At 46.3% G+C, this 144,179-nt stretch overlaps 1 protein-coding gene across 1 annotated transcript; it reads left to right on the top strand.

Moving 5' to 3' along the window:
• Positions 1-55,319: 55,319 nt before the first annotated feature.
• FAT2 (FAT atypical cadherin 2) lies at positions 55,320-131,121 on the top strand. Its single transcript, XM_070374758.1, has 24 exons — positions 55,320-58,566; positions 60,011-60,325; positions 64,452-64,510; positions 65,998-66,309; positions 67,279-67,489; positions 69,066-69,205; positions 69,840-70,121; positions 71,192-71,402; positions 77,025-81,083; positions 82,618-82,814; positions 85,178-85,331; positions 87,208-87,441; positions 89,991-90,374; positions 92,779-92,993; positions 93,928-94,065; positions 94,619-94,762; positions 98,020-98,041; positions 98,908-99,104; positions 104,067-104,877; positions 116,575-116,720; positions 122,321-122,762; positions 125,929-126,082; positions 127,132-127,589; positions 129,232-131,121. Exons 1-24 carry the CDS (start codon positions 55,320-55,322, stop codon positions 129,762-129,764), a joined length of 13,065 nt encoding a protein of 4,354 aa, XP_070230859.1. The 3' UTR covers positions 129,765-131,121.
• The last annotated feature ends 13,058 nt before the right edge of the window (positions 131,122-144,179 follow it).

Raw genomic sequence — 144,179 nt, 5'->3', positions numbered from 1 at the left:
TTGCTCAGCTTGCTGAGGTTTGGTAAGCCTGCTTGCTGGGCCGGGAGCCATGCCCCTCTGCCTCTCTGCTGTGAGAGCGCTGAACTGCTGAACTGTAGCAACTTGCCCTCGCTCTTCCCCCAGGCAAGAAATCTGAAGCTGCGGCAAGGGGTGGAGAAATCTTGGAACCTGAGACAGTGATTCTACCTGCAGCCAGAAGTGGCTCTGGAGATAATGGAGTCCAACTAACTCCTTTTCAGATGGAGAAACTGAGGCCCAGAGAGGGGACTTTTCTAGGTCCAGAGAGTCAGTTCAGTTCAGTTCAGTCGCTCAGTTGTGTCCAGGCCTCCCTGTCTATCACCAACTCCCGGAGCTTACTCAAATTCATGTCCAATGAGTCAGTGATGCCATCCAACCATCTCACCCTCTGTCATTCCCTTCTCCTCCTGCCTTCAATCTTTCCCAGCATTAGGGTCTTTTCAAATGAGTCAGTTCTTCGCATCAGGTGGCCAAATTATTGGAGTTTCAGCTTCTGCATCAGTTCTTCCAATGAATATTCAGGACTGATTTCCTTCAGGATGGACTGGTTTGATCTCCTTGTAGTCCAAGGGACTCTCAAGAGTCTTCTCCAACACCACAGTTCAAGAGCATGAATTCTTCGGTGCTCAGCTTTCTTTATAGTCCAACTCTCACATCCATACATGACTACTGGAAAAGCCATAGCTTTGACTAGATGGACCTTTGTTGGCAAAGTAATGTCTCTGCTTTTGAATATGCTGTCTAGGTTGGTTGTAACTTTTCTTCCAAGAAGCATAGTCTCAAATGCAGGTTTCAGATTCCCAGGCCAAAACTTTCCTCCTAGGCTGATTTCTGGAGTGGGGTGACAGTCTTTGGGGTTGAAGCTGTCATGAATAGGTCATGTTGGGGTGGGGGACATGCAGAAGGAAAGCAGAGGAAGCATGATTTCAGATGTCTTGAAAGCAAGAAAAAGGGCCTCTGTTAATGCTTCTTCAAACTGCCTTCTTCATTTTCTTCTTCCTTTTAAAAATTTATTTGGCTGTGCCGGGTCTCAGTAGTGGCATATGGGACCTTTAGTTGTAGCCTGTGGGCTTTTAGGGCATGAGGGATCTAGTTCCCTGACTAGGGATTGAACCCAGGCCTCCTGCATTGGGAGTGAGAAGTCTTAACCACTGGGCCACCAGGGAAGTCCTGGAGCTGTCTTCTTGACATTCATCCCTGCCCTTACCAAGGACCCCAAATATCTACCCCTCCAATCCTCCGATTGCAGTAGCCAGGTCTGTTTTTATTGAGAAGCCAGTTTGGATAGCGGTTCCTTTGTTTATGGCCCAGTTTTGTAAATAGACCCCTACCTCAAGCCCCAACTTCTCTTTTTATTAGTTGTGTGATCCTGGGCATGTTGTTTCACTCTTCTGACCCCGAGCTACCTGTCTGGAAAATGTTGGTGCTAATAGTCCTTTCTTCACAGTGCCGATGAGAGATGAACAAGATAATGCAGGGCTGGGCATAAAGTAAGTGCTGGAGAAATCACAGTGGTTACCATCACTCCTCAGCTCCCTCTTCTTCCTCTTCAGTAGAATGGACCTATTTCTTCTGGTCCTGCCCTCCCCACAGGAATGTGAAACTCTAATAAGACAACAGAAACAAAGGAGCTTTATAAGAATGATATGAGAGTCTTTCCTGGTAGTCCAGTGGCTAAGACTCTTGTTCCCAATGCAGGGGGCCCAGGTTCAACCCCTGGTCAGGGAATTACATCCCATGTGCCACAACTAAAAGATTTTTCATGCTGCAATGAAGACCCAGCTCAACCAAATAAATAAATATATATTTTTTAAAAAAAGAATGATATGGAACCAGTGGTCTTTGTTGGTGATTCCACTGGCACGTCTGTCCCATGACTCTGTGCCTCTGGACAATCCCTGGTTGACTAGTTGTCGGTCGGCTCAGGATGTGGTGTAGGGGAATACCAGGAATTCAGATGCATTGGGATGCATTCTAACCACCCATGAGCTAAATGGCTCTCTTAGATGGTTACAACTCACTGTAAAATGGGACCAGAATCCCTGCTGTTCCAAATTCATAGGTCTATGGTAAAACTGCAAAGTTCTATGCCTGTTTTGTATTCATCCCCCTCTTCCTCTGGTTCCACATCTCATTTTCATAACGGGGTCCAGTCCACCTAACCTTCAGTTTTAACCAGAGCTTTGGGGGCAGCCGATTGAACCTAACACTCTAGAGTTGGGGCTGAGAATTTGGTCTTGCCAATCAGAGCCCTGAATTCCCTGTAGTCACCACGACTGGTTTGAGGATGGGCCTGTGACCTAGTCATAGCCAACCAATTTTCATCCTGGAACTTTGACTTGTAGTAACAGGGAGAAATGACTCACTCTCTTTTCTGCCAGACAAGAGTGGGGGGAAATAAGAGCTTGGAGCTCTCAGACACTATCAGGTGAAGAGAACTCAGCTGATTATTAAGCAAACGCAAAGGAAAACAGACAAAAAGTGGAGAAGGGCAGTCTTTTGCCTATGCTGTTTGTGCATTTGGCCCAGGCTTACTACTCACCTAGAGCCAGACATCCTGGAATGTGGAGTCAAGTGGGCCTTAGAAAGCATCACTACGAACAAAGCTAGTGGAGGTGATAGAATTCCAGTTGAGTTATTCCAAATCCTGAAAGATGATGCTGTGAAAGTGCTGCACTCAATATGCCAGCAAATTTGGAAAACTCAGCAGTAGCCACAGGACTGGAAAAGCTCAGTTTTCATTCCAATCCCAAAGAAAGGCAATGCCAAAGAATGCTCAGACTACCACACAATTGCACTCATCTCACACGCTAGTAAAGTAATGCTTAAAATTCTCCAACCCAGGCTTCTGCAATATGTGAATCATGAACTTCCTGATGTTCAAGCTGGTTTTAAAAAAGGCAGAGGAACCAGAGATCACATTGCCAACATCTGATGGATCATTGAAAAAGCAAGAGAGTTCCAGAAAAACATCTATTTCTGCTTTATTGACTATGCCAAAGCCTTTGCCTGTGTGGATCACAATCAACTGTGGAAAATTCTGAAAGAGATGGGAATACCAGACCACCTGACCTGCCTCTTGAGAAATCTGTATGCAGGTCAGGAAGCAACAGTTAGAACTGGACATGGAACAACAGATTGGTTCCAAATAGGAAAAGGAGTACGTCAAGGCTGTATATTGTCACCCTGCTTATTTAACTTACATTCAGAGTACATCATGAGAAACACTGGGCTGGAAGAAACACAAGCTGGAATCAAGATTGCCAGGAGAAATATCAATAACCTCAGATATGCAGATGACACCACCCTTATGGCAGAAAGTGAAGAACTAAAGAGCCTCTTGATGAAAGTGAAAAAGGAGAGTGAAAAAGTTGGCTTAAAGCTCAACATTCAGAAAACTAAGATCATGGCATTCGGTTCCATCACTTCATGGAAAATAGATGGGGAAACAGTGGCTGACTTTATTTTTCTGGGCTCCAAAATCACTGCACATGGTGATTGCAGCAATGAAATTAAAAGACACTTCCTTCTTGGAAAGAAAGTTATGACCAACCTAGATAGCATATTCAAAAGCAGAGACATTACTTTGTTAACAAAGGTCTGTCTAGTCAAGGCTATGGTTTTTCCAGTGGTCATGTATGGATGTGAGAGTTGAACTGTGAAGAAAGCTGAGTGCTGAAGAATTGATGTTTTTAAACTGTGGTGTTGGAGAAGACTCTTGAGAGTCCCTTGGACTGCAAGGAGATCCAACCAGTCCATCTTAAAGGAGATCATTCCTGGGTATTCTTTGGAAGGACTGATGTTGAAGCTGAAACTCCAGTACTTTGGCCACCTAATGCAAAGAGCTGACTCATTTGAAGAGACCCTGATGCTGGGAAAGATTGAGGGCAGGAGGAGAAGGGGTCGACAGAGGATGAGATGGTTGGATGACATCACCGACTCAATGGACATGGGTTTGGGTGGACTCCAGGAGTTGGTGGTGGACAGGGAAACCTGGTGTGCTGTGGTTCATGGGGTCGCAGTGAGTTGGACATGACCGAGCAACTGAGCTGAACTGAACTGAACTACCTAAAGTCAAGTTATTCCTGGACTTCTCAGGAATATGAGTCAATTCATTTCTTTTACTATTTGCCTTCTTTCTTCCCATTAATTTTTCTATCAATTTATTTATTTTTCCTTAAGCCAATCTAATTTTGGTTTCTGCCATTTGTAATCAAAGTTTCCTAAGTGAGACTAAATAAAGAATGATGATAGTTATTGGGATAAACAATGTTAGCTGCTGATCTGGTATCTATTTTTCCCTCTTTATCACTAACAGAACCCTGGATGGAGGATGGAAATAAGGAGAGATGGCATAGTAAGTCCCAAGAGAGATGTGACATTTCGTCTAAGCTAATCATGACACCCATGTTTCATATTTTTCAGAATCCTTTGTACTGACAACAGTCATGTAACCCAGTTCTAGACCATGAAACAAGGAGAAATCTGGGAAAGCAAACACATGGGAAAACAGACATAGCCAGCATCATTCTGTCTCTCTCTTTCTGCCTTGAAAGAGGACGTAATGACTGGAGTTGCAGCATCCACACTGTGGCCATGAAGCAGAAACCAAAAAAAGCTTCAGTGACACCAGTCCTAACATCACTGAGTCACTAAGGGCAACAGCTGTCTGCATGTCTTTCTCTTGTAATAAAGACAAACACCCATTTGTTTAGGATAACATTAATTGAATTTCTGTTATTTGCACCTCAAAGCATTCTTTAGGGATGAATCATCTTAGTCATGAAGAACTCGAGTAGCTACCCAGCAATATCACTGGCCCATAATTCAGATAGGAATCCTAGAATAAAACAAGGACTTCCCTGGTGGCACAGTGGATAAGAACGTGCCTCCAATGCAGGGGACGTGGGTTCAGTCCTTGGTCGGGGAAGATCCCACATGCAGCAGAGTAACTAAGCCCATACACCACAACCTCTGAGCCTGAGTGCCACAACTACTGAAGCTCGGGGGACCTAGAGCCCACACGCTGCACCAGGAGGAGCCCCTGCTCTCTGCAACTGGAGAAAGCCTTCACAAAAGCAATGAAGACCACAAAGAAATAAATTTTTTTAAAAAGAGTAAAATAAATAACACTTGTTGAGTAGCAGCTATTGCGAAGAAGTGTGTAAAGTGCCTTCATTGCATACAACTTTATGTTTAGTTGCCATAACCTTACAAAGCAGATACTATTGCTCATCCCATTTTATAGATCAGAGTGATAAAAAGATCTTTTTAGGCTCACATGGCTAATAAGTGCTGGAAAAAAGGCTTCTGAGTAGTCATGGTAGTATGAATTCTACCATGTATTTTATTCATAGGAGACACCCTTGCTTAGTAAATACATGTACTCATTGTCTACACAATGTACATATGCAGTTATCTAACAAATTCACTATTATAAATAGAACAAATGTAAAGTAAGTGATAGTTGACACTCTGCCAGTGAACAAGGAAAAAATATGGAAAAAAAAAAAAAAAAAGCCTGGCTCTCGCAGTGCAGGGGCAAATAGCCTAACATACCTTCACAGAGCTTAAGGACATTTCTGCATTAACACTCAATTCAATTATTAATGTTTTATAATGGCCCTGAGTCATCAAACAAAGATGAAGTCATGCTTAGCCTCTTGTTTGGGAAGGCAGGGAAGCAGTAATACACCTAGGGAAGGTTCCCACCTGAAATGCTTAACAGAAGGTTTTAGAACATTAATCAGCAATACCTTTCCCCTCACCCTTCCCCAGCTCTCTCTGGAAAAATCAACTCACAGAATGCTTCCACCCCCAGGGGCCTAGAGGCCAAGGTAGTAGAGGACTGCATTTTTCATCACCGTTTTCCCAAGATGTTCCCTTCCCAAGCCTATAAACATCAACCAGCAGGTTTCTAGCAAAGGGGATCTTAATTATTATTCCTGGGGGATACCAATGGGCACTTAGAGCCAAGAACATAGTAATAGCATGAAGACTTGAAGAGCAGGACTTGGTTGGGACCTCTGCTCATAGCCTGAGTTGGGATCAGGGGAACAAGTGGGAGAAGGATCTGAGAGAGGGAATTAAGTCGATTCAATGTCAGGATGGACAGGAGTCACTGAGCAAAGGGCTTGAAGGCAAAAATGATGGACTTCCCTGGTGGTCTAATGGTCAAGACTCTGTGCTTCCACTGCTGCACAGCCACACGCACGCACGCACACACGCACACACGCACACACGCACGCACGCACGCACGCACGCACGCACACACGCACGCACCCCGAAAGAATCAACAAAAAACCACCACACCATGCTGAGACTAGATGTGGCCTCTGATGTCCATAAATCCAACATGCTCTTTTAACAGACAGGAAAACTGAGGCTCACAGAGGGAATGGAATTTACTCAAGGTCACACAGCAAGGTAACAACAGAGCTCAGGGCTTTGTTTCCTGACTTTTGACCAGGGCAGAAGGGTACACTGGACAAAAGTTTGAGGGTTGAAGAGGTTAGCTGACACTTGTGTCCTGAGCCATGAAAGAAATATACCTGGCTGAAGTTTCTCTCACATCCTGGGCCCCCTCTTTGGGACTTCTGGAGTTCTCAGAGAGCAGGACCAGGTGGGGGCCCCTCTGAGATATTAATTCAACAAATATATATTGTATCTATTATATTCTCACAACAATGATGAAAATAGGAAGCAGTGTCAGTACTCAAGAGGCTGTCAAACACAGTGGTTGAGACTACAGGTTCAGGAATCATAAGGCAGGAGCCAAGCTGGGGGTCTCTTGTTTGCTGCCCCAAGACAGGTTACAGAGGGAAAGACAGACAGGTAGACCCACACAACAGAGCCACACAGGCATAGGCAACGTGACTTACGTATTCAAACACAGACGTAGACACTGAACACACAGACACACAACCACACAGATGGATGTATAGACAGGTGTGCCCAGAGACATACACACAGCTGTCACAGGCAGACACACGCACACATGCACACACACACAGCCTTCTCATTTCCCCCATAAGCAAATTGCGAATCGGCAACTCTGGAGATTGTAACTACATTTTTTCCCGGAAAAACAGACTTCTTTAATGCTGCCTGACCCAAGACCAGGGCTGCCTGATCCCACCCCACACACAGCCCCCACCCCACCCGCCTTGCTGCCAGGTGTTTCTGAGTAGAGGCCAGAAACCAGGATGTAAGAGCACCTCCTGCCTGATTCACTCCTCTTGGCCCCAGAACTTCCTCTTCCCTGATCAGAGCAGCTTCCCAGGACTCTCAGCAACTTGACCTCTGCCCCTGACTCATCCTGCATTAGCACAGTTCGCAGGCCTGTGTTTCACACAAGTCAAGGCACAACCAAGGTGGGGATGGGGTGATTTGGGTGGGAGGTGGGGGTAATTATTAGGTGAGGGCCCAGGAGGAGGTAGGGGTGTGCGCTGTGTGTCTTGAAGGGAGTATAAGGAATATGTACCAATATCTCCTGATGGAGAGAGCTGGCTAGTGAGGGTAGAGGGGGTACCTAGTGGTAGCCCCGGGATTGTCTTCAGTTAGGATAATCCTCATGCTGGAGCTATGGGGCCCCACCCTGACCCATCCTGCCCATCCTCCAGCAGCATTCTCCCCTTGAGGCCAAGAGTCTGTGGAGTCAAGGGAACAGATCACCCCAAGCCTGTGGCCTCCCCCATCACTTCCCTCTGCATCAGGCCTCTGCCAGTTGGCTTTCTCCAAGGGCTGGCAGTGCATCCCGAGGGCTGTCGAAGAGGGAGCAAGTTGGTGCCGTTTGCTGGGCAGGCGTTGGGGTGGTGTGGGTGGAGTTTTGGCTGAGAGGTGTCAGCACCTTCCTTGTGGAAAAGGAACAGGTAGGAAGGGAAGGCAGGTGGGCTAGAGCCACAGGGCCTGGCATTTGGACCCTTGCTTGTCGCCCCACACTATTAAGGGTGAACCAGAAATTGGTCACTCCTGGTTCAAGGAGGTCTCCCAGAAAGGGTACACCAGGTTGAATTTCTATTCTAAAGCAAGAACCATGAAGCTGAATGTCAGAGAACCTGGGTTCTGGCCAAGTTCTGCCTAAGAGTTCTGCTGAATAGGATTATAGTCTCTGGGGTCAGCAACTCTGGGAGTTTCTAGCTGGGTGACCCCAGTCAAGATCCCCCTATGAGCCTCAGTTTCCTCCTTCATTGCATGAAACCAGTAATTGTCTCTACCTCGTGATGATTAATTAGCATGATCATCTGTGACACTCATAAGTTCCCTGCTTTCTCTGAGTCTCAGTTCTCTTTCAGGAAAGAGGGAGGGCTTGGTGATGCTAAATTCAATGATCTTTTTAAAAAAAAAAATTTTTTTTAATCTTTTGGCCATGCTACACAGCATGTGGGATTTTAGTTCCCTGACTAGGGTTCCAATCTGCACACCCTGCACTAAGAGTCTTAACCACTGGACCACCAGGGAAGTCCCTCAGTGATCTTTAAAGTTCCTTCAGATGCTCTTAGTTCAGAATTAGGTCCCAGGGAGATGCCTCTCAGTGACCTGAATGCCCCACCAATAGAGCACAGCAAGCACACAGGACATTCTCCAGTACCAGCTCTCTGCTCTAACTGCTGGTTTGATCCTACAGATCCTTGCCAAAGGACTTGGGGAGGAAAGTGGTTCTCAGAGAATCATACTTCCCACCCCAGGGCCTTTGCACATGCTCGTCCCTTGCTGGGAACACCTGTCACCTTTCATCTCTTACCAGTTAACTTCCACTTAGGTTTCAAGTCTTAAATTAAATATCACATTGTCAGAAAAGTTCAGACCCTCTTTTACAGGTCCTTCTTGTTCCTTGTATCTATTTCGACCTATAGTCATACATCTTTGTAGATGACGTTGGGTGTCACCTCCTCCAAGAGACCTTCCTTTCAATCCCACCAAGGTTTAGTGCCCTCCTGCTGGACTCCCAAAGCACCCGGCACTTTGCATTTCACCTTTCATCTTGGAATTCTTTGTATTTCATCTTTGAGGGGTGGATAAAATGATGGAGGCACCAGATCAAGACAGGCTCCCCTGCTGCATATGCCTGTGGTGCTTCTTACTATCCTTTCACAAAATGCACTGCACCTGTCCAACTTGTCAAGACTTATTCGATGTCTGTCTTCTCTCACCAGAGCAGGAACTTCCCGAGGCAGGAACCTACTTGCCTTCTGCACAGCTGTATCCCTAGCATATAGGACAGTGCTTAGCACATTGAAAGAATTATGAGCCTACATATCAACCTTTTCCACTCTGTGCACACACACACACACTTTTATTCTCCATGTCTATGATAGTGCCTGGCACAAGGTAAAATTCTCAATGGGCACTTGTTGAATAAATGAATACATGATTGGTCTTTATAGGAGTTGAAGCTTTGGGAGGCCAGGGATCACACCTTCAGTGATGTTTTCCATCTCCTTGTGAAAATGGGATCAAGCAAGATCCCCGGAGAAATGCGCCTGTTGTAGGACCAGATCTGGCTTCCACTCCACACAGGCACAGCAAGGCCTCCATGTCCTCACTTCTCAGCTGTTTATGATCTGCCCCACTCTCCTGTCAGCCCCAATCTTTCTTTCCAGTCTTAATTTCCACAATCTCCCCTCAACCTTAGGTCTCAGTCATGGCTTCCCAAGTGGCACTAGTGGTAAGGAATCCACCTGCCGATGCAGGAGACATAAGATCCCTTGGAGAAGGAAAAGGCCGCCACTCCAATATTCTTGTCTGGAGTATCCCATGGACAGAGGAGCCTGGTGGGTTATAGTTCAGAGGGTCGCAGAGAGCCAGACACAACCAAAACAACTTAGCGCATGCATGTGACTTACTATGTAAAGCACAGGGCCCCTCCCATAGTTTCCTGAAGCCCCCTGGTTTCCTCCGTTGTCCCATAGCTACTGTGGAGAGGCTCACAGAAGAAGAGATGCACAAGTTCACCGGCATAGAGGAAACTTCATCTAAAAAGTGATATTTGACCCTGGCCTTGAAAGGTAACCCTCTAGCCAGGCTGAGACTGTGAGGGGTGGAGAAGAAAAGAACAAAGGGAGAAAAGGCATTTCAGGCAGAGAGAATGGTCAGCAAAAGCTCAAGGTAGAACCGACTGAAATTCTTGGCAATGTGGCCACCTCGCTCCAGCATTTTCCAGGCAAAGTACTGGAGTAGGGTGCCATTGCCTTCTCCAATTATGGGGGTAGCAGAAGGATTGGTAGGGGCTGGAAGAAAACTTGAATCTAGTATCATTTTAGAGAAAATAAGTAGTAATATCATGAGCAGTAGAGATACTAAGATGTGCTCTTTCCTTTTAAAGAGACCATTGTGTAACTGAGCGTGGGACCTTGCCTTTCTTGGTCCTCAGTTTCCTGATCTTCCAGATGAATGTTTTGGATGAGATGAAACGTCCATCTCTTTCCAGCTCTGAAGTCCTGTGACTGAAACTGAAGTCTTCTCTTGGCTTCTAATTCCTGTTCTGGGCCAGGACTGGTGACCAGATATGAGATCAGTCTTGCAGATTTCAAGACAAATGAGGGCTCTGTCTGTGCAGCTGGTGTCCACTTCCCGTGCCCGGGGTTTTGCTCTTATGCTGTGTGCGGCCGGCTGTCACCACATCCATGGTGTCACCAGCTCCTACTGGTCTTTACTCCTCTGAGCTCCTGGAGTGTTCTCGGAGTCTGGCCAGGGGGAAGGTAGCACAGCGGGTCAGGAAGGCTAGGTGGGCGAGAGGGATCCTACCGAGGGCTGGCAGGGCATTGCGGACCCCCTGACAGTCCCTGGCTCAGTAGTCAGGCTTCTTTTTTTCCTATACCCACATTTTTTTTTTTTTTTTTGCAGCCAATGGATTTTGGAATGAGTCAGACCTGGCTTTGAATTCTCTCCTTGTCACTTACTAGCTGTAGGCATTTGGCCTAGTTTAGTTGTATGTTTACTAGTTATTTCATTTGACCGTTAGCTCAATTTGCTTGTTGATACACTCATGTATGCATTCTTCAATAAATGCTTATTTTTTATTTAAAAATTTTTACTGGAGTATAATTGCTCTGTAATGTTGTGTTACATTATACATTAATGTTCTGCTGAGCAATGAACTGACTCAGCCATATGTATATGTGTATATATATATGTATCCCCTCCCTCTTGAGCCTCCCTCCCACTACCACCCCCATCCCACCCATCTAGGTCATCACAGAGCACCGAGCTGAGCTCCCTGTGCTATACAGCTGGTTCCCACTAGCTGTCTATTTGACACATGGTAGTATATATATGTCAAACCTAATCTCCCAGTTCATCCCACCTCCCCTTCCCCACTGTGTCCACATGTCTGTTTTCTGCATCTGTGTCTTTGTTACTGCCCTGGAACTAGGTTAATCTGTACTATTTTTCTGGGTTCCACATATATGCATTAATATACAATATTTGTTTTTCTGACTTACTTCACTCTCTATGACAAACTCTAGTCCATCCACATCTCTACAAATGACCCAGTCGAATTGAATGCCTACCATGTCACACTCGATGCAAGGGGTGCAGTGGTCACCAAGCTGACTCTTACTGCCCTCATGACATAGTGTGACAGGAGTGTTCACCTGCATGTCCAACACAATGGCCACTAACCATTCATAACTATAGAGCACTGGAAATCTGGGTAGACTAGGAAACTGAAGACTGAGGAAATGAATTTTTTTATTTTATTTACTTTTTATTAATTTAAATTTAAAAGCACATATTTGGTTCACTTTTAAGTATGCTTGATATAACTCAGAAATGTGAAGCTATTTTTTCAAATGTAAACCTTATGAAATCTAAACACAGGTCAAATCTTGCTTATGAAAATTTAGCATTTGAATCAAGATGTTCTGGACATGTATAAGAACACATTGGCTTTTAAAGTGTTAGTAAGAAAAAAAAGAATAGAAAAATATCTCACTAGTAAATGTTGATTTCAAGTTGGATAGAATACCATTTTTGAAATATTGAGTTATCTAAAAATGTTACCAAAATGAATTTCACCTGCTTCTTTTAACTTTTTTTAATGCGACTCCTGGAAGTTTTACATCACATATGTGGATACATGGTATTTCTGTTGGACAGTGCTCTGTCAGCCAATTAAGCAATGCAACATGAACTTAAAAGATTGTTCAGTTCAATTCAGTTGCTCAGTTGTGTCTGACCCTTTGCAACCCCATGGACTGCAGACTGTGAGCACTGAATGACGATTTAACTAAAGTGCTTAGTTCAGGATAAGTACTAAGTCAATATTAGCTAATTCTGAATGTCAGACATTGGGCTGTCCCCCACGTTACCCCTTTCTGTCATCTTGACATTGGTGCCTACTTGGGGCCAAGACCTCGTTCCCCTGGTTGAGGGTGACTTTTTTCCCCAGGAGTCTCTTGGGCCTTTCCTGCAAATAGGGTCTTCCCCATCCCACCTCTCAGTCTTTAAGACACTCCAAGGTGTAGCTGCTACAACAAGGATCCACTTGATGCCATCTCTGTCTTCTCCTCCCCAGGAGGGCACACTCTTTGCCCTACCTGAAAATCTGACCCATTCTCCAGAAATTTCTAAGTCACTTTTGGATTTCACAGGTTGATAACATTTCCCAGAATTTTGTGGGCCCAATACAGGATTGTTTTTCTTTTCTCTCTCTCTCTCTTTGGCTAAATAAAGTCTTTAAAAATTACTGTCTTCTATCACCTTATTTCACAAAAGAAAGAACACTTCTAAAAAAATGGGACTCTTCTGGGTAGAATTTGGGAAATCCCATGGAGAGAGGAGCCTGGTGGGCTATAGTGCGTAGGGCCCCCAAGAGACTGACGTGACTGAGCATGCACACACATGCACGTGACAAGCTAATTCTAGAATTTATATGGAAATGCCAGGAACACAGAAAGGCCAACAATCTTGAAAAAGAAGAGCAAAGTTGAAGAACGCATGCTTCTCCATTTCAAAACTTAACTTCGAAGTCATAGTAATCAAGACAGTGTGGTACTGGCATAAGGATAGACATATAGGTCAATGGAAAAAAAACCCAAAAGCTCAAAAGAGATAAACTCTTACATTTATATGCAATTGATCTTGATAAGGGCACCAAAACAACTCAACATGGACATAATAGCCCTTTCAACAAACAGTTCTGGGATAACTAGATACACAAATGCAAAAGAATTAATTTGGACCCTATATAGTATCATGCCGGAGAAGGCAATGGCACCCCACTCCAGTACTCTTGCCTGGAAAATCCATGGACGGAGGAGCCTGGTAGGCTGTAGTCCATGGGGTCGCTAAGAGTCAGACAGGACTGAGCGACTTCACTTTCACTTTTTACTTCCTGCATTGGAGAAGGAAATGACAACCCACTCCAGTATTCTTGCCTGGAGAATCCCAGGGACTGAGGAGCCTAATGGGCTGCCGTCTCTGGGGTCGCACAGAGTCGGACACGACTGAAGCGACTTAGCAGTAGCAGTAGCATACTATCATACACGAAACAGCTCAATATGGACCATAGACATAAAGGACTGCAAAATCAGAAAATATCAGTGAGAATCTCTGGATTAGGCAATAATTTTCTAGATATAATACCTGAAGCATAAGCAATACAAGAAAAAAATGTATTAGCTGGAGATCAAAATTAAAAATGTGTGTTTTAAATGATGCCATCAAACAAGTGAAAGCACAACCCACATAACTGGAAAAAATGCTTATGCATTGTATTTATTATAAGGGATTTTATCCAGAATATATAAAGAACTCTTATAACTCGACAACATAAAGACAAATAATCTAATTCTAAAATGGGTAAAGGATTTGAATTACACAAAAAGATACACAAATGGTCAATAAGCACATGAAAAGATGCTCAACATTAGTCATTAGGGAAATTAATCCCTTAGTCATTAGGGAAATGCAAATCAAAACTCCAGCACAATACAATTTCATACCTACTGGGATGGCTGTAATCAAGAAGGCAAATAATAACAAGTGTCAGCAAGGATGTAGAGAAATTGGCAACCTTACACATTGCTGGTGGGAATGCACAAAATGGCCACTCGGGGAAACAGTTTGGCAGTTTTTCAAATGCTAAGGATAGAGTTACCATATGACACAGCCTTTCTACCCAGGAGAAATGAAAACATACGCCAAAAAAAACCCCAAAACAAAAAACCCACCTCAAACACATATGTTCATAGCAGCATTGCTCCTAACAGCTAAAACAGTAGAAAAGTCCAGGTACCCATCGACTGATAAATGGATAGACAAAGTGGGGTGTCCCTGTACCTGGAATCTTCTTTAGCCACAGAAAGGAGCGAAGCACATGCTACCACAGGAATGAACCTCAGGACCATTATGCTCAGTAAAAAGAAGCCAGGAACAGAACACATCTCGTATGGTTTTATTCATTTGAAATGTCTGGATTAGGCAAATATACAGAGGCCGAAAGTAGATCAGAGGTCAGCAGGGGCTGAAGGGGAGGGACGGGGATTGGGGAGTGACCACTAATGGGTATGGAATTTGGGGGCAGGGGTGATAAAAAAGTTCTAAAATTCTCCTAGGGCGAACATTGCCTAACTGTGTAATAAATCAAAAGCCATTGACCTGTATACTTTAAATAGGTGAATCTTACGGCATGTAAATGGTATCTCATTAAGGCCAGAAACATAAAAGTGGGCCCCAGGACAGATTGCATGTGGGTAAAGAGAGCAGAGCTCTGCGTCCTGAGGGCTCCGAGTGTCTCAGCTCTGCCACTTTTCGGTTGTGGGATGGGACCTCAAACAAAATAGTCGACTGTGCTAAGTCTCAGTTGTCTCAACTCTATGGGGGGTGGGGAGAGGTTGCGTGGGGAGAGTGCGGGTGTTGGGGTTGTGAGGATTAAACAAGAGCATCTGTGTAAAGTGTCCAGAACATAGCCAGGGCTCAACAAACACCAGGCAGTTTTGTTCTTACGTTTCCATCTCATTCAAGTACCATCCTTTAAATGAAGTAAAGTTAATTTTGTGAAAATCAGTGAGATTGTTCCAGTGAGCCTGTCTGTCCTTTTTTTTCTCACTTTGTAAAAACCGAACTAATGACAGCCTCCTTACCAGCCAGCATCACCCCTGCCAACCCTCACAGCAGCAGGGTGCCGCCCACCCACACTGCATGCCTCTCTCTGAGAAGGAGACTGCCTAGACTGGGAGATCTCTAGGGATCACTCACTCCAGTCCTTTCCAAACATATTTTAGAAGTGGGATCAGTCTTCACATGAAACTAAAATAACAATAACCATGATAGCAGCTAACAATTATTGAACCTTTACCATAAGCCAGTTCCAGCTAAAGTATCTCATGTGCATTATCTCCTTCAATAACCCTTGAGGTCCTCAAGGCCTGTTAGTAAGCAGCAGAGACCTGTTTGTATTAAACTAACTAGCAAGCCTGTTAGTTTAATACAAAACACCTGTGCTCTGAATCCTGGGCCAGCTAAAAAGGGCCTGATCACAAGTGTTTGCATCTTAGATCCTAGACAGCTTACTTAACAGCTCAGAGCCTCAGTTTCCTCATCTCTAAGATACATATGTGCTCATGATAAAATACTAAGCAGGGTAATTACACTAAGCGCTTTGCACACATTAGCACATGTAATCCACCCAACATCGTGGGAGGGCTCAGTGTTTGTTTTCGCTATTACTACACATCACCTCCTCATGCAGAAGCCCAGAGGGTGAAGTGGATTCAAGAAGGGTTATTCTGGTTGAAAAGAACATGGACACCACTTCTTCCTGTCTTATCTTCTGTTGCCCCTTCCCCCAAGGCAACCTTAAGAACCCCTCTTTAGGACTCTAGGGCTCCTTGAAGTATAGTTTGAAACTATGCTTCTCAGCATATCCTCACTCACTGCACAGATGAGAAAACTGAGGCCCAGAGAGGGTAGGATACTGGTTCAAGGTCACACACTCAGGGGCAGAGATGGTTCTATAACCCTGGATTCCTGGCTCCCAACCGGGTTGTTGCTGAGGCAACTGGGATCCCCAGGTCTTCCTGCTGCCTCAGAGGAGGTTGTGTGGATGCCAGAACTCCCAGGTTGGGCTCCCTACCCTCCTCCAGTCTCAAAGATAATCCTTTAAAGAATTAAGTGCAGCAATTATGTGGCTAAGACAGAGGTTTTGTTACTTTTTGGTAACCAGTCTTGCAGAGTCTCATTTACTGTCAGTGGAGTGCTCAGAGAGAACACCCCTTGCTTTCCCCATCTCCATCAGAATTTCCTCCCCACCGCTTTCCCTTCAATTCACAGCAACACCCTGGATGGGCAACCCTCCACAGCACCTCCTCTCACAGCGCTTCCAGTTAGCACAGCAGACGGGCACTGAACAAGCAAAAAGCAGAGCAAAACCCTGAATGAGAAATAGTCACTAGTTACCTTCCAGTGTGTGGTTCTCTTGTTCAGAGTGGAGCAAGGAGTTGAGTCTGGGAGGAAGTACAGCCTGGCTGTTGCTCTTCCTTCTACCTGGAACATTCCTCTCTGACCTTGTGGCTGGCTTCTTCTCACTCTGGGTCCCCTCCCGGGTCATCTGTTCAGGGTGGCCTTCCCTGGCCAACCCCCGGAGCGGGGCCAAGCTACTCTGACCCTTCTGCTTTCTTTAGGACACACAGCTCGCTCCAATCATCCAACTGATTGATTTGCTGAAGCTTTTATTCTCTGCCTCCTCCCCTCCATTAGAAAGTCCGGCAGGCAGGAAGCACGTCTTTCTCACTCACTTACTGCAGGCCCAGCACATGGAGCAGTGATTGGCATGTGGTAGGGGCTCCATGTGAGTGTGTGTGTGTTTTCTTAGTCATGCCACTCTTTGTGACCCCATGGACTGTAGCCCACCGGTTTCCTGCGTCCATGGAATTTTTCAGGCAGAAATTCTGGAGTGGGTTGCCATTTCCTACTCCAGGGGCTCCATACTATTTGTTAAATGAATAAGAGGAGGAAGGAATTGGAGAGCAAAGTGCAAAGAAGAGAGAGTTAAGAAAGAATTCTAGTTCCATGTCTGTCACTAACTTGCAGTGGGACCTTGGGCAAGTTTCTTAGCCTCTTTGGTTCACTATGTTGTCTTCAGTTGCAAAATTAAAGAATTGGAATTAGCGCTGGCTGCATGCTCACATCTCCCTATAATGGTTTTCACACGGAAGCATAATTTTGTTTTTAGACATCCATCTTACCCACCAAGTGCTATGTTCTTAGGGACAGAAACCGAGTTTTAGTCTGCAATCTAACCTTGCACAGGGCGCTGAACATACAAGGACGCTAATAGTGTTGGATGAGTGAATGGATAGATGGATGGATGGGTGGGTGGATGGATGGGTGGAAGGCTCTCAGAAGTCCCTTCCAGGAGTAGAGACTTAGGGTTCTAGGGGTCTTGTAAGCAGGGGCAATTAAAAGGGGAAGTAGGTATCCAGGTCTCTGCCTCCTTTGGTGTTTCAGCTTGGATATGCTCCTTAGTCTTCCCAAATCCATTTGGAGGGGTTCAGGCTGTTCCTGCTTCCCCAACCCCTAAGGCAGAGAACTATCTGCTCCATCAGAGGTAAGACCATGGAAGAAGTGGGACTTGTTGGTGGTCCAATAACTCAGACTCCAAGATCCCAATGCAGGGGCCCCAGGTTCAATCCCTGGTCAGGGAACTAGATCCTACATGCTGCAACTAAAGATCCTGTGTGTCACAACTAAGACGCAGAGCAGCCAAATAAATAATACATATATTAAAGAAAAGACCATGGAAGGAGTGGTACAAGGGTGGCATGACACGATCTCATTAAAGAGTTCAAGACAGCAAATCATCCAAACAGCACAGTGTGTAAAGGATACGGCAACAATCCAGTGGACTGGGGGCAGCTGGAGCACAGTCTGGTGTACTTTTCCTGCAAAGAGCTGGATGGTAAATATTTTAGGCTTTACGAGCTATACTCTCTCTGTTGTAGCTCCTCAACTCTGCAGCCACAGATGATTCCTAAATGAGTGAGCATGGCTATATTCCAAGAAATCTAGGTATGGACACTGCAATTTGAATTTCATCTAATTATCATGTAACGCAATGTATTATGCTTGATATGATTTTTTCTAACTATTTGAAAATCTCACACTCATCCTTAGCTTGCAAGCAGTACAAAAACAGGTGATGGGTTGGACTGGCCCCTGACCTAGAAAGGACAAGACAGTGTTGGGGAGCTTCTCTGGGAGGCTTTCTGCAGGAGTGACAGAGGGGCCAGGGAAGGATTTGGATAGGAGAGCAGCAGAGGTTCGGGTCTGAGGTGAGCAGGCAGGGCACCAGCTCAAATGGCAGCAGAGGTCAGGAAGATGCAGGGCATGAGTGAGGCCAGCCAGGAGGGGCTGGGGGAACTCACACACCCATGTCCCATCTGTCAAGACCTGCAGCATCTCAGCTCCAGTCCTTTATTGCCAACATGCCCGTTTTTCAGATATCCAGAGTTTCAAGAGAAGTCTGGATTGTTCTGAAAGGAAATATGGAAGAACAAACAAACAAACAACATAGACTGGGTCAAACAGGACCTGAGAAGGGGAGACTGGCTTATGGACCAGCGGCTTGCCATTCTGGGCTTTGGAGTGAGAGGGAAAACTTCTGAACCTGGGTGCATGCTCCAAGGATAGATGGACACTAGAAGAGGGGACTGATGCCCACTGGATAAACAAGGCCTATATTCCCAAATAGTCCATTTCCCTGAAATACTTTGGAGGAAATCATTGTTAAAGTCTAAGCATATTTGGTTAGATTGCAGAACTTAAATCTTCTCCTTTTTTTTTAATTAAAATTTTTTCTTAAATTGGCATTACATATAATAAAGTTCACTGATCTTATTAAGTACAGTTCAGTGGATTAATTTTGTTGGTTCCTAAACTTCATGTATATGGAGTCATACAGAAAATGCTACTTGGGGACTGGCTCGCTTCCCTCGACCTTGTCTGAGATCATTCATGTCACTACGGGTAGCAGTGGTCTGCTATTTTCTGTGCTCACATACTATTGCTCCATTTACTGATTTTATGGTTAATGGGTATTTCGTTTGTTTCCAGTTTATGGATTCTATGAATGGCATCGCTATCACCATTCCTGTATGTGTCTTTTTGTGAACATAAGCACTCACTTCCCTGGGCTGTGGACTTGCTGGCAGTCTGGAAGGATGTGCTTGCTGTGAGTAGTTTCAGATTCTGCCTCCAGGTCCTCAGGGGCCCAAGCCCTCTCTCCTTTGCAGCTAGGTGCCCCTACTGGAACATTTGACCACACTGGTATGTGGCAGGGGGGGGCAAGAACATGGCATGAAGAGCCAGAAGTCAGCGGTCAGCACATGGTACAGCATCAGTACCATGACACAGATGAGTGACCACACAGCATCAGCATCATTTTGATCCTTCACTCAGAAAAACAAGCTGAGTTGTCTGAGGTCAAGTAGATATTAAGGGGACACCCTGGGTTTAAATCCAGATTCATCCAACTCCAGAGTCATGTTGCTAATTGCTCTAACTACCTGGGAGTGGGGACCTATATTTTTACCCACCAGCATCCATTCCTTTCTTTTTGCTAACAGCATCTCAGTTGTGTTTTGGAGAGGCATCCAGGGGCTACCTGATGCAGTCTTAGTGGGCTGTCACTCTGGCCATCCTCAGCCCTGGGCCAAGGTGTAAGCTCAGCACTAGAATGAGGGGAGTCAGGTAGCAAAGGGTCCCAGGGTGAAAATTTTAAGGATGCACTCACTGTCTACTGTTGTGTTAGTTGTTCAGTCATTCTGACTCTTGGTGACCCCATGGACTGTAGCCCTCCAGGCTCCTCTGTCCATGGAATTCTCCAGGCAAGGATACTGGAGTGGGTTGCCATTTCCATCTCCAGGGAATCCTCCTGGCCCAGGGACAGAACCCGGGTCTCCTGCATTGCAGGCAGATTCTTTACTAAGCCTTCACTCTCAAGGCATGCAAATGTGGGGTCAGCCTCTCCCTCATCTCAGTTCTACAGGGGACACAAGCTCAGCAAGCCCAGCCCCCTGGAAGCAATCTGGATCTTGAGATTGCTCACAGAGATGAGGGGCATCCTTCCAGTGGTGATGGTCTGGGTTGATCACCCATCCACTCCTGGCTCTTGTCTTTTGGGAGCTCTAGCTGTGAACCCTATACTCTCATTCTGTGTCGCTCATAACTAAGCCCTTGGCATTAATTTCCCCTTCTGTGTAAGTTATGCAAAGTTGGTTTCTGTGGCTTTTAAGGAAGACACTGTGTGCTCTGGAGCATATTGCCTGATGCTTCAGTCTCATTTACTCCATCTGGAAAATGGGGATTCAGTGCTTAGCACTCCAGCTGGAAAACAAGGCGAGTCCCCGGATAAGGGATACCTCTAGGCATTGCTTCCCAGCCTTGGCTCCATGTTGGCACCACCTACTGAGACTTAACAGCCTGATGCCTAGGCTTGCAGACATTCACAGTCTCTGGGGTGGGCTCACATAACAATATTTTGTAAAGTTCCACAGGTGATTCCAGGGAGTTATGAGGGCGAGAACAATTGCTCTAAACAATGCGGGATTTCTGTGGGTAATTAGCAGCTCCACTGCTCTTGCATCGCCCCCGTGGCTCCACACCTGGGACTTCAGCGTTGCATCAGCATGGCCCTCATCTGGGCAGCACGCAGATGGGAGGAGAAGCAAGAATCTCTTATCTCTACTAGGCCTCTCTTATCCCTAGGTTTTCAAGGATCCCAGCAGCAGCCTGGTGAAAGCCAGAGGGCTTAGTTTAAAATCCTCAGGCAATTGGAGAGGCTTGTGCCTCAGAGTTGCTGAGGAGTCTGCAGTCTTAGAGCCTAAGGCCGTGGAGAGGTCAAGGTGGCCATTTCCTTGCAGGAGGCACTGGCAGGGCCCCTGGAATAGGCAGCAGGAGTCCTGGGTTCAGGTCTCAATTCTGCCAATGGAACATCAACCAGTGAGCCCAGGCAAACAGCAACAGCTGCAAAATGAACAGATATTTAAGAATCATTGTATGCGAGGCATCAAGCTGGTATCCTCAACTGGGGCATGTTAAAGGACTCTGAATTAGAAGACAAAACTGGGACCCCAGGATCTGTACTTGTCAGTGGGCACCCAAGTGATTCTGGTATTGTGGGCCCTTGGATACTGACCCTGAGGTTGAGTGATCCAGGGGATTCCGAGGAGGGAAGCAGAGTTGAGCCTCACAGCAGAAGGTGCTGTGTCAGGGAGGAGTGGAATGTTTTGGATGATGAGACAAAGTGAGTAAAGTGAGACACTGACCTCAAGCAGTCTCCTAACATCAGGCCTTCAGTAACTCAACAGCTACTCGATGGAGTAGGACCTACTGCTGTGTAATATACATCCCAGCTCCTATGTCTTTTCCTCCACCAGCCAGTCTTGCATTGTCCTCTTTGTATATCTAAGACCAAGAACTCCTTTAGATTTGCTTATTTCCACAATCCTCTGACACTTACATGTAGCTTTATGCAGTTTCCCCTCTCATCTACTATTTGAGGCAGTTCTTATAATTTCCTGGTTAACATGAGAGACTGGACTGATCATCCTGTTTCTCAGTACAAAACTCTCATGGATACATGGTCAGTAAGAGTAAGTAAGTAAAAGGGCCCAAATCCAAACTTAGGCATCAGACCCTACATCCAATGACCCTAGACTAAGATTATCTATCTGTTTCTCTGCTTACTCATCCATTTGTCCCTCATCCATCCATTCAGCCAGCCACATGTTCATCCATCCACACATTGCTAACTTATTTTTGTCTGCTTATTTCTGCCATCTATTTAATATGCTCATCTATTTCTGTTTGGGCTTTCCTGGTGGCTCAGTGGTAAAGAATCCACCTGCCAATGCAGGAGGCATGGGTTCGATCCTGCCCTGGGGCAGGAAGATCCTCTAAGGAAGGAAATGGCAGCCCACTCCAGTATTCTTGCTTGGGAAATCCCATGGACAGAGGAGCCTGGCAGGCTACAGTCCATGGGGTTGCAAAGAGTCAAACACGACTTCTTACCTACTAAACAACAATTTCTGTTTATCCATTTAACACAATTTGTGTCTATAACAAGTTGTTTATTGCAAATATTTATCGAGCCTGCCATATATCTCACTGCCCCTACTTGCATCTCCTGCTTCCACTCTCCAAATACCTCATCTTCCCTTTGAATGCTTTCTCCGCTGACCTTTTTCCAGGACCCTTAGTTTGTGTGACCACAGCCTCCACTTGCCTGTCTCCTAACTCACACTCTCCCCTGATTGCTGTGACCTGACCCCTTGTCCTTCCATGACTGCCCCGACCTGGTTCCATTCCTCCCTAGGCTAGACTCCGGGGAAATATTGATTGACTCGCTGACTGGACCCCCAGCTGGGCTGTTTGCAACTCCAGGGCAAGGACCACGTCTCTTTCAGGGTTCCACCCTTCTCAGTTTCCAGTCTAGGGCTAGGCACACGCTGCGCATTTTGTTCATACTGGCTGGCTGGAATTTGCAGTCCTTGGGAGTTGGAAGGGTCCTTTCAACTATTATTCATTTGACAAATCTTGCATGATTTGTCTTGCTAGATGCTCTTGCCAGGCCTAGAGATTAAAGAGTACAACCTTCTGTGCAGATGGGGACAGGGAAGCCCTGGGAATGACCAGGGCTCTGTCAAGGTCCCACAGCTGAGGCAGAACCTTGAGCACAGAGAAGAGAACATCACTACTATGGATTGTGATGGCTCCTGGGCTTCTCCCAGAGCCAGATGGCATGTGCTTGAAGGTGTCCACAGAGGAGGTATTGGGAAACCCGGGCTGCTTCACCAAGTCACACCAATCAGTCCCCAGTGAGAGCCACAGGGAGCTGCCTTCTGGGTGGCAGGAGAGCCTGAGTCAGCTTCACCTGCACAGATGACATCAGAGTGACCGGGGGCTGGCAAGGGAGAGGAGTGGCCCTGGGGGCTCTAAGGGAAGGAAAGCAGGGGACCCTAGCTGGCTCCCAGGGTATCACACTCCTGACACAGGATATCTGAGCAATGGAGTCCACAGCCAAGTATTGAGGACTCTCTAATTAGGCTGGACTTGCCCTCACTGTTGGAAATATCCGCTCTCCCTGTCCCTACCCTATGCTAAAATCAGATTCATAAGATATGATGTTAGAGTTTATCTAGCTCTGAGGTTCTTAAACTTGAGAGAGCCCCAGAATGAGTTCCAAGCCCGGGTAGCTCCGGGTAGCACACCACTGAGTGAAAAAGTTGCAGCAGGACACACAATATACTGCTTTAACAACCCACCCCACCCCCTGAATCTTCCCTGGTGGCTCAGAGGTTAAAGCGTCTGCCTCCAATGCCAGAGACCCGGGTTCGATCCCTGGGTCGGGAAGATCCCCTGGAGAAGGAAATGGTAACCCACTCCAGTATTCTTGCCTGGAGAATCCCATGGACAGAGGAAGCCTGGCAGGCTACAGTCCACGGGGTCGCCAAGAGTGGGACACGACTGAGCGGCTTCACTTACTCACTTCACTTACTCACCCCCTGAAAGCAAGCGAAAACCCCCAATGCTATATATCTCCTACTGGTATATTTATATGTGAATGTAAGAAGGGTTACACACCTAAATAATTACATTGTTTGCCTTTGAAGAAGGTATTGCTGGTGGTGGCAAAGAGGCCTTTAGCCTTAAATGTAATTCTTTATTATTTGAGAAGGAAAATATACCATGTAAATGCAACACTTAAAGATTTCTCCAATTTTTTTTCACCCATTTTATCTGGTTGGAAGTCTGAGAATCTGCGTTTTAGCAAAGTTTCTGTGCTTCTGTACAGTTGATCCGTGAATTGCACTTTGAGAAAAGCTGGTCTAGTCCCATCATTGTACAGATAAGTTGAGAGTCAGAGAGTCAGGAAACTACCTAAGACCACACAGCATGATAGTGACTGAGCTGGGACTTGAGCCCAGGAGGTTTTACTCCACGGCGCTCTTGTACATGATGACATGAGAAAGAAACTGAGGAGAAGAGTGGAGATTGGGGATAGGGCATGGATGTGCACAGGCAGAGTGTGAGCAACTGGGGCTCAGTGTACACTGGGAACTGGGCCCATTGGCGGCCTCTGTGCTGGAAAGGGATACAGGGATGGTGGGTAGGGGAGGAGGAGGCAAGAGGGGGAATTATTACTCATCTTTATGATTTTTTCTCAAGCCAGCCTGGTCTCAGGCCCCTCTTCCTTTCTGGATTTCCCTGCCTTGTGCAGCTCACTGCTGAGGCCCTCCTGTTTCCAGCAGGTGCAAAGGCTCCCGTTTTGGACAGCCTTGTGGCTAGGTAACCTTGGGCACTTGTTTTCCCTTTCTTGACTGCATCATCTTCATCTTTAACTTATACAGTGGACTGAGCTTCCCTGGTGGCTCAGTGCTAAAGAATCCACCTGCAATGCAGGAGACGCAGGTTCAACCCCTGGATCAGGAAGATCCCCTGAAGAAGGAAATGACAAAACCCACCTCGGTATTCTTGCCTGGAAAGTTCCATGGACAAAGGAGCCTGGCAGGGTACAGTCCAGGGGGTCACAAAGAGTTGGAGATGATTGAGTGACTAAACAACAACAAACATACAGAGGCTCCCAAACCTGACTCGGCACCCTCTTAGAGACTCATTTAAAAATCTGGAAAGCTGCGCTTCCCTGGTGGCTCAGAGGTGGAGAGTCCGCTTGCCAGTGCAGGAGACATAGGTTCCATCTCTGATCCAGGAGGATCCCACATGATGCAGAGCAACTGAGCCACGGGCAGCAACTATTAAGCCTGTGCTCTAGAGCCCAGGAACTGCAGCTACTGAAGCCCACATGCCCTAGAGCCCATGCTCAACAACAAGAGAAGCCACTGCACTGAAATGAGAAGCCCACACCCCTACTAGAGAGCAGCCCCCATTTGCCAGAACCAGACAAAACCTTCTAGCATTGAAGACCCAGCACAGCCAAAAATAAATGAATAAATTCAGGCTCCTCTGTCCATGGGATTTGCCCGGCAAGAGTGCTGGAGTAGATTGCCATTTCCTTCTCCAGGGGATCTTCCTGACCCAGGAATTGAACCCAGGCCTCCCACATTGCAGGCAGACACTTTACCATATGAGCCACCAGGGAAGCCCTGGTTACAGACTGCTGGGCCCCTCTGTAATGGGGAGGGGACTGAAACGTGGGGTTTTTTTTTTTTGTCTTTATTCTTTTAAAACTTTTTATTTTATATTGGGGTATAACTGATTAATAATGCTGTGATAGTTTCAGGTACACAGCAGAGCATCTCAGCCATACATATGCATGTATCCATTCTCCCCAAACTCCCCTCCCATCCAGGCTGTCACAGAACATTGAGCAGAGTTCTCTGTGCTATACAGTAGGTCCTTGTTTGTTATCCATTTAAAATACAACAGTGTGTACTTATCAATCTCAATGGAACTTGCATGTTTTAACAACCTCATCCCTCTGTCCCTCCGGGATCCCTACAAAGTCTTCAGTTAGAAAACCGCTGTGCTACTAGTCATTTTCCCTGAGCAACACCTCCAGCCCTGGGCCTCGGGCAGTCTGAGGTTTGGCCTGTGAGGAGGGCTGTGGGCACTGAGGAATCCAGAGCGGCAGGCAGGCCTGCTCCCCAGGAGACCTCTCCCCTAGCCACCCCTTGTCTAGTGGTTCTGGATTTCCTCCCTCAGGGCCGACCTCTTCCTCGCCTGGGCAGAATGTCTGGAATGTGGGGCTGGTTGGGCTGCCAGAGCTGCCTCTGGAATCCAGGCATTGGAGAGCAGACTCTTGCCTCTGAAGGCCTCTGCCCTGCCAGCCTGGAGGTGACTCTACAGGACCCAGGCGTCTGAGAAAGCGAGGAAGGGGCGGGCATTAGGGCCCTGAGGACATCGGGCAGTCTCTCCGGGCCTCAGTTCTTTTGTCTGTGTGCTAGGTGAAGATGTATCACACAGTTAATGTGTGTTCCGTCGCTTCAGTTGTGTCCGATTCCTTGTGACCTCCTTGGACTATAGCTCGCCAGGCTCCTCTGTCCATGGAATTCTCCAGGCAAGAATACTGGAGTGGGTTGCCATTTCCTCCTCCAGGGGATCTTCCTGAGCCAGACTGAACCAACCTCTCCTGTGTCTCCTGCATTGCAGGCAGATTCTTTACCAAAGAGCCACCAGGGAAGCTCCTTTATTTGTAACCATGTCCTACCCTCTACACGTATGGCGTTTTGGCACGTGCCATCTATCTGTTGTAGGAAGCGGGAGGTCCCCCTTCAGGGCTCCAAGAGCGGGCTCTTGTCTAACACTCGGAAAAGAATTGTCTGAGGAGACATGCGCTGACAAAGCAAGAGATTTTATTGGGAAAGAGCACCCAGGTGGAGAGCAGTAGGGTAAGGGAACCCAGGAGAACAGCTCTGCCGCATGGCTCACAGTCTCGGGTTTTATGGTGATGGGATTAGTTTCCGGGTGGTCTTTGGCCAATCATTGTAATTCAGAGTCCTTCCTGGTGGTGCACTCATCGCTCAGCCAAGATGGATGCTAGAGAGAGGGATTCTGGGAAGTGGACGGACATGCGGTGTCTCCTTTTGACCTTTCCCTAACTCTTCTGGTTGGTGATGGCTTATTAGTTCCGTATTCCTTACCAGGATCTCCTGTCATAAAACAACTCATGTGAATGGTTACTAAAGGGACTGGCCAGGGTGGGCGGTTTCAATCAGTGTGCTTCCCCTAACATATCCATTCTCTGCACCTATCATATTTCATTAGCACCATATGAAGAGCTATTGGAACTTCATAGATGAATTAGACACCACTGATTTGGAAAACCACCACTTTTTGCCCCAGGCACACTGCTTAGAGCTTTTTTCTTTTTTTTTGATGTGGACATTTTTTAAAAAGTCTATATTGAATTTTTACACTATTGCTTCTGTTTTAAGTTTTGTTTTTTTGGCCTCAAGGCATGTGGGATCTTAGTTCCCCAACGAGGGATCAAATTGGCAACCCCAAGGCTGGAAGGCAAAGTTCTAACCACTGGACCACCAGGGTCCAGTAGAGGTTTGCTGGAGGTTTGCTGATTCACTATCTTATTTAATCCTGACAACCCCTGTGAAATAAGAACCCCATTCAGCCACTTCTATTTTCACCCGCATTTGGCAGATGAGGAAACTACTTCCCAGAGAGATTAAGTAACTTGTCCAGTGCCTCACAGCTGCAAGACGGCAGAGCTGGGTTTGAATCCAAATGTCTAACCTTAAGTCCAAACCTCCCGTTGTGCCCCAACTCCTTGGTAAATGCAGCAAGAGGGAGAGGGGCCACACAGTGCTATCCTTTCCAGACCTCACTGTCAGACCAGCACAGAGCAATCTGCACTTGGCAGGGGCACAGAAGCCCTGGCAGTTCATGGGGAGGTGCAGAGGGAGAGGCCAAGAGACCTTCCTGAGCGGGCAACCGGGTGATGGACCTGGTAGGCGTGGGCAGGATGGCAGTCTCCCAGTAGGAGCCAGTGGAGGGTGATGGACTGAAGCTGACCGATCTGCAGGCCATCTGCACCTCATCTATGAGGCCCAGTGTAAAAGGATAATGTGGGGGGCCTTATTCAAAAGTTACTCGGATGTGTAAGACAGAGAAAGCAGAGCATTGGGTAGAGAGTGGGGCCTTGCTAGATGCAGGTGGCGTGGCCATGGATCCAAATCCTGTGATTAGACTGGAGCATAACCAAGGGCCAAGGCTAACAGCACAGGTCTTAGATATAGATAAACTCGGTTCAAATCCTATCTCTGCCATTTAAGAGTATGACGACCTTGGACAAGTCACTTAAAACTAAATCCCTAACACATATATATGGAATTTAGAAAGATGGTAACAATAGCCCTGTATACGAGACAGCAAAAGAGACACTGATGTATAGAACAGTCTTATGGACTCTGTGGGAGAGGGAAGATTTGGGAGAATGGCATTGAAACATGTATACTATCATGTATGAAACGAGTCGCCAGTCCAGGTTCGATGCACGATACTGGATGCTTGGGGCTGGTGCACTGGGACGACCCAGAGGGATGGTATGGGGAGGGAGGAGGGAGGAAGGTTCAGGATGGGGAACACATGTATACCTGTGGCAGATTCATTTCGATATTTGGCAAAACCAATACAATATTGTAAAGTTTAAAAAAACAAAAACTAAATCCCAGTTCCTTCCTCTGCAAAATGAAAATGGTAACAGTAGTACCTTATCAGAAGGATCTCTTTCAGGATCAAATGAGATGATGCTTAGCCTAATACTTCATAAATTGGGACAAATATCAGTTATTTATAGATTCATTGTAATTGTTGTTATTACCATACAAAAGGCAGAAAAGTGGTTTGTGGCTGTGGAGAAGGGGACATGGGAGGGATACTGATTCTCGGGGGTGTGGGCAGGGCCAATCAGATCCCCTGGTCTGGGGGCAGGTAAGGGTGGGTATGACATCAGAGGTTCTGTTTCATGTCCGTTTTGGAGCGACTCACCACCTCCCAGCTTCCTGTTGGGGTGACCTAACCAAAGCCTTGGACCAGCCAGCCGGGCTCCGGGAGCTCTGTGCCAGCCCCACCCACCAGAACCAGCCTGGGGCAGGCTGACAGAGGGCTGGATTGGGCAGGTGAGCTCATTCTCTCCAGCCTGACCAACCAAGCCGGACACTGCTCCTGGCAGGAGCTGTCAGAACTCCCAGCTGGGGGTCAGGATGAGCTGGAGGGCCTGGTGGTGCCCAGATGCCCATGGCCAGCAGGTCTGCTGAGTGTTTGATTACATTCCCAGGCACCCCAGGTAATGCCAGGGCTAGTGGTTCCCACTCCTGCTGTGTCCCGTCTGTCAGCCTCGGAGCTGACATCCCCCAGCTCAGCCCCCACAGCCCACCTGCCTTCCACCTTCTGCTGCTTCCCCTGGGCTGCAGCCCTCATGGAGCCAGGTGGCCTCATCCCCGATGACTTCATCCTCCTTAAAGGCACCATGTCCCTTTCTTTGACAGTCAAGCCTCTGGAGCCCTTCCTGTCCACAGGTCCACAAACTGACTTCAGGGTCCCCACTCTGTACCCACTCCCATGCTGCTGTATGTGACCCTCCCCAAGAAGAACACAGTACGACAGAAGAGAGGCCAGCCCCAGAGATGACAGCTTGCATCTCATGTTCATTGACCATGTTGTCTCAGTGTAACCAGTCCATCAGCCAACTGTCCCCATGAGCTGAATCTTTTCTCCGGACCAGTCCTCCAAGGTGGACTACACTCTTCCCATACCCTCTGGGTATGCAGCTCACATGGGGCAGTAATGCAGAAGTTCCCTCCATTAGGGTGACAGACCAGTCCCATTTCCCTGAAAACCCCACATCCCTTGAAGCCCCTCAGTCCCATGCCAAGCAGGTTGCTTGTCAGCCAATCCTGCACTTGCATCTGTGATGTCCTGGCTCTCATGACTTGTGCCTCTGATTTCCCCTGAATTAACCTAAGATTTCGGCCTTCCCCAGAAGGAATTAGAGGGGTTCAGCCTGTTACAAATGAAAATACAATTATCTGTGCTTCTAGACTCTCTGGACACCTTGAAATTTGCCATCTGGTTAGAATTTTCATCACTGCTCAAGCCCCTCATTTACACTCCCTACACCATGGGGAATGTGGACAGATTGCTCTAGAAAGGAAAACCTAGGAGGGAGAGGGGAAGCACTCACCCAGACCACAGTGGGGAGTCTAGCTTTCTCCAGGCATACAGGAGAGTGGGCAGGGATGGCGTGCTAGGTCTTTCTTTAGAAGCTTACAGCATCCTATGTCAAGAATACTAGAGCTTTAGAATCTCAGAGCTGGATCTTAAAGATCAGAGTTCAACACCTGCTTCAATGAAACAGGGAAACTGAGGTCCAGGCAGGGGATTCAGAATCAGATGTAATTCTTTTAATGCCTATGACATGGCTGACACTGCTGGGAAACACTGATGCCAGGGCCTGTTCCCAGAGAGTCAGAGGCAACAATTCAGTGGGTGGGCAGTGGTTGGACACTAGAATTTGTAGCTCCCCAAGTGATGCCAGTGTGCAGCAGCCCCAGCTGAGAACTCCTGGGTTAGACAGAGATCCCTGGAGCTTCCCAGGTGGTTCCATGGGTACCCGGTTAGGACCTGGGGCCAGCAGGGAGGAGGATCAGGGCCTGAGGCAAGAGTGGAGGGGGAACTGGAGAGGAGGGGATGGATGTCAGTAGCGATCTGAGGTTCTCGGTTCATCCCATTCCTCATCTCCTCTTACCCCCAGGCTGCAGACATCCCTTCGCTGGACAGGCTGGAGGCCAGTCTTGGCCAGGATGGGGAGCCCAAAGGCAGATAGTCGCACATGACTAGTCAAAGGATTCGTGGGGCTGCCTAGCCACCTTCCTCGGGTTAATGCCTAATCGGCCCAGACTCGGAGACTTGGGCGGCAATCAGCCAAGTGGATAATTGCCCAGGTTAGCCTTTCCATTGGTGTTGATCACAGGAGTCCTCTCGTGCTGTAAACCCCTACGGCTTTCAGGCAGCCTGTAGGAGGGACGCCTGGGAGATTCCTCCCTGGACGTCTCAGGCAACACGTGGCAGCCACTTGCTGGACACCTGTGGTCATGCCCAGTGCTGGTGACAGATCCCTGAGGGCGTGGTCCACAGGGACTGCAGTCATTCCATGAATGGGTATCTCCTGAGAGCTGGGATACAGCCAAGAGTCTCTTTACTCCTCCATAAACAAGATCAGAACCTGGGGACTTCCCTGGTGGTCCAGTGGTTAAGAATCCACCTGCCAACTCGGGGGACACAGGTTCAATCTCTGGTCAGGGAACTAGATCCCACATGCCCATGTACAACGAAGCCCGTGCAACACAACTACTAAAACCTGTGCGCCCTAGAGCCCATGCTCCACAGCAAGAGAAGCCCCTGCTGGCCGCACCTAGAGAAAGCCCACTGACAGCAATGAAGATCCAGTGCAGCCAAAAATAAATATATTTTTAAAAGACCAGAACCTTAATGGTTCCACTTAAACACAGGGTCCCCTAAACCAGAGCCTGAACATCTAGAAAACCTAGTCCTAGCCAAAGAACCAGGTGTTAGCATTTGTCACTTGGCAGAGGAAATATATCTTTTCTAAGTGGCCTCAGCAGTTTTGAGTCCATTTAACAAATGAGGAAACAGAGGAAATTGATGACATCTGCCTTAGGTCACATGGTTTTGATAAGAGTAAGAATAAGGATAAATAGAATGTTTATTTATTAACCAGGTTCAAGGGCAGCTTGAACAGTAGCTCAGCTGGACATCAGGTAGAACTGCTAAGAATCAGAACTGACTGCTGGGAAAGGTAGTGAGTTCCCCATAATTAGAGGTATGCAAGCAAAGACTTATTTATTTGTCAGGGAAGCAGCAGAAGGGTTGCAAGTCCAGGGAGAGAGGAAGGTAGGGGTACTGAACAGGATGGTCTCAGAGCCATTTTCAGCTCTGTGGGGCGAATAACTATATCCCCAGTGCCTGGTAGTGCCTGGAAAAGAGATCCAGGCACTGAGCTGTGCATTTTACACACATCTCTGTCCCATGATTCTGCACAGCCTTACAAAGCAGGGATTCCTGTTACCCCCATTTCACGGCTGGGGAAGCCAGAGATCAGAGAGGTTAAGTCACTCATGGAGAAAATCACAGCTGATAACTGTAAGAAGAATTTCCTTTTATGGGGGACTTAGTCTGCTAAGTGCCTTCCCTCAACCTTTATATCATTTAAATCTCATAACAATCTTGTAAGGTAGGAGTTATTATCCACCCAAAAGGAAACTGAGGCTCAGACTAGTAACGCCCCCAGAGTTACTGAGTTAGTAGGTGGCAGTGCCAGGGTTCTGAACCAGACCTCGAGGGGAGGGGTGCTTGTGCTTGTTCATCTCAGATCTGCAGAGTTGGGAGGAGAAAGGAGAGAATTCTGGCCGGAGAGCTGAGCAACCTGGGGCCTTTCCCAGGGCCTCGTGGTCTCTGTGCATCCTCAGACAAGTACGATCTGACCGGGGCCTCAGTTTATCCCTCTGTAAAACAGAGAAGGCAGGTGGAGATGGGCAGGACTTCTCAGCAACTCTCCAGCCATCATTTTCCATGACTTGATTCCCCACCATGAGTTCTGGGCCACAACCCAGTTGGCTCCCTCCCTCCCTCCTGCTCCGTGAGACAGAGAGCTGGCAGGAGGGGATGATCCGCCTCAATTCTCCCACCTCCTTTTCCCTCCTCCTCCTCCTGGGCTGGGACACACCTACTCCAACTTTCTCAGCAGCCTCTTTGAGTGTGCGCCTTCCTGCTCTGAGACTCCGCGCCTCCCTCCGGAGCTTGTCAGCCCTTGTGAAAGGGGCTCCTGCCCAGCGGCCCACTCCGGGGCACCCTCCCCCACCCAAAGGGCCCAGGTAAGAACTGTTGGAGGGTGGGAAGTCGGGGGGCGGGGGTTGCGAAGCTTATCCATTCTGGTCCCCAGTAGGGGCTCCTGGAAGGTGCAGCAGAACCTGGGAGATGGCTGGAGCAGGCACAGCAGGGGTAGGACGCCTGGGCCCTGCCTGAAGCCAGGTACACCTAGGTACACTGAATGAGGCCAGCCCAAGCCTAGCGCTGGGGATCCGGGCCCAGAATGGACAAGGTTAGGGCTTTGATCTCCTGGAGGAGCAAGGTCATATTTGTACGTGTGGAAAGTTGGACTCCTTTGCTTGGAAGAATGAAATTCCCTGCTCAGGCTTTCTGGGGATGACCTTCAAGGGGATGGGGAGACAAGCTTCTCTTTGATTTGAGGAGGAAGGGCTGGGGCCAGGGAACCAACAGATGCTAAGACCTCGTGTGTGTCCAAGGCGGGGGGCACAGGATCCCTACACAGACAGAGTCACCTGCTGAGGGGGCGGGAGGCAGGCCTAAGGGAGAGGTAGACATCTGGCCGGCCCTGACTCTTGTGGGACTCTTTAGAGGCACCCAGATTAGAACCTCAACTCTCCTGGCTGGGGGAGGGCTGTGAAAGGCAGCGAGCCTGAGGCCAAGGGCAGCACTGGGGTGGGTGGGGGGAGCGGGAGCAGCTCTTGGGGGAAGCAGGAATCCGATGTGTATCTGTGGAGGTAGGATGGAGGGAGTGGAACACTGAACAGGGCCGCCAGGGCCGGAGTTCAGCCCTCCTCTTGGGTGGGGGCGGAAGTAGCCCTCCGCTTGGGGGGGAAGCAGCGACCATGCTGAGGTATGCTGAGGGCTCAGAGAGGCTAGGCTGTCTCTGACCCCAGGCGCACAGCACTCAGGAGCAAGGCTGGGGTTTAGGGCACCAGGGAGGTAGAGAAGCAGGCTCAGGATGCAGTACTTTCAATCCTTCAGCTTCCTCTATGGATGGGTGGGTGGGGGAGCGCTGAGCCTGGGCAGGTGGGCAGTGCCCTCCACGCAGAAATGAGCAACAGTTACTACTACAGCTGACACCTTTTGGATGCTTCCTGTGTTCAGGGATGGGGCTGACTACGTAGGGTCATTTGAAAATGTTGCATTTTCAAAGCAGGCAGGGGAAAGGAGAATTTCATTATTTGTGTGCTTGTAAGTCATGGGCGGTGTGGCTTGAAACTGTTCCATACAGTTCTGGGCCTATTTCCCTACATTTTAAATAAGGGGGCAGTTGGGTTATTGTTAAGATCCATTCCTTTTTAATTAATTTTAAAACATTGGAGTATAGTTGCTTTACAATGCTGTGTTAGTTTCTGCTGTACAGCACAGTAAATCAGCCATACATATACATATGTCCATTCTCTTCTAGACTCCATTCCCACATAGGTCATTACAGAGCATCCCTGTAAGATACACTCTTACTCTCACTCCCACAAGGCTGCTGGGTAGACAGAGCAAGAATGATTGCATTTTGCAGGTGAGGACGCTTTGGAACTTAGCATCCCCCAGTGCAGGAAGAGGCAAGCTCAGGTTCCTCCCAGGGCTCTCCACAGAGCACAGATTACACCCCTGGCAGGAAAGGACTGAGCCCATGAGCTGGCTAGGGTGGTGGAGCAAAACAGCGAGGCCCTGTCTGCTACAAGCTCCCTGGGCCTCAGTTTCCTCATCTGTAAATGGGGAGAATCTGGAGGGAATCAAGGTCTCCCTAAAACTTGTTTCCATGCTCAGTGGCCTCTTACGGATGCAGGGAACCAGACCTAGAAGGACATTGGCACGCTCCAGATCACACGTGTCAGCTGCCCCTGTGTTTTCCACTGGCAGGGGTGGCCAGGGCCCCCTGCACCAGGCCTCTGTGAGCTGGGCCGCCATGGTCCGCTGCTCGTACACTCTTCCCCAGGTGCCACTGAACTCACCTCAGCCTGACAGTTTTCCTTCCCCAGGACAGGCTGAGGCACTGAGACTGCTGCTGGCCAGGCAAGAACGTGGGGCAGCCTTAGAGGAAACCAGCGTGTGTTGGGGGTGATGGTGTTGGCATAGTCAGGGATGTTCCTGTGCCCACCAGGTGGACCCTGCCTTTTTGGTTCCTTCAGTAACATGTGGGCCAAGCTTCTGAAAGTTCCCGTGCTTCCTGGGCTCCAGCACAGGCTGAGCTAACTGAGAAACTTCATGCTACTGTTTCCCTGACTAACGGTACTGATGCTTACATTCACAATAGGGGTTTTCAGATAGGTGTATAAAGAAGGGTATGGGTCCAAGACTTATAGGATGAACTTGTGGTTGCCAGGAGGGAAGGATAGGGGGAAGGAATAGTTAGGGAGTTTGGGATGGACATGTACACATGGCTATATTTAAAAGGACCTACTGTATTGGACAAGGAACTCTGCTCAGTGTTATGTGGCAGCCTGGATGGGAGGGAAGTTTGGTGGAAAATTAATACATGTATATGTATGGCTGAGTCCCTTTGCTGTTGACCTGAAATTATCACATTGTTAATCGGCTATATCAGCCATACATATACATTTACAAATAAAAAGTTTAAATTAAAAAAAAAGGAAGATGAGTGTTGGTCCAAATCCTAGATATTATTGGTTGTATGACCTGGGCCTCAACTTCTTCAAACCTCAGTTTCCTCATCTGAAAAAATGGGGCAAATAACAATCCTTTTCTCAGAGACTGATGTGAACATTAAATGAGATAATGCATGTGGTGCCCAGAGCATGATCATTAATTAATTAATTGGCTCCTCTCCGCTTCCCCTGGGGTAGAGATCATCTCGGGCACCCTGAAGTATTCCTTCCTAAGACAGATCACAATTGTAATTACTAGTTATTTGTGTACATTTTATATGATACAGTCTCTCCTACTAAGTGTTGCTCACAGCTCCGGAATCCGTGTCTAGCGCAGCACCTGGCACGTAAAAGCAGCTCAGTGTGTATCTATTAAGAGAATGAATGAGTCTTCACAGATGAGGACTGACACTCGGAGGGACTAAGCATTAGTCCAACCCCACCATAGATGAGAGTGAAAGGGTCCCTAGACATCACTGAATCAGACATGGAGGCCTCCCTAGAGAAGACTGATAAGTTGGCTTGGGGTCACGCAGCAAGTGAGTGGGGAAGGCAGGGCCATGTCCCAGATCTTCTCACCTTCCTCTGCCTCTCTCTGCCTAGCCCAGATCAAGAGAGAGTCCTGCTTCCTATGTGAGTGGTCAGCCTCAGAAGCCAGGGAATTGCCCCCATACCCCTGGAAGCAATTTAGGATGAAGAACAAGGTTGATCCCTAAACTGTAAGATGCCTTTCAGGGGACAAGGGACATACACAGCATCAATCAGACCCCTCCTCCAACCCCCACCAACACACACACCCACACACGTACACACCTGCACACCATCCCCTCACTATTGCCAGAGAGTCGGTAAGAATCTGCAACTGTACGAGAGGAAGGTGCTCAGGAGTTCCCTCAAGTCTCCTTTAAGAATTATTGGGTCCATTCTAAGGAAATCCCCAAAAGAGGGAATAAATGCATACATATAGCTGATTTACTTTGCTGTATAGTGGAAACTAACACAACATTGTAAATCAACTATACTCCAATAAAAACTTCAAAAAAGAATTATTGGTTCCATATTATAAATGGAAATTTGTAAATTGGTTCCATTTTACTTGCCTAAAGTCAGTAGCCCAGCTTTCGATGGGTCCTAGGCTTAAGCGCAGCCCTGAACATTGAACGTTGAAGAGAGAACTCTTGATGTACTGAGCCCCTTGAACCACCAGGTTAGACCATGTCACCTATATCTTCTCTTCTACTCTGCACGACCTCCCTGCAGGCCTGCAGTTGTGATCCTCCACCACTTCTTTTTGCTGTTGCCATTAGTCTCCAGCATGGACATGAATAGAGATTCAGAAAAGCTAAGCCACTTCCTTTCAGTCGCACAGCTTCTGTTTTCTCAACAGATCCTTAGTTCAATAGACACTTAGTGCTTACGATGTGTCAGGCCTCCAGAGACTCACAGCTAGCGGAGGCAGGTCTGTAAGTGGATGGTTTAATACCTTGAGGTAGGTGGTAAAATAGAGGCAAACTCAAGCAGGCAGCGGGGCCTGAGTAGCCATACATAGTTAGCCTAGTACGGAGTTAGTGGAGCAAGGCTTCTAGGAGTAGCTGGGACTGAATATCAGTTTTGAAGACTAAATAAGGCTTAAATAAAGAAAAAAAGTGGGAAAGGCAATTCAGAAAGAGAAAGTAGCACATGCAAAAGTATAGCAGTTAAAGAAAACACCATGTATGTGCAGGCAACTGTCAGCTGGGTAGAGAATATTTGGAGATGTGCTCTGAAAGGCCAATTATGTCGGGCCAAGGAGCGTGACTTTACATATATATATAAATATGATGATGGCCCACCATTACCCACTGACTGACAAACTACCTCCTGAAAGAGGTGATGCCTCAAGCAGTTTCCAGTTTGGAGCCTGCAGAAGAGAGAAATGTCTCCTCTGCCGCCCCACCCCACTGCGGAGTCCTTCTCCGTTCCTGAAACTGGTGCGGGCCCCTGCCAGGTGACCTGGAGTGGCAGGTAAACGACAACTGCCCGTCCCCTGGCCGGGGGGCAGGGAACAGCGATGCAGAGCTCTCCTGTTCCCAGTTCCCGTTCAGTTCCAGCACCCACAGCAGTTGGCCTCGGTGCCAGTTGAGCAGGACTGCACATGCCAGCTGTGGGGTAACGTCAGCATGTGTGTGCGTGTTGGCCCGTGTGTGCTCACGTGTCCCAGCTGAGAGCTGCTGTTTGTGCCTGCAGCACCCCCTTCTCTCTGGGTCCTCCCAGCAAATGCAAGGCTATACGGCACAAAACGCATCACTGGGATACTTAAACACTCAGCCTTGATGCCAGTATGGCGCCATGGTTGGCACACCAGCTCTGGAGCCAGGGCACTTGAGTTCTGGTCCTGTATTTGCTGCTTTCCAGCTCTGTGACCTTGAACCCATCATTTCATGTTTCTGCGGGGTTTGGGGTGGATAAAGCTGTCCACCTCACAGAGTTGCTGTGAGTTGATCCATACAAAGCTCTTAAGATCTTAGCATAGCAGTCAGCGCATACTAAGAGCTCACTAAACGTTAGCTACTATTACAGATTTGGGGGCTTCTGCAATATTGGAACTGACTTAGAGAATCAGAGCATTGTGGGACATTCAAATCCTAGAATATCAAACTCTTCAGTTCAGTTCAGTTCAGTCGCTCAGTCGTGTCCGACTCTTTGCGACCCTATGAATCACAGCATATAATTAGAAGAACTCTATTGGATTTTTTATACAAATCTGTACTCTATGTAAAGATTGCTCCTACAGTGTCTCTGATGGATGGTCAGCCTGATTTTTTTTTTCCTTTTCACAAACATTCAAAAAGAAGATGCATTAATTGCAAGTTATAGCTTGATGAATTTTTACCAAGTGAATGCAAACAGTGGCTAACCAGGATCCAGAGCAAAAAGCAGACACCACCCTGTCCCCACTAGAGCCCTCCAGATACTCCTTGTCAGTCACTGCCCTGCAACCCTAAGCATAGCTATCATCCAGTCAGACGGGCTGGTCTCAAATATATTCTTGAGGGCTTGTATACCATCGATAGGAGGACTCTAATTATTAGAGAGTTTCCATGAGCTATTTAGAAGTTGCTAAATGAAGTTTTACATTTAAATTATTTTGTTTTTACTGTCATATTTCAGTGGAAGCATTGTTTAGAGCTGAGCATCCCAAATGGCTAGGGCTGTTTTTAAAAAATATGGATTTCTCAGCTGCATCCTGAGTCCACATCATCGGAATGTGTGGTCTGGGGGTGAAGCCAGGGGATCTGTATTTTTACAAGCTCCAAGGGAACTCCAGTTGGGTTTGGGAACCATTGGACTAGCGGTTCAGAACTTGGTCTCAACTCAGACCATTTCTTCCAATCCATGCCCCACACTTCATGGACACTGATCTTGGATAAGGCACTTAGACTTTCTGATCTTTGAGCTTTTTCATTTATAAAATATGCATGAAATGATAGTACCTACTTCCTTGGGTTACTGAAGGACTCTCAGGGACAGTGCTCACTAAGTGATTGCTCACTAATGCTCACAGATACTTAGCATTGCTTTACTTGGAAGAATCCATCTGTGGTGTAGCCAAGGGAGTGTTGGATTTTTCATCTGAAGCCTCGTGTTTAAGTCCTGGCCGGGCTGCTTGCTAGCTCTTGCTAGCTTTAGACAAGTCTTTTGATCCCTATCTTAGGGCCTCAACCTCCCCATCTATAAAATGGAAATATTTCTTGCTCTACATGTAGGGTCTTTCAGAAGATATAAGAAGAACACGGTCCAGAAACCTGCTCTGAGGATAGAAAAATGCTGCATGAAGCAAGCCCTAATGAACTGTGAGCTCAGTTGAACCTGGGAACCCAGTACAAAATGGGCTGTCATTGTCCTTGTGGTTCTAGGGAGGGCAGGCCATGTGGAGGTGGGGATAGGGAACTGCTGAGGCACTGGTTTTCCACAGCCCTGGTATGCCCTGGCATGGTGCCCGAGCTCTCAGGTTCTGAGAATTGTCTCCTTCCTGGTTCCTGGGAAAGGAAGAGTCCATGATCCCACAGTCATGAAATCCCATGTAATCTGCTATAGTCAGAAGTCACCTGGAGTTCCCTTTTATTAGTTAAATTATTTTTCTTTTATTAAAAGTCTTCTTTGAGCTCCTTTACTAGTACTTTTAGAAAACCTTTAAATTAAGTATAATAAGAAAACAGAAAAAGGCATGGATCACAAGTGTGCAGCTCAGTGAACTTTCCAGAAACTAATCAGCTTCCAGATAAAAAAACAGAACATTACTACCAATTCCAGAAACCTTCTCTGTGTCCTGTCCAGTTGCTAACTAGCCCTCTTCTCCCGCCCAAGGTAACTTTATCTTAATGTAATCCATAGATGAGTTTTGGCTGTTTGAAAGTTTTATACAGTTGGACTAGCACAATATGTACTCTTTTGTATATGGCTGTTTTCACCCCCACATTACGTGAGGGGGATTCATCCGTGTTGTTATCTAGAACAATATTTTCATTTTCTTTTCTATAGAGTATTCTGCTGTATGACCAAGCCACAGCTTACTTATCCATCTGCTCTTGGTGGTCATTCAGGCTGTTTCCAGCAGAGGGTTATTATAAATAATGCTGCTCTGAATATTCTCGTGTGAATCTTTGGTGAACATACGTACACAATACTGCTGTGCAAATGCAGAAGATGGAAATTGTTGGGCCATGAGTATGCCTGTGTGGATGGAATCCACTGATTTTAAGTTCAGTTTTATTCACCGCAAGGAGAACATGGTTCATGGGGCTGTGTCTCTATCTGGGAGATAGACCTGTTTGCAAGAATTAAAAACAGTTGTCTCTGGGGTTTGAGATGCTAATGAGCGGAGAGATTTGCACTCAGAGACTTTTAGGTGAAGGGCACAGGAAGCAGATCTGTTGTTTCACTCTCCTGTTTGGTCTTGTTCGCTCTTCTATTTGACTTTAGAGATAATCTTGCTCCTGCTTTGCCTGGGAGCCAGTGGTCCCCACCTACGGGAGAGAAGCCCTCCGAGTTCCACAGCCCAACGAAATCAGCCTTCTTAAGGATGAGGCTGTAATTTTTATTACACTGACATTTGAGAAGCACTTGTCTAGCCTAAAAGTCATCGAGACTTTGGTCTTTTCCTAACTTCCCTAACCCCCTCTTCACTGGGGCTAGAAGAGGCCCATAGATGGGATACTAACACAGGATCTTAAAGAACGCGATTACCATGGTCAATGGATCCCAAACACCAGTCGTACAAAAACCACCCCAGGAACTTGTTAAACATCTATTCCTGAGCCCCATCCTTAAGAATTTTAATTCAGTAGATCTGGGGTGGAGCTTGAAATATGTATTTGTAACCCCTACACCCATCCCCTTAGGGAATTCCCAAAATATAATCCCTGGTTTAATTCAATGGCCAGCCCTCTCTGGTGAGAACACAACTGACCCAGTGGTCCTGTTGAGTTTCGGGTCCACAGATAGCTGGGCGGAGAACACTTACCAGGGAGTCGGTGTGGACAGAGCCCCGGCGCTTGAGCTGGAGTCCCTGACAGAGGCTCATTTGCATCTCATTAGTAAGCACCTTGATGCTACCGCATCATCCCTGACCCCTCTGTTGACCCTCGCTCTACAGTCAGGTTCAGCCAGCTACATGCAGGACCGAAAAGAGCGGAGGGAGCTGCCTTGCTCTACTGCTACAGCGCCGCTCCTCACCTGCCGAGGCCTGCCTACATTCTGCTTTGTCCCGCGCTGCTCTGCTCAGGCAGAGAAGGCAATGGCAACCCACTCCAGTACTCTTGCCTGGAAAATCCCACGGACGGAGGAGCCTGGTAGGCTGCAGTCCATGGAGTCGCTAAGAGTCAGGCACGACTAAGCAACTTCACTTTCACTTTTCACTTTCATGCATTGGAGAAGGAAATGGCAACCCACTCCATTGTTCTTGTCTGGAGAATCCCAGGGATGGGGGAGCCTGGTGGGCTGCCGTCTATGGGGTCACACAGAGTCGGACACGACTGAAGTGACTTAGCAGCAGCAGCAGCAGCTCTGCTCAGAGGGGATTGGACTTGGACAGACAAACAGCTGGGCTGGGCACTGCCAGAAGGAAAGTGATTGAACTGGAGATGAAGCTTTTGCTGGGAATCTGTGTGCTGGTGGGAGAGGACCCATGGTTACAAGATCCTTGATGTGGGGGAGGGATCATATAACTCTCTCTCAGCCACTCTTTCCAGTCCACAGGCCCCGGGAGGCAGGCCAGGGAACTGTTAGACGCACCAGAGATCTGAGTTTTAATCCTCCTTGGCTAGCTGTGTGAACTTGGAGCTTAGGTAACCTCTCTGAGTCTCATTTATCCCTTCTGCAAAATGAGCATAATTATAGGGTTGCTGTAAACCAGCTTAAAAGTGATAATGCATGCCAAGGGCCTGGCCTATAGTAAACAGTCAGTAAATGTCAGCTGTGATCAGGGCCTGTGTATTTCCTATTCCCTAAACCTCACCTTCTTTAGAGCATCATTTGCCAACAGCTCAGGGGAGAGTTCCCTCATAGCTCAGTTGGTAAAGAATCCGCCTGCAATGCAAGAGACCCTGGTTTGACTCCTGGGTCGGTAAGATCCCCTGGAGAAAGGATAGGCTACCCACTCCAGTATTCTTGGGCTTCCCTTGTGGCTCAGCTGGTAAAGAATGTGCCTGCATTGCAGGAGACCTGGGTTCAATCCCTGGGTTGGGAAGATCCCCTAGAGAAGGGAAAGGCTACCCACTCCAGTATTCTGGCCTGGAGAATTCCATATAGTCCATAGGGTCGTAAAGAGTCAGACACGACTGAGCAACTTTCACTTTCACTTTCACAGGGGAGGGTTACCCAGGAAGGCAGGAGAGCAGGCACTAGTACCAATTCCCAGACGGATAAGTGGAGATCCCATGAAATGAGGTGGTTTGCTCAGGGGGTCTCTGGTTTGGTCCCCTCCCAGGCCCTCTGATACATCACCAAGGTCCCTCAGCACCAAAGGAGTGGAGCTCCCATCCCTAAATAATTTCATCACTGCCCTATTGCCTGAGGGCTCCTCTGCAAGGCACTGGGACCGTGGTGTGAGGCACTTCATCTTAACTGCAATCTCACTGCAGTGGGATTATCTTCTCCAGTTTATGTATGAAGGGACTGAGGCTCAGTCAGGGTTAAAGATTTGCTCAAGGTCATACAGCCAGCAATGGGCTGAGCACGACTCAAACAGCAGGTCGCCTTACATCAGAGCCTGAGCAGGTGGTCTCCACACTCTGTGGCCCTAACAGGAGCCTCCCCACCCTCAAGCAGACCCGGCAGGCAGTGGCCATGGGCGGCAGATGACCTTTGGTACAAGGAACAAAGAAGCTTAGGGACTTCCCTGGTGGTCCTCTGGTTAAGAATCAGCCTGCCAGTGCAGGGAACATGGGTTCAATCTCTGGTCCAGGAAGACCCCACCTGTCTCAGGGCAACTAAGCTCTCAAGCTACAACTACTAAAGCCTGTGCATTCTAGAGCCCAAGCTCTGCAACGAGAGAAGCCACTGCAATGAGAAGCCAGAAACTACAGAGTAGCCCCAATTTGCCGCAACTAGAGAAAGCCTGCTCGCAGCAACGAAGACCCAGTGTAGCCAAAACTAAATAAACAAATAAACTAAAAAAAAGAGAGAGAGAAAAAAAGAGAAAGGGAAGCTTCAGTCCCAGCAGCTTCAAAGAGCCAGTATGAGGAACAGAATTCACTTCACTGGGGGCCACAAGGCCTACTAACTCTGGAGAAGGCAGTTTGTTGTATTTGGATAGACAGGGGAACCATGCTGGATGGCTTCGTTTGACAAATCACATGAGATGGGGCCCAGAGAGTCACCCCAACACACCAAGAGATCAGGTAGGTTGTGAGGTGTCCACAACATTCTCTGCCTTGTGTTTCCACAGCCTATCTTCTTCTGCCCACCTCACACCCCGTCTTTGCCCCCTCACACTCTAAATCAGATCACATCTCTGACCTCTCTGTACCCACTGTGGGGAAAAGGGTGACAAGATCAGAAATTATTTTTATTATTCAAATGCTGCTCAAGCTGTTGTGTGAGCTTTGCTACAAATTGTTGCAAGGAAACAGGAGATGTCACAGAGACTCATAGCGTGTGTATGTATGTGTGTGTATCTGTTTGTGTTTAACAATACTTCTGGAAGAGGCTCCTGGAGCATGGACAGGTATCTGTATACATACAGAGAATATTCCACACATATTTTTGAACACCAAAGGTAACAGTAATAACATTACTATAACTATTCCAATAACTATAGTAATAATAATGAATGATAGTAATAGTTAACATTATTTTCTACGTGCTAAATGCTTTGCATGCATAAACTCACTAAATCCTCTATGGAGCTAACTGTTGCTAGCCCCATTTCACAAATGGGGAAACTGAGGCTTGGATAGAGGAAGTCAGGCCTCCAGACAAGCAGAGGGAGGAAGGACTTCCTTGTTGGTCCAGTGGTTAAGGCTCTGCGCTTCCATTGCATGGGGCAGGGGTTCAATCCCTGGTTAGGGAACTAAGATCTTGCATACCCTGCAGTGCAGCTAAATTTTTTTAATTAAGGAAAAAAAAAGAAACAGAAAGCAGAGGCAATACAGGAGGCAGGTGTGACCCCAATGGCTGGCTCCTTTCTCTGCACTGTCCTGAGTAGAATGAGTGCTTTGTGGGTTCCTAAGGAGCCCCAGGTTGGGAAAGGAGTTGGGGTGTGGGGGGCAACTTGGCCAGTGCAAAGTGCTCAAGATGAGGAGACTGGGTTCTGTTTCCAGGTGTGCCAACAAAGTCCAACGCGACTTGGTACAGTGCACTATGGACTTCCCTTCTCCAGGCAGAATTCTCCCATCTCTACAAAACAGAGATTAGACTCCTAGCAGCTCTCACACTGTGCCCTAGCGGGGCTTGGGAACCTCACAGAGATGCCTGCGAACGTGAAGGTGGGAACCAGTGGGGGTGGGCTCAGGGCAGCAGGCGGGTCTCAGTCCACTTTCCATAATGATAATGACAGTTTTAAAAAAATAGCAGCTAATATTTATTCAGCAGTTGCTAGGTGTAACATTGTGTTAACTGTTTAATATGAAATCACCTAGTCAAGCCTTCAGAACAACTATCTGAGGTGCATTCAATTAGTATCTCTCTTTTAAAGATGAGAACAGAGGCTCAGAGGTTCAGTTAGTGATCCAAAGTCCCCCCTGTTGGAACTTGATGCCTATGTGTTTTAAAATTCATCCATAGCTTCTGGAAAGACAAAGAGTTTCACTAGACCCAAGAGTTGCAAGACGCACAGAGGACTAAAGAGCCCCTGCCCCAGGTGAGGCCCATGTGGTGGGGACACTCTGGCCTCTACAATCTGTTCTACCCTCTGGAGGGAGCTTTGCAGTCCTCCAGGGATGTCTGTCTCCTGACTTCAGGACACAACCTTCCAGCCTCACAGAGAGCCACCCCAAACTCTAACCTTCAGGACAGCCTCTTTCTCTCCACACGGGGGCCTCCTGGTCCCTGCCTGGCCGAAGGCTGCCCCACCAAGAGGAGAGACTCCACAGGCCTTCCCACGGAGCTGAGTTTGTGCCTGAGGGATCCCAAGACATAAACACAGAACTTAGAGGAGGTGCTCTGTTCCTCCTCTTTGTCTCCAGAACGACTAACTGATAAACAGGTTCAATGTCATTCTGAGCTAGAACTCGTTTTTGTAACTTATGAATCCTTCTGGACAGAGCAGCCAGAAAAAGTGGGACAGGATTTGTCCTCCCCTCAAGCCCTCTAATCCCTGGATGCCCTCTGGTTTAGGGAGTTTTCAGCTCCAAATGCAAAGCTCATGCACCCATACAGGCAGTCCCAAGAGGAAGAGATCCCTTGTTCTCTCTGGGGCTCAGTGAGTGTTGGGGGCTCTGAACTCTCCAGCCAGGGTAGGGGGAGCCTCACGGGTCAAGCAGGCCCAGTGCATGGAGAGGAGGCCATCCTGGAGTCTATTTTCCTTACAGTTTGGAAAGAGACCTGGGTACCAGTATGTGTCTCTTCTGATAGAAAATTACCTTGAAGATAAATAGTAGCTGATGCAGCCTCCGAAGCTGGGAGAGCTTGGGGAAGAGGTCTGGAGAACACAGGGCCCATCTGCAGGTGGCAGCCACCACTCAGCTCCAGCCAGCCGTTCTATGGACCAACACAGACAGTGCCCTCCACTTTGTAAACGGAAGCTGGAGTCTAGATTTTGGGGTGAAGCTTTCCAATGTTTATACATTAACAACTAATTAGGTAAAAAGCCATCAAACAACAAAACAATATACTATGGCTCAACAAAACTAACTGAAGTGGGACAGCCTGTATACTACCCACTGGCCACATGGGATGGCCTTGAAGGGCTCTAAGACTTTATGTCCAGCAGCACCTCACTCTCTCCTTCGGCTCCTCGTAGACCACCATGTCGATCTCATGACGGGGTCCCGCTCACTACAGGTCTTCCCTTTGGCCTGAATTGCCCTGGGCTACCTCCCTGGCCTGCAGGAACCCCTCTCTCCTTTCCCCTCTAGTCTGTCTGCAATCTCCCTGTTCCTGCCCCAGGGCCTTTGCACTGCCTACTTCTTCTGCCTGGAAGTCCTTCTCAAGATGACTTTGTGGCCTTCCCTCTGCTCACATGTCACCTTGCTATGTAGGCTTTCCCTGACCACTCTTTCAAAAATAGCACCTCCTCCATCACTCTCTAATCTTGCTTTCTATGAATTTCCTTCACATCAGTTTTTTGGTGATGTCACCAGCTTGTGGGATCTTAGTTCCCCAACCAGGGATCAAACCTATGCCTCCTGCACTGGAAGCATAGAGTCCTAACCACTGGACTGCCATGGAAGTCCCTTATAAAGTACTTTTATTTATTTAGGCCACATTGTGATCTTGGTTCCCCAATCAGGGATCAAACCCATGCCTCTTGCACTGGAAGTACAGTCTTAACCACCAGACTTTCTCTTAACCTCTCTCTCTGCCACTAGAATCCAACCCCCACAAGAGCAAGGTCTTTATCTATCCTGTTCTCTGCTCTAGAATGTCTTCATAGGGTAGGCCCTCAATAAGTAAGTACCGAATGAATGCATAAATGAATGGCTTTGGCAGAAGAGGTCCAATAGCAAAACACTTTCCCATTATCCCCCATTTTGTCCCTTTTCTTCCTTAAAATCCAGTTGCCTAGAAGCCCTTTGTTTCCTTCAAATGTCCAACTCTCCCGGATCACATTATGCCTTTTGAGGGCCCTAGTCACTGTAGCCTTTGTATGCCCCTTCCTCCATGAAAAAAATATCAGAAAGTATATTTAAGGACAACACTGACATACAGATGAATATATGGGCTAGTGGCTCCCATGCTGGACAGCTCAGACATAGAACACTTCCATCACTGTAGAAAATTCTTTTGGAGAATGTTGCTCCAGAGAGTCAGCTACAGCCCCCTCTGAGTCTCTCTTTTTGGAATATGGGTTCCTATTCTGGGCCAGTACTTGAATCTACCACCTGCTAGATGGTGAACCAGGCAGAGCCCTCCAATTATCTGAGCCTCCATTCCTCATTTACAGAATGAGAATGATAATAAGTGTCACAATAAGGGTGAGGTTGGTACAGTAACTAACTCACACTGAGTGTATCCTGTGCTAGGAATTGCCATGTATTGACTCATGCAGCCTTCTCATTAGCTCCGTGAGATAGGTGCTACTCTCATTTCCCTTTTTCCAGGAACAGAGAGGTTAAATAACTGCCCAAGGTCACACAGTTGGTGAATGATAGAGCTGGGATTTGAAAGCAGGTTGATCTGACTTCAGAGACCACTTTCTTGCTATCAATTCTACCCAATACTGTAGCCTTTCTCCAAAGACCAAGTGAGAAAATGCATGCAGATGTGTTTTGAAAACGTATAGATTGCCATCCAGATACCGGACAGTATAATTTTTGTCATCAATAATGATAATCAGAATACTAATAAAGAAGGGGACCTCAAGTCTCAGCTCCATTTCACCTATACCCTAGATGAGAACTTCCTTTTCAGGCATTTCTCTTCCCCTTAATTCCAGGCTTGGGTTTCTCAGTCTGCTGGTGGTTCCTGCTGCCGTTTAGCAAGCCATTATTTGTCCTAATAAGGTGTTACTCTGCATCTTTCCTCCCTGTGCTTTTACCTGTCATATTATCTGTCTTTCCTCCAGCCCTGGGAAGTAGGTAGGAGTAGCTATTATTATTGCCATTTTACAGACAGGTAAATTGAGGCTCAGAAGAAATCCTGTGGCCTTGCTAAGGTCACACAGCCCATGCAGGGCTCATGTCACTGGTCCTTTTCCTGTTTGTATCCAATTCTTCGACTTGTTTTTGTTACATAAGGACTCAGCAGTGGCTGCCTATAAACTAGCACATGACTCAAGTGTTCAAGTTTCTTAGAAATGAATCGAGCCTCCCTACCAATTCCTGAATTTCAGTTGACCTAAACCAATAGAGCTGGTGTGCAAGACCAGTCCACACTAGAGTCGGAATCTTTTTTAAAAAAAAAAAAAAAAACATTTTATTTTCTATTGGGGCATAGCTGATTAACAGTGTTGTGATAGTTTTAGGTGGACAGCAAAGGGACTCAGCCATACCTATGCATATATCTATTCTCCCCAAAGCTCCTCTCACACCCAGGCTGCCACATAACATTGAGCAGAGTTCCCTGTGCTGTACAGTAGGACATTGTTGTCCATTTTAAATACAGCAATGTATACATGTCGATCACAAACTCCCAAACCACCCTTTCCCCCTACCCTTCCTTCCCACCCCGGGGCAGCCATAAATTCCTTCTCTGTGAGTCTCTTCTTAATTTGTAAGTAAGTTCATTTGTATCATTTCCTTTTAGATTCTACATATAAGGGATGAGCTACGATGTTTTTTCTTCTCTGTCTGACTTTGTAGAGCGGGAATCTTGAGTGGGAAAATTCCCCTTTTGATTTGATATTAGATTACTCTTCCTAGCACATAGTTCTGCTCTGGTCCTGCCTCTTCTCTAAAACCTTCAGTGGCTCCATACAACTAAGTAGAAAAATTATTTCAGTAGCTAAAGACTTCCTGACAAGCAGGTACCTGGAATGTCAACATTCTTTCACTTTTAATCTGGCTCAAAGGCAAAAGGCCTCCTAATTCTCACTCCTGGCTCCACCCTCCCCCATTCCCCAGCCTTTGTCATAAATAGAATATATTCAGGATTCTTTCTTGAGAGCCACAGAGCCAGCCTCACACTGGATGCCAGAGGCGGTGGGTAGGGGTGGGCCGTCATAAAATAAATGCTGAGAGCACCCAAATCCATGGTACATTCATATTCAGACTTTTGAGGGGAGAGTGTGGACATCATTCAGTGAAGAGGAATGAATCCAGTGACTCTTTCTCTCATGAAAGACTCTCCAAACTATACAAAATATCTTCCCTCATTGCTTCTCCCCTGAGCCCAGGCAATCCAGAATGCCCAGCTTCAGGAAATTCAGCTTTCTGATATCAGTTCAGCCTCCCCGTTCTGGGTGCCCTTGGTGTGCCAGGCAAATCTCAGTTTACCGCACCTGAGAAACGGGAGTAAAAGGGCAGATGCGTTTCCTAAAAGTGCTCTTGGGCTATTAGTTAATGTCCAAGAAAAGGGAAGGTGCTGGGCCATGAGGCAGAATGTCATTTTCTGATTTGTGCCTGGGTGATGGGGAAGAATTTCATCATCAGAAACAAGCTTGGCATTTTGAACAAATCTGGTAGGACTGTCTTTAGTGGAAGCTTGATTTGGCTTTGAATTCTTCTAAGTGCATTTGCTTCCCCATGGAAGAGACAGAAATACAGAGTTACAAACTCCTAGAACTAGACGCCTGAGTCCTCGACACGTGGACCATTATGGATACAGGTCACAGAGCATCAGATTCACAGCACATCCCACCATGCAGTTCAGAACATGCAGGCAGGACACAGAATGTTAGGATGGCAGAGCCCCCACTTGTCAGATCTGGAGGGGCTCCCAGTCTAGTTTTTCAAACCTGTGCTTCCTAAGAGAATGAGGGACAAGCCTGGAGGCAGAGTCCGAGGACTTGAGCTCTGCTTCAATAGTGCAGTTCTGCTTTTATCTGTTTATAGGCTGTGTTTCCAAGTACAACTTGATTAGGAAAAAAAGAAAGCAACAGAGGGGTCTGAAATCTCAGATCCATTCATGCCCCTTCCCCCAAGACACACACATCATTTAGAGGTGAAGATGGAGGTCCAGATGGCTTAGGTGACTGACTTGACCAACACTCCCAGGGAATAAGTGACTTTGGATCTAGGTCTTCCAAGAACCAGGTCAGCTAACTACACTGACCACTGAATAGGCATCAGTGAATGTGCAACCCTGATCCACAGCCGGAGGAAGTCCCAAATTCCACAAACCAAAGAACCTGCCCATGTAAGTTGGAAAGGACTTTAGAGCTCTCTTTGTAGTCCCCAAGGGCAATCATTCCCCTGGAGTAGCACATCCTTTCCCGGGTGGCCACCCAGAATCTGCTTGGATTCCCCCAGAGACGGGGACCTCTCTATATTGTGAGATGACTCATTCCAGAATTGCACTTGAGATCGCTAACCGAGAAAACAGGGCTAGATCTCAGAGCACTGTTCCTGCCAGTTGTATTCAGACTTTTATCACTGACTTGGATAAAGACACAGATGTTACAATCACCAAGTTGCTAAACATTTGAATTAAGATTCTGAGAAGCTGGAGCAGTGAGTGAAATACATGGAGAAATGAATCCTGGTCTCATTAAAGCCCTATGTCATTTAGTTGCAGAAGATCAGCCTGCATAGGAACAGATTGGGGGTGGTGTGAAAAGACATCTAGGAGTTTTCATTACCTACAAACTCAACAATCTGAGCCAGTTGCTAAAAAGTAATAATACTTGGTAATATTTGTTGAAAATTGTGTCATGTACCATAGTAATTATGTACTTTAATTCATTTCATTCTCAAAATGATATTATGAAGTCAGGAAACTAAGGATCAGAGAATGTAAGTCACTTGCCCAAAGTCACACAGCCAGAAGCTGTGCGCTGTGAATCATTTTCTGCATGAAATGGGATTGGGAGTTACACAGAATTTGATTCACTGCTGCTGCTGCTAAGTCACTTCAGTCGTATCCGACTCTGTGCGACCCCATAGACGGCAGCCTACCAGGCTCCCCCGCCCCTGGGAGTCTCCAGGCAAGAACACTGGAGTGGGTTGCCATCTCCCTCTCCAATGTATGAAAGTGAAAAGTGAAAGTAAAGTCTCTCAGTCACGTCCGACTCTTAGCGACCCCATGGACTGCAGCCCAACAGGCTCCTCCGTCTGGGATTTTCCAGGCAAGAGTACTAGAGTGGGGTACCATTGCCTTCCCCGTTGATTCACACATATATCCTAAAAGAGCCCATTCATGAAGCCCCACATCTGCACTTGCTCGCACCTGTGCATACACACAAGCCCCATGGCTACCAGTTTATTTACTCCCATTCCATTCATTCTGTCAAGCAGGCACACACAAAGAGTGTACCCACACAATTATTCAAAATTGCCTCCTAAGTGTATGTGTATGTGATTTCTTGAAAATGTGCACATTCAGCCACATGCAGATTTCTCTCTGAGTCTGGGGAGCCAAAAGCTTGAGGCCCCACCCGGGACAAGCGCCTGCTCGCAGCTTCCCAGCACAGCCTATGGCTCGGCTAGCAAGCTCAGACTCGACCAGGGACCAGCAGCTTCCTGCTCCGCTGGGGAGCAGACTGGGCCTTCTCTAGGGGGTTCAGTGGACCCCACCCTCACCCCAATCTCAGTCTTTGATTCTGCCTTGGCTTTGAAACAACAGTAACTAATATTTATTGAGTGCTTTTCTATGGGCCAGGCACCATACTAAGCACATTAACATACATAATCCTGTTTCATCTTCCTAAAACCTCAGGAAAGCATTGTTCTTAATAGGCCCATCTTACAGATGAGGAAACTGAGGTTCGAAGAGTTTACCTTCCCCAAGGTTATCCAGTCAGCAAGTGGTAAAGTTGGACTTGAACCCAAACAACTGGATTTATAAGTGAGCACAGTTTCTCTTTCTCACAATGTGACTAGGAGGAAAGAACCTGGCTCTGGTTCTCGCCCTGTGACCTTGGGCAAGCCCCTTTCTTTTTGAGGGACTTTATTTTCCAGCTTCAAAAAGGAAGGGAGGCTGACTAAAGGTTCTCTCAGTTTTCCCTCTGTCTTTGCTTTTCCAAAGTCCAGATCCTTCCATTTTTTTCAACTAGTATTTACTGAGCTTGCTTATGTATCAGGCACTGATCAAAGTACTGGGAGTTCATGCATTAATAAGATACACAAAGCTCCTGTCTTCATGGAGCCCAGGAGACAGTAAACAAATAAATAAGAACAATATTGGGAGGTGACATGTGCCATGGAGAAAATGAGGGTGAAGTGATCAAAAAGGGTGTTAGATAGCAGGCTACATCAACCTGGGGGTTAGAAGGTGACACTGTGCTCAGTTGCTCGGTTGTGTCCAACTCTTTGCGATCCCATGGACTGTAACCTTCCAGGCTCCTCTGTCCATGGGATCCCCCAGGCAAGAATACTGGAGTGGGTTGCCATTTCCTTCTCCAGAAGGTGACATTAGAGCTGAGAAATGGATAACAAGAAGGAGCTAGCCATGGGTGAATCTTAAACAGAGGAAAACAGCAAGTGCAAATTTGGTGTGTTTGCAGAAGAGAAAGAAGACCCTTGTTCTGCAGCTTGGTGAACAATAAGAGGTGTGCTGGAAGGTATCATCTGAGATGCAGGCAGGGCCCAGGTGGTAGGGAGCCTTCCAGGCTATGATGCAAGGTCAGATTTCATCTAAATGCTACAGGAAGCTGCTGGAAAATTTTAAGCATGGAAGTGATAAGAATTGATTTATGCTTTCACAAGATGTTTCAAAATAGTGGTCCTAGGTGCTGTGGGTGGGGAGGGTAGCCCAGGGAGCTGAACATGTCCCTGCCCCCTGCAAGCCTGTTCACTTGCCTGGGCACAGTGCCAGAAACAAGTCTCAGAAACAGGCCCTTCCCCCAGGAAACCACTTGCCAAGTCTGTGGGTCCTGGAGCTTGAACACAGCCATGGGCACCAAACCCCCACCCAAGGGTTCATTCCCTTTGACATCATTCCCTTTGACCACCACCACCACCACTACCCCCTGCCCCGGCGAGACCCCATCCCTGCTCCCTTCTCTGCAGCTCACTTTAAGAACTCTAGCTCTGCAAGGCACCACTGCAGCTGCTGAGCGGAGTGTCTTGTTGGGACCTGCCCTCCACGGGAGCTGACCTGGTGAACAGGAAGTGTTCCCCACAGCAGGGCGGGCGGAGCTGGGAGGCTGCCTGCATCCTGGACTTGCTGGGCCACCGAATTGAGTGTGGACCTGGGACCAGGTAAGCACTCATTTCCCCCCTCCAGCTTCAACTTCAAAAGCAATGCCATCCTGGGGGAAGGAGTGGGGTCTGAATGATTGGGAGGGAGGTCCCCTTCCTGCTTGCAAGGAATTGTGTCAGGGATGGGCAAGTGTGGCTTTTCCCTGTGGCCAGGACCCTTGTGGGCTGCAGTGGCAAGCGAGGGGTGACAGCAAGGGGTGGGAAGGGTGGGGAATAGACAACATCTTTTTCTGTCACCAGCTTTAGGACCCCAGGTGTAAAGTCTGCCTCCATCCTGGCCCCTCTTTTCTGAGGTGCTGGGCATAGGGCGCCACCAACAGGATGTCAAGTGAGGAATGGTGGGAGGGAACCTAGAAGGAGGAGGCATAATCAAATTCTTTTCTATCACAGGCGTTCAGATCCCAGGTTAGGCTGACTTTCCCATTTCTGCCTTCACTCTCTTTCCCATGTTGGGATGCAACCCACAAGGTCTTAAAGAACCTGCCTTTGGTTGTCTCGACTCTAGAGAGACAAGGATCTAAGCCTCTCTTTTTCCCCCTTGCCCTGGACGTTTAACTCTTCCTTGCCTTTGAAGACCAAGGCAACTGGAAAAACAAGTCTTGCCTGTTTCCTCCAGGAATGCTTGGCACATCTGGCTGATAGCCATGAACTCCCCAGAGTCAAGACTCCCATGGTCAGGCCGGGCACCAGCCTGGTGCACACAACCTCACACGTGCTTCTAGAAGACTCAGTTTGGCAACCAAACTCAGCCCACCCCCATCACCCTCCCCACCCTTGACCCTGATGAGTCTCATATTTTGACCCAGGATGGAGTTCAGGGATGAGCCATTGAGGAAGCCGTAAGGGAGAGGATGGGGAACAGTGGGTCTTAGAGGTGAGGCACTCATTTGTGATTACTTCAACAATTGCCAGGGGCTGCTTCTTACCTGGCCACCTACTGTGTGACTCGGGGCAAGATCCCTCTCCCACCTGGGTTCTCTTTTTCCATCTCTGCATGAGAAGCGGGTCTGAGCTCCGTTATCTCTCAGGACCACTTCAGCTCTGCCATTTCAGAGGAGGAAGAGAAGGTGTTTCTCTCTTCAGGATTACAAGACAAGCCAGAATCAGGCCCCATCCAAAGGGACTTTTGGTGGAGGAGGATGTAGCTAAGCCAGGGACTTTTCCCCATGAAATATTTATTTACTTATTTGGCAGTATCAGGTCTTAGCTGCGTCATGCAGGATCTTTGGTTACAATACTCGGGCTCTCTAGCTGTGATGTGTGGGCTCAGTAGTTGTGGCACTCGGGCCTAGTTGCCCTGCAACATGTGGGATCTTATTTCCCTGAGCAGGAATTTGAGCCCTTGTCCCCTGCATTGCAAAGCAGATTCATAACCACTGGACCACAATGGATGTCTCACCAGGATTAATTTGTGCTTTGTTTCTATTTAGCTGTCAGGCCATGGGCAGGCCCCTTCCATTTATGAAACTTAGATTCCTATGACTAATAATAGCTAATATTATGTTAAAACTTACGGTCTTCCCTGGTGGCTCAGATGGTAAAGAATCTGCCTGAAGTGCAGGAGACCTGGGTTCGATTCCTGGATTGGGAAGATTCCCTGGAGAAGGAAATGGCAACCCACTCTAGTATTCTTCCCTGGGAAATCCCATGGACAGAGGACCCTGGCGGGCTACAGTCCATGGGGTCACAAGAGTCGGACACGACTGAGTGACTTTCACTTCACTTCACTTATGTTAAAACTTACTCTGTGCCAGGCACTCTGTTAGCTCATTGACCTTTGTTATTTCACTTAATTTTCAAACAATCAAATGAGATAGATATTATCCTTATTCCTACTCTACAGAAGAGGGGATCGAGGCTCATAGACGTGAAACAACCTGCCCAGAAAGTCACCCAGCTAGTAAATAGTGAAGCCAGGCCTGATGGCCCAGGAGCCTGATGCCAGGCCTGCGATCCTGGTCCTTTTGCTTTTTCACAGCTCCTACACGTGCAGATGCAGCTCAGTTCAACTAGAGTTCAGCCCTGACGGAAGTGTCTTGTGGGAAGTATTTAGAGTCAGACTGCTAAGCTTGGGTACCTGTTCAGAATGATTTCAGCATCACTGAGGAAGATTTTCCAGTGGTAAAGATCCCACTTGCCAATGCAGGAGACATAAGAGATGCACATTTGATCTCTGGGTTGGGAACATCCCCTGGAGGAGGAAATAGCAACCCATTCCAGTATTCTTGCCTGGAGAATCCCATGGACAGAGGAGACTGGCGGGCTACAGTCCATGGGGTCCCAAAGAGTTGGACACGGCTGGAGCGACTTAGCACGCGTGCACAGGGAACCATTGAAGGTTTGGAAAAGGGAGGGAAGCAGTTAAGGACTGTGCTGTATCTGCTGGGTGCCCTTGAGGAAGCACTTAAACTAGTCTGTTACTCTTCAAACACAAGGTTTTGCAATCTCAGCACTGCTGACTTGCTGTGGGTGTCTGTCCCGTGCACCATAGGCTGTTTGGCAGCATCCCCATCCTCTATCTACTAAATGCCAACAGCACCTCCTGCACAAGCTGAAATAGCCAAAAATATCTTTGTGTGTGCTACATTGCTTTGGTTGTGTCCGGCTTTTTGTGACCCTATGAACTGTAGCCCACCAGGCTCCTCTGTCCATGGGATTCTCCAGGCAAGAATAGGAGTGGGTTGCCATGCCCTTCTCCAGGGGATCTTCCCTACCCAGGGGTTAAACCTGCATCTCTTAAGTTTCTTGCATTGGCAGGTGGGTTCTTTACCATGAGTGCCACCTGGGAAGGAAAAAATACCTTCAGACATTGCCAAATGTCCTCTGAGGGGCAAAACCACCCCAGTTAAGAGCCACAGCAGTAGGAACCATTTCTTTCCTAACTCATACTCTTTCTTTTTCTGCCCAGGGTTTCAGGAGGTTTTCCATCATGATTATTGCCTCGTTGGGATTTGCCATTCTCTTGTTCCACTGTACAACTTGTGAGAACCCCCTCATCTCCTCAGCCTGGCACTTCACACACCCCCTATATAATGCAACCATCTATGAAAACTCTGCTCCCAAGACCTATGTGGAAAGCTCTGAGAAAATGGGCATCTACCTCATAGACCCCCAATGGGCAGTGAGGTACCGGATTATCTCTGGAGATGTGGCCAATGTGTTTAAAACAGAGGAGTATGTGGTGGGCAACTTCTGCTTTCTGAGAATAAGGACAAAGAGCAGCAACACGGCCCTTCTGAACAGGGAGGTGCGAGACAGCTATACCCTCATCATCCAAGCCACAGAGAAGACCCTGGAATTAGAAGCGCTGGCCCGCGTGGTGGTCCGCATCCTGGACCAGAATGACCTGAAGCCCCTCTTTTCCCCACCTTCATACCGGGTCACCATCTCTGAGGACATGCCCCTCAAGAGCCCCATCTGCAAGGTGAGTGCCACCGATGCAGACCTGGGCCAGAACGCCGAGTTCTATTATGCATTTAACACAAGGTCAGAGATGTTTGCCATCCACCCTACCAGCGGGGTGGTCACCTTGGCTGGGAAGCTCAACGTCACCTGGCGAGGGAAGCATGAGCTCCAGGTACTGGCTGTGGACCGCATGCGGAAGATCTCAGAGGGCAATGGATTTGGCAACTTGGCTGCACTCATCATCCATGTAGAACCTGCCCTCAGGAAGCCCCCAGCCATTTCCTTGGTGGTCTTGGCTGCGCTTGACCGCAGCGAGGATGCCACCTACGCTACTGTCATGGTAGATGCAAACAGCTCAGGGGCGGACGTGGACTCGCTGGAGATTGTTGGTGGTGACCCTGGAAAGAACTTCAAAGCCATCAAATCTTATGCCCGGAGCAGTGAGTTCAGCGTGGTTTCTGTCAAAGACATCAACTGGATGGACCACCCTCATGGATTCAACCTCAGCCTGCAGGCCAGGGCTGGAAGCAGACCTTCCGTTTACTCCCAGATCAGGGGCTTTCACCTACCCCCTTCCAAACTGACTTCCCTGAAATTTGAGAAGGCCACGTACAGAGTGCAGCTTAGTGAGTTTTCCCCCACTGGCAGCCGTGTGGTGATGGTGAAAGTAACCCCAGCCTTCCCCAACCTGAAGTATGTTCTAAAGCCATCCTCAGAGAGTGCAGCATTTAAACTGAATTCCCGCACGGGGCTGATCACCACCACAAGGCTCATGGACTTCCATGACCAAGCCCAGTACCAGCTGCGCATCAGAACCTCACCGGGCCTGGCCTCCACCACTGTGGTCATTGACATCATGGACTGTAACAATCATGCCCCAGTGTTCAACAGGTCCTCCTACGATGGCACTTTTGATGAGAACATCCCTCCAGGCACCAGTGTTCTGACTGTTACTGCCACAGACCAGGATCATGGAGAGAATGGATATATCACCTACTCCATCACTCATCCAAATGCTGTCCCCTTTTCTATTGACCCTTACCTGGGGATCATCTCCACCTCCAAACCCATGGACTATGAGCTCATGAATAGAATTTACACTTTCCGGGTACGGGCATCAGATTGGGGATCCCCATTTCGCCAGGAAAAAGAAGTGTCTGTTTCTCTTAGGCTCAAGAATCTGAATGACAACAAGCCTATGTTTGAGGAAGTTAACTGCACTGGGTCTATCCACGAAGACTGGCCAGTAGGAAAATCAGTAATGACTGTGTCAGCTATAGATGTGGATGAGCTTCTGAACCTAAAATATGAGTTTGTATCAGGTAATGAACTTGAGTATTTTGATCTAAATCATTTCTCTGGCGTGATATCCCTCAAACGCTCTTTTAGGAACCGTACTACTGGTCAACCCATCAACTATTCCCTGAAAATTACAGCTTCGGATGGGAAAAATTATGCCTCACCCATGACTTTGAATGTTACTGTAGTGAAGGACCCTTATTTTGAGGTCCCTGTAAAGTGTGAGAAGACAGGGGTACTGACACATTTCACAAAGACCATCTTGCACTCTATTGGGCTTCAGAATCAGGAGTCCAATGATGAGGATTTCACTTCCTTAAGTGCATATCAGATCAATCATCATACCCCTCAGTTTGAGGACCACTTTCCACAGTCCATTGACATCCTTGAGAGTGCTCCTCTCAACACACCTCTAGCCCATCTGGCAGCCACTGACCCTGATGCTGGCTTTAATGGAAAACTGGTCTATGTGATTGCAGATGGCAATGAAGAGGGTTGCTTTGACATTGAGCTAGAAACAGGGCTGCTCACTGTAGCTGCCCCCTTAGACTACGAAGCCACCAGTTTCTACGTCCTCAATGTAACAGTATATGACCTGGGCACTCCCCAGAAGTCCTCCTGGAAGCTGCTGACAGTGAATGTGGAAGACTGGAATGACAACGCACCCAGATTTCCTCCTGGTGGGTACCAGGTAACAATCTCAGAAGACACAGAAGTTGGAACCACTGTTGCAGAGCTGAAAGCAAAAGATGTTGACTCAGAGGATAATGGGAGGGTTCGATACGTGCTGTTAAGCCCCACAGAGAAGTTCTCCCTCCATCCTCTCACCGGAGAAATGGTTGTCACAGGACACTTGGATCGGGAATCAGAACCTCGGTATATACTCAAGGTTGAGGCCAGGGACCAGCCCAGGAAGGGCCACCAGCTTTTCTCTGTCACTGACCTGATAATCACATTGGAAGATGTCAATGACAACTCCCCTCAGTGCATCACAGAACACCACAGGCTTAAGGTCCCAGAGGATCTACCCCCAGCGACTATTCTAACATTTCTGGATGCCTCTGATCCTGACCTGGGCCCTGCGGGAGAAGTACAGTATGTCCTGTTGGATGATGCCCACGGGACCTTCCACGTGAACCCGATGACCGGGGCACTCAGTCTGGAGAAAGAGCTGGACTTTGAGAGGAGGGCTGGATATAACCTGAGCCTATGGGCCAGCGACAGTGGGAAGCCCCTGGCCCGCAGGACCCTCTGCCACGTGGAGGTGACCGTCCTGGATGTGAATGAGAATCTCCACCCTCCCCGCTTTGCCTCCTTTGTCCACCAGGGCCAGGTGCAGGAGAACAGCCCCTCAGGAACTTCAGTGATGGTAGTGGCCGCCCACGATGATGACACCGGCTTGGACGGGGAGCTCCAGTACTTCCTGCGCGGTGGCACCGGCCTTGCTGCCTTTAGCATCAACCAAGACACAGGTACTGGGCATTGGGAGCGATGGGAGGGCCAGGTGCTGGGAGAGGATGGGACTAAGGAAAATCAGGGGCTCTTTTGAGAAAAGTCAGGCTGTAAGCTAAAAGGAGCAATAAATAGGGCCACTCCTTCCTGTCCCTCTTATTTTATTTTTTAAGTTATTTTGGCCACGCCACATGACTTTTTGGATCTCAGTCCCCTGACTAGAGATTAAACTCGTGTGCTTGGCAGTGAAACTACAGAGCCCTAACCACTGGACCACCTGGGAATTTCCTCACTCTTTTTTAATGGCTGCATTTGTTCATATGCTTTTACTCGTATGCATGAGTCTCTACAGGAAAAACTCTTAAAAATGCAGTTCTTGGGTCAAAGGATAATACACATTTTCAATGTTAATATATCTTTCCAAGTTGTCCTCCAAAAAGGTGGCATCAATGCATTTATTCCTTTGAAGCTCCATAGAAAATAAGTGCAATTCAGGAAAGCCCGGGCACCCTCTACTTGTGAGGCCCTGAGATAGGTAACTTAGAGAAGATCCCAGGTGAATACAAGTAGGTTATCCACCTTGAGAAGTTTACAATCTGACGGATGATTTCTCACCAGGGTAAAGGGGAGGGTGATGAAAGAGAATTAGATTGAGAGTCAATTCTAGACTCAGCTCTTCTGCTTACTTGCTGCATGATCTTGGTCAAGTCATGCTCTTTCTATGGGCCTCAGTTTCCCCATCTGTCAAAGGAGGAGGTTCCTTCAGCTCTGAGATGCTATGGCTGTGAACCGGGCCTTGCCTTCTCACCTAGGTCTTCAGAGTTGAGTATGCCCCATGAGAGCTTAGGGCACAAGTTTCTTTTGCTCACTCTGGGACCCTTGACCTCTAGAACAGTGTTGGCCCACAATAAGTAATTTGTAGAATGAGTGAACTAATGAATGAAGCTAAGTCTCTAAAATCATGAAGATGATAGAGGGGGAACAGCAATTTATTCATCAAATCCCTCACCCTTGAATTAGTATCTATAAGGACTTGAAGCTTGAAGGAACCACTGTAAGGACCAAAGCATGGAAATCCCACCTAGAGAATGTGAAATAAATAAATTGGACTTGGGTTGAAGTAGTCAGGAGAAAGTAGGTCAACTACTACAGCCTTCTGAAAACCTGCGTGTGCCCATATGCCCATATGAAAACCCTGCATGTGCCTGTATACCCATAACTGCATGGCTGAGTTATGGATCTGTCTTAGCAGAGAAAGGCTCTCAGAGGTTCTTCAATAAGAATCCGAGCTCCCCTGTGTTTAACTCAGCAGCTCCCACACCATATAGGCCACAGTTCCCTTTTCCCCTGAAACACTTGTTAATATCCTTTCCATGGTATGGTTTCAGGACTGTTAGGTAAAGTGATCTCTAGAGCTACTTTGAGCTCTGAAATACTTTGGGTTTGGTGATCACCTCTCCCCAGGAATGATTCAGACTCTGGCACCCCTGGACCGAGAATTTGCATCCTGTTACTGGCTGACGGTACTGGCAGTAGACAGGGGTTCCATCCCCCTCTCGTCTGTAACTGAAGTCTACATTGAGGTTTTGGATGTCAATGACAACCCACCCCAGATGTCCAGACCTGTGTTCTACCCCACCGTCCGGGAGGATGCGCCCCTGCACACCTCTGTGCTTCAGTTGGATGCCTGGGACCTGGACTCCAGCTCCAAGGGGAAACTGACCTTCAATATTACCAGCGGGAACCATATGGGATTCTTTGTCCTTCATCCTCTCACAGGTAAGGACCTCAGAAACGTGGGTGAATAGGATTCTCTACAGCAGTGCTTCTCACAGTGTGATCCAAAGATCGGCATCATGAGTGTCGCATACGAACCAGCTAGAAGGTCAAGTTCTCAGGCTCCACCTTAGACCTACTGAATCAGAAATCTGTATTTTAATAAGACATCCAGAGGATTTTGATGTGTGCTATGTTTGAGAACTGCACTTCATCAAAGTCCATCTTTATGGAAGAATAAGAATATGTCAGTTTTCTTTCCTTGGGGCCCAGGGAAGCTAAGCACGTTCCCCATGTTGTCAAGTTGGGACTATTTCAACCCTGCAAGTGTTCCCAACACGACCATTCCCCAGAATCACAAGCCACAGGCTGAATCTCTTAACTCTAGTTTCAAACTGATCTCAAGCCTGCCTAGGGAGTGATGGTGATAGAGACCCACTTCAGAGGAGTCAACAATCTCATGAAGATCTCTCCTCAACGCAAGGCCATCTAGGATGGTTCAGAGGAATCTAGAGGCCAAAAACTTGCAGCAGTGAACCAGATATAGTCCACAACAGTGTTCTGTTTGGCTTGCACAAGCTTTAAACAGTAATTTTCAAGTTGTTGCCAACATTTAAAAATGTGCAAAGCTCACAAAATGTTCCAGACTTCTGTAACTAGAAGATCTAGCCATGCCAATTGCACAACCGCCTGAGCCAACAGCAGCTCCCCGTGTAGGGCAGGCATGTCCTCTCTCCTCACAGTCCCCTCACTCTGGCCTGCTTCCTGCATTTATGCTGCCTGCCTGGCTCCCAGAAGAATGAGAGCCAGTTCCCACGGCTGCAGGTACAGCTCCAAGGCCATGTGTCCCTCTGGACCATGAACAACAATGCTATTGCAGAGAACGCTGACATTCTTGCCTTCTAACCCAACTTCCCATTCTCCAGCTCCAACCACTGACTCTTGTCCTTGAAGGACAGAAGTCTGGCAAGATTGGAAAAAGCTGGGTGGGGAGGCGGGGGAGTGGGGGAGAGCTAGCAGCAGCTTCCTTCATGATCCTTAAGGCAAAAGGGAGTCAGGAAAAGCGATGGGCCTGGGGGTCCTGAGGCAGACAGCGGGTGGGGGACACAAGTGCTGTTTTGCCCGGTGACATCTGTTTGGAACCTTTGACCTTGGGGAGTTGATTAGTCTTCCTGGAAGGAGGATGCTTTTCCCAAGCTGGCTCTCTGCCTGGGCCCACTCGGCCCCTCCCTTTTTGGAAGCGGGAAGACATCTCTCACCTAAGGTAATAGGTTCTCTGCTTCTCCCAAAGCCCTCCTGTGTCTACTGTCAACAGTTCCCTGACACCAGGTCCGGCAACATGCCCCAAAGGGCAGAGATGCTTAGTCTTCCTTCAGTTGAGAAGAAATTCTTATCAGCATGAACATTTAAAAATAAAATAATAAATCCAGCAATGACCCCTCCCCCCCACCCCCGCCTACCTTACTTATCCCTTAGATTGTCCTACTTCCATACCTGGATCCCTTGACTGGTTTCCCTATGCCCTTAAGATAAAGCCAAGCCCTGTCATGCCCCATGAGCTTGCCTCTCTCACTCCATCACTCTCTGATTTCAACCATGTGGCCTCCCTCAGTCCACGCACGCCCTCTCCTGGCACAGGGCCTTTGCACAAACTTTTCCTTCTGCCAGGAGTCTCCTCTCCTTTTTCAAGGTAACTCCTGCTTTTCGTTCAGATCTTAGCCCAGCTGTTCTTTTCTTAAAGATGTTTTTTTTTTTTTTCTTAAAGATGTATTTTTTGACACTATAATACGTCTCCCAGCAGCATCTACTTTTAAAAAACACACTATCACATAGAACATTATAGTCATCTATAATGTGGTGATTATGCTATTAATTATCCACATACTTCACTAGACTTCAACAAGCTTTCCAGAAAAGGAACTTTGATTGTTTTTTGAAAACTATAATATCGAGGCCTGGCACAGAGTAGAACCTCAACAAATAATGAGGAAATGAATGAATGAATCTCTGCCAGCATCCACAGTCATTGGTTAAGCCCAAGATTCATTTATCCCGCAAAGGTTTGAAGGTGTCTGTCTTTATAAGGCATTTAAGTTAAGTGCTATGGAGAGGGGAAGAAGAATAAGACACAGTTTCAGCCCTTGAGGAACCCAATCCATGAGGAGTATAAAGATTTGGATACAAAAAGAGCTGTAGAACCGGTGTAAAGAGTACAACATTGTAAAAGATGAGTGTATGTGAGGCTGCGAATTTAGAGGAGAGAGGAAGCTGCTCAGTGTGGTGGACCAGCAATGGCTTCATGGGACAGCAGGCAGCTGTGCTGAGCTGAAGGGCGGGGAAGATTCTGACAGGCAGCAGGCTGGGCAGGCACTTGGGTAAAAATGGTGACGGAAGCAACAGCCAGGAGGAGAAGACCCAGGACTTGCTGAAGACAGAGCAAGTAGGTCCATTTTCTCTTTCTTTTTTAAAAAAACTTTTTCTTCTTTTTCAATGGTGAAATAATCATAGACTTACAGGAGAGCTGCAAAGAGAGTTCTCATACACCAGTCACTCAGCTTCCCCTAATGTTAACACAGTGTATGTATCAACACTAAGAATTAATACCGGTGCAAGGGAATTCAGGAGATTACAGATTTCATTCAGATTTCCCCAGTTTTCTCTGCTAACAGCCTTACTCCCATCTAGGACTTCATACCAGCCTCAGAGAGGGGGATGTGGAGGAGCACAGGGCAATGGTCCAGGGGGTCCAGCAGCAATTCCAGGGACACCGGCCCTGAGAAGGTGGGGGAGAAGGCAGCAGGGGAGGCGGTGGCGAGAGAAAGGAAAGAGAGAAAAGGAAAACTAGAGATAGAAGAACAGTGACTGAGTTTCCCAGACACACAGAGAGGGGAGGGAGAGAGGAATCCCTGGGAAGGCAAGAGAGGTGGGGGATGGACAGGGATCAACAGAAAGAGGGGAGAGGGGCTGAAGAGGGAGCAGGAGCAGGAGGGGGGCAGGACTGAGCTGGAAGGAAGGCTCTCCGCCAAGCCCTCTCATCCCGCACTCTTCCTGGGGGTCCCCCGGATGCCGGGCCTTCCCCGGCAGGTTCCTCAGCTTGGGGACAAGCTGGGTGGGGCGAACTGAAACAATATTCACTCTGTCCCAGGGGAACGTCTTCCTTCCTGGTTGTGGGGCTTTCCAACAACCTCCTAGGACCTCTCCCATGGCTGCCTTCAGTGAGGGAAGAAAGAGCCAGAATGACACAAAGGCAAAGACACGCCCCCAACAGAGGTCACTCCTCACATCCGTACTGGAGACCCCACCCCAACACCAGATCCCCCTTTCCCCTCAGGAAGCCCCCACCCCCACACTTCATTCCATTACTCTATCATTTAATTGCCTAAACAAGATCAAGAAACTTACAGAAAGCTTTTAGAACACCCACTATGCCCTACCAATAGCTCTGCCTTCATTGAAAAGGGTCCCACCTACCCAGCTAGGACCTCTCAAGTCTATGGGCTTGGGTGCCCCTCTGGTCTCCCAACAATCTTGAGCTTGACTTGTCTGATGCAGGCAGAGAACTGGCTCCTTTTCACCTTTATGGCCTCAATTTATAGCCACAGTGCCTAGAAAATGAAAACCAGAATTACAGATCACTAAGTTCACCTTCGGGAATTTACAGACATGCTGGGAGGAGCCCAGAGCAGCCCTCCTCTGGCTCATATGTGCCAGCTGGGCATGGGAAGAGCCCATTCTAGGTGCCAGGTGAGCAAGAGGATTAGAACAAAGGCATAAAATGTCACCCTTTTGTGATTTCCCCGGGAATTAGAGGCAGTGACTGTGACCCCCGTTATAACTCCTGATGAGCTGCCTTTTCACTCAACAGTAACAGTATCCTGGGCTCAGCACCCTCCTGATGGCAGAAGCAGGAAATAGGTGGGGACCCCAGCTGACACTATCACCTCTGCTGTCCTCTCCCTACCTCTCCTCCCCTTCTCTCTCTCCAGATTTCCATTTCCTTTTTATGTTGTGCTCTCCCAAGACCAAAAGAATTCTGAGCTAGGCTTTGAATGTAGGCGTTGAATTTATCCCAGTAAAATGGCCCTGGGAGCCATTTGCTCCAGTCTCCCCCCAACCATCTCTCCTCCAGGTCTCCTAGCCACTGCCCGGCAGCTGGACCGAGAAAACAAGGATGAACACATCCTGGAGGTGAGTGATGCTGCTGAACCCCTTCACTACGTTTGAAAACCTCCTGCAGGAGGCCAGGCTGGAGCCAAGCCAGGCCTTGGGGCCACATGCACGTCTCCAGGTGTAGCTGAGGAGGGTTCTGACTCAGGGAGAAGTGGCTACTTAAGCTGAGCAGGAAGCACTGATCAATTAGTAATGCCTGCAGGGAGTGTGGGAAAACGGAGCAGCACACATGGGTTATGTACTTGTGCAGTATGCTTTCTGGCCCATCCCCATGCTCTACAGTCACCCAAGGACAAACACTAGGTCAGTAGCAGAGCCAGGATGAAAACCCAGACCTTTGTCCTCTAGGCCCATGCTTTTTCTGTGCATATGTGCAGTCACTCAATTGGGTCTGACTCTTTGTGACCCCATGGACTCTAGCCCACCAGGCTCCTCTGTCCCTAGGATCTTCCAGTCAAGAATACTAGAGTGGATTGCCACTCTCTTCTTCAGGGGATCCTCTCCACCAAGAATCAAACATGCGTCTCCTGCACTGCAGTCGTATTCTCTACCACTCAGCCACCTGGGCAGTCGCGCTCTTTCTAGGATGTCTCTAAAATAAGCATCCCTGGTGACCATTCCAATGAGAGGTGTCAGTCTTGGCCCAGAGGGCCTTAAATCAGAAGTACTCTAGTCAACCCTGTCCTGTGTTATCCACAACTGATGAACAGGCATCTCTGCTAGTCTTAAAGGCATCAGCTAGGAGGGACACATATTCCTCAGCAGAACTGAAATCAGTGTTGCCTTCTATGATCCCAGGCTCTGGACATTCCCTTTGTGTAAAACCGGCATCACTAGTAAGGAGCAGCTCAATGGCCTTCTAGGCGCTGAGGCATTCTCCATAGTTCAGTAGAGGCATTTATCTTTAAATAGCAAAATCTTTTTAAAATTCAGAAGCATTTTGAGTGGAAATGTCCTATCTATACTGATGCATGTGATAATTTGCTCGCATGTGGAACAGTGCCTGGTCCTGAAATTGTTTTCGTGCCTTTCTTCTATCTCCGGATCTTATCTCATACACTGGGCCACATGCCTGACTCCAAAGGTACAGCCCACGCCTCCATAAACGCCTCCTCGTTTGTTTTCTTTCTGATCTCCCGTAGTTTAAGGAAAGTGAGAACAAAGCTTATGAGAATTACGAGCAAATAGAATGTCAAAAGTCTCTGCCCATGGGCCTCCCGAGTAAAGCGCCCCAGCTTTTGTTACAGCCCCTGTGGCTTTGTCTTCTTCCAATTCTTTCCAGTTTCTTTCTCTGTTCTTGCTGGCTTTTCTGTGGGCAAGGTTGCCAGACAGCTGGATTCCAAGAAGTTGAGGTTACGATAATAAAAATCACGAGTATATACCAAAGAACAGGCGGATTGGTACTTCCAGGCTTTTGAAAGCAGGGGCAGAGGAAGAGCTGTGGTGGTTGGCAATACATAGTCATGACCTTGCGCCTGTCAACTCACGCTGGATCCTCTCTCCAGGTGACTGTGCTGGACAACGGGGAGCCCTCCCTCCGGTCCACCTCCAGGGTGGTGGTACGCATTGCGGACGTCAATGACAACCCCCCTGTCTTCTCCCACAAGCTCTTCAATGTCCGCCTTCCAGAGAGGCTGAACCCAGGGACCTCTGGGCCTGTGTACAGGCTGGTGGCTTCAGACCTGGATGAGGGTCTCAATGGCAGGGTCACCTACAGTATCGAGGAGAGTGATGAGGCAGGCTTCAGTATCGACCCAGTCACAGGCGTGGTGTCAGCAAGCAGCACCTTCACAGCTGGAGAGTATAACATTCTCACGGTGAGGGTCGGGGGGCGGGGGGGTGGGGATTGGGTGCACACCTGCTCAGGGATGGATTTTCTCTGAGGATACAAGACCGGAGAGACAGCCTTCAGGCGTGATGGAGGAAGTCCTCACTTCCGTGGCTTTCTCCCAAAAAGAAGCCAAAAGATCAAAATTCTGGGCCTTTCTCTTTGAGGGCAATAAGGTCCTTGCCTGGGAAATGCACTCTCTTCTTAAAGATTTTTGTTGAGAGGGGCAGAGGCATTGAAATCAAGAAAACCTGGGTTCCAATCTTAGCACTGACATTTTACAGCTGTGTGGCCTTGGACACGTCATTATGCCTGGGAGCCTTTGTTCCATCATCTGTAAAATGGGGATGAGAACATTTTCCTTGTAGGAAGCTAATATAGTAAGTGGCTTGGGCCTGGGCTCTCATGCTGGTAGCCTAAATCCCAGCCTCACTGCTGGCCAGGCAGACAACCCCTGGCAGAAGAATTCACAATGCAGAGCCCCGGGTTCCTCCAGCAAAGAGCAGCTGATGATGGTTCCTCTCTGTGGGCAGTCATGAGGATTGAATTAGATATTGCACATATTGCTCTTAGAGCAGGGCCTAATGATAGGGAGAGCTCAATAAATTCTAGTTTATTATGTTGATTTTGTTGGGAAGGGTAAAGAGCCCATGCATGGAAAGTCTTAGGAATGAGCACACAAAGCCTTCAGTTAATAGTGGCTTTGATTCATCTTTCACTACCCATAAGGTTCTGGAGCATAGTTCTATGTTCTGTTCACTACTGTGCTTGCTGAAGCTCACTTGGTGCCTATTTACAGTAAGCTCCTAACTGTGCTGAATGGATGAACTAGTGGGTGAAAGACCCGCTCAGTCCATCACAGGGCACTCTGTCTCTTGGCCTGGCCACCTGGGTCTTCTTGTTTCTTGGCTCCAACCCTATAGACAAAGCCTCAACTTGAATTCTGGCCTCTTTTCAGGTCAAGGCAACAGATGGTGGGCAGCCACCACTCTTGGCCAGCGTCCGGCTACATATCGAGTGGATCCCCAAGCCCCGGCCCTCCTCCATCCCACTGGCCTTTGACGAATCCCACTACAGCTTTACGGTCATGGAGACAGACCCCGTTAATCATATGGTGGGGGTCATCAGTGTTGAGGGCCGACCTGGTCTCTTCTGGTTCAGCATCTCAGGTAAGGGCCCCAGGAGGGCCAGTCCCTCCCATCCTGAGCCCTAGTCGTCAGGGCACAATCCTTCTGAGCCCTCTCAAGGTCATCTTCCCTGGCATCCTCTGTCTTGGCTGTGAGTGGTGATTGCCTTTTCCCTGTTTCTCTGGGGAAGTGGGTTGTCAGGACACTGCTTCTTCTAAGCTTTCCTTCATATTATCTATGATCTCAGGAACTCATGGGTAACCCCAGCCAGAACTGGATGGGTCCTCAGTTATCCCAAGTTCCTGGGAGACCTAAGACCCAGGTCCAGAGAGTGGCCAGAGAGACCCAGAGGAGAAAACACAAGTTTTGTGCTTCCTCTTCTGCCTCACTATGAACATCATTGCAGAGCTGACTTCACTGATCACGAACTCGAGGCCAGCTGTACCCTGGGGCTATGCTTAACATTCTGGTCCCAGGTTTCATCCTCAAGATCAGGGAAAGGGTGCATTCTCGTGGTAGGAGACACTTGGGTCCAAGCTCTCACAGCCTCCTCTGAAATTTCTTTCTGTTTCTAAATCAACATTTTGTCAGAACATATCCGGGTTGGGAGTGGTTCACAGATCCCTTTGGGAATCTGATGAATGTTTAGGCTCTCTTTTTAGAAGGATACTTGTGACCTGTGTGCATGTGCGTGCACACACACACACACACAAATTTGTGTACAAATTTGGCAGCTGAGGGGGAGTTATAGATTCTCTGAAACCCAGCCAGGGACTCCAGGTCAAGAATCTCTAATCTAAGAGCTTCAGTATCACCTGAAATCCCATCAAAGAGACTCCCACCTGCTTCAGAGGTTGGATACCAAACCTATCTTGAGCTTTTTAATCTCCTAGATTTACTTCCGTTGCTAATTCACTGTTCTTTATAAGCACTTGACATTTTTTCTTTTGCACAGAATTAACACATGCACTCTACAGAACATTTGGAAAATACAAATAAGTACAGAGAAGAGAATAAAAATCACCTAGTCAGTGGGAGGATAAACTCCCACTAAATAGAAGTTAATCCACTGTTTTCATTTTGATGTTTCCCTCTAGTCATTCTTCTTTACACAACCACACATTTAGGGTTACAAGAAAATATTGTTTTATAACCTTTTAAAATATATCCTGAACATATTTCTGTGTCACTAAACAGATTTCTACTAGCAGACACTTAAACAGCTGCATGCTACTTCTGTATTTTGGATTCTCATAGTTTATTAATAAACAATTCCCTCTTGTCAAACACAGTTATTTCCATTTTTTCCCATGTCTAGGCTTCTCTAGACCATGCAGACTACCTGTAACCATGACACAGAGCTCCATGACTCCTGCATGTTTTAATTCTAGTAACAGAATACATTGTAGGGTAAATTTTGGTCTTCCTCTGGGACTCCCTAGTCCTTATAAGTTTACCTTTTCCTGAATCATCACTTGGATCTTGATAATAATTTGACAATAACCCAACAGGATCAACTACCAGCTCCTCTAGATCTGCCAAATCCCACAGTATTAATACTTGTGCTATTACTGCCTACATCACTGAGGTCGTGCATGCTTTCCCCACCCCCTCCCAGGTGGGGACAAGGACATGGACTTTGACATTGAGAAGACGACGGGCAGCATCGTCATTGCCAGGCCTCTCGATACAAGGAGGAGGTCGAGCTATAACTTGACTGTGGAGGTGACCGACGGGTTCCAAACCATTGCCACCCAGGTGAGAAGCCTCACTGGGAGCCTTGAGTTGAGAAGAGATAGGAGGTTTCCTTGGTTGGAAGTAGCTGTGCTCACCACCATGTCACCAACGCACACTGGGACCTCCTTGGTAGGGATGAGGACGCAGAAGGCTCTCTGTGCATGTGTGCTTCTCAAAGAATACTGAATCTGGAATCAAGGTTCTGCATTCCAGTCTTATCTGATCACTCTCTCTACGTCTGTGATCTTGGGAGAATTCTTGTTCCCATTGTGGATCTCTGTATAATAAGGAGTTTTATCTAAATGAGCAGTTTTCAATTAAAGATAGAGCACCTAAGGGCTTTCATAGGTGTAAGGAATGATGGGAAGTGGGGCTCTGGATTTCTATTCTGGTTTCAGCCCATTTTATTTGCTTCATATACTGGAATTTCACCCCAAAAATTTCATCTGAAGAAAAGGTCCTTAAAGAAGAATTTTGATTTTGAAAACCACCATCTTAAAGCCTTGTGATTCTGAAATATGGTCATTCATTCAACAAAATTTTATCAAGTGACAGCTGTATGCCAGGCCTAGTTGTTACAGTGGAGAAGCAGTCAGACAAGGTCCCTGGCCCCCTGGAGCTTACAGTCCATCTTCTCTTTCACCCTCCTCCCTAGGTCTACATTGTCATGATTGCCAATGTTAACCACCATCGGCCCCAGTTTTTGGAGGCTCATTATGAGGTCAGAGTTCCTCAGGACACAATGCCTGGCGTGGAGCTCCTCCGAGTCCAGGCCACAGACCAAGACAAGGGCAAGGGCCTCATCTACACCATACATGGCAGCCAAGACCCAGGAAGTGCCAGTCTCTTCCAGCTGGACCCCAGTAGTGGTGTCCTGGTAACTGTGGGGAAATTGGACCTGGGCTCGGGGCCTTCCCAGCATACACTGACAGTCATGGTGAGTTAACCAAAGACTTGGGTAAGGATGTGCTTGTATTCGGATGTGTGGGGGTGTACATGCTTGGAGGCATGGTGAGGGTTCCCTCTCCCCTTACTGAGCCAGGTGTACTGATGTTTAGAGTGATAATCCATGAGATGAGTTGTGACATTTCACTGCCTGCCAGAGGCATCTTCCATAACGGATGCCTGAGAGTGAGGAAAGAGATGGGATGGCTGCCAAAGAAGTTCCTGCAACTTTGGCTATTCCTGGGCTCACTCCAAATATCCCCAACAATTCCCTCCTTCCTCCATGACTGCATGATCGCATGAACTCATATAGCATCAGAGCTGGGAGGGGCCCAGAGACCATCCTACTCAGAGCAAAAAGATATGTAAGGGCCTAAATGAAGGAGGGCTTACTCCAAGGGTCATGTGCCTGCACTTTCATAACCCTGACAGTGAGAGCCTCCTGAATTTATGCCCTCCATCCCTCATTTGTCTCACTCGAGTCCCAGTCCTGGTCCTACCTATTTCTCTTATCTTATACCTGAGGCTCACAGAGGAAGAGACTTGCTCACCATCATACAATTTTTTAGATGGAACCAGAATCACAGTCCAGCCTTTCCAACTCAAGGCTCAAGGTTCTTACATGTTACTTTATCATCCTCTGGGCACTTAAATATATATTAAAGGCTCTGAGAAGTCCTGCAGCAAAGAAAACATCAACTTGGCTTAGTTCAGTGCTCCCTAAATTCACTTAACTATAGGATTTTTTTTTTTTCCTGAATAATACACTAACATCTTGAAGAACTAATATTCTCTAAGAACAAATTTGGAAAATACTGCTCTTCTGCTTATTTCTGCCTTCTCCTAAAGTGGAATTATCCATGAAAATAGCTCAGTCTAATAATCATGAATTGATAAACTTATTTAAAAAGAGAAAAGAATGTAACAGAGCAAAGCTTAAAGGAATACAGAGAGTTATGACTGGGTGTATTTTTCACTGGCATTCTATTTCATTGACCTTTATCTAATCCTGCCTCCTCCATTCCACTTGCTGCTCATCCCATCGCCCCCTTGGGCCCATAGGTTCGCGACCAGGGGATGCCCATCAAGAGGAACTTTGTGTGGGTGTCCATTCACGTGGAGGATGGAAACCTCCACCCTCCCCGCTTCACCCAGCTCCACTATGAGACACGTGTTTCTGACACCACAGTCCCCGGAGCAGAGCTGCTCCAGGTCCGAGCCATGGATGGCGACCGGGGAGCCAATGCTGAGGTCCACTACTCCTTCCTCAAAGGTGAGAGGTCTGACCGTACGTGCAGGATACGTGGAGAGGGGCTTTGGCAATAAGGAAAAGCACCAGGAGCATGGATTTGCAAGTTATTCAAGTGTCAATTACTTGCTAAACTTTGGCAAATTATCATTCTAGAGCATTCCCTGGAACTATAATGACCTAAATTAATGTGCTTTCAAAGATGGTGAGAATGGTAACAAAGGATTACTCAAGTTATGGGAGAATTTTCATTGAGAATATATATATATCCACCAATGACCATACATGTAAAGGATGCTTATGAAGTCCTCGCAAAATATATATATATATATATCGGAGAAGGCAATGGCACCCCACTCCAGTACTCTTGCCTGGCAAATCCCATGGACAGAGAAGCCTGGTAGGCTGCAGTCCATGGGGTCACTAGGAGTCGGACACGACTGAGCGACTTTACTTTCACTTTTCACTTTCATGCATTGGAGAAGGAAATGGCAACCCACTCCAGTATTCTTGCCTGGAGGATTCCAGAGATGGCAGAGCCTGGTGGGCTGCCATCTATGGGGTTGCACAGAGTCGGACATGACTGAAGCGACTTAGCATAGCATATATGTATATATATATATATATATATATTTTTTTTTTTGGCCACGCCATGTAGCATGCAGGATCTTAGTTCCCCAGCCAAGGATTGAACCAATGCCCACTAAATTGAGAGCACAGAGTCTTAACCACTGGACTGTCAGGGAAGTCGCCCATGCAACATTTTAAAAGATAGTATCTTTGTGCATGTACAATAAAAGGGACCTATAAATACTTGATAAGATATATGGCATAGTTTCAGGAGTATTTTCTTCTAAGGCCACATCATGATTTCATACCTCTTATTTTTTTAATCTGAAAAATGGGAATATTATCTGTGCCAGAAACTCTTTGTGAAGACTAAAAAAGAAAATGTATGTTAACACTTTGTAAATTGTAAAATATTATACAAGTGCCAAGGGTTATTACTAAGTGTTAATTATAAGTAGTTAATATGACAAAAATGATAATATCCAGGACCCAACTAATTATTAATCATAATTTGTAATGTTTGATAATTCATAATCGATACTTGATAATTATTGTTATCTATAATATAAATTAGTATCTAGAGAAGGCAATGGCATCCCACTCCAGTACTCTTGCCTGGAAAATCCCATGGACAGAGAAGCCTGGTAGGCTGCAGTCCATGGGGTCACTAAGAGTTGGGCATGACTGAGTGACTTCCCTTTCACTTTTCACTTTCATGCATTGGAGAAGGAAATGGCAACCCACTCCAGTGTTCTTGCCTGGAGAATCCCAGGGACGGAGGAGCCTAGTGGGCTGCCCTCTATGGGGTCGCAAAGAGTCGGACACGACTGAAGCGACTTAGAAGCAGCAGCAGCAGCAGCAGCAGTATCTATAGAGCAAGATGCTATAGATGATCAAAGGTGAGCATGACTTGCTCTTTGCCTTCATGGAGCATAATGATGTTCATTTACTGCTTGTCGGTGTCTTATATACTTTCAAGAACTCAGAATGTTTCACATTTTCCTTTTTTGTAGAGACAGTCGTTATACCTTGTCATATGGCAGAAGTCTATTCATCCCTGAAGAATAATAATGCAAATAATAACCCATTAATGGCTTCTTTTTGTGACTTATGAAGTATAATCATCTCTTTTTTCTCAGTGACAGTTCCACTAATGTTGTACTAATTTTTTTTTAATAAATCTAAAACATTTTTTAAATCTATGCCTCACAACATATGGGATCTTAGTTCCCTGCTGCTGCTGCTGCTAAGTCACTTCAGTCATGTCCGATTCTATACAACCCCATAGACAGCAGCCCACCAGGCTCCCCCGTCCCTGGGATTCTCCAGGCAAGAACACTGGAGTCAGTTGCCATTTCCTTCTCCAATGCATGGAAGTGAAAAGTGAAAGTGAAGTCGCTCAGTCGTGTCCGACTCTTAACGAACCCATGGACAGCAGCCCACCAGGCTCCTCCATCCATGGGATTTTCCAGGCAAGAGTACTGGAGTGATGTGCCATTGCCTTCTCCGCTTAGTTCCCTGACCAGGGATCAAATCCAGGTGCCCTGTAGTGGAAGCTTGGAGTCTTAACCACTGGAGCACCAAGGAATTCCCACTGCTACTAATTTTATTTTACACATTGAGTTAGTTTTAAAATAATCTTATGATTGAAGAAGTAACACATGGTTATTCTTTGAAACCTGAAAAAAACAAGAATCTCCGAAGAAGAAAATAACACTCAGAGGACTTCCCTAGAGGTCCAGTGGTTAAGACTCTGCACTGACTTCCATTGCAAGGGGCACAGGTTCAAATTTAAGATCCTGCATGCAGCAGTATGGTCAAAAAAATAATAAAAATAACACTCGGCCATGCCTTTCATAACCCAGAGAAAATAATTTCATGTATTTCTCTCTTATCTTTTTCTATGCATATTTCTGCAGTTCTAAGATCAAAATGAATATACAGTTTTCTTCCCTATTTTTTTTTCTCTCAGCAGTAAAATAAATTATAATTATGCTTACTTGGCTACTTTTAAGGGAACTACTTTTAAATTTCTGGTTGCTCATTAAAACCACATTCTTTGATCAACCTCAGGATTTGTATAACAAAGGCAAGTTGGGAAATCACCTCAATAGCCAGCTGCAGAGTGACTTCGCTTAGTGGGACAATCAGATGGAAGGTTTTGTGGTGAAGCCTGGCTATTTACTTTGCCATTGAAATAATAAATGAAATAAGCATAATAAGAAGTAGTACTCCCCTGAGTGAAGGACTTGTACTCCTGGGTGGTGAGCAGAATTATTCAGGTTTAGTCATGGTATTAAATAGGTAATGGTCTCATCACAGAAAAAAAAAAAAACATATTTGAAAAACTATATCAGGTGATGGATGTTAAACAAACATTGTAGTAGTCATTTTGCAATATATACTTAAACATAGATCAAAGTATGTTACACATGTTTAATGCCATGTTATATGTCAATTATATCTTAATAAAACTGAAAAGAAGTACCAGTTATGCAAGCTGAATAAGTTCTGGTGATCTCTGTACAGAATTGTGCTTATAGTTAACAACACTGTACTAAACCTCTAAAAATTCAAGAACGTAGACCTCATGTTATCTGTTATTACCATAGTATAAAAAAAAGGTAAAGGAAAAAAAAAAAAAGAATAGTTACAGCCCAAGTAAGGTCCGACCTTAAAACTGTGACAACTTTGAGAAGTTTTTTTAGGAAAACATGATTAGTTTTCAACATTACCTTTTGTGAACTATGTAATGTTGCATAATCACAACTTCCCTCAACTTAAATTTGAAATGGTATTATGTATTTATCCAAATAAATATCAAATTTTAAAAGGACAATAAAAATAATAATCAGACATGGAGAAAGGAGTCCATTTTTGATTTTCATTTAGGCTTCCTGATTAGTCAAGGAAGATTCCTTTGGGTACTATGAGCTCTTTAATTTTCTAATATTTGCTGCAGAAAGACTGTTGGATACTATACTGTTGTACAGGTAGTGGCTGAATATTAAAAAAAAAAAAAAAACCTGTAAAGGTGGTGTAAGAATGCCTCAGTTCAGTTCAGTTCAGTCGCTCAGTCGTGTCCGACTCTTTGCGACCCCATGAACTGCAGCACGCCAGGCCTCGCTGTCCATCACCAACTCCCGGAGTTCACTCAGACTCACGTCCATCGGGTTAGTGATGTCATCCAGCCATCTCATCCTCTGTCGTCCCCTTCTCCTCCTGCCCCCAATCCCTCCCAGCATCAGAGTCTTTTCCAATGAGTCAACTCTTCCATTCAGGTGGCCAAAGTATTGGAGTTTCAGCTTTAGCATCAGTCCTTCCAATGAACACCCAGGGTTGATCTCCTTCAGAATGGACTGGTTGGATCTCCTTGCAGTCCAAGGGACTCTCAAGAGTCTTCTCCAACACCACAGTTCAAAAGCATCAATTCTTTGGCACTCAGCCTTCTTCACAGTCCAACTCTCACATCCATATATGACCACTGGAAAAACCATAGCCTTGACTAGACAGACCTTTGTTGGCAAAGTAACGTCTCTGCTTTTGAATATGCTATCTAGGTTGGTCATAACTTTCCTTCCAAGGAGTAAGTGTCTTTTAATTTCATGGCTGCAGTCACCATCTGCAGTGATTTTGGAGCCCAGAAAAATAAAGTCTGACACTGTTTCCACTGTTTCCCCATCTATTTCCCATGAAGTGATGGGACCGGATGCCATGATCTTCGTTTTCTGAATGTTGAGCTTTAAGCCAACTTTTTCACTCTCCACTTTCACTTTCATCAAGAGGCTTTTGAGTTCCTCTTCACTTTCTGCCATAAGGGTGGTGTCATCTGCATATCTGAGGTTATTGATATTTCTCCCGGCAATCTTGATTCCAGCTTGTGTTTCTTCCAGTCCAGTGTTTCTCATGATGTACTCTGCATATAAGTTAAATAAACAGGGTGACAATATACAGCCTTGACGTACTCCTTTTCCTATTTGGAACCAGTCTGTTGTTCCATGTCCAGTTCTAACTATTGCTTCCTGACCTGCATACAGATTTCTCAAAAGGCACGTCAGGTGGTCTGGTATTCCCATCTTTTTCAGAATTTTCCACAGTTTATTGTGATCCACACAGTCAAAGGCTTTGGCATAGTCAATAAAGCAGAAATAGATGTTTTTCTGGAACTCTCTTGCTTTTTCCATGATCCAGCGGATGTTGGCAATTTGATCTCTGGTTCCTCTGCCTTTTCTAAAACCAGCTGGAACATCAGGAAGTTCACGGTTCACGTATTGCTGAAGCCTGGCTTGGAGAATTTTGAGCATTACTTTACTAGCATGTGAGATGAATGCAATTGTGTGGTAGTTTGAGCATTCTTTGGCATTGCCTTTCTTTGGGATTGGAATGAAAACTGACCTTTTCCAGTCCTGTGGCCACTGCTGAGTTTTCCAAATTTGCCTAACCTTTAGGAAATCCAGGTGTGGTGGAAAGAGCATTTGACCAAGAGCCTCAAGAGCTGGGTGTGCTACCCAGTCCCTCCCAACTCAACCCCCGCCACTCACTCCCAATCCTGACAAAGGATCTCCCACAGTTGACTATACAGGGAATAGACAAGGCAGTTTTCCCAGTCTGTTTCAGTTTAGACATTTTATGATTCCATATTGAAAAATTTCAACTATTCAGTGTGTAACCAAAGCTATTCAAAGTTATATAAAGAATGGTTTAAAATTCTATATAATGTAACTGAAGCTTTGCCTATAAAAGTCACCACTGAAATACAGAGAGGAGTATGCTTTTCCTACAAAGTTTAAATCTCCTTTCTTTCCTCCAAAACTCTACTATGGCTTTGGTTTGTAGCTTTAAGTTATGGCCCCAAAACCTTCCATTTATGGAGCACCTACTATGTGCACCAATTAAGAGATTTCATAAAGTACAGACCTACCCTACCTCTTGTAGCATAACTAAATCCATGGTGGCACAGGATGTGGGTTTTGCCCTGCCCAGCTTTTGTGTGATTGTCTTATACTGATCTAGAAAGCCTAGTTGGTACCTCTGAAGGATGTGGTAAACTTCAATTTCTCTTGTCTTTTTTTTTAGGGAACAGCGAAGGTTTCTTCAACATCAATGCCCTGCTAGGCATCATCACTCTAGCACAGAAACTTGATCAGGCAAATCATGCCCGGTATACTCTAACAGTGAAGGCAGAAGATCAAGGCTCCCCACAAGGGCATGACCTGGCTACAGTGATCATTCACGTCTACCCCTCCGACAGCAGTGCCCCCATCTTTTCAAGCTCTGAGTACTTTGTAGAGATCCCTGAATCAATCCCTGTGGGTTCCCCAATCCTCCTCATCTCAGCTACAAGCTTCTCAGAAGTTACCTATGAGTTAAGAGAGGGAAACAAGAATGGTGTATTCTCCATGAACTCATATTCTGGACTCATCTCCACTCAGAAGAAACTGGATCATGAGAAAATTTCATCTTACCAGCTGAAAATTCGAGGCAGCAATATGGCGGGCACATTTACTGATGTCATGGTTCTTGTTTACATCATTGATGAAAATGACAATGCTCCCGTGTTCTCAAAATCGACTTTTATGGGCCAAATTAGTGAAGCAGCTCCACTGAATAGCATGATCATGGATGAAAACAACAACCCCCTCGTGATCCGAGCCTCTGACAGTGACAAAGAAGCAAATTCCTTGTTGGTCTATAAAATTTTGGAACCAGAGACTCTGAAGTTTTTAAAAATCGATCCCAGCATGGGAACTCTAACCACCGTATTAGAGATGGATTATGAAAGCATGCCCTCTTTCCGATTTGACATCTATGTCCATGACCAAGGAAGCCCCATCTTATTTGCACCCAGGGTTGCCCAAGTCATAATCAACGTCAGAAATGTTAATGACTGTCCTCCCAGGTTCTTGGACCAGATATATGAAGTAGCAATAATGAAGCCAATCCACCGGGGTATGGAGCTCCTTATGGTGCAGGCCAGTGATGATGACTCAGAAGTCACTTATAGCATCAAAACTGGCAATGCTGACGAAGCTATTGCCATGCATCCCATTACTGGTCTCATATCTGTGTTGGATCCTACTCTCCTGGGACTCTCTCGGGAGCTTATCGTCAGAGCTTCTGATGGCCTGTATCAAGATACTGCACTAGTAAAGATTTCTTGGACACAAGCTCCTAACACAACCTTACAGTTTGACCGGGATGTCTACAGGGCAACAGTGAAGGAGAATTTACTGGAGAGAAAGGCATTGGTGATTCTTGGTGCCCAAGGCAATCATTTGAATGACACCTTGTCCTACTTCCTTTTGAATGGCACAGATATGTTTCACATGATAAAATCAGCAGGTGTGTTGCAGACGAGAGGTGTGGGGTTTGACAGAGAACAGCAGGACACTCATGAGGTGGCAGTGGAACTGAGGGACAATCGGACACCTCAGAGGGTGGCTCAGGCTCTGGTCCGAGTCTCTGTTGAGGATGTCAATGACAATAGCCCTGAATTTAAACATCTGCCCTACCACACAATCATCCAAGATGGCACAGAACCAGGAGATGTCCTCTTTCAGGTATCTGCCACTGACCAGGACTTGGGGGTGAATGGTGCTGTCACCTATGCATTTGCAGAAGATTATACATATTTTCGAATTGACCCCTATCTTGGGGACATATCATTAAGGAAACCCTTTGATTATCAGGCTCTGAATAAGTATCGCCTCAAAGTCATTGCTCAAGATGGAGGAACTCCATCCCTCCAGGCTGAGGAAGAGGTACTTGTCATTGTGAGAAATAAATCCAACCCACTGTTTCAGACACCTTACTACAAAGTCAGAGTGCCTGAAAATATCACACTCTATACCCCTATTCTCCACACCCAGGCCCGGAGTCCAGAAGGACTCCGACTCATCTACAACATTGTAGAAGAAGAGCCCTTGATGCTGTTCACCACTGACTTTAAGACTGGTGTCCTAACCGTGACGGGCCCTTTGGACTATGAGTCTAAGACCAAACACGTGTTCACAGTCAGAGCCACAGACACTGCTCTGGGATCATTTTCTGAAGCCACCGTGGAAGTCCTGGTGGAGGACGTGAATGATAATCCTCCCACTTTCTCTCAGTTGGTCTACACCACTTCAATCTCAGAAGGTTTGCCTGCTCAGACTCCTGTGATCCAACTGTTGGCTTCTGACCAGGATTCAGGGCAGAACCGTGATGTCTCTTACCAGATTGTAGAGGATGGCTCAGATGTTTCCAAGTTCTTCCAGATCAATGGGAGCACAGGGGAAATGTCCACAGTTCAAGAGCTGGACTATGAAGCCCAACAACATTTTCATGTGAAAGTCAGGGCCATGGATAGAGGAGATCCCCCACTCACTGGTGAAACCCTTGTCGTTGTCAATGTGTCTGACATCAATGACAACCCCCCAGAGTTCAGGCAACCTCAGTACGAAGCCAATGTTAGTGAGCTGGCAACCTGCGGACACCTGGTTCTCAAAGTTCAAGCTCTGGATCCTGACAGCAGGGACACCTCCCGCCTGGAGTACCTGATTCTTTCCGGCAATCAGGACAGGCACTTCTCCATTAACAGCTCATCAGGAATAATTTCTATGTACAACCTTTGCAAAAAGCACTTGGACTCTTCTTACAATTTGAGGGTAGGTGCTTCTGATGGGGTCTTCCGAGCAACTGTACCTGTGTATATCAACACTACAAATGCCAACAAGTACAGCCCAGAGTTCCAGCAGCATATTTATGAGGCAGAATTGGCTGAGAATGCAAAGGTGGGGACCAAGGTGATTGAGTTGTTAGCCATAGACAAAGACAGTGGTCCCTATGGCACTGTAGATTACACCATTATCAATAAACTAGCAGGCGAGAAGTTCTCCATAAACCCAAGTGGCCAGATTACCACACTGCAGAAACTAGACCGGGAAAATTCCACAGAAAGGGTCATTGCCATTAAGGTCATGGCTCAGGATGGAGGAGGACGCGTGGCCTTCTGCACTGTGAAGATCATCCTCACAGATGAAAATGACAACCCTCCACAGTTCAAAGCATCTGAGTACACTGTATCCATTCAGTCTAATGTCAGTAAGGACTCCCCAGTCATCCAGGTGCTAGCCTATGATGCAGATGAAGGCCGGAATGCAGACGTCACCTACTCAGTAGACTCGGTGGAGGACTTGGAAGAAGAAGTCATTGAAGTCAACCCAATTACTGGTGTTGTCAAGGTGAAAGAGAGCCTGGTGGGATTGGAAAATCGGGCCTTTGACTTAAAAATTAAAGCTCAGGATGGGGGCCCTCCTCACTGGAACTCTCTCATGCTGTTACGACTTCAGGTGGTTCCTAATGAAGTATCCTTGCCCCAGTTTTCTGAACCTCTATATACCTTTTCTGCATCAGAAGACCTTCCAGAGGGGTCTGAAATTGGTTCTGTTAAAGCAGTGGCAGGTCAAGATCCAGTCATCTATAGTCTTGTGCAGGGCACCACACCAGAGAGCAACAAGGATGGCATCTTCTCCTTGGACCAAAACACAGGGGTTCTAAAGGTGAGGAAGGCCATGGATTATGAGTCCACCAAATGGTACCAGATTGACTTGATGGCTCATTGCCCCCATAATGACACTTACTTAGGTTCCCTGGTCTCTGTCAACATCCAAGTGAAGGATGTCAATGACAATAGACCTATATTTGAGGCTGATCCATATAAGGCTGTTCTCACTGAGAATATGCCAGTGGGGACCTCAGTCATTCAAGTGACTGCCAATGATCAGGACACTGGGGATGATGGCCAGGTAAGCTACAGGTTGCCAGTGGGCCCTGGTAGCAATATCCATGAACTCTTTGCCATTGACAGTGAAACTGGCTGGATCACCACACTCCAGGAACTTGACTGTGAGACCAACCAGATTTACCACTTTTATGTAGTGGCCTATGACCATGGCCGGACCATCCAGCTATCTTCTCAGGTCCTGGTTGAAGTCTCCATTACAGATGAAAATGACAATGCCCCCAGATTTGCTTCAGAAGACTATAGAGGATCTGTGGTTGAGAACAGTGAGCCTGGTGAACCTGTGGCCACTCTTAAAACCCTGGATGCTGATATCGCTGAGCAGAACAGACAGGTCACCTGCTATATCACAGGTAAGGATACCTATCTTAGAGTGGGATGCATTGAAAAAAATTCCAGCAAGATGTTTCTTAAGACATGGGTTTAAGTCCTTGCTCTGCCACTTAACAGTGTGATCTTGAGCAAATCACTTAACTTTCCAGGACCTCAGTTGCTCCAGTTATAGACTTGGCATGGCTGTTTTGATTCATCTCAAGGGATGCTGACAGGATCTAACTTGGAAAAGCTTTGATAGCTCCCTATAAATTAGAAAGTGCTTTGTAAAGAGGATTTCTTATTACCTTAGCTCGAGTAGATAGAATGGAGATATTGTAACTGTTCTCAGTTAGCTTCTGGAAGATGGAGAGGGGATCAAGAGTTGTGTGGTCTATAGAAACTCTGTGAGGTGACTATCCTTGCAGAGTAGTACTCTGCCAAGGGCAAGTTGTGGATAGTAGAAAATGCTTCCTAGTCAATCATAGGACCTGAGTGTTAAGTGGGTTGGATATGATTCCAATCCAATCCTCTTCTTTCACACACACATGGGAGAACCAAAGCCCAGATAGGAGGATAAACTCAACCAAGGTCACACTCCAAGCTTGCATCGGGACTGGGATTAAAACCAGACCCTACAAACTGGTTTCCCCAGTAGATAACTACTGCAAACCTAAACAACTCCAATCTCTGTCCAGGGGTGAAACCAGCCAACTGGTGGCCAGAGAGTTTCTTTACTTCTCAGTGTCCCTTTCCCTGTGTCCCAGGTGCCTTGTCATCCCATTCCCATAGTCATGGTTTCTTCTGCTCTCACAGCTGCCTGGCAGAGAGTTAACAAGCATGACATTCCAACCAAGAATTATAGACTCCTGGAGACAGAGCCTGGATCAAAGTTGTTTGAAACATGGAGTCTTAGTGAAATATAATCTTATCATCTTATAATATCAGACTTTTAAAAACACAAAAATCTTAAACTCTCTGAATAATAACATAATAAATGTCACAGTACCATCAACTCCGGGAATAGCTGAATCTTGGAGCTCCAGAATCTTAGAATCTCGAAAATCCATCTCCCCTCTCAATGATGAATATCAAGAAAAGATGACTCAGAAGCAAATCTAATGAGCCATCTGAACTTCCAGTTAGCCTGTGTACTCAGTTGTAAAACAAAACCTCAGAGAGTTTAATGTTATTGATCACTTTCCAGCCCTCCACTATTGAACAGATATTGGATACTAGAAGGTTCTTATCTAGAATTGTTATCTGCTTCCCTTTAACTTCCTCCATTGTCTTCCAATGAACACCAAATAAGAAATGTGCCCCTTAGCCACACATTTTGGAGCAGTGTTTCTTGCAGTGATAATTCCATTTTATAGGAGACCTTTGAAGTTGAAAGAGGTTTCATAACACCAAATAACTGACTCATTGAAGAAATGTAGGTCCCTAGTTAAAGGAGGAAATTTTTGCCTTTCCCTGCAATCCTAAAAAAAAGTGTCAGGTGGACAGTCACCTATAGTACAAAGCCTGGTTTGTTCCTATGGCTTGGCTTCAGGAAACTCTGTCCCATATTTCTAGAGGGAGACCCCCTGGGCCAGTTTGGCATCAGCCAAGTTGGAGATGAGTGGAGAATTTTCTCAAGGAAGACCCTGGACCGTGAGCACACAGCCAAGTACTTGCTCCGAATCACAGCTTCTGATGGCAAGTTCCAGGCTTCAGTCCCAGTGGAGATCTTTGTCCTGGACATCAATGATAACAGCCCACAGTGCTCACAGGTGAGAGCCAAGTGAGGGTCGGGGAGGAGTGGAGATAAGGAAGCTGGAGCAAAGGGTAAGAGGAAGGAGAAGGATTCAGAGTACCATCTCTGAGGGGGGCCATCACTGACCAAACCTGCCCTTGCTTCTCCCCGGCCGGCGTCAGACTAGTGCCTGGGGCAGGGACCGTTCCAGGTAATTCCTTGCCCTTCCCAAAAGGATGTCATCAAGGTCTTTAGGATTCATGGTCCATAGCTCTCCCCACCCCCCTCCCCACACTCCCTAAAAAGATCCTTTTTTCTGTAAAACATATCCAGAAGTAACTTCATTCTCCAAACAGTCTGCTATGCTCAATGGAAAAGTCACTGTATCACTCAACTTGTTAGCATGGCTCATTGTTATCAAATATATCCAAAGAGACCTTCCCCCAGAGACACCCTGCACCGCTCACCATGTCTTTATGTGCATATCCCTACATCTGCATGCATTATACAGACCAACAGAAACCCTCCCCCAGGATACATGTATACATAAACATACAGACAGGGCAGCTACATTTTTGATAAGGGAGACTTTCCTAAGGACCTCATGTAATTAAACACTAAATTTCCCAAGGAAAATATTGAGTGGTGTGTGTGTGTGTGCGCACACACACACATACATCAGGAGAGAAATTGCATTCTTAGAGGACATAAATCAATAACCATTGTCATGTAGCTTTGCTTTTAAACATATTTTTTAAAACACAATAAATAATTTTTAATTTGGGGGGGTTGCATTACTTCAAGGTTTGCAAATAAAGTTAAACTATTAATATTAAATTTTTATGACATCAAGTTAGCATAATTCAAGTGTATAAAAAATCCAGTTCTTCAGTATATATACATATAAGTGCACACTTATATGTAGGTACTCACACACATACACGTAGTTGAAAGATTATAACTCTATAAATATGTATTTACATATATACATACACACAAAGATACACATAAGCATGCATGCATGCATGAAGTCGCTCAGTCGTGTCCAGCTCTTTGCAACCCCATGGACTGTAGCCTACCGGGCTCCTCCGTCCATGGAATTTTCCAGGCAAGAGAATTGCAGTGGGTTGCCATTTCCTCCTCCAGGGGATCTTCCCGACCCAGGGATTGAACTCAGGTCTCCCGCATTGCAGGCAGATGCTTTACCATCTGAGCCACCAAATAACATTCATCCATAATATACCCATTCATACAGGTAAATGTACATCTCTAACTCACACAAACATATAAGCATGTGCATATGTGTATACTTCAGTTCTTCATACTTTATTTGTATACATATATATGGACACATACCTTGGGATACACAAAAATCATATATCCTATCACCTTTCCTTCCTCTGTTTTCTATGCTCCAATCTCATAGAAGCATAGTAGAAAAAGAGAACCTGGATTATCAAGTGGGGTGCATGGAAAATGTCTCTGCAGGATCCAAGATGAGCACCTTTTGGATGGTTTCAGAAGGGCAACCTTTTGGGGAGAACAGTGGCCATACTTTCTTTCTCTTTTGCTTCAGCATCCTTCTAACCAGCCTATATCCTCCTCATGCTGAGGGAGTCTGGGGCCAAGCTCATCTTAGCCTTCTCAGAGGTGATCAAGAGCATAACCAGAGCCAGGGGAAAGAGTCTGCGGGGGCATCTCCACACAGCCTGCAAGGCACAAAACCTCCACCCAGAGCATATATGGGGGTCTGTGCTAACCCACACTCAGCAATGGGGGGGGACAAGTTTGCTTGGAAACTGTGTCCAGCGCCAGCAGCTGGAGAAACATTGGGTTCTCAGGGAACTCCAGCCTCTCCCCTGTGCTACACACTTCAAAATGTGGCCCTTATGGAGTAAGAGACTGTGGCAGGTCCTGGTGGCTCAGATGGTCAAGAATCTGTCATCAATGCGGGAGACCTGGGTTCAATCCCTGGGTTGTAAAGATCCACTGAAGAAGATCCCCTGGATATCCTCCAGTATTCTTGCCTGGAGAATCCCATGGACAGAGGAGCCTGGTGGGCTATAGTCCATGGGGTCACAGAGTCAGACATGACTTAACGGCTTTTCACTTTCACTTCTAGCCTTGAGTGTGAGCTTTCAGATGGTGGAAATTCTCTCTCATTCTCTGCTTTTCTGACTAGGTCTCCCATCATCTTTCTCCTTGTTTTTCATCTCCATCTTCCCTGCATGTTCTATCTTATTCTACCTCCTCTCTCCCTCTCTCTGCTTCTCTCCCCTCCCCCACTTCCATCTCTGCTCTCTCGTCTCTCTCTCTCTGCTTCTATCTTGTCCTGTTACTCTCTCTCTAGATCTTAGCATATCTCCCACAATCTCCCTCTTCTTTGTCTTTCAATTTCAGCTTCTCTACACTGGCAAAGTCAGTGAAGATGTACCTCCAGAACACTTCATTTTGAAGGTTTCTGCAACAGACTTGGACTCTGACACCAATGCTCAGATCACATATTCTCTGCATGGCCCTGGGGCGGATGAATTTAAGCTGGATCCTCACACAGGTAGGTTTCCTGAGCTGCAGGATCAAGCCAAGAACTGATACACTGAATAACCAGTACCCAGTACCCAGGCTCCTTAGAGAAGAAACAAGAATTCACTTATCTATCCATCCATCCATCCACTCAGCAAACATATATTGGCACTATGTGCCAAGCATTCACTAGATGCTGGGGACAAAAATTGATAAGACAAGATCGAGGTCTTCACAGTCTAGTGGGAAAGGTATTGAGTTAGTGGTTTGACATGTGCTGAGTTAAGAAAAATTCAGGATGTTAGGTGAGGTCTCACAGCAGAACTTAAGTTTGGAAGTGGGGTTAAGTAAAATTTCTTTGAGGAAATAGCCAGGGGGTAAGGGAGTGGTAAGGTTGGACATTCAAGGTACAAAGAGATTTCATACGAGGACTTTGTTTTGGGAAAGAACATGCACAGGTAAGGGCCTAGAAGGCCAAAACTGGTGCACAGAAGGGGAGGGGAGAAGGAGGGCAAAGGATGAGGCCCCCTGGGGCACAAGAGCCAAGTGCTTACCTACAGAGCCATTAAAGGGTTCAAGTAGGTAAAAAGTCATGATCAAAGACATGATCTCAAGGTTGTATGCTGCAGATTGAGATAAAACCCCAGGTGCTGTTGTAAGGATCCCAATAAACTATATAGAAATACAAGCCCAAGTCTGGCACATAATAATAATTCAGCTGCTGACACTTGGAACCAGTAGCTCAAAGGATACTATGGAGGTTGCTGAGCAGGGAGGTGGCAGGTGAGAGTGAGTACTTCAAGAAGCTGCACTGCCCTTTCTGACCCCAGCACAGGCATGCTGAGTCACCCAAGTAGGTGACCTAACCTCTCTCTACTGCTCTTTGTCCAGATGAAGGATGATTAGCAGGCTCCTAAAAAAAATTCAATAGTTTATCTGAGTAAGGAAATAATATGTGCTCATTATTCAAAATGGGGTTCCCTTGTGGCTCAGTTGGTAAAGAATCTGCCTGCAATGTGGGAGACCTGGGTTAAATACCTAGGTTGGGAAGATCCCTTGAAGAAGGGAAAGGCTACCCACTCCAGTATTCTGGCCTGGAGAATTCCATGGACTGTATAGTCCATGGGGTTGCAAAGAGTCGGACACGACTGAGCAACTTTCACTTACTCATTGTTCAAAAATGCAAACCATGTAGGTGTGTATTAGGCAGACATTGGAAAATCTTCATGATAACCAGCCTCTTAACGAAAGATAAGCACTCTTGGCATATGTTCTATCAGACTGGTTTTCCATGCGTGCCACAATCTCTGTATAGCATGCTATTTTGTGACTTCCTTTTTCTTAAAGCAATATTTTGGAGCTATCAACAAGGCAGTACATAAAGTTCTGCCATAATCACTTTTCCCATTGCAAAATATTTTACTGTATGGCTAAATGATAACGTATTTAACTAGTACCTTTTTGAAAGACACAGGATATTTTCAGTATATTGCTATTTATAAAGAATGCTGCAGAGAATATCTCTACATGTATATTTTCTCCTTGGGTTGATTATTCTATGGGATATAGTCCTAGAAGTGAAACTGTAGGCCAAAGCATAAACACATTTTATGTGGTGTTAGAAACTGTCTAACTGGCATTTTAAAATGTTGTACCTCTTTGTAGCTTGTTGGTGTGAATTTTAAGTTGGGGATGCAGTGGTGGAATGTGACTAGGAAAGCAAGCAGGTGTGGAAAGATACAGACTCGGCCTCTTTCCTAACCATCTGTACACCGGACCCCTATTCTCTGTGACAGCACAATGAGGCGGGGGGCAGTGCTGAGGTTATCTCATATAAACATCAGGAATGTACATGCTAGGATCATGGCCTCCAGAGAAAGATCACTTTCTGTCCTTTCTCCTGCCAGGGGATCTGACCACACTCACAGCCTTAGACCGAGAGAAGAAGGATGTGTACAGCCTTGTTGCCAAGGCAACTGATGGAGGCGGCCAATCATGCCAGGCAGATGTGACCCTTCATGTGGAGGACGTGAATGACAACGCCCCCCGGTTCTTCCCCAGCCACTCTGCTGTGGCAGTCTTCGACAACACCACGGTGAAGACCCCTGTGGCGGTAGTATTGGCCCGGGACCCTGACCAAGGTGAGAAAGACAAGGATTAGAGGCCATTTGCTTACAGGGTCACCTTAGGCGAGGTTTTGGCTCTCTCTCTGTTGTTCTGGAACTGCAAGGACTGTCGCTTCTGAGCCTACAGACAGTTACAAGTAGAAAATGTCCATAAACTGCATACCTAAGTGCTAGAGGACCAAAGATTTTGGCCGTTTCAAGACTGATGTGGGGCATTTCAGCCTCATTGCTTCTCCCTGCCTCTTAGACTTAGAGCACTTTCAATCCTATCATTTAAGCTCCAGGATATTTTGAATACAATACACCAGTCAGAATTATTTGACTCTGATTAATTGGCCACAAGAAAGAAACCTAGGGCACAAACTCCATTTAGTCTACTAAATTCTTGGATCAATTTTCTAGGCAATGAAGTGGAATAGTTTACATTTTATTTTTACGTTTTAATATTTTACATTTTAATTTTAATGACATGGTTTTCATTAGGATTCTTTTCCTTTTACTATTTACAAGGCAAATTGGTTTCATCCAGGAGTATTCATTTCATATTGTACCATTAAAAGATTCTGACATCATGAAGTTTTTCACTGTGGCAATCTCTATGTCTATAGATGTATGTGTATATATATATGTTTATATATATATATGCACATATACAATTATAAAATTTAATTCAAGAAAATTGGACAATTTTGCTATAGGTAAAAAATACTCTCAGGATCAAAGTAGCCAGAGGAACAATGATGAAGATGATGGTAGTGATAATACTCTGATTCATGAGACACCAACAGAGTAAATTTACAACTTCTTAGAGGAAGGGAGTTTTGGCTTGGCATTGAGGGAGGTGAGAGATTTTGGAGGAACACAGGGGTTCCAGGGAGGGCAAATAGTCAGTGCAAAGGCATAATATCTAAGGCCCTGCAATGCCCAATTAGGTGAGAGATTTTGGAGGAACACAGGGGTTCCAGGGAAGGCAAATAGTCAGTGCAAAGGCCTAATATCTAAGGCCCTGCAATGCCCAATTAGCCAGGGCTTGCACACCTCCAGGAACAGGAAGCTCCCAACTTTCCAGGCAGCCCTTCCTTCCTCAGATAATTATTAAGTGTTAGCATTTTGGAGCAGATACCTGTCAATCATGGTCCTGCCATCTGCAGCCACACAGGTGTCCTAGACCTTCCAAGACTGGGACGTGCTAACTGTCAGCTCCAGCCTCAAGGTTCCCTTTTTGGATGAAAGAGCCCTAGCTTCTTCACTCTTGAGTTTCCAACCCTACCTCCCTTCTAGGATTCATCCTCTGGCCTTGTACCAGTTAACAATTAACCCTTGAAAACTGTTATTATTATTTTAACCCAAATATTCCACCTCAATATTTCATATGTAGCCTGAGCAGTACTTCTCTCTCGAGAAAAAAATACACATATGGAAGAATGTGCATGGTATGCACACTTAGTTCATGTAAATTCAACAAAAGCGTTGTGTCCCCACGTGTGTGTGGGATTCAGTCTCTATAGGCTCAAGGCCTGTGCTCCTCCCATTGGGTGAGGCTCTCATGGCTGAGCACTAATGTTGGCCTTCTTCAGACCCTATGGGCCCTGCCTGAGCCAACTGCTTCATCTGGTCCACAATCAAAGGAAATAACGGCCTCTGAGACAAAGCTCGAAAAACACTATGTGCTTTGATTTACTGAGAACTTTCCATGGGTGTATATTTTATTTTCTGGTTTTTGTTTTCTTTTTATTTTGACATAATTATAGACACACAGGAAGTTGCACAAATAGTACTGAGAAGCCTATGCATCCTTCACTCAGCTTTCCCCAAAGGCAGCAATCTGTAGTATGACATTAAAACCAGGAAACTGGTCATGGGACATTACCAACAGAAGAAAAAGAAAGAAAGTGAAGTTGCTCAGTCGTGTCCGACTGTCTGCAACTCCATGTAGCCTGCCAGGCTCCTCCATCCATGGGATTTTCCAGGCAAGAATACTGGAGTAGGTTGCCATTGCCTTCTCCAGGGAATCTTCCTGACCCAGGGATTGAACCTGGGTCTCCCTCACTGCAGGCAGACTCTTTACCATCTGAGCCACCGGGGACAGTACTGATAATTAGACTCCGAACTTATTCAAATTTCACAGTTTCCATATGCACTTATTTGAATATGTACATGTGTGCCCTTCTATTCTATATTTTCCCATGTATAGACTCATGCAACCACCACCACAATCAAGAATTGTTCTATCACAACCAAAGAACTTGTTATGAGTGGTTTCAATCTTGTAAAATTTTCATTTTATGAGCTGACATTGGACCCTAACCTCCACATAAACAGCTTCAGATATCCTTAAGGGTTTGCAGAATAACCCTCCCCTTCACAAGAACCTTCTATGAGGTCTTGAACCCCACCCTCGTCAAGAAACCCCCCATGAGAGGGTCTCACTGCTAACAGCCTAAGCATGTTAGCCTTTATAGGGACCCTGTCTTCCAGACCCTCCTCTGTCTGAAAGTTTTGCAGCAGGCAGGGCCCAGGGGAGGTCCCTCTGTATGAATAATGCACTCTGTCTCCCTCCCCAGGCACCAATGCCCAGGTGGTTTATTCTCTCACGGACTCTGCTGAAGGCCACTTTTCCATCGAGGCCACCACGGGTGTGATCCGGCTGGAGAAGCCGCTGCAGGTCAGGCCACAGGCAGCGCTGGAGCTCACCGTCCGTGCCTCTGACCTGGGTACCCCGATACCGCTCTCCACGCTGGGCACCGTCACGGTCTCTGTGGTGGGGCTGGAGGACTACCTGCCTGTGTTTCTGAGCACCGAGCACAGCGTGCAGGTGCCAGAGGATGCCCAGCGCGGCACAGAGGTGCTGCGGCTGGCCACCCTCACTCGCCCGGGTGCCGAGAAGACTGGCTACCGCGTGGTCAGTGGGAATGAGCAGGGGAGGTTCCGCCTGGATGCCCGCACAGGTGAGACAGCGCCGGGAGGCAGCTCCACCCCTACCCTAAACACACACACACACACACACACACACACAGTCTGACTCACATACCACAGCCCCTCCCTGGCATCTTTCAGCCCCTTTTTCACTCTGGATCTCTTTAGATACCAAGTCCCTTCTTGCACCCTGGGCCCCGCTTACATGGAAACACTCCTCCTTGCATTATGTCCCCACCAAGGACTCTGTGTTGAGGACCCCCTCCTCCCACTTTGCAACTTCACAGTCCCAGCTCACATCCAGCCCCAGGATGCTGAGGCCACCCTCCATCCTTGGCTGCCAAGGCATAAAGCACCTGCTAGAATTTGGGGCTTGAGCAGCCCAAGGCAAGGCTGCCTGCTTCCCTCCTAAAGCCATCCACAAACATCCCGTCTCCCTTGAATTTTCCCTTAGTCTCATAAAGATAGACATCTAGGAAAACTGCTCTCTTCTATCCTCCTATCCATGAAAGAATCTAAGTCAGACTCACAGCATCCCATGGAAGGGCCTCAGAAGCTGCTCAGGTCAGACCAGGCCCCACGTGGATCCCTCCCCACCTCTGCAATGGTGTGCTCTACCTCCTAAAGCAACCGCCTGTTGAGCAGTAATTTTTGCTCAGTTTTTATTATGGGGACTTTAAACATGTTTTTAAAAATAGAGGAAACAGTATATGGACCCCATGTTCCCATCATCCAGCTTCAGTAATTATCAACATTCGTCTTGTCTAGTTTCATCCTTAACCCTCACATCCACCCATTGCTGAGTTATTTTAAAGCAAATCCCAGGGACTTCCCTGGTGGTCCAGTGGCCAATGCTCTGCACTCGCAGTGCAGGGGGCCGGGGTTCAATCCCTGGTCAGGGAACTAGACCTCATATGCTGCAGCTAAGAGCCTGCACGTCTCAATAAAGACCGAAGATCCCGTGTACCACAACCAAGACCCAGTGCAGCCAAATAAATAAGTAACAGGATTAAGATTCAGTTAAAAAAAAAAAAAAAAGCAAACCCCGGACATGATATTGTGTGGTTTGTAAATACTTTAGTGTGTATCTCTAAGTGATAAGAATTTCTTGTATAGGCACAGCCATAATATCATTATCACACCCAAAAGATAATAATTCCTTAATATAGTTTCCAGACAACTTTTCAGACTATATCTCAAATGACTTTTTGAAGTTGGTTTGTTTGTCAACAGCCTCAAAAGTCCACATATTGCATTTCATTGATAGAAACTATATAACGTCCCTTTGGATCTCTAACATTTTCCTCTCCCTCTTTATTTCCCACTTATTTGTTTATTTAATGAAATAAAATAAATATTTTATTTATTTTAATGAAAAATTTGGGTCATGTGTGAGGCAAGATTTTCTAATATTTTGGATTGGCTAGTTGTACCTTTATGATGTCATATAATATATCCCCCTAGCCCCTAAGCTTATTATAAATGACATTTGAATCAAAGACCTTGATCACGTTCAAGCTCAATATTTTGCCAACAGTGCTTCATAGATGATGCTGGGCTCTGCTTTGCACCACATTAGGAGGCATGTAATGGTTTATTGGTTCTTTTTCCTGAGGTTAAGATTGATGGTGGGCTCAGAGGCTGTCAGTATGATCTATTTATTACAGAGTTCCTCATATAGCTATTCCTTCAACAGAGGTTTTAACAGCCTTTAGTGATTATTTCCTAGGTACATTATTTCTTTAGGGGCTGCAAAATGGTGGCTTTTTCTAGTCCTATCATTCTTCATTCATTTACTAACTGGAATCATTTTATAAAGAAGAGTTTTCTACCTTTAACTATTCAGTTATAGAGGAATAGCAGGATAAATCCTTATTCTTTTATTTTCCAGTTTTCATAATAATAACTCTCTGCCCTAACAATTTGTTGAACAATGCTGGGTGGTATAAAACTCTATAACGTAAGTTCTGTCATTTACTAGGTGACTGTAGCACCTAGTAAATGGGTGCCTTGGGCAGGTCACTTAGCTTTTGGGCACATCAGCTGACTTACCTAGAAAATGGGAATCACACCTTGTTCTTGTTCTAAGGGTTATTATAGCTCCATATGACACAGAGTTAACATTATAGATTTAAACAAAATCTCAATGAAATAGTACATAAATAAATGAGGGCAAAGCTTCTGCTGAGATGGTAATAAGGAAAATGAGAGGAGATGGAAGAGGAGAAAGGAGACTATAGGGGAGGGAAAATAGAGAGAGATGATGGAGGAGATGATGGAGATGATGCAGGAGATGACAGAGCAGATGAGGCAGGAAATCAGTCTCTCCCAACACAGCTGAGCTGCCTCTCCTGGCATTTAGCTCAAGACCCCCTCAGCACTCTGCCTTTGTGGTCCCACCTGCCTCAATGCTCCCATCACCTCTTGTTTCTTCAGGGATCCTGTACGTCAACAAGAGCCTGGACTTTGAGACCAGCCCCAAGTACTTCCTGTCCGTCGAGTGCAGCCGGAAGGGCTCTTCCTCCCTCAGTGACATGACCACTATCGTGGTCAACATCACTGATATCAATGAACATCGGCCCAGATTCCCCCAGCACCTGTACAGCACAAGGGTCTTAGAGAATGCCATCGTGGGGGATGTTGTGCTGACAGTAAGAATCTGTGATTTTGCCCTGTGTGTGTGTGTTGGGGGGAGATGGACTCTGGGGCGGGTTCTTATCTCCCCTTCCTTTAGTCAACTATGAGCATAGATTATTTTATCAATTAATACACTATAGACTTGACTGACGTGTAGCCACTCAACCAAGCTCTCTCTTGACAAAATGTCTCAGAGCCATGTTTGATAAGATCTAGATCAGAGGCCCCAGAGGACACAGGGGGCACAGAGGGTCAGTCTGGGAAGGGAGGAATGGGGGGGACACCAAAGAACACCTCTTTGCATTTAAATATGTAATTGCTCCCCATTTCATGCAGTGAAAGTGAACTCTGCATGCCCATATTCGAGGTTTTCATCTCCTTTCACGTGCACCCTATGCTCCAATCACACAGAAGGAGATGCCTTTCCTCAAATATCCTCTGGACTTTCATATCCCTGGGCTCATATTGTTTCCTCTGCCTGGAATGCTGACTCCACTCCCAGAAGCCTTCCTTATCCTTCAAGGCTTTGCAAATCCTTGTCTAACCTCCCCAGGTGAAATTTATAGCCATAAAACTGATCATTCTTTGCTCCAAATTAGACTTGACCATAAAATTAGACATTAAGCTTCCTGAGGGCTTGCTCATTTTGGCATATTCCTCAACTCCTAGCACAGGACCTTCATACCCTGTCAGTTATGAATGAATGAGTAAATGAAGGAATGAAGGAATGGATAGATAAATGAATGAACCATGACATGCTGACATCCTTACCAGGATGTAAATGAAGATATTCTCTGGGAAAGGATGACTGTGGTCTAGGGACTGCCAGCCCAAGGACAATCTGTGGGGCAGGAACATATTTGTGCCCCCTACACTCCTAGGGGCCAAGATTTCCTTTCTGGTCTCTCTTGCCCCTCCATTCACAATCATCACCTGCCCCCACTGCAGGTGTCAGCAACTGATGAAGATGGACCTGTAAATAGTGCCATCACTTACAGCCTCATAGGAGGGAACCAGCTTGGGCACTTTGCCATCCATCCCAAGAAAGGAGAGCTACAGGTGGCCAAGGCCCTGGACTGGGAACAGGTGAGTCACATGGGAGGGACCCATTCTGAGATCATCAGAGCAGAATATAGCCCTGCTGAAGGTCCAGAGGGTGAACTGTGGTCAGCACCCCAGCCTGATGCTTCTCCTGACCTGCCCTCAGTGTCCCCCATTCCTTTTCTCTGTGGAGACTCTAGGCATGTAAAGCCAGAGGCAGGAGAGGGGCTGAGTAACTTTTAACTCAGGCCAACTTCTCACTTTACTGAGCACCTGCTCTGTGCCAGGGACTTTGCTATGTGATTTTCATACAGTATGCCATTTGGTCCTTAAAGTAATCCTAGGATGTGGTTCCTGATATCACCCACACACAAGTCAGTCACTCTGCCAAGGTCTCATAGCTAGTAAATAGTTAAACTGGAAGTCAAATTTACTTCTGCCTGACACCAGAACTTGAGCCCTAAAATGCTATGGGACAGCAATGGGGACAGGCAAAAGGGAGTGTCTCCATCTTATTTTACCAAAAACATTAATCATGAATCAGGGGGGCAGAACTGAGGACCCTGTTGCTAATTCTCCCCTGGGCCTCTTGCTGTAGACTTCTAGCTATTCCCTGAAGCTCCGAGCCACAGACAGTGGGCAGCCCGCACTCTATGAGGACACAGACATCGCTATCCAAGTGGTTGATGTCAATGACAACCCACCAAGATTCTTTCAGCTCAACTACAGCACCTCTGTCCAGGTATGCTCAACCTTCCAAAATCATCCCAAAGTCATCATCTTCCCTCCATTTTCTTCCTAGTGGAGGGTGCTCACCACTGGTATCAGTCCACCCAAACAGTGACTGTGACCTTGCATTGATATCCCAAATGGCAACACAGCCTGCTGAAGGGGATTATGGATTATACAATTAAAAATTATCAAGCATTCTGCTAGGTTCTTCTGCATCCATTATCTCATAGGGGACTCACACAGTCATATGGAAGTAGATAGTACTCATTTTACAGAATTTTTAAATGGAGGTACAGAAACATGCCATAGTCAAAAATGTGGCAAATTTGGGATTTGAACTCAAAGACTTTCCAGATCCCAAGCTATTTCCGCTATACTAATGGTTTATAAACTGGATTTGGAGAAGGCCTTGGGATTCTGTGGGGAATTGTGATCACACAGAGAGAGGTAAGGAAGTGGGTAGGAGCACAAAATTCTGAGTCCCATATCCATCAGCCAGGGTCACCTGTTTTGGAAATTATGAGTATGAGTTACAAGGCTTTGGCTGCTAATAACAGATCACTTGACTAAAAGTTCATTAAACAATAAGGCCTTATTAATCCTATAGCAAAAGTTCTGATAGTGGGAAAACCAATTCCAGAATTGTTTATTTCAGCAGAAAAAAAAAATGATATCACAATTTTGGATTACTTTCTTCAAAATTCACTCACCTTCTTCCTTATGGTTATAAAATGGCTGCTGTAGCTCCAGCATCACATCCTTGCCTAACCTTCTTCAAAGGTGAACAGGAGGAGACTTCTTTTGCTGAATCTGTTTCTATCAAAAGAACCCTCACCTGTCAGACTTCTCCAATGGTCAGAACTGGATTATATGATCACCCTTAAATTAAAAAAAAAAAACTGGCATCAGAACAGATCAGATCAATCACTCAGTCGTGTCCAACTCTTTGTGACCCCATGAATCGCAGCACGCCAGGCCTCCCTGTCCATCACCAACTCCCGGAGTTCACCCAGACTCACGTCCATCGAGTCAGTGATGCCATCCAGCCATCTCATCCTCTGTTGTCCCCTTCTCCTCTTGCCCCCAATCCCTCCCAGCATCAGAGTCTTTTCCAATGAATCAACTCTTCGCATGAGGTGGCCAAAGTACTGGAGTTTCAGCTTTAGCATCATTCCTTCCAAAGAAATCCCATGGCTGATCTTCAGAATGGACTGGTTGGATCTCCTTGCAGTCCAAGGGACTCTCAAGAGTCTTCTCCAACACCACAGTTCAAAAGCATCAATTCTTCAGCACTCAGCCTTCTTCACAGTCCAACTCTCACATCCATACATGACCACTGGAAAAACCATAGCCTTGACTAGATGGACCTGTTGTGGCAAAGTAATGTCTCTGCTTTTTAATATGCTATCTAGGTTGGTCATAACTTTCCTTCCAAGGAGTAAGCGTCTTTTAATTTCATGGCTGCAGTCACCATCTGCAGTGATTTTGGAGCCCAGAAAAATAAAGTCTGACACTGTTTCCCCATCTATTTCCCATGAAGTGATGGGACTGGATGCCATGATCTTCGTTTTCTGAATGTTGAGCTTTAAGCCAACTTTTTCACTTTCCACTTTCACTTTCATCAAGAGGCTTTTTAGTTCCTCTTCACTTTCTGCCATAAGGGTGATGTCATCTGCATATCTGAGGTTATTGATATTTCTCCCGGCAATCTTGATTCCAGCTTGTGTTTCTTCCAGTCCAGCGTTTCTCATGATGTACTCTGCATATAAGTTAAATAAACAGGGTGACAATATACAGCCTTGACGTACTCCTTTTCCTATTTGGAACCAGTCTGTTGTTCCATGTCCAGTTCTAACTGTTGCTTCCTGACCTGCATACAGATTTCTCAAGAGTCAGATCAGGTGGTCTGGTATTCCCATCTCTTTCAGAATTTTCCACAGTTTATTGTGATCCACACAGTCAAAGGCTTTGGCATAGTCAATAAAGCAGAAATAGATGTTTTTCTGGAACTCTCTTGCTTTTTCCATGATCCAGCAGATGTTGGCAATTTGATCTCTGGTTCCTCTGCCTTTTCTAGAACCAGCTTGAACATCAGGAAGTTCACGGTTCACATATTGCTGAAGCCTGGCTTGGAGAATTTTGAGCATTACTTTACTAGCATGTGAGATGAGTGCAATTGTGCGGTAGTTTGAGCATTCTTTGGCATTGCCTTTCTTTGGGATTGGAATGAAAACTGACCTTTTCCAGTCCTGTGGCTACTGCTGAGTTTTCCAAATTTGCTGGCATATTGAATGCAGCACTTTCACAGCATCATCTTTCAGGATTTGAAATAGCTCAACTGGAATTCCATCACCTCCACTAGCTTTGTTAGTAGTGATGCCTTCCAAGGCCCACCTGACTTCACATTCCAGGATGTCTGGCTCTAGGTCAGTGATCACCCATCATGATTATCTGGGTCATGAAGATCTTTTTTGTACAGTTCTTCTGTGTATTCTCGCCATCTCTTCTTAATATCTTCTGCTTCTGTTGCTGCTGCTGCTACAACAGCAACAGTCAGACACAGAGTCGTGTCTGACTCTGTGCAACCCCATAGACGGCAGCCAACCAGGCTCCCCCATCCCTGGGATTCTCCAGGCAAGAACACTGGAGTGGGTTGCCATTTCCTTCTCCAATGCATAAAAGTGAAAAGTGAAAGTGAGGTCGCTCAGTCGTGTCCGACTCTTTGCGACTCCATGGACTGCAGCCTACCAGGCTCCTCCATCCATGGGATTTTCCAGGCAAGAGTACTGGAGTGGGGTGCCACATCCATACCATTTCTGTCCTTTATCGAGCCCATCTTTGCATGAAATGTTCCTTTGGTATCTCTGATTTTCTTGAAGAGATCTCTAGTCTTTCCCATTCTGTTGTTTTCTTCTATTTCTTTGCATTGATCGCCAAAGAAGGCTTTCTTATCTCTTTTTGCTATTCTTTGGAACTCTGCATTCAGATGTTTATATCTTTTCTTTTCTCCTTTGCTTTTCGCTTCTCTTCTTTTCACAGCTATTTGTAAGGCCTCCCCAGACAGCCATTTTGCTTTTTTGCATTTCTTTTCCATGGGGATGGTCTTGATCCCTGTCTCCTGTACAATGTCACAAACCTCATTCCATCAGGCACTCTATCTATCCATAGATCTGATAGATAGAGTGCCTGATGAACTATGTAAAAACTGGCATAGGAAATCAGATTATTACAACTGACTTAAACCAATCATAGTCTGTCTCTTCTTAGGAGGAGCACTTCTTTGCTGAGGGTATTGCTCTACCTGAATAAAAGCAGGATTTTATAAGAAAGGGCAGACTACCTGTTAACTATGAAACTATGACTTTCTGCTCATGAGATTGTGTTTTTAGATAAGGTTTTTGATGCTAAAAAGACAGTTAACAATCACTGTAAATATTACAGCATGCTGAATTCCTGTGTTACAGAACAAAGACTGAAACAGGGACTTCCCTGGTGGGCCAGTGGCTAAGACTCTGTGCTTATAATGCAGGGAGCTCAGGTTTGAGCCCTGGTCCGGGAACTAGATCCTGCATGCTGCAACTAAAGATCCTGTGTGTTGCAATGAAGAATGAAGATCCCACATGCCGCCAAGAACTGGCGCAGCCAAATAAATATTAAAAAAAAAAAAACTTAAACAATACCCAGGGGATCCATTCTTCTCAGTTGAATTACTAATTGTCTTTGAATTTTTCTCATTGGATGTGTGTTCCATTGGTCATCTAATCATGAAACCATCTCTAGGTTTTCAACTGATCCTGTGAATCACGAAATTCCCATGTGGATCTCAGGCACTAATTTTATATACATGAATTATCAGTTATGTGACATGGACAAGTCACCTCTCTATAGGATAAAGGGACTCTAGAGACCCTTCCAGCCCCAATGGCCTTTGTTTCTAAAACCTAGGACTTCCCTCCGGAAGCTCTAGTCTAGATTAAAAAGGCAACCACTAATTAACAGACAGGCAGAATGAATGAATGACAGTTCAAGATGTAGGCATGACCTGGGAGCAGCCAGAGCACTGAGGACTCATCCTAGAGAAGGGAATCCAGAAAAGATGTGAGAAGAAGGACCGGGACTCACTTTGCTCTTTGATTTTGTCACTCTTGTTCTCAGGAAAATGCCCCATTGGCAGCAAAGTCTTGCAACTGATTCTGAGTGACCCAGACTCCCCAGAGAATGGTCCTCCCTTCTCCTTCCGAATCACCAAGGGGAATGATGGCTTTGCCTTCCGAGTGACCCCAGATGGATGGTTGGTGACTACTGCAGGACTGAGCAAGAGAGTCCAGGAATGGTATAAGCTTCAGATTGAGGTGAGAGCAGTGGGGGCCACTGGTGGGGGCCACTGGTGGTGACCATGGGGACAAAAAATGTGCTGGCAGTGCTACTAGATAGCTAGCAGGAAGCTGTTGTATAGTGCAGGGAGCTCAGCTTGGTGCTGTGTGATGATGTAGACTGGTAGGATAGGGGTGGGGGTGGGATGGGAGGTTTAAGAGAGAACCATATACCCCTGGCCGATTCATGTTGATATATGGCAGAAACCAACACAATAATGTAAAGCAATTGTCCTCCAATTAAAAATTAATAAACTCAAATTAAAATAAAGAGGGAGGGGGTATGTGTATATATATAGCCATTTATATATGTTGATATATATACACACAGATAGCTGGTTCACTTCGCTATACAGCAGAAACTAACACAACATTGCAAAGCGATTATACTCCAATAAAAAATAATAAATGAATAAAAGCACCATCAGTGCTTCTCTTATTAGGAAATGTACAGAGCCCTTACTATGTGCCAGGCACTGGGCTAAGTGCTTCACGTGCATCATTGCACTAAATCTCCACACCATGCATTAGGGTGAGTGCAGTTGTCACTCCCACTTTCCTGATGTGGTAACTGAGGCACACAGAGATTAAGCGACTGGCTTAAAATGATACTGTTAATAAGTGGTAGAGCTGGGCTGCTCCAAATTCCAGCACTCTAACTCCAAGCTCTTCATCCCTGCCGTGCTCTCAGAACAGAAACACCCTCACCCTCAATCTAATTCCTCAAGTCTGGCCAGAATAGCTCTTTGAACCTCAAGTCTTGTTAAAGACCTACCTCTGAGCATTGGTGTTCAGTTTATCCAGTGTCACAGCAAGCCAAAATGCTGAGATGATGAAGTCTGCGGTGAAGAGAGGGTTTATTAGCAAGGCAGCCAGGCAAGGTGATAGGATAACAAGTCTCAGAACCACCTCCTGGAAGGCAAGGGGCTCTGGGTGTTTATGGATAAAGAGCAAAGGGCCAGGGCAGTCTGAGGCCTGGGGAGCAAAGGGAGCACAGTGAAATGTGATTGGAAAAAGGTGCAGTAGTCATTGTTCTAACGCAGGTGTTCCTAAGCTACAGGCCTCTGCATGTCCAGAAATGGAGGCACTTTGCACTACCTGAGGGGGGAGTTTTCTGCCCTCTGACATCAAGGTCACCAAGCAGAACTTGGGCATGCTCTGTTGAAGGGCTGGTGGTCCTACCCAGTCTGAACCAGTTCTATTCCCACTAGGCACAGCTGACTCCCCAAGTCCTGGAAAATAACGCAGGCAACTATCTTACTGTTTAGGTTATATGCAGATGCAAGTCTTAAAGTGACCTTGACTAGTGAAGGCAGGGGAAGTGGATTTGACTAATGATTATCCATGGTTTCAGTGCCAGGGTCCAATGAGAGAACATATATACATGTACAGTGATATACGCAGTGATATTATCATGGGTTGTAGGAAAACTGCCCAAGAAAAAGCAGCCAAAATGCTGATGAAACATGCCAATGCTCATTCAGTTCAGTTCAGTTCAGTCGCTCAGTCGTGTCCGACTCTTTGCGATCCCATGAATCACAGCACGTCAGGCCTCCCTGTCTATCACCAACACCTGGAGTTCACCCAGACTCACATCCATCGAGTCAGTGATGCCATCCAGCCATCTCATCCTCTGTCGTCCCCTTCTCCTCTTGCCCCCAATCCCTCCCAGCATCAGAGTCTTTTCCAATGAATCAACTCTTCGCATGAGGTGGCCAAAGTACTGGAGTTTCAGCTTTAGCATCATTCCTTCCAAAGAAATCCCACGGCTGATCTCCTTCAGAATGGACTGGTTGGATCTCCTTGCAGTCCAAGGGACTCTCAAGAGTCTTCTCCAACACCACAGTTCAAAAGCATCAATTCTTCGGCGCTTAGCCTTCTTCACAGTCCAACTCTCACATCCATACATGACCACAGGAAAAACCATAGCCTTGACTGGATAAACCTTTGTTGGCAAAGTAATGTCTCTGCTTTGCAATATGCTATCTAGGTTGGTCATAACTTTCCTTCCAAGGAGTAAGCGTCTTTTAATTTCATGGCTGCAGTCACCATCTGCAGTGATTTTGGAGCCCAAAAAATAAAGTCTGACACTGTTTCCACTGTTTCCCCATCTATTTCCCATGAAGTGATGGGACCAGATGCCATGATCTTCATTTTCTGAATGTTGAGCTTTAAGCCAACTAAACCTTAAGTCTAGTGGATACTACTATCCTGTGAACTTCTCTGGGCTCAGGATGATGTAGTCATCCATTCAGACAGCCAGCCAGTCAGGCATTCATTCATTCAGCATCCATTGAGTACCTATCATATGCTGGGTCCCATGCTAGCAGCAGAAAGAAGAGGGTGATCCCTGTCCCCATAGGCTTTTGATTCTAATTATAGAGATAAAAAATAAACAGATGAAGAAAGAAATGGATGGGAAGCTCAAAAGGCACTGCAGAGACATATTCAGAGGGTGGCTGCCCTTGAGTTGAGACCTGAGGAGTTGGCCACATGAAAAGGGGGCTGGAGAGTGTCCCAGGCAAGAACAAGACAAGACCAATCCCACTTTGGGAAAGAGCTTGAAGTGACCTGAGACATGGTCATTTGCTCATCACATGGTGAGCGGTGGTGGGAATGAAGCTTAAAGGATGGGTTGGATGGCTCATGGGTGCCTCATAGCTTGGATGACCATGTTATTTGAGGTCCAAACTGTGAGGCTCCTGAGAGTGAGAGAGGCACTAAAAACAGTTAATTGGTTATAACTGTTGATTTTCATAACAAATGAAAATCAAGACTGTCCTGGGCTAACCAGGAAGTATGGTCACCCATGATAAGCCTTGGTAATACTTGTAGATTCTAATCAAGGTGCAGTGAGAAGTGATGGAAGGGTTTCCAACAGGGAAGTGACCCTTCTTGTGTCCCAGGAAGCTCATTTTTTAAGTTCCAGAGACAGTCAGTTGAAGGGGGCAAGACTGGTTGAGGGAGACCAATGAGAAGTCATCTAAGCTGGAGGCAGGTGGTGCTGAGACCTTGAGGTGATGGTGAAGATGAACAAGTGGACAGATTTGCAACAGGTTTTGCTTGGAAATTAGTGGGAGTTGGTGGTGGATTGGATATGGGGAGAGAAAGAAAAGAGAAGAATCAGGACCACTCCCAGGTTCCTGACTCCAGTGAAGTCTGATTGGTAGGGCCATTTATGAGTCTGGATAGACTTGGATGGAGAACAGGTTTATGGGATAAAATGAAGGCTCTGTTTAGCATATATTATCTTTCAGGTGTCCATGATATATCTAAGTGAAGGTGTCCAATAAGTAGCTGGAAATGGGAAGCTTTGACTCAGAGAACAGATGTGGGCTAATGTAGAGGGTCTTCAAAGCCAAAAGCATAGGTCAAGAGATCAGCTTCCTGATCTCTGTAAGCCTGGCTCAGAGTATAACTTAGTAACTCAATCACTTTCTTGCATTCGTCCTGTATATCCACTTTTGTTCACTGGGAGGTACTATGTTGCTGCTGCTGCTAAGTCACTTCAGTCGTGTCCAACTCTGTATAGGCCAGCAGATTCTGCTCTGGCTTTACCTGCTGTATGACCTTGAGCATGTTAATTGACCTTTTTGAGACTCAGTTATATCTTTTGTAAAGTAGGACACTTCAGGATACCTGCCTTATCAGACAGATAAACTAAGATCACACATTTAAAGCATGTAAAAGTGACTGGCACACAGTTTGTACTCAGATAATGTCAGTTACATGTTATAATGCAGTGCTTAGTCACTCAGTTATGTCTGATTCTTTGTGACCCCATGAACTGTAGCCCACCAGACTCCACTGTCCATGTGATTCTCCAGGCAAGAATACTGGAGTGGGTTACCATGCCCTCCTCCAGGAGATCTTCCCAACCCAGGGATTGAACCCAGATCTCCTGCACTGCAGGAGGATTCTTTACCATCTGAGCCACCAGGAAAGCTGATATATTATAATACTTAGCAGTAATATTAATTATTACCATTGCTATTGATATCTCATCAGTTACCAATAATTCCCAGAAGCAGGTGTATTATTATACCTTTCTTGCCCACTCAAAGCAAATCCATATGAACAAGATATTACTGTAGGGAAAATTACAAAGATCCTTGCTGACAGCTGTGAAAGTGGTAATGCTACTGAGGAGCAGAAGGAAAGCTTCACCCTTGTCTGCCTAAGTCTGGGCAGAAAGTTATAGAGATGCTTGGTGAAATGTGCAAGGGAAATGCATTTCTAATTTATTCTAATAATCACCTTGCTTAAAACCTTTGGTGGCTTTTCATGTCTCTGACTTAAATCCAATCTCCTGTTCCTCAGCCCATCAGTAACCACCTGGGTTACCTCTCTGCGCACCTCTGGCCCTCAGCCCTGGCCACTCTGGTCCCTTCCTGCTTTTTCAGCATTCCTTCCCACCTGAGGGCCTGACACTTGCTGTTCCCTGTCTGTCACCTCTCCTCCTCACCTCTCTTTTCTCCTGATCACGGCGGAGGGCCTGGTCTGTACTAGGCACTCAATACATATTTGTTGACTGAACTGAAGAAGACATGCCCATCCCCAGCCTGACCCCAGTCACATAGTAAAGAGGAGTAAGAGAACCTGTTGGGCTGACAGTGGCCACAAAGGATGTGCTCTGAAATCGCTAGGAGACATGTGATGACCGTCCTAAGGAAAGAGACAGAATGAGAGAAGTTCAAGGGGAAGGAAGCATGTGGCTGGCGAGGCTTAGGAGGGACTCAGAGAGGTGTCAGATGAGAAGGTGTAGAATTAAGTTTTACTGCCTGGTGTGGGTTGTAAGTCCCTCCACAAAGCCTTTGGTGCTTCCGGAGTGATGATTTTCCTTTTCAAATACGACAGCACACTGAGCTCACCCTGGAGCAGCAGGGAGGCCCCTTAGGGGCCATAGCCACTGTCCTAATTCGTAGCCTGCTTCACCCACAGGTGTCAGACAGTGGCATCCCACCCCTCTCATCTTCCACGTCGGTCAAGGTCCACATCAGGGAGCAGAGCCACTACCCGCCCTCCGCCCTCCCCCTGGAGATCTTCATCACCATCGGGGAGGAGGAGTTCCAGGGTGGCATGGTGGGCAAAATCCATGCCACAGACCGAGACCCACAGGACACGTTGACCTACAGCCTGGCGGGAGAGGAGAGCGTGGGCCAGCGCTTCTCAGTGGGGGCGACCGATGGCAAGATCATCGCCTCCCACACGCTGCCTCGGGGCCGATACACTTTCAACGTCACAGTCAGTGATGGAACCTTCTCCACCATGGCTGGCGTCCACGTCCATGTGTGGCACATGGGGCCAGAGGCTCTGCAGCAGACCATGTGGATGGGCTTCCACCAGCTCACTCCAGAGGAGCTGGTGAGTGACCACTGGAGGAACCTGCAGAGGTTCCTTAGCAACTGGCTGGACATCAAACGAGCCAACATCCACCTGGCCAGCCTTCAGCCAGCAGAGGCCACGGCTGGTGTGGATGTGCTCCTGGTCTTCGAAGGGCACTTGGGGGCTTTCTCCAAGCTCCAGGAACTGGCATCCACCATCGCTCGCTCAGCCAAGGAGATGGAGCACTCAGTGGGAATTCAGATGAGGTCAGCCATGCCCGTGGTGCCCTGCCAGGGGCCAAGCTGCCAGGGACAAATCTGCCAAGAGACCGTGCACCTGGATCCCAGGGTTGGGCCCACATACAGCACAGCCCGGCTCAGCATCCTGACCCCAAGGCACCGCCTGGAGAAGAACTGCTCCTGTAAAGGTGAGAAATGGGCCTTCCCCAGGACACCCAGCACTGCTGGGCCTGGCCAGCCCAACTCCAGGGCTGGAGATCCCAACACAGGGCTCTCAGTTTAGTTAGAGGGATGTTTTCACAGGATTAAGGGCCATGGACCACCACGAGACAGGTATGGCCTCACAAAATCTCATCATGGAATAGCACCCTAGTTCTGGTCACTTTTTTAAATTTTGAAAATAATAATAAGAATACAAGAGACAGTTCAGATAACAGCTAAAAGCATAGAGTCTAGCATCAAGTTGCCTGGGTTCCAATCCTAGCTATGCCACTTGTGAGCCACGTGACCCAGGGAAAATTAATTAACCTCTCTGTCCCTTTGTGCTATTGTAGGGATTAAGAATTAAATATTAAGGGCTTGCTTAGAAAAGTGCCTGACATATAGAAGGTGGTCAATTAACCTGAGTCAGTAACGCTACTACTATTATTACTACAGTCTGATGGGTTTAACCTTAGCATTCAGAATAGGCAGCTCAGGTTCAAATCTGAGCTTCTATCATTTACTAGCTGTGTACCCTTGAGTGGATTATTAAAACTCTCTTTCTCCTCCTTTTGACCTGAGTTCCCTCTCTTCAACACTTCTCTTCCCCTCCTCTCAATCCCCCTCCCCCCAAATCAACCCTCTTCCCTAGGAATCTGGAGCCCTGACAACTGATAATCTTATTCACAATGAGGTTTTAACGATTTAATAAGTGAACTCACTTCTGGGGAGGGTGGATTTAAAAAACAAAATCTGGGGAGGGCATTGCTTAATATAACACAGCATTTCTCAAAGGGGTTTCCACAGAATGCCATGTCCAAGGGCTAATGGTAGGTGGTCCACATTAAAGGGTCCCATGGTCAAATAAGCTTGAAAAACTCAAGTTTAGGTGAAGTTTCAGACCCCTCACTATGCAACAGTGCATTAGCAATTGCTATGGGGGATGGGATATGCAGGACCTTATGGAAGTTTTAGCCACATTATTTGTCACTATTTTCTTTCCTCTTGACTTCTTAACAGCATATCATGTGGGATGCACTTATTCAAATGATTACACTCCTAATGATAAAGGAGATATCTTGAGGCAAAAAGCCTTTGTGGTGTTCCTGAAATCACACATATATGCAAGATCCTCTCCAACTTGGCCTCCTTCTTCCCCAAGTGATGTCAGAATCATCATGGAAACTATGGAGGATTTTGGTATCAACCAACATACTTGGTTGATATTTCTGGCTCAATGCATGTTTCCTTCATGGTTTTAGCTCATAGTTTCTGACCCAGGCTGGAACCCAAGGCAAGGGGCCTGGGGCCAAAGAAAGGTGTGCAGGGTGATGGCCCCTGTCTAACAGTGTGCCCCTGGACAAGTTACTCCACACCCTTGTTTCTTCACCTGTAAAATGTGAGCAATGACTTTGCTTGCCACCCAAGAGTTGAGTGAGACAAAGTCGGTTCCAGTGTTCCATGGTGACCACTTGGTACCGGGGTCCAGCCCCAGTTGGATCCAGGGATATCCTCAGGAGGACGGCATTGGTGAAAGAATAGCAAAGCAGAGAGACAGAGGCTTGACCTGACTGGTTTACGTGGGAAACCAATAAAGTTCGTGACACCGAACTTGCTCTGACCACGGAGGCCACAGGCGCCCTCTCGAATAGCTGAAGGTACCCCACCTTAGGCACCTTCTCGAGTGGGTCTTAGAAGCCCAGGCAAGTAAGTGGTCTCAGAGAGCCCCCACGCTCCAAATCAGTCATCCTGAAGGAAGAACAGAGAAGAAAAGGAGAGAAAAGGAAACAAGAAAGAACGACATGGGGAGACCAAGCTTTGGTGAGCAAGGCCCATAGCTTTATTTTCAAAGAGAGCTTATATACCTTAAGTTGTGCGTAGAGGATAATAGGGGGTGTAAAACCATGCAAAGTCAGCAGTCTTTGATCCTTATCGAGACCAGGCTTTCTTTTCTGCAAACTTATCATATACAAATGCTTTAGGTGATTTACATCATCTTCTGGCCAGAAGGCCTATTAACATTTTATGACTCTTTGTTCTGATAAAAGTTAGTTAACCAGAAAACATGTTTTTTCTAAGAGTAATTATTTTAAAGTTTGGCGCCATCCTTCAAAAGTGTTAGATAAAGTTGCATTTCTACAGGGCAAAGGTGCAGTGGGCTTACAACAAGGAAAGAATTTATTACCTTAAGGGTCTAAAGTTGTTAACACCAAGGCCACTACTTATTTTTTTCTATATACCAACTATATTAATTAATATACTCCCAAGGACACAATACAGGGGATGTGGAAACTTGGCAGCAAGCATTAGCTCAACAATGAAATCTTCTACTAGTTCTATTCTAACAATTTCTAACTCCCCGAGAGGTTCTATACTATTTGAATATCTTAAGCTTCCCGTACCTCTCGCTGTTGGGAGGCTGTAAACAATCGTATGCGTAGCTGTAGGAGTCCGGGTATACCTGTCAGGCAAGTTAGAGAGCCATCTGAGGGGTTTGGATTGAAACACTCCTAATATGCCCAGGAGGCTAATTAACTAGAGCTCTAAGTTGATTTCCTTCAGAGAAAGGTGATCAGGGATAGCCCCCCATTAATGTCAGAGGAGTTGGTGAAAGTCGTAGAGTAGTAAAACAGACAGATTCTGGTTTTGGGGTAGATGCTCAAGCAGATCCAGGGGCCCCTCGAGTCCTGACTTGCCTTTGCATATTAGGCCTCTCCGCATGACCTTTGTCATGGGTGGGAACTCCCGTGCTGGGTCCCGGCATCTCCCCCATTTTTATTTCTTAAGAAACCCGTATGCAATTCAGTCTCGAGCTTCTGAATGCTCTGTCGGAAAATTCTGACAATACAAGGAAGAATGAATATGATAAGCAGAATTATAGCGGCCACAGCAGCATAGTTAAAAATAGCAGACAGAAAGTACTTTCCTGAAACAAAGTTAGAGATTGTATGGAAGAAGTCACTTGCTACTCCTGAGGCAGTAAAATCTAAGTGAGAGCGTTCTATGGTTGTTATTTGACTGTGAAGTTTCCTTAAATCTAAACTAATGTCGGAGCTGTTCCAGACACCTAAAATATGATTTTTAATTTTTTGCCAGTCATAATCTGTCTCATTTACTTTCAGGGGTGTTACACAAATCCACCGATAGTCGGCATGACAGGACAGTGCCAATCTCACTTTTAAAGCCTGCAATTCATTTCCAATATGCAATATTGCTTCCTCTAGGGCATCTATCCTCATCTCCAGCTTCCTGAATATAGCTTCCTCTGTTGCCAATGCTAAAGAAACATTTTTGGACATAGCATCAACATATTGAGCAGTGTGTACTTGTTCAGTCAATGAAACTGCTGCCATATAAACAGAAGTAATTCCAGTTATTAAAGTTGCTATTCCCAGTAAAAGTAAGCCCGCTAACCGTCGTGATCGCATTAAATCCCGCACTTGTTGTATTACAGCAAGACCATAGTTATCATACCAATGTGTAGTTATAGTTACAGGCACCATAAGATAGGGTGGGCGTTGCAACACCACAAAAGAGCAAACATTATATTGAGGGGCCAAACAAGATGAGAGCATACATTGTTCACAAGTTACTATATTAGGTCCACCTGAATAATTCATGTGTATATTAAGTCTCTTGGAATCATTAGTGAAGAGAAAAACATAAGGCGAGGGTAGACAAGCTAAAATAGAATAAGTAGAAATATTTTCTGGCCGGGTTAAGGTAATAGGGGCAGTAGCGGTAAGGGCCTTCCAAATTTCTGGTTGCCAATAAGTTCTGCCCTTAGCCGTATAAGACAGCATAGGAGGAACAAATTGATTACGATGCCATCTAGTGGCGCGTAATGGCCAAGGAACTGAATATTCTTTCCAATTGTCAAATCTCCCTTTAAATGCATCATCAATCATTGGATCCTGACCTGGATCCGGGTTGCTCCAGTCCTGAATGGTATAATTTCCTCCTGGTATTCTGTAGTCAATTCTAGAATTATAAGTACAAGATTTCCAAATCGGATATCCTGAATGACCATCTATAGTTTTCCATATGGTATCTGAAGGGGCGGCATTATGACAATTTGGATATTTTGGTGGAGATTTAAAACGCAGGGATTTATAGGGGTCAAGGATCCCAGGCATACGAGCCAGTAATACCCAAACTGACCGATATCTTAAGGATGGAGAATCTGTTATAATTGCTTTTTCAGAGGCTCCAATACATCCTTCTTTGGTAGGAGTAATATAGCTTCCTGTATGATCAAAAGGGAAGTTAAAACAAACAGGGAGATCATCTGTTAATCCCCTAAAGGTATAATTGAAATTAATAGGGTATTCCTCCTCTGTATAGAAAGTATAATGTCCTCCCAATAAATGAGGCTGGTTTGTGTGGACCCGTATAGGGGCATTGTTCCAAGTAACTACTTGGAAGGTTGGAGGATCTGGGAAGTATGCCCAATACTTTTCTGGAGCGGGAGAGGAGGCGCTTACCTGGCAAGATAGTAAGGCAAGCATAGCAATAAACACTCTCTCCGGAGAGACTGGAGAGCCCTGCAGGGAAGCTATCCCTTGTGCCTGGTGACAAAGCGTCTTAATCTGTCCCCAGGTAGGTATAGAGGCTTGTTGAGTGGCCCGCGTAGGACATCCCGGTGATTTCCTGCGGGGTAAAGAATTAGGGAGAACAATATCTCTTATACAGAGTTGTGACATCTGTCTGGTGGGTGGTTCCTCTTCCTGTTCATCCAGGATCTCTGGTGTCATTCGTCTAGAGATCAGCTGGGCTTCCCGTGTTGGCGGAGGGAGTGGAGGTAGAGGAGGTCCCTTCCTTTTTTGTGGTCGTGGCAGTGGAGGGACCAGATGCCTGGGGGGCTGTGACATGACGAATCAGTCTGTCTGGGATCCAAATTGCATCCTGTGGGAAAACACAAGCATATCCTCGGCCGCTAGTTAATAATGGGTTGGGACCCCTCCATTGTCCAGAGAGGAGATCCTTCCACTTCACCAACAGCTTTTTATTTTGTTCCGGACACCAATGAAGCATTGCAGTGGCTCCAGATGAATCAACATTCAGGTTATTTATTACAAAGAGAGCATGCTGCAGGATCTGATGGGGGGAACTATATTTAAATTCCCCTTCCTGTAATTTTTGAATTTGTATTTTTAATGTTTGACGTGCCCTTTCTACTATAGCTTGTCCTTGTGGATTATAGGGGATGCCTGTATTATGTTTTATATAAAACTTTATACAAAAATCCTGGAAAGGCTTAAAGTATAAGTAGGGGCATTATCAGTTTTTAAAGCCTTTGGCAGACCTAAATATGAAAAACAAGTAAAGAGATGTTGCACTACATCCTTATAGGCCTCTCCAGTACGAGCAGTTGCAATAATGACATGAGAAAAAGTATCTACAGTTACATGAACAAAAGACAATTTTCCAAATGAAGAGACATGAATTATATCCATCTGCCAGAGTACATTAGGTCTGAGACCACGAGGGTTAACTCCCATAGGTAAATTATTTACAGTAGTGGGACAATGTGAACAGGAGTGAACAATCTCTCGTGCAGATTCACGGGGAATCTGAAATTGATAATCTTAAGGCATTAGCATTTTGATGATGGAGTGAGTGAGGGGCTCGAGGCTCTTCAAAGGCAGGAGCCACTGTAACTTTAGTTAGTGAATCTGCCAAGTCATTTAAGGCATTCAAAGGTCCAGGCAATCCAGAATGAGCTTGCACGTAGCCAATAAAATATGATCTCGGTTTCGTTCCCAAATTTGCTGCTGTAGTTTAGTTAACAAGTGAAATATAGCAGTTTTGTTCTCTGGCAGAACCGCAGTCTCAATGTGTGGAAACAGCCTGACCACATACTGAGAGTCAGAGTAAAGGTTAAATTCCTCCTCTGCAAACATAACAAAAGCCTCTATAACAGCTGTGAGTTCAGCTCTTTGAGCTGAAGTTTCTTGTGTTTGCAAAACCTTATGCTGATCTCTTGTAACTATAGAAGCTCTGCCATTAGCTGACCCGTTAGTAAAGGCCATTTGAGTGCCTGGATTGGGGGAGTGTTTGCACCTAACAGGGAAAATAACTGCATGTTTAGATATAAAGTTTAGCAAAACATGTGAAGGTAAATGATGCAGAATTTGACCAAAATAATTTCCTATAGCAATCTGCCAATTTTCATCAAACATTAGAAGAGCATCAAGCTGTTCTTTATTATATGGAATTACAATTTCTGATGGCTCTTTACCAAATAACTCAATGCTCCACTTTCTCCCCTTTAATATTAAAGTAGCCACTAAACCCGGATAAGAAGCCACTACCTTTTTAGCTTGAGCGGGAAGATGGACCCACTCTAGGGGGCCGTTTGGCCATAAAACTCCCATAGGTGCAGTTGGGGTAGCCAGGCAAAGGAATTGCCAGGAGGCTGCTAATTCAATTCTTTTTACATAGCTATCAGATAAAGCCTTTTCTACTTTGTCTAGGGCTTCCTGAGCCTCAATAGTTAATTGCCTTTTTGAAGTTGGATCAGGATCACCAGGCAGAATGTTAAAAAGAGGCTTTAGCTCAGCAGTGGTTAATTTTAAATAGGGCCTTATCCAATTAATAACACCTAAAAGTTTCTGATAATCATTTAAAGTAACAAGATGGACTTTTCTCAATTGTAAAGGGGCATGAGTCACTGTTTCAGAATTTATAACCCTTCCTAAATAAGTTATAGGTAGATTGGTTTGAATTTTCTCTGGGGCAATTTTTAAGCCTCTAGCTGACAGTGCCTGAGTCAAATCTTGGAGAGCAGTTTGCAAATGAGCTCTATCTGGATGAGCTATTAAAATACCATCCATGTAATGAATCATATATACTTGTTCATATTTAGCCCTAATATCTTCTATAGTGGCATTGACTAATTTTTGACATAGGGTAGGGCTATTTTTCATTCCCTGGGGTAACACTTTTCCATTGAAACCTTAAATAAGGCTGTTTAAAATTTTCTGATGGCAGACTAAAGGCAAATTGCTTTTTATCTTCAGCACTTATGGGAATGGTGAAAAAACAGTCTTGTAAATCAATTACAATAATATTATATCCCTCTGGAACAGCTACTAGGGAAGGGAACCCAGGTTGTAAGGCCCCCATGTCTTCCATAGTGGCATTAATAGCTCTTAGATCTTGTAAAAGTCGCTATTTGCTAGATTTTTTCTTAATGACAAAAATAGGAGTGTTCCAGGGGCTATTGGAGGGTTCAATATGTCCCAATTGCAGTTGTTCAGAGATTAACATCTTAGCTGCCAGTAATTTTTCTTTAGGCAGAGGCCATTGTTCTACCCACACTGGGTCTTGAGATTTCCATGTAATGGGGTCGGCAGCAAAAACAATGGCCTCCATTATAAATTTGGATACCCCAATCCTGTATGTTGCTGTCGAGGGGTTGGGCAGATCGGCTCAATTATTCCTTCCTGTTGTTTACATAGTCCTTTTGATGGATCATAGCCCATATCGAGCATTTGGGAGGTCACTTTTTCATCAGGACTAAAAAGTAGCACTTCCATTTGAGACAGCACATCCCTCCCCCATAGAGTAAAGGGGAGTGAAGTAACTACATGGGGTTGAAAAGTTCCACAGGTATCCTCAAACCGCCAGTCTAACATTTTTGCACTCTTAACTACTGTGGTGGCTCTCCCTATTCCCACCAAGTTGTTTTCAGTCGTGTGTGTTGGCCAGGAACTGGGCCAGTCTTTCCCAGAAATGCAGGAAACATCTGCTCCTGTATCTAACAGCCCCACAATAGACTTGCCAGTAACCAAGATAGTTTTCATAGGGCATTTCTGAGTAATCTCTGTCACCCAAAAGACCATATCACTGGATGTGAATCCTCTCTCTTGTCTCTCACTCTGAGTAACTGTGCCCTACAGCAGTGTGATAAGGCAAAAGTAAAAGTTGAGCTATTCTCTGTCCTTTATGAATTTGTATAGTTTTAATTGGGGGTGAATCATAATCTGAATTTCTCCTGTGTAATCTGAATCAATCACTCCAGAAACAATTATGAGTCCTTGCATGGCTAAGGAACTTCTGCCCAGTATAATTCCTACCAAACCTGTCGGTAATGGGCCTTTAACCCCTGTAGGGATTTTTATAGTAGGACTATCTGGTGTTAATATTGTTGAGGTGGTGGAACGGAGGTCCAGCCCTGCGCTGCCTGGGGTTGCTCTAATGAGCTCTGTGATGGGATGAAGGGTATGAATGGGTTCAAAGATGTTGCCCCAATTGCTGTCAGGGCCTGAGGCTGGCCCCTCAACCCGTTTCCCGACTGCTGGTCAGGAACTAGCAAGGTTCCATTTTTATGGAATTTTGATCTACAGTCTTTTACCCAGTGATATCCCTTCTGACAACGAGGACAAGGAGTCTTAGGGAGATTAGGAGTCATAGCCGTGGAGGCAGGATTCGGCAGATAAGAGTTAGCTGTTCTTTGGGGGCAGGCGCGCGTAAAGTGCCCCTCCTGGCCGCAAGAAAAGCAGGCTTTGGACAAGTCAGCATTCCGGCCTTGATTACTGAAATGACTCTTTGGCGGGTTATTCTTGTTTGTAAAAAAGGATTGAACTGTCTGTTGATAAGAATTTCCCTTTATGGCCACAGCTATAGCAACGCCCTGCATCATTGCAGGTCCTACATGTGCACATTGCCTGATGTAATCTCCTACTTCCCCAGATTTTTTTTATAGGACGTAGGATAGCCTGGCAGGTAGAATTAGCATTTTCAAATGCTAGTTGTTTTATCAGTATTTCAGATGCCTCAGTACTAGAAATTACTCTGTTGATTCCCTCTATAAGTTGTGATACAAAGTCCTCATATGGCTCTTCTGGCCTTTGTTTAATGTTTGAAAAGGAAGAGGTTGATTCCTTTTCTTGAGGCAATAATCACCAGGCCCCAAGGGCGCAGGATGATACCTGTTCTAAAGTTTCTTTGCCTAGATCCATCTGATCCCCAAATGTTGCATAATCAATTCCTACCAACTTTTCTTTTACAATGTTGTTTCTTCCCTGTTTGAGGTTAGTGCTAGCCTGCTTTTGGGCAACATCCTCATATTCAGCTTTCCAAAGTATAAATTGCCCTCCAGATAAACAAGCCTTAACAATTGTTTTCCAATCATGAGGTGTCAGCCATCTAACCGCCAAGGCGTCTAATAATGTTAAAGTGTACGGGGCTGTAGCCCCATATAAGGCATAAGCCCGTTTGAGTTTTTTAATTAATTTCATTGGAAGAGGTTCCCAGAAAGGGACCTCTTCCCCCTTTTCTGAAACACTACTGGAAAACAAGCCTCAAGGTGGGGATCAAATTCATCCTCGGGGCTAGAGAGGACCCTTCTCTGGGGAAGTTCTAGTGGAGGCCCCTCACCCCTATAGGGAGGAGGGGGCAAGCGGGGACTGAGGCATTCCCTGTTTTTCCTCTCCTGCTCTGGGGATCCTCTGCCTGTTTGATATTTAAATCTTATGGATGGTCTGATTGGGGATGTTTCCCCTCAGACTCATAGGAGCGGATGGTATGATTGAAGATATTTCCGTCAAGCTCCTAGGAGCGGATGGTCTGATTGGAGATGTTTCTCTTAGACTTTTAAGGAGCGTCTTTAGCTAAAAAAGACCAATCCTCATCAGAATGGTATCAAGCTGCCATTTCCTCTAAATCTTCCTCATCCTGAGGGGAGAGCTGATCTTTCTTCTCATCCCTATCTTTTATTTACCCATCAGCAGTCATAGCAGCTAGCCATTCGTTTAGCTGCTGATAGCTAGGTATAGCTTCCTTTTCTTCACTTTCCTCTCATACATGCACCTTTTTTTCCTCACTTTCCTCTTTAACGTGAACCTTTCAGAATCAGGAGCAGGGTCTAAAGCATCTCTAATTATATTACATAAGGAAAAGGCATCAGAGGGCACCTTTTCCGGACCATGTTGACTATAACAAGTTTTTATCTGTTTACCTACCTTTTCCCAGAATCTAAGTTAACAGTGCCCTTTTCTGGAAACCAAGGACACTGCTCTTGTACAAAAGTGAAAAAGGATTGAACATTAGCTTTCTTGACTTTTATTCCTTTTTTTGCTTAACAATTGCAAAATTACTCCTATAAAAAGTTGTCATTCTTTTAATTCACTGTTACCCATGTCAGAAAATTTTTATCTTGTCTTAAATTGCAAGATTCAACACTTCAACACTGAAATCTTGTCTTATATTGCAAGATTCAACACTTCAACACTTCCCACTCCTACTCACCCTACCTATCTTATGCAGGGGTCTGCGACACCCTGAGTGGGGTTCTAGCCATCCGAAAACTGCACAATGGGGGAGACCTACCTTTGGATAGCCTGTTCCGGGCGCCACTTACCAGGGTCCAGCCCCGGTTGGATCCAGGGATATCCTCTGGAGGACGGCGTTGGCGAAAGGATAGCAAAGCGGAGAGACAGAGGCTTGACCTGACTGGTTTATGTGGGAAACCAATAAAGTTCGTGACACCGAACTTGCTCTGACCACGGAGGCCACAGGCGCCCTCTCGAATAGCTGAAGGTACCCCACCTTAGGCACCTTCTCGAGTGGGTCTTAGAAGCCCAGGCAAGTAAGTGGTCTCACAGAGCCCCCCGCTCCAAATCAGTCATCCTGAAGGAAGAACAGAGAAGAAAAGGAGAGAAAAGGAAACAAGAAAGAATGACATGGGGAGACCAAGCTTCGGTGAGCAAGGCCCGTAGCTTTATTTTCAAAGAGAGCTTATATACCTTAAGTTGTGCGTAGAGGATAATAGGGTGTAAAACCATGCAAAGTCAGCAGTCTTTGATCCTTATCGAGACCAGGCTTTCTTTTCTGCAAACTTATCATATACAAATGCTTTAGGTGATTTACATCATCTTCTGGCCAGAAGGCCTATTAACATTTTATGACTCTTTGTTCCGATAAAAGTTAGTTAACCAGAAAACATGTTTTTTCTAAGAGTAATTGTTTTAAAGTTTGGCGCCATCCTTCAAAAGTGTTAGATAAAGTTGCATTTCTACAGGGCAAAGGTGCAGTGGGCTTACAACAAGGAAAGAATTTATTACCTTAAGGGTCTAAAGTTGTTAACACCAAGGCCACTACTTATTTTTTCTATATACCAACTATATTAATTAATATACTCCCAAGGACACAATACAGGGGATGTGGAAACTTGGCAGCAAGCATTAGCTCAACAATGAAATCTTCTACTAGTTCTATTCTAACAATTTCTAACTCCCCGAGAGGTTCTATACTATTTGAATATCTTAAGCTTCCCGTACCTCTCGCTGTTGGGAGGCTGTAAACAATCGTATGCGTAGCTGTAGGAGTCTGGGTATACCTGTCAGGCAAGTTAGAGAGCCATCTGAGGGGTTTGGATTGAAACACTCCTAATATGCCCAGGAGGCTAATTAACTAGAGCTCTAAGTTGATTTCCTTCAGAGAAAGGTGATCAGGGATAGCCCCTCGTTAATGTCAGAGGAGTTGGTGAAAGTCATAGAGTAGTAAAACAGACAGATTCTGGTTTTGGGGTAGATGCTCAAGCAGATCCAGGGGCCCCTCGAGTCCTGACTCGCCTTTGCATATCAGGCCTCTCCGCATGACCTTTGTCAAGGGTGGGAACTCCCGTGCTGGCTCCCGGCAACTTGGTGTGGAGGTGACACCTTTGGTTGCTTTCACAGGTACTGCCGTGAGGTTCAGCGGTCAGAGTTTCGGGCGGTACCGTCTCCCGGAATTTCAGAACGGGCACATACACTTCCGCCTGAAAACACTCCAGTCACAGGCAATTCTCCTGTTCAGCAATAAGACAGTGCGTCTCTCCCTGAAGGTAAGGAACTGCCACCCTGAGAGATTTCCTGGGGGCATGCCAGGCTGGGGAGGTGGGGCAGTATGGGCGTGGCCAAGAAGGCAAACTTCTGCAAAGAAACCCTGCGTGGTTTACCATGAGCCTGGGTGTGACTCTCGAAGGTCAGAACACGAGACTTTCTAGTTACAATGGCCAAAACCCACCCCACTTGGGGATGCATCATGTCCTAGTACAACAGAGGTTGGGCTGTTCTGTGGGATGATAGAGAGCCTCTGAAGATAGAAAGAGAGATGCATGAGGCCACCTAGACCTGGCTGATGCTTTTATCACTTTTGCTGAGTAACAGACCCATGTTCCCCAAGATGGATTGGACCTGGGGGGCACTCAAGATGACAAAATCAGCATTAAGGTACATGGAATCATATGGAGGAAAATGAATTTCCTTTCTAAGGGTCTTTCAGTCCTTCTGATTATATCTGTAGAAAGTCTCAGAGTATCTGTCTGATTTTAACACCTCCATCACACATGTCCATCTCCCAAAGAGAAAGGAGACTTTGGCAGCTAGTTCGTGCTAAGTTGCTTCAGTTGTGTCTGACTCTTTGCAACCCTATAGACTGTAGCCCAGCAGGCTCTGCTGTCCACGGGACTCTCCAGGCAAAATACTAGAGTGGGTTGCCATGTCCTCTTCCAGGGAATCTTCCCTACCCAGGGATCGAACCCACTTCTCTTATGTCTCATGCATTGGCAGGCGGGTTCTTTACCTCTGCACCATCTGGGAAGCCCCATTTAGAATGTCTTAAATATTTATTTATTTTTACTGCACTGGGTCATCACTGATGCGCACATGCTTTCTCTAGTCGCAGCAAGTGGAAGCTATTATCTGGTTGTGGTGCTTGGGCTTCGCATTGTGGTGGCTTCTTGTGTTGCAGAGCATGGGCTCTAAGAACAGGGGTCAGTAGTTGTGTTGCTCTGCGGTGTGTGGGATCTTCCCACAGCGGGGATCTGTGTCCCTTGCACTGCAAGGCGGATTCTTCACCACTAGACCACCAGGGAAGCCCTAGTTGGAACTGAATTCATTTAGCAAATATTTATCAAGCATTACTATGCAACAGGCACTCTTCCAGGTGCTTGGGTCTTATCGGTGAAAAATATTAAAAAAAAAAAAAAACCCTCTTAGAGTTTTCATCCTATGGTGAGAAACTGACAGTAAACCTAGTAAATCATAAAATTACAGAATTTGTCTAAATGTGATAAGTGTTTGGGGTTAAAAGAAAAGAAAGGTTAAGGGGGAAAAGGAATGTGGGAAGTTACAATTTTAAATAAGGTGGTTAGGGAAGGTTTCATTGAGGGTCTAGTTATGTAGACCTCTGGGGGAACAGCATTCTAGGTAAAGGGAACAGTCATTGGTAGGAGATTGCTTGGCATGTTTAAAAACAGCTCAGATGTCAATATGGCTTGAGTGAAGTGAGCAGGGGAACAGTAGTAGCACAAGTTGAGGTCTGATACATAATCAGATGAGATGAGATCATATCTATAAAAAGTTCTCATGCTATTTAAGAACATTGGGTTTTATTCTGAGTAATGTAGGGGATGTTAAAGGTTTTGAGCAAAGAATTAAGATGTTTTGACATATGTGAAAAGGGTCCTCATGGCTACTGTGCTGAGAATAGACTTTAGAGGCACAAGGATGGAAGTGGAAAGACCCAGCCCAAAGGAAGTAATTCTGGTGAGAGATGATGGCAGTTTAGACCAGGGGAATGACAGTGGAACTGGGAAAAAAAAGAGTTCAGATGCTGGAGATATTTTGAAGGCAAAGACAGCAGGACCCCGGAGGAGCTGAATGAGGGCTAGGAGAGAAAACAAGGAGTAAGACGTTGACCTGGAGCAACCTGAAGGAATGGAGTTGCTGCCAACAGACCTAGCCAAGGATATGGATAGAGTAGACTGGGGAAGTGGAGGTGACCAGGAGTTCCATTTTGGACACATGAGCTTGAGATAACTATCAGACCTACTAGTGGAGCTGGACAAACAAAATCTAATGAGAAAGTTCTGGGCTGGAGGTGAAGATCCGAGATTCTTCAACATATATGTAGTATTGACAACCATGAAACTGGGGAGATCACCAAGGATTGCAGGTTAAAAATAGGGTACATCAAGGATTTATCCTTGAGATACTCCATTACTGAGAAGGCAAGAGAAGAGGAGAATCCAATAAAGGAGAATGAAAAGATGCAATTGGCGATGGTGAAGGAAAATGAACAGAGTATTGTATCTGGGAAGCCAGATAAAGGGTTTGTATTAATAAGGAAACAGTGGGGCTTCCCTGGTGGCTCAGTGGTAAAGAATCCATGCAGGAGACATGGGTTCAATCCCTGGTCTGGGGAAATCCCACATGCCTCAGAGCAACGAAGCCCAAGCACCACAACTATTGAGCCAATGTAGAGCCTGGGAGCCTCAACTACTCAACCCATGTGTCACAATTACTGAAGCCCACATGCCCTAGAGCCCAGTACTATGCAACAAGAGAAGTCACTGCAATGAGAAGCCCAACTATGGAAACCATGTATCACAACTACTGAAGCCCGCATGCCCTAGAGCCCAGTGCTATGCAACAAGAGAAGTCACTGCAATGAGAAGCCCAACTACGGAAACCATGTGTCACAATTACTGAAGCCTGCATGCCCTAGAGCCCAGTGCTATGCAACAAGAGAAGTCACTGCAATGAGAAGCCCATGCACTATAACTAGAGAGTAGCCCTCACTCTCTGCAACTAGAGAACAACTGTGTACAGCAACAAAGACTCAGCACAGACATAAATAAATAAATAAATAAAATTATATACAAAAAGAGAAGGAAGCATTGAATGATCAGCTCAGTCATATTCTGCTAAGAGGTCAAATAAGATATGAAGTGGTATCAATCATTGGATTCGGCAACAAAGAGGATGCTGCATACTCTGACATCAGTGGTTTCTGTGTCGTGGTGTCATGGTGGGTAGGAGTGGAATTTTACTACAAAGCAAAAGCAAATAAAGAAAGTGCAACCTGGCAAGAGATGTGGGTTCAATAAAACTTTTTTTTCTTTTTTAAGATTAGAGCAATAGGGACTTCCATGGTGGTCCAGTGGAGAAGACTCTATGCTCCCAAAACAGGGGACCCAGGTTTGATCACTGGTCAGGGAATTAGATCCCACATGCCAGAGCTAAGACGTTCTTATGCCTTAAGTAAAGATCCCACATGCTGCAACAAAGATCAAAGACCTTGCATGTCACAACTAAGACCTTGCAAATAAATAAATACATAAAATATATATATATATATATATTTTTAAAGATTAGAGCAATAACAGCACGTCTATATGATGACTGGAATGATCCAGTAGAGAATGAACAAAGATATAGGAAGGAGAAAGGATAGTCAGTGGTCTCTTGTCCAATATATAGGAGGTTAAGAAGGGTAGGGTGGGATCTAGTGCACGAATAGAGAGATTGGCTTTGGACAACATGGACAGATGTGATGGTGACCGTGCCTATAACTTCCCATCTGGTTGCTGAGAGCAAGGATGGGGAGAGAGGCATTAAGGGTCTAAGGAGAGAAGTTGTGAAAATAGTCATCTGGGAGAGTGAGGGGACTAAACAAGACAGTAGAAGTGTTGGCCGCTCAGTCTTGTCCGACTCTTTGCAAAACCATGGACTATGGCTCACCTGGCTCCTCTGTCCATGGAATTCTCCAGGAAAGAATATGGAGTGGGTGGCCATTCTCTTCTCCAGGAGATCTTCCCAACCCAGGGATTGAACCTGGGTCTCCTGCATTGCAGGTGGATTCTTTACTGTCTGAGCCAACAGGGGAGCCCAACCAAGACAGTACAATTGTACAATTGTTGGGCAGTACGAAGGACACATTTGTGGCCATGAAATTAAAGGGAGACCAATACGCAAAGGCTGTGTGTTACTCCGTAGCCACGTTCAGCTCCATGATTGCTATACAGAGTAGAGGGAAAGTTGAGTTTTACCTGATTTGTGTATTTGCCAAGTGAGATCTACCAAGTTAAAAAGGGAAAAGAATTTGTCTATGGACTTTAAGCTTGATAAGGTGAGGAATGAGGACATGAAAGAAGGGAGAAACAGTGAAAAAATGGAGGGATCAATGGAGTTGTGGTCTTTAGTAAGTGAAAGCAGTGATTTAATAACAATGCTTTGTATAAGATGTACTTATTTAAAATTTTTTTAATTGAACAATAATTGCTTTACAGAATTTTGTGGTTTCCTGTCATACATCAACAAGAATCACCCATAGGTACACCCATGTCCCCTCCCTCCAGGGCCTCCCTCCCATCTCCCTTCCCATCCCACTATTTAGCCTGTCACAGAGCCCCTGTTTGAGTTCCCTGAGTTACACAGCAAATTCCCCTTGGCTATCTATTTTACATATGGTATTGTAATTTTCTATGTTAGTCTCTCCATACATAAGATGTACTTATTTTTGACATTCTCTTTCCTCAGTGGCAAGTTATATTGGTTTTCCATTTGCTGTAATAATACTAAGTGTTCTTTTAAAAAAAGGTATGTGTAGTATTCAACCAGGGCAAAAATTGGCAAGATTGTGTACAAATGGCCAGTCTCTAGAAAACACTGGGTAAGATCTTCACATTTCACCCGGAGGAAGCTCTACTTAATCCAGCTCTACTTAATAGTTTCACTTTGTTGTTGTTGTTGCTCAGTTGCTAAGTTGTGTCCAGCTCTTGGTGACCCCATGAACTGCAGCACACCACCCTTCCCTGTCCTTCACTCTCTCCCAGAGTTTGCTCAAACTCATGTCCATTGAGTTGATAATGCCATCCAACCATCTCATCCTCTGTCATCCCCTTCTCCTCCTGCCTTCAATCTTCCCCAGCATCAGTGTCTTTTCCAGTGAGTTGGCTCTTCGCATCATGTGGCCAAAGAATTAGAGCTTCAACTTCAGCATTGTCCTTCCAGTGAATATTCAGGGTTGATTTCCTTTGGGATTGACTGGTTTGATCTCCCTGCAGTCCAAGGGACTCTCAAGAGTCTTCTCTAGCACCACAGTCCAAAAGCATCAATCCTTCAGTGCTCAGCATTCTTTATGGTCCAGCTCTCACATCCATACGTGACTACTGGAAAAACCATAGCTTTGACTATATGCACCTTTGTCAGCTTGTGGATCCCCTGAAATCATCTTTGAGATCCACTTCAAGAAGTGCTGAACTGTTGCATAAGTGGGGGTGAAAGGGAGGTTTTTGGTTTCCCTGAAGGCTTAGGAGAGTAGAACACTGGAGAGGCCTGTGAAGAAGAATCCAAAAGACAGGGGCTGGCAAGATGTCTCTGGGCCTCAGTTTCCTCATCTGTGAAATGGACAGACATGTCCCCTACCAGGACATTCCATGGAGAACAGCAAGGGCCAAATGAGGCCATAAATGGAAGTGCACTTTGAGGGCCTTTATGCTCTACAAATACAACGTCTGAAAAAAATACAGCCTTGAAAAATCACTACCCCTTCTACCTGTAAAAATACACGAACATTTTTTGCACTAGCAGCTTCTGAGCAAAGGTTTCTCTAAGCACCTCTTGGTTTTGCTGATGGTCATCTGGGTTTTCTTTACAGCTGGTCAATGGAGTGCTCCAGCTGGAATACCACTGCCCAGGTGGCTTCTATGGAAATCTTTCCTCCCGGTTGCACGTGAATGACCATGAGTGGCACTCTGTTCTGGTGGAGGAGATGGACACTTCCGTCCGCCTGTTGGTTGACAGTGCAAGCAGCACCTCCCTCAAGCTCCCAGAGAACTGCCGGGGTCTGAAGCCTGAAAGGGACCTCTTTCTGGGTGGCCTCGTCCACTCGCATTCTTCCCCAAATGTCTCCCAGGGCTTTGAAGGCTGCCTGGATGCTGTTGTGATCAACAGAGAGGTGCTGGAGCTGCTGGTCCATGGCAAGAAGGCGGCCGGTTTGCTGGAGAGGCGGGCCCTCACCGAGTGCTGCTTCCCCAGTGACCAGTGCGGCCAGAACCCGTGTCTCAACGGTGGGAAGTGCTCGCAGACTGGTGGGGCAGGTAAGGCTGTGGCTGACCCCGAGGCTTATCCCAGGAGACTCTGCAGAGGACCCTGACATGCTGAACTAGCAATCGTGGATCACTGTAGAGTTGACTGAGCATATTTCTCCAACACAGCCCCATGAGGGAGAGAGGGGAAAGGGAAGTAAAGCTCTGTTTTACTGCTCAAGAAACCACTGTGCTACGGAAGGGATACCTGGAAAGGTAAGGGAACTCAGACAAGGTCATAGGGCTGAAGTTTGAGACAGGCTCAGGGTGCAGATCTCAGTGGAGATAATTCCTCCCTTTCCTTTACTGTCTGGTGAGTTGGGATTGGCTAGGTTTACACTGGAGAAGGCAATGGCAATCCACTCCAGTACTCTTGCCTGGAAAATCCCATGGACGGAGGAGCCTGGTAGGCTGCAGTCCATGGGGTTGCTAAGAGTCGGGCATGACTGAGCGACTTCACTTTCACTTTTCACTTTCATGCATTGGAGAAGGAAATGGCAACCCACTCCAGCGTTCTTGCCTGGAGAATCCCAGGGATGGGGGAGCCTGGTGGGCTGCTGTCTATGGGGTCGCACAGAGTCGGACACGACTGAAGTGACTTAGCAGCAGCAGGTTTACACCAGGGGAGGCCAAGAGTCTTCTTTCTTCTTCAACAAGAACTATCTTTCTACTTTTTTTCTGGATGGGGGAAGGGGGTGAATAAGAACCTCCATATAGAAGGCTGAAGTCAACACATCTGTGTCATCATTGGTCCATGCTAAGTTTCTCTTTCTTACTGCCCTTTATACTCCACTGCCTTTTCCCTTCCCCAAACTCATAGGTAAACACTTAAAGTGGGGTTTTTGGCCATACTGGCACCCCACTCCAGTACTCTTGCCTGGCAAATCCCATGGATGGAGGAGCCTGGTAGGCTGCAGTCCATGGGGTTGCTAAGAGTCGGACACGACTGAGCAACTTCACGTTCACTTTTCACTTTCATGCATTGGAGAAGGAAATGGCAACCCACTCCAGTGTTCTTGCCTGAAGAATCCCAGGGACGGGGGAGCCTGGTGGGCTGCCATCTTTGGGGTCGCACAGAGTTGGACACGACTGAAGCGACTTAGCAGCAGCAGCAGCAGCAGCACAGTATATGGGATCTTGGTTTCCTGACCAGGGATCAAACCCTCACCCCTCAGTGGACGCATGGAATCTTAACCACTGGACCACCAGGGAGATCCCTAAAGTTTTTAAAAGTATCCTTTCAACATGCATGAACTATATTTCACATGCTTGAATTTTTACACTCTTCCATCCACACTGCCACAAGTAATTCTTTTTTCTAATATTTTTTTAATTGGAGGATAATTTCTTTACAATGTTGCATTGGTTTCTGCCATACATCAACATGAATCAGCCATAGGCATATATATGTATGTCTCCTCCCTCTTGAACCTCCCTCCTACTGCTTTTAATTTCGGCTCAATTTGCCAAGGTGTGCATGTGCTTACCTTTCCCCTCTCCACTTTCCTAGCAATGGACATCCCACTTCCATCAACAGGGCTGCACTGAACATCCTTCCATGTCATCTTACGAACCTACATGAGAACTTTCACACATACACACACATGAAATTAACAAACCCAGAGTATACCAACACTTTGACTAAGTCAGGTCAGATTGCTGACCAGCATGGCTGCAGCAGTCTGTACTTCCACCAGCAAGTGCGTGGGGTTCCTAAGCACCTGTATCCCTGTCAACACTTGGCAGTCTCCCGTTTTCTAATGTTTGCCTGACTGATAATACTGTCATTTCTACCTGAGCTATCCAAGGAGTCCATCACTTCTGTGTCCCCACTGCCATGAGTCTGACCCCAGCCCTCATCACCTCTCATCTTCTCCTCTGCACCAGCCACCTCCTTGCTCTCCTGCTTCTGTCCCTCCACTAGCATCTTCCAGCAAGACACCAGAGCCATCCTTACACAGTGCAGATCTGAGCACATCACTTTCCTGCTCAGACCCTAGTGGTGGCTTCCCCTTGCTGTTCAGCTGCTGCTGCTGCTGCTGCTGCTAAGTTGCTTCAGTCGTGTCCAACTCTGTGTGACCCCATAGATGGCAGCCCACCAGGCTCCCCCGTCTCTAGGGTTCTCCAGGCAAGAACACTGGAGTGGGTTGCCATTTCCTTCTCCAATGCATGAAAGTGATAAGTGAAAGTGAAGTCATTCAGTCGTGTCCAACCCTTTGTGATCCCATGGACTGCAGCCTACCAGGCTCCACCATCCATGGGATTTTTCCAGGCAAGAGTACTGGAGTGGGGTGCCATTGATGGAATCCCAATTTCTTACTCCTGCCTATGGCTCCTATGCACTGGACCCTTCACCTGCCAGCCCTCCTGCTCCCATTCTCCCCTCTGCTCCCTAGGCTCACCCCTGCCCTGACCCCTGGTGATATGTCATGCCCTCTCCTCTGAGTCTTTGCACACATTCTCCTTTGCTTAAAGCATCTTCCTCTCTTTTTGCCTGGCTAATTTTTACTCATCCTTCAGGTCTGAACTAAAATACCACCTCCTCCAAGAAACCTCCCCTGGTCCCTAGTTTAGGCTAGTTTCCTCCCCTAACACTTCCTTTCAATAAAACGAATTTTTATAATAATTACTAATATACTGATATGATATATAACTGTCTCAGTTTGACGACCCCCCCGCCCCCCCAAGTTTCCATTTGCTTGTGGTGTAACTCTGAGCCAATGTCATACATTCCCAGGCCTCACTTCCTGGCCAGCCATCAACTTCCACCTGTCCCCAGGTGCAAGGACAATAATAGTAACTAATGTTGACCATAACAGCAACCAATCTCAGAGCCAACGGGTGGGTCAGATGAGCTAATACATGAAGATGCTTAGAACAGTGACTACACTGAATAGCATTGTCCTGGATGACAGTGACGATACCCATTCATATCTGTTAGATGAATGTTCCCTGTAGGCTGTAAGTTGTTTGAGGGCAGGGATCAAGTCTTCTTGCCCAGCTGAGCACCACTGCCCAACACAGAGCACATGGCAGAGGGGAGCATTCAGTAGCCAAGTGTGGACCCTGGGATCTGCAAACACTCAAGGTCCCCCTCCATCCTGGGGGCTCAGTCCACCTGCAGTTGCTGGACCACGAGGCCAGTATGTCCTCTCGCCTCCCTGCCCTTTCCTCCCAGGATATATCTGCGTGTGCCACCCACAGTTTGCTGGGAGGCACTGCGAACAAAGAAAGGAGAACTGCACCTCGACTCCCTGCCTGGAAGGTGGAACTTGCATCTCCTCCCCCGAGGGAGCCCCCTGTATCTGCCCTCACCCCTACACAGGAGACAGGTAAGCACAGGAGAGGCCCCCGGCTGTGGGCTCCTCTCCCTGAGGTTGGCAGCACCTCTGCCCTCTGAGCCCTAAAGAGGCCAGTGGGCAGCCAGGGGCCAAGTAATCCAGTGACCTGGCCTCTTGGCCTTTTGCAGGGGTCAGGCCTCCTTCCTCCCACCACCTGCATCAAGAGCACCCTGGGAGGGGAGGTCCTAGCTATACAGACAGATCGCCCAAGCCCTCTGCTGAACCTAGTGGACTGGACTCACCAGGCTGGGGCCCAGGAATCTACCTCATACCAGCTCCTCAGGCATTTCCTGTCTTTGCTGAAGTCTGAAAATGCTCAAGTTCTTATTCTCTTGCTCTGGCCCCTGACTTTTCAGAAAGTGGCCCGGGGGCAATGATTCCCCTTGGGACAGGCTCCACTGTGGATTCATGCCCCACCACTACCTACCTGTACCTTATGTAATGCTGCCCTGGGGTTGCCAGGGAAGGAGAATCCCCCACGATAATCCTAGACACAAAGAGGCTTCTGGCAATTCACCGGTTTTACGAATTCCCAACTTGGAAACCTTTAAAAATCATGAGGGAGACTTATGAAAAATAAAAATTCCTGGAACAATTAAATTGGAATCTCCAAGGAAGGAGGCCTGGGATTCTATTTATAACACGCTCCCAAGGGACCCCCCCATCCTGTTGTCAGGGTGTATGTAAGAGATCCAGTGGTGTGGTCCACCCACCCATTTTACAGGTGGGGAAACTGAGACCCAGAGAAGGAAAGGGCTTGTCCAAGAGTCTCCCATATGTTTATCTTAAAGTCCTTTCTCTCAGCACCCGGTCAGGGAGCTAAGATCCCACATGCCACGGGGCAACTAAACTCGAGGGCTGCAGCTACTAAGCCCGAGCGCTTCAGAGCCCGCCTGCTACAAGTAGAGAATCTGTGAATTGCAAAGAAAGATCCTGCATGCTGCAACTCAGACTCAATAAAGCCAAATAAATAATAAATTAAGAGGGGACATGGAAAGGCCTATATAGTGACTGGGTCCTCTACTTCTCTGTCCCTGCAGGTGTGAAATGGAGGCCAGGGGCTGCTCAGAAGGACACTGCCTCGTCACCCCTGAGATCACAAGGGGGGACTGGGGACAGCAGGAGATTCTGATCATCATAGTGGCCCTGCTGGTCATCGTCGTCATCTCCACGGTGCTTCTCTTCTACTGCCGCCGTTGCAAGTCACACAAGCCCGTGGCCATGGAGGACCCAGATCTCCTGGCCAGGAGTGTGGGTGTTGACACCCAAGCCATGCCTGCCATTGAGCTCAACCCCCTGAGCACCAGCTCCTGCAACAACCTGAACCAAACGGAGCCAGGCAAGACCTCGGCTCCAAATGAACTTGGCGCTTTTGGACCCAGCTCTAAGCAACGGCCCATGGTCTGCAGTGTTCCTCCCAGACTCCCGCCAGCCGCGGTCTCTTCCCACCCTGACAGTGAGGCCATCATTAAGAGGAGATGGTCTGGCGAGGAGATGGGTCAGTATAGCCACAGGCTGCTAGCCTCTGGGATTGATGGGACAGGGCAGTAAATGGAAACACTCCATTATCTGAGACATGAGTGTTTTCAGCCACCATCCAGTCCACGAAGGGATGTGGTCAAGGTCAGGGTGCACTGGATGTGACTTCATCCTCGGGGTTACATTCGCAGAGGTGTCCAGCCATCGGGAATTACCTTGAATGGACGGGGAAATCGGTGTCTTTCGGAATGTGGCACGACCCACGAGGCTTCCTCTCTAGTTTCAGTGCGAGACCTGCCTCCTCCTGAGGTGCGACGGGAAGGTGGGATCCCTTTCCAGACAAAGTAGGGGAATCGCCCCTCAGGTCGAGATCAGGAGGGGAGAAGGGGCTCAGATTAAGTTGTGCGGGAAAACTCGGTGTTCCTCTCAAGTGAGACCCGTGTGTCGGGGAACTTTTTGACTTGCATCAAGGCTGTCAAGTACAGTTTTGAATTTCAAGAAATTCGGTGCACTAGTGGGCTGGACCAGACTCCAGGCCTCTGGACTCAAGAGTCTATGCCTCGTTCCACTGAACTGTGATCCACTCCTCTAAATTCCAAGTCACTCCACAGGACTGACGTCCATGGCAGAAACCCACAGACCCTGGATAGGGGTGGGGAGGATCCATGGGGTTAAAAGGAAGCTTCTGTACATATTTACTTGGGTTTCCCTGATGGCTCAGCTGGTAAAGAATCCGCCTACAATGCAGGAGACCTGGGTTTGATCCCTGGGTTGGGAAGATTGCCTAGAGAAGGGAAAGGCTACCCACTCTAGTATTCTGGCCTGGAGAATTCCATGGACTGTATAGTTGATGGGGTTGCAAAGAGTCGGACACAACTGAGTGACTTTAACTCACTTACATGTATATTTACACTTTTCTGGAAAGGGAGAGAGAGAGGCAGTTGTCTAGTTGGCTGGCCACGTCTAGAGGTACAGCAGCCTTGAGCCAGACCTGGCTCACTCCAAGGAGGGATCTTCACCCTCCTCTCATTTTCAGCTCAACAGGAGGTGAATTTGTAAAGTACTTTATGTTTCTAGGCTTACTTACTAATAGTTCAACAGTTATTGGCATGAACTATCTGCCATTAGGGTAACTGGGACCCATATAGACACAGTGACTTGTAACTCTCCCAGCTCTTCAGGACCAGGGATAGAGGCAGGTCCAAGGATGCCTGATCACCAAGCTTCCAAGCCACGTCTCATGTAATCACTCCCTGTAATAGACACCACCACATCTCCTAGTCCAAAAGACATGTTTGTTTCCCTCAATTAAGGAGACAAAACTCACCAGTAGGATTTTGATGGAGCTGCTGTCTCCAGGAATGGGAGTTGGCTGCATGGAGCCCTTCAGATTCTTCCCTTATCCCACTGACCTTTGAAGCAGTGGCACAGATTTGCAAAATGGGCTGGCTTTGAGTTAAACCTCTGGCTTTCAACTTGGCCCCACTGGATTCTAGATATTAATTTAAGCTGCCAGAGACAACACACACAGATGGGCCACATGCCCACTGACTCCTTGGCTCCTCTCTGCCACGCGCTAAGTCATGTACATTAGCTCTAAGGCCAGCTGGAACCTTCACCAGGGAAACTCAGAGCTCACTCTATCATGTGTTCCCTTTCAGTGTACCCAGGCGGAGCCACGGTCTGGCCCCCAACGTACTCCAGGAAGGAACGCTGGGAATACCCCCACTCCGAAGTCACCCCTGGCCCAGCGCCACCGTCGCCTCACTGCCATCAGAATCCAGCCGTGATGCCAGACCCCAGTGGCCTCTACGGGGGTTTCCCCTTCCCACTGGAGCTGGAAAACAAGCGAGCACCTCTCCCACCCCGTTACAGCAACCAGAACCTGGAAGATCTGATTCCCCCGCGGCCCCCCAGTCCCCGGGAGCACCTGCCGGCTCCCTGTCTCAACGAGTACACGGCCATCAGCTACTACCACTCGCAGTTCCGGCAGGGAGGGGGAGGGCCCTGCCTGGCAGAAGGGGGCTACAAGGGGGTGAGCATGCGCCTCAGCCGGGCCGGGCCCTCTTATGCCGACTGTGAGGTGGGGGGTGGGCACCCCCTGGGCCGGGGCCAGCCCCAGGCCCCCCCCAACTATGAGGGCTCTGACATGGTGGAGAGTGATTATGGGAGCTGTGAGGAGGTCATGTTCTAGCTATCCTCAGAGGGAGGCAGGCAGGAGGCTGAGGACCCGACACCTCCCCCCCAACTGGTGGGGAATGAATTGAGCATGGCTGGGAAAGAGGGAGGGAAGCCCCCATACCCAGTCCAAGCTGCCAAATCTTGAAATGTGCTCTTGCAGACCCCAGCTGCTCCCTGAGGATGGAGGGAAGCTGAGGGTAGAGCTCTAGACACAGCGCACCAGGGCCCCCCGCAGAAAGGGGGTGCCCAGAGCCGTTACCCTGGAAACCCAGGAAAAACTGACTCCTGGGATAGGCAAGAGGCAGTGGGCCCCTCTGATGGTCCCCAGGGATTCAGAGCCTGAACTAGTGGGCCGACCCTGATGGGCACACTCTTAGACCTGCCCACAGCTGCGCTCTGCAGGCCATGGCGGGCCTGTGCCTCATAGGCAAGCACCACATCTGCTGTAGAGACAAGGTCCAAGGTCACAAACCCTGCGGGGCAACAGGGGCTCTGCAAGGGGCTGAGAGGTGAGCAGCAGGTGAACAGCTACCACATGTCACCTGTGCACCCTGCCTGCCAGGCATCGGAGGTAAGATGATGAACCTCGATGACGAAGGTTCCCCAGGGGCATCATTTGGCCTCAGTCTCCTGGTGGTCCCACTCCTCTAATCTAACTCCAAGCACCTTGTCTGTCCTTTTCTAAGTCATGTGACTTTCTACCAGCCAGGGTTTGCCAGGATCTGTGCAGCCCTGAACCATCTTTGTTAAAGAATTCAGACCTCATGAAACTCTGGGCTCTTCAGCCCAAGTTTCGCAAGCACTTTGGGCCAAAGGCAAGAAGGGCACGATTCTTCATTTTTGAAATAATTCTTAGGCACTTTTCAACCTTGCTGTCTGGATGAGCTGCCCCATAGGGACTCAATGTCCTCCCTAGACACAAGGAAGTCAACTCCTGCGCAGGGAAGGGTGGCAGCAGGGAGTCAGACACCAGGAGGGTCCTCTCCTGCCCCTCTGTCTCAGAGACCTGCCAGTCCAAGGATTACCTGCAGTGACTCAACCCTATGCATGGAGGGTCAGTATGGGTGCATGTCTGCACACATGGGAGTCCATGTATAGTACATGTGCACACATGTGCAGAATGTATGTAGCCAGGAGTGGGAGGGCCCAGAGGCTTCTGGTGGCCTGGCCACTCCTTCCTCTGCCACTCTGGTCCACTGCTTTTTCATGTGTGTTGTTTGGGAGACAAAAGTAAAAAGGAAGAGAAATGGTGACTCTTACCCACAAGGCTGCTGCTTACAGCTAGAGGGAGCTGTGTGGGTGAGAGGGTGTCTGTGTGTGTGGTTCACGGCTGTGCGGGCGACTGTGAGAGTGAGTGATGGGGTGCCTGGTTTCATTGCTCATCTGTTGTTGTTTTTTAACAATAAAATATCTTTTTTTACTGTTATTTTCTTTGTCACCTAGGCTGTTTGGGATTGGGTCAGGGGAAGGTCACAGGGGTCTACTGGCTATTCCAAGCTAAGGTTCATGGAGTCTGGGGGTTGGAAGGGACCCCACAGGTCACTAAGCACCATGATTCCCTTGAAAACCGGCTAACCTGCAGATCCCTGAGTTCCACCCACACATACAAAATCAGAACCTCTAGGGGTGGGGCCTAGGACACTGGAAAACCGCCTCTAGTTCTGACACAGCGGGGCACAGTGAGAGGACAAGTCTGCTAAGGAGCGAATGAATGAAAGGCCCAGGACAAGACTTCAGGACTGCTGACCTCTGGCCAGCACCCTTGGCAGCACAGAGCAGTGGCCAGGCTGAGGGGACTTACATCACAGGTCTTGGGAGGCCAGTCCCCTGCTGCCCAGAGTGACCTGTGGCCACAGCTCCACAGCTCACCTTGAGGCCCAGCTGGATGTGAATGTCACCAGGCAACCTGGTCCGTGCAGGCCTTGCCGGTCCATCACTGAGACTGGAGGGTCTAGTCCCTGCTGCCCAGCTCCCAGTGCAGGTAAGCAGAGAAGGCATGCACATGGGTGGTACCACAGCAGACAGTGGCTCAGGGGTCCAATGGGCTCGGTTCCAAACCGGCTCTGCCGCACCATAACGTGGCCTCAGGCAGGTACGACCGGGCCTCTCACTGGTCAGTAAAATGAAGAGTAAGTAATACCCTATTCTGAGAGATAAGTTCAAAGAGCTGATAGCAGCATAAACAATAAATGGTGACCCTTATGCTAGGGAACAATACCAGGTATAGTATGCAGATAGGATTAGCTTATCAGAACGGTGCAGGAAACCACAAAGAATCTAGTCCAGTGGCGCCCAAATTTCTGTTGCTTTTTGATTTTCATTTTATGATTTTGATCCTGATAAAATGATACCTGTTCTATTGTTTACTTAATATTTTTCTTTTAGTGTATTTAGATTTTTAAAACTATTTTTATTCACCTTCAAAGGATAGGGCTTCCCTTGTGGCTCAGCTGGTAAAGAATCCACCTGCAATGTGGGAGACCTGGGTTCGATCCCTGGGTTGGGAAGATTCCCTGGAGAAGGGAAATGCTACCCACTCCAGTATTCTGGCCTGGAGAATTCCATGGACTGTATAGAGCACGGGGCGCAAAGAGCTGGACATGACTGAGGGGCTTTCATTTTCACTTTCGGACTTCCCTGGTAGTTCAGCCGATAAGAAGTCTGCCTGCAATGCCGGCGACCTGGGTTCAATCCCTAGGGTAGGAAGATCCCCGTGGAGAAGGAAATGGCAATCCACTCCGGTATTCTTGCCTGGAAAATCCCATGGACAGAGGAGTCTGGCAGGCTACAGTTCATGGGGTCTCAAAGAATGGGACACAACTGAGCAATTTCACTTCTCACTCTCTAAAAGGATAATATCCATAGATGAAAACAAGTAAAAGTTACTAATTTTTCTAGCGCCACATGAAAACACATGAACATTCCGGTTTTCAAAATGACTGTCCAGGGTCCCCTAAATCACCTCTGGGAAACACAGATCCAGTTCGTCATCATTCCCAATGCTCCTCACCCTGAGGCCTGCAGAGGAGAAGGCGTGGATCTGAAGTCCCACAGGTAGCACTTCACAGTAGTGAGACCATATTCAGGTCTGATCCCAGACTGGGGGTCTCCCTAGAAAACTCCCTGCTCTTCTCATAAATGCAGAGCCTTTCTCTAGCCAGCCCACTTCTCTCCCCACCAGGTCCCTCCTTCCCTTTGTCTCCTGCACCTGCACATTTGCAGATCAGCCACTAGAGGGCTCTTTGGGATCAAGATATAGAGCTGTGGCAGCCCCAAATGTTTCTCAGGGAAATCCTCAAGCCACTGGGGTTCTGTCTCAAAATGTCCTGAGTCTGACACAGCGAGACAGTGGCATAGAAAGGCAGAGACCCAGGCAAAACCCACCTGACTTGACCCAGGTGAAAACACAGTTCACCACAATCATCCTCAGCATCACTTCTTACTGGCACTTGCTATATGACAGGTGTTGTGCAAACGCTTGGCATGTCTTATCTCATTTAATCCTCATCATGGTGTGATGAGCTTTATTTTTTTGGGCTCCAAAATCACTGTGGATGGTGACTGCAGCCATGAAATTAAAAGACGCTTGCTCCTTGGAAGAAAAGCTACTGACAAACCTAGACAGTGTATTAAAAAGCAGAATCAGTTTGCTGACAAAATTCTGTCCAGTTAAAACTACAATTTTTCCTGTAGTCATGTACAGATGTGAAATGGGATCATAAAGAAGGCTGAGCGCTGAAGAATTGATGCTTTCAAACTGTGGTGCTGGAGAAGATTCTTGAGAGTCCCTTAGACTGCAAGATCAGATCAGCCAATCCTAAAGGAAATCAAGCCTGAATATACACTGGAAGGACTGATGCCGACGCTTCCACCTGATGCGAAGAGCCAACTCACTGGTAAAGACCCTGAAGCTGGGAAAGATTGAAGGCAGGAGGAGAAGGGGACGACAGAGGATGAGATGGTTGGATAGCATCATCAACTCAATGAACATGAGTTTGAGCAAACTCCGGGAGATGGTGAAGGACTGGGAAGCCTGGCGTGCTGCAATCCATGGGGTCGCAGAGTTGACATGACTGAGCGACTGAACAACAGCAACAACAAGGCTTGTGGTGTGAATACTGTCATCTCTGTTTTATAGATGGAGGAAAAGAAGAACACAAATTAAGTGGCTTGGGACTTCCCTGGTGGTCCAGTGCCTAAGACTTCACACCCCTCAATGCAGGGGACGTGGGTTCTATCCAGGGAACTAGTTCTCGAGTGCTGCAAGCAAGAGTTCGCATGCTGCAACTAAATATCCTGAGTGCTGAAACTAAAGCCTGGCGCAGCCAAATAAATAAATAAAGATTTTTGAAAAAGTAAAGACAAAAGACTATTTACAATATTTACATTTTTAAAAAGAACAAGAAGTTAAGTGGCTTGTAACTTATGGCAGTGACTTCAAGTGGAGTCTCCCAGTTCATGAGTGCTAGGGTCAGGATTCAATCCAGGGATGCCTGACTCCAGAACTATGCCTTATATTTGAGTTTTTGAAACTAATCATAAATACGGGACATCAGAAGATTAAGGAACAGGAGCAACTAGGACTGAGAGGGCTTAGTCCAATGAGCCAACTAAGTTCAGAGACCAAGAATGTCACTATAATTCTAGGTGGTATTAACAGCTGGAGTCTCTGGGTTTGGGGACGTAGAGTCTGCTCAGTCCCCCAGGGTTCAACTTAGGCCACCCTGGTAATCCTGTATCCAGTTCCGAGGCTGGGCCTTAAGAGTGACACAGCAATCTTGGGCACGGCTAGAGGAGGGCAGCCAGGAAGGGGTTGGGGAGGACTCAGAACCATGTTCCAGGAGGAGGGGCAGCTGGAACCCACCAGGACCTATGGCAAGGGAATTGTGAGACTGCTCCTTGCAAGGGCAGCCTGCACTGCCACACCATCACATGGCGTTTCTCAAGGCCTCACGGAGAAGCATCTTCCAGGAATAAGAGCAGTGTTTTGGAGGGACACACATGACATCTTGGGGAAGAGCAGCAAAAAGTGAGTGTCTGGGGGTAAAGACAGGCAGGCAGAGCCAGACTACCGTTTTGTGGACTGAAGATTAGAGATTATTGGTGGGGGGATTGGTTTCAGTTTCACCCAGCACTCACCAGTTCCTAACAGGCCACAGACCCGTACGTACAACAGGGGCAGGGGACCCCTGTTCTAGAGAGCAGCAGCCATCACAACTGGGTATTAAAGTTGAGCTTCAGGTTCAGCACAGGGAGAAGGACTGGCTGGGCTAAGAGAACAGCACAAAGGGAAGGCCTGAAGGTTTAAAGTATTTCAGCACTGGGGGGAGTTCTGATGGGTGGGGGTGGAGGGACAGTGGAGCCCAGGGTGGGGAGAACAGCCTGGGGTGGGAACGTGGGAGGAGTTAGGTGCACAGATAGGGGTCTGGAGACACACTGTGTCCACCGAGGGATGCGAGGGGAGGAGTGACAGAATCAGGTGGCAGGGCAGTGGATCCAAGGGCCAAAGACATGAGGTCTAGAATCAGACAGACCTGGCTCCACCATTTAGAAACGTGAGATCTTAGGGACTTCCCCAGTGGTCCAGTGGTTAGGACTCCACGCTCCCACTGCAGGGGCATGGGTCTGATCCCTGGTCGGGGGACTAAGATCCTCCATACCCTGTGGTGTGGCCAAAAATGATAATAATTCTGGATTTTTCAAATCTCCTGCAATTGTATTATCATACTTGCATAATTTAAAAAATTAAAATAATAATAATAATAGAAAATGTGTTATCTTGGGCATCATTTAAGCTGTTATGCTTTAGTTTGAAAAGCAGGGATATTAGCAGCACCTTACCTCTCTGGGTCTGAGGACAGAATATAGGTAAAGTGCTTAGCATGGTTGGCACAGTAAATGCTTAGAAGACGTTAATATGTTATCATTGCTATTAAAAAGCAGATCCTATTGTAGTATCCATGATCACACATCTTTGTTTCACAGCCAAGACACAAGGACATCTCCCCAGTTAGGGGTAGGTAGAGGCTAAGTACGTTAAAGCAGCAGTTCTTGAGAGGGTGGTGATTTCCAAACAACCCCTCACACTCAACACACACACACAAACAACACACAGAGAAGTCTGACCATGTCTGGAGGCACTTTGGGTTGTTATGACTGGCAGGATGCAGGTGGCATCCAGTAGTAGACCAGAGATGTTGATAAAAATCCTACAGTGCACAAGACGGTCTCAACAGCAAAGAATAATCCAGCCCAAAGTGTACACGGTATCAAGGCTGAGAAGCTCTGTCCTGAGGAAATATATGTGGTCTTTAAGTAGCACATAGCAGCTGGGAACTGGCAAAAGCACACTTATGCCAAAAATTATAGTTGTAGCACATGGTTTTGCTCATTTATAAAAAGGCACCATTCTGGATTCTACATTTGTCAGAGTAAATATCAATATCAGGGTGAATAAAAAGCAATCCAAATATATATACACACATGTATACATATGTGTGTGCACCTATGTGTATACATATATGTATGTACACGTGTGTGTGTGTGTGTATATATATATATATATATACCTAAAATAATATACCATATACCATGACCAAGTGGGACTTATTCCAGGTAAGCTAGGTTGGTTAACTATTCAAAGATGATCCATTTTAATCCATCATATCAACAGGCAAAAAAGAAAAATTTTAATGTCATAGCAATTGATGCAGAAAAGGCATTCAACAAAATTAAGCCATTCATGATTTCAAGAAAATCTCTCGGTACAGGAATACAGGGGAACTTCTATAAAGTCCTGTAGTTGGTATCATATGTAAAGGTGAAAGACTGAAAGCTTTCCCTGTAAGACCAGGAAAAAGGTTAGAATGTTCACTGGGACCACTCTTTTCTAATATAGGGGCTTCTCAAGTGGCACTAGTGGTAAAGAAGCCTCCTGTCAGTACAGGAGATGTGGGTTTGATCCCTGGGTTGGAAAGATCTCCTGGAAGAGGGCATGCCAACCTACTCCAGTGTTCTTGCCTGGAGGATCCCCATAGACAGAGGAGCCTGGCAGGCTACAGTCCATGGGGTCAGAAAGAGTCAGACACAACTGAAGTGACTTAGCACGCATGCATTGAAAGTTCTGGCCAGTGCAGTAAGACAAAAGAAAAAAAGAGAAAAAAAGGTATACAGATTGGAAAAGAAGTACAACTACTATTTGCAGACAACATGAACATCTGCATAGAAAATCCCAAGAATCTTACCAAAAACTCATAAAACTACAAAGTAAGGGCAGAAACATCACAAGACAGAATAATACTCATAAATGAATTTCATTTTTATATAATACAGATGTATGTGTGGAAACTGAAATAAAAAACACAGTACCACTTAACACTGCTCCAAAGAAAATTAAATAAATCTAACAAAACATTTATAAGATCTGGTAAATGGCTAAAATAGAAAATAACAACACCACCAAATGCTGGCAAAGATGCAAAAAAAAAAAAAAAAAAGCTAGATCATTCATATACTGCTGATGGAAAGGTAACATGGTACAGTCACTCTATAAACTCGTTTGGAAGATTCTTTTAAAACTAAAAACAGGCTTTCCATATAACCCAGCAATTGCACTTCTGACATACATCACAGAGAAATAAAAACTTTTTTTCACAAAGAAACTTATACATAAATATTCACAGTAGCTTTATTTGTAAGAGCCAGACCTGGAAACTATGCAAATTTCCTTCAATAGGTAAATTGATAAACAACCTGTGGTATGTCCATACCACGGAAGACTACTCAACAATGACGAGGGACAACCGATTCATACATGCACCAACTTGAATGATCCTCAAGGAAATTACACTGAGTGAAAGAAGTCAAACTCACAAGGATACATAGAATATAATTACATTTATAGAACATTCTTTAAATAATATAATGACAGAGATGACGAACAAACAGATTAGTCATTACCAGGGGATAGCATATGTTGGTAAGGTTCAGGATGTGGATGTGTCTACGAAGGTGTCAGGTGAGTGTATATTCCTCAGTTCTGTCTCGTCACAACAAAGATTTGGAGTGACGGACATTAAAGCCCTTGGCTCGTCACAGCTCTCAGGTCTTGGACAGACCGTGTAATAGCTCTCAGACAAATCAGTGTTACAGCTCCATGTTACAGCTCTATTTTATTTAGAAAATAGCAGGAGAATCCATCCTTGAGGCTTGAGGGCATGCCAACCCAAAGATGAGAAGAGAGTGGGGGAGCGCACCAGCGTGCAGGAAAGATAGAGAGAGAGCACTTTGGCTCCTCTTATTATATGTTTCTTCCTCCCCCTGGGCCTGCCCTATGTAAAGTGGGCTAGCCAGGGGTGCTATTTGTTCTACCTGAGGTCCTCATTCCGGTCCTTGGACCTTCCTTGGACCTTTCTTTGTTCTATTTTCACGGGCTTTTCCCTTCCTTGTCTTTTAGCCACAGCCATTTTGGACTCCTGTTTCCTATTCTAACTACCTAGCCAAAGGGTAGCATGAAGGGGTCTTGTGGTAAAGGTACCGTTAAGCACCATGACCGTGGTGGAAAAAGCCACACGTGACTAAAACTGTTTAGCCACACACACACACGTACACAAGCATGCACACACACACAAATGAGTGCATTATAAATGGAGACACAAGAATGAGCTCCATGGATTGTGTCAATGTCAACTTCCTGGTTGTCATAATGTACTATTGAAGGAGGAAACAGACAGGCTCTATCTTGAAAGCAGGACTCCATCTTGGGCCGGACTGTGGACTTTGAGCTATATGCCCAGTATCTATGGATACGACATACCTACTGGAAAACCAGGACCCCCGGAAGGAAGAGCCCCAGAGCTCTCCATCGCCTAAAAGAATACCCTAATTATCTGTGTGACCGAATAGAATCATACATTCTATTATGCTTATTGGGGAATGACCACAAGCCTATTGATAATTGTCCAGTGTTAACTACCTGGGTTTAAGGCACATGAATCACAGGTTGACTTTGATTGTATCTTTCTTTTTCCTTTGTTCAGACTAGTTTCAGGGAATTTGAGGAGGTAGGTTTGGGCACGTACGCTTAGGGTATATAAAGTTTTCACAAAAACTGGTCAGGGTCCTTAGCTAAGAGGAGACTCTGCCTTGGGCCCGCCAGTGTAATAAACTGCACTCCACTCTCTGCATTGTCCTTCTGAGTGAGTTTGTTTCCCAGAACGCGTGGCTACAACTCTATAGTCTTGCAAGCTGTCAACATGGGAGAGATGGGGTGAAGGGTGCACTGGATTCCCCTATATATTTCTTTGTACCTTTCTGTGAACCTATAATCACTTCAAAATAAAAAGTTTAATCTTTTTAAAGACCAAAGTTCTAAAAATATTTTTAAATTTACTTTTATTTATTTGACTGTGCTGAGCCTTAGTTGTGGCAGGCAGACGCTCAGCTGCAGCAGGTGGGATCTAGTTCCCTGACCAGGGATCAAAGCTGGGCCCCTGCACTGGGAGCTCGAAGTCATGGCCACTGGACCACTAGGGAAGTCCCTAAAGACCAAATTTTAAAAGAAGAAAATTATTTGAATAAATACTCCATTCAAGAAGGTAGACCAGGGAACCAGGGAACTAAGGAATCAGGGAACCAAGCAAAAAAGGAAAATGGTCAACTCGATGAAGAGGAAGGTGAAGGAGGAGAAGAGGAGATGATGAAGATGCTGGTTACATCAAGTAATGAAACCAAGAAACGGAAAGCAGGTTTGTGACTGCTGCTAGGGAATGAACTACGAATGTGCACTACAACATGGATGGATTTTGACAGCATTATATAAAATGAAAGAAGCCAGAAAGGTCACGTATTGTTTGGTTCCATTTATATAAAGTATCCAGAATAGGAAAGTCCCATAGAGACAGAAAGCAGATTAGTAGTTGCCAGGGATAGGAGGAAGCAGTGTTTAATCACATTTTCTATTTTCTGCACTTTATGATGCTTTGACTTCTTGGGGTCTTTGTGGACCCAGAGACCGATTGCCCCTCCCAGAGTCAGCTGATTTCTAGAGACAGCAAACAGCCTGCCTGAGGACATCCCTTTGATATGCAAATCAACCAATCCAGAGTGCAATTCCCAACCCAACTCATCTTATCAGTATGGAACACAGTCCCCACCCTAAATCACTCCAGGAGTTATGGACAACTAGAGACCACCTTTACAGCCCAGGCTGCTCAAAGTGTTTACCTACCTAACCTCAAATTTGCTCATTTGATGTTAACCCTGCCCTGCCTCGCCTTTCCCACAAAAATCACCCTAAAGGCTCCCACGCACGCCTCTGTTTCTCTTCTGCCTCCTGATCACCCCTGGCACTTTTCTGTGTGGCTCTGCCTCCTGTTTCCATGGATCTGTGAGTATAAAAACTTCATCCTGAAACTTTCCTGGTGGCCCAGTGGTTAAGACTCTGCACTTCCAATGCAGGGGGCACAGGTTTGATCCCTGGTCAGGGAACTAAAGTCCCTGACCATGCAGCCAAAAAATAAATAAACAAAATTTAAAAACTATCCTTCATGACAGTCCTGTTTCTGTGTACCTTACCATATCTAAGCAAAAAAATCCCATGTACATTTTAATTTTTTAAATTTATTTAATTGGAGGCTAATTACTTTACAATATTGTAGTGGTTTTTGCCATACATTGACATGAATCAGCCATGGGTGCACATGTGTCCCCCATCCTGAACGCCCATCCCACCTCCCTCCCCATTCCATCCCTCAGGGTCGTCCTAGTGCACTGGCCCTGAGCGCCCTGTCTCATGCATCAAACCTGGACTGGCGATCTGTTTCACATATAGTAATATATATGTTTCAACGCTGTTCTCTCAAATCATCCCACCCTCGCCTTCTCCCACAGAGTCCAAAAGTGTGTTATCTCTGTGTCTCTTTTGCTGTCTCACATCATTCTCACCATGTGAGACATGGTCATCGTTACCATCTTTCTAAATTCCACATATATGCATTAATATACTGTATTGGTGTTTTCCTGACTTACTTCACTCTGTATAATAGACTCCAGTTTCATCCACTTCATTAGACCTGATTCAAATGTATTCTTTTTAATAGCTGAGTAATATCCCATTGTGTATATGTACCACAGCTTTCTTATCCATTTGTCTGCTGATGGACATGTAGGTTGCTTCCATGTCCTGGCTATTGTAAACAGTGCTGCAGTGAACATTGGGGTACACGTGTCTCTTTCAATTCTGGTTTCCTCAGGGTGTATGCGCAGCAATGGGATTGCTGGGTGGTATGGCAGTTCTCAGAGAAGGCAATAGCACCCCGCTCCAGTGTTCTTGCCTGGAGAATCCCAGGGATGGGGGAGCCTGGTGGGCTGCCGTCCGTGGGGTCGCACAAAGTCGGACACGACTAAAGCGACTTAGCGGCAGCAGCAGCAGCAGCATGGCAGTTCTATTTCCAGTTTTTTAAGGAATCTCCACATTGTTATCCATAGTGGCTGTACTAATTTGCATTCCCACCAACAGTGTAAGAGGGTTCCCCTTTCTCTGCACCCTCTCCAGGATTTACTGTTTGTAGACTTTTTGATGACAGCCATTCTGACCTATGTACATTTTTAAATGGCATGCAGGGATGGGATAGAAAGTGTTTAAAGCGTATATGGTTGCCATTTGGGGTGATAAAAATATTCTGGAGTTAGGTACTAGTAATAGCTGCACAACACTGTGAATGTGCTAATTGTCTCTAATGGTAAATTTTATTCTGTATTTCTGCATTTTGCATTTCCACATAGACAATCATGTTGTTTATGAATAAAAAGTTTTAATTAAAAAAAAAAAAGACCAATAGCAAAAAGACCTAGAAAAAGATGCACATCAGTAGTGATTAGGCAAATGCAAATTAAAATCACAATGAGGTACCACTACACACCCATTAAGATGGGTAAAACTGAAAAAACTGCAATATGAAGTATTGGGAGGAATGAGGAGCAAGTGGAACTTCCATAAATTGTTGGTAAGAATCCAAAATGGTATAGCCACTTTGGAAAACAAATTTCCAATTTCTTATAAAGTTGATATACACTGAATCATACCACCTCACAATTACACTCCAAGGTTTTTACCAAAGAGTAATAAATACAAATAGGAAAAGGAGTATGTCAAGGCTATATATTGTCATCCTGCTTATTTAACTTATATGCAGAGTACATCATGAGAAACACTGGGCTGGAAGAAGCACAAGCTGGAATCAAGATTGCCGGGAGAAATATCAATAACCTCAGATATGCAGATGACACCACCCTTATGGCAGAAAGTGAAGAACTAAAGAGTCTCTTGATGAAAGTGAAAGAGGAGAGTGAAAAACTTGGCTTAAAGCTCAACATTCAGAAAACTAAGATCATGGCATCTGGTCCTATCACTTCATTGCAAATAGATGGGGAAACAGTGGAAACAGTGTCAGACTTTATTTTTGGGGGCTCCAAAATCACTGCAGATGGTGATTACAGCCATGAAAGATGCTTACTCCTTGGAAGGAAAGTTATGACCAACATAGACAGCATATTAAAAAGCAGAGACATTACTTTGTCAACAAAGGTCTGTGTAGTCAAGGTTATTGTTTTTCCAGTAGTCATATATGGATGTGAGAGTTGGACTATAAATAAAGCTGAGTGCTGAAGAATTGATGCTTTTGAACTGTGGTGTTGGAGAAGACTCTTAAGAGTCCCTTGGACTGCAAGGAGATCCAACCAATCCATCCTAAAGGAGGTCAGTCCTGGGTGTTCATTGCAAGGACTGATGTTGAAGCTGAAATTCCAGTACTTTGGCCACTTGATGCAAAGAGCTGACTCATTTGAAAAGACCCTGATGCTGGGAAAGATTGAGGGCAGGAGGAGAAGGGGATGACAGAGGATGAGATGGTTAGATGGCATCACCGACTCAATGGACATGAGTTTGGGTAAACTCCAGGAGTTGGTGATAGACAGGGAGACCTGGCGGGCTTCGGTAGCAAAGAGTCGGACACAACTGTGCGACTGAACTGAACTGAACTGAATAAATACATGTGGCCACACAAGGATCTGGGCATGAATATTCATAGCAGCTTTATTCAGAACACCCAAAACTGGAAGCAACCCAAATGTCCAACAACTGGAGAATGAATAAATAAACTATGGTTCAACCACACAACAGAGTATCATTTTGAAATAAAAACAAACTCCTGACATGTCACAACATTAAGTATAAAAAGCATTATGCAAAGTGAAAGAAGCCAGACAGAAGGGACAACATGTAACGTTCCATATACATGACATTCTAGAAAAAGCAAAACTAGAGACAGAAAAGTTAGATGTGTTGTTCCCAAGGGCGAGTGGCATGGGGATGGGACTGATAGCAAAGGGACACAGGGACCTGTAGGGGTAAAGGAAACATTCTGTATCTTCACTGAAATGGTGGTCAGATGACTGCATGCATTTGCCCAAGCTCATCAAGTTGCGTACCTAAAAAAAAGTGACTTTTATCATATGTAAATTATATCCCTATTTACTCTCCCAAAGGTGGGAGGATATCAGTGGCCAAGGATCTAAAGGGTACTGGCTGAAGACACACAGTTTCTTGGCACACATCTGCAATGGGCTGGGTCTGAGGAAACCAACCTACTTAGCAAAAAGCCCTGGCTAGATCTAGGGTCCAAATCCAGTTCCTGTCACTCAGCTTATGTCTGTGTGAGTGCAGTGGGCTGACCTTGAGGGCCTTCGTTACCTGGAAGGAGGGATTATGGCCATTATGTATGGATATGAGCAGGAATAAAAACATGAACAGTCTAAGAAGGGCTGAATGCTCTGCCTGAAGCCAGTGAGCAAGACAAGATTATAACGAATGAACACAGAACCAAAAATACAAGTAAAACAGCTCCTCTCCAAATCTTGGTTTTCTTCAATTCAGCTAATACTTTATGTTTCATGAGCCCCTCATGCCAGGTACCATGTAGCATTCTCTCTAAGCCTCTCAACAGTCCCTAAGGGTGGCCCTCCCACCTGAGGCTGCAACAAGTAGGGCGAGGCAGCCAGCGCCTCAGGAAAGAGCTTGGGTTCTGCAACCACAAGGCTTGTGTAAGTATCCCAACTCTGTCCCTTGCTGGCCGCTGTTCTGGAACAGACACTGAATGCCTTTGAGCCCCTCAGGTCCAGTAATAACACTGATCACAGAAAACAGTCATGTTTCCCCACCTTTCTCCATAAGTGTTGTGCCTCAACAGTGCTCCTTGAGGGCTCTGCTTTTAGAGAAGTCTAATCTAGTGTCCAACGATTAGTTTTCAAACCGTCTTAGGGGCAGCTTGGATGGCCTTGCTTTTCCTCTGCAATGTGACAAAAAAGGAAGGGGAGTCATCTCTTCCATGTCCTGACGTCTATCTCATCACTTCAAGAAAGGTGGGGGTAA

Source organism: Bos mutus, chromosome 7, assembly GCF_027580195.1.
Source record: "Bos mutus isolate GX-2022 chromosome 7, NWIPB_WYAK_1.1, whole genome shotgun sequence".
NCBI lineage: Eukaryota > Metazoa > Chordata > Mammalia > Artiodactyla > Bovidae > Bos > Bos mutus.
This window is presented reverse-complemented; position numbering and strand designations above follow the sequence as displayed.

Bases quoted from the DNA above. Each gene is read 5' to 3' on its own strand.
- FAT2 (XM_070374758.1), top strand. From the start codon at position 55,320: ATGATTATTGCCTCGTTGGGATTTGCCATTCTCTTGTTCCACTGTACA. The intron at 81,084-82,617 runs GTAAGGATACCT...CCATATTTCTAG, and splicing joins GGTCACCTGCTATATCACAG to AGGGAGACCCCCTGGGCCAG. The intron at 85,332-87,207 runs GTAGGTTTCCTG...TTCTCCTGCCAG, and splicing joins TAAGCTGGATCCTCACACAG to GGGATCTGACCACACTCACA.